The sequence below is a fragment of the Megalobrama amblycephala genome, linkage group LG16 (assembly GCF_018812025.1).
Source record: "Megalobrama amblycephala isolate DHTTF-2021 linkage group LG16, ASM1881202v1, whole genome shotgun sequence".
NCBI classification, from domain to species: Eukaryota; Metazoa; Chordata; class Actinopteri; order Cypriniformes; family Xenocyprididae; genus Megalobrama; species Megalobrama amblycephala.
In genome coordinates this window covers 12,731,660-12,875,838 of record NC_063059.1, presented here as the reverse complement: position 1 = coordinate 12,875,838, position 144,179 = coordinate 12,731,660, and the positions used below count along the sequence as shown (strand labels likewise).

The window sequence follows — 144,179 nt, the reverse complement described above, 5'->3', positions numbered from 1 at the left end:
ACAGACAAAGCAACTTACATGAGAACGAGCTGGAAAATCTTATTTGTTTGTACACGTGAGACACACACACACACACATACACACAAGTGCTAATTAATTACAGTACACATAGACGTGTGAAGAGTGAGATATGAAAACATGCATTAAAATAGACTCAAAGCGCATGACATTACTATAAGCATGACATCACAGCACTGTCAAACTAAACCAAAGCATATGGCTGCACTATATATCAGTTCATGTACAATATATTAAACAGGAATTCACATAAACCCCCCTGAGGAAAGAGAAAGTTATTGAACTATAAATCTTTGTATACTGTCACAACAGTGCCCTTAAAGTTCAGCACCATGAAGGATCCAAATTCAGGGACTGTAAACAAGCACGCTTTCAAAGATGTGCATTAAAGTCATGTTACATTTATAAAGCTATGTACTAATATGAAGTTTATAACGATCAACATCTGTGATCCTATACACCCACTGCCGCTTCACATTATGTTGCTTGGATGATATCACCATAGGTCACAGGAGTTGATGTTTTTTACCGAGCTCTCCATGCAGGACTCTGCAGGACCACATGTGTCATGTTTGACCCCTGAAGTCCTATTTATAAAACACTGCTTTAGGGTTTTATGGGATATTTACAGAGATTTACACACAGTGCATGTGATCTGGGCCAAATGCAGACCATATGGACCATGTTGATCATAAATTCTGCCACTGGTCTCACCAGCACTGCATTAACTAATAGTTGAAAAATTAGTTTTTAAACATAAGGAGGCAGGTGAAATGAAAGAAGAAAAATGTAAGAAATACAATAATACTATTTCAAGTTATAAAAGTTTAGAAATACATTAGGATTAGGGGAAGATGAGGCAAGACTTGGACACCACTAAATATTTTTAATGAAATGTATTTGTATCCATATGTCACAGTGTGGTCAGGCAAAATGGGGAGAAGGATCTAACTGCAGCACTTTAATTTAATGAAAACAAAGATAACTCAAAATGAAGAAGATCATAGAAGAAACACACGATAGCGAAACAACACAAGGCAAAGAATTGAACAAACTGAGAGCTGTAAATACACAGAGGCAGACAAGGGAACTAAATGAACAACAGGTGAACTTAATTATTAACGGGCAATTATATGTGTGTGTGTGTGTGTGTGTGTGTGTGTGTGTGTGTGTGTGTGTGTGTGTGTATCAGGGGCGTTTCCTCCGAGGAGGCAGTGGGTGGCAGTGCCTCCTCAAAAAATTAGGATTAGAAATTAATCCATATTACAAAAATAAAACAGCAAATATTACAAAATATTGTAAGGCCCGCCCAATCGGCCCAATGGCGGTTTTCCACAGGACAGGGAAGGTCTCTTGTGCATTCCATCTTTTCAGCATGGCAAAGTAGTTTAATTCCAAATAATCTTTTATCTGACTCCATGTTATTGACCTCGAATTTAGTTTAGAATGTCAATTGATTATTGGTCATTTGTATAATAATTTGGCTTTACATTTGAATATTCTATTTAACTCTTTACTCTTACTGTACTCGTTCATTCGGTTCTCAGTGTCGCACAGGGTCCTCGCACTGGCCATTCATTAATATGCGGGCCCACGATCACAAACTCGCCAGTCTTGGTCACTAGACAGAGGTAATTGACTATACTGTTTAGAAGGCCGCTTTCATGCTTGCTTTATCTAAAAGTATTTGTGTAGTCCCCATAGATCTGTATACACTTGAATTAAAGCAATATTAATTCTAGTCAGAGGTCATGACCACTACTATAGATATAAGCCGACCAATATTACTTTACTTAGCCATCCTGTCCGTAGACACTGGAGGAGCGGCCATCCTGTCCGTAGACACTAGCGGAGCAGCCATCCTGTTCGTAGACACTGGCGGAGCGGCCATCCTGTCCCTAGACACTGGGGAAGCGGCCATCCTGTCCGTAGACACCGGCTGCCTTGAGTGCGTAGTGACCGGCGGCCTTGAGTGCAAAGCGGCCGGTAGAGGCTTCAGAATTCCAGCTGCTCGTGCTGACGTCAGCGGTGGATCGTCCACCCTGGACAACAATCCTCTCCGCTCTCGGACGGACCCAGAGACGTGACATGACTCTGGGCAATCAGCGGAGATGTGACATGGCTCTGGGCAATCAGCGGAGATTTGACGTGGCTCTGGGCGATCAGCGGAGACGTGACGTGGCTCAGGAAGATCACCTGTGGCTTGACTTGGCTCAGGAAGATCACATGTGACTTGACTGGGCTCAGGAAGATCAACGGTGACTTGACTGGGCTCAGGAAGATCAACGGTGACTTGACTGGGCTCAGGAAGATCAACGGTGGCTTGACTTGGCTCAGGAAGATCAACGGTGGCTTGACTGGGCTCAGGAAGATCAACGGTGGCTTGACTTGGCTCAGGAAGATCACATTTGGCTTGACTTGGCTCGTGAAGATCAACTGTGACTTGACTTGACTCATGAAGATCAACTGTGACTTGACTTGGCTCATGAAGATCAACAGTGACTTGACTGGGCTCAGGAAGATCACATTTGGCTTGACTTTGCTCACGAAGATCAAATGTGACTTCATTTGGCTCATGAAGATCAACTGTGAGTTGACTGGGCTCAGGAAGATCAGATTTGGCTTGACTTTGCTCATGAAGATCAACTGTGACTTGACTGGGCTCAGGAAGATCAACAGTGACTTGACTGGGCTCAGGAAGATCACATTTGGCTTGACTTTGGCTCAGGAAGATCAACGGTGACTTGACTGGGCTCAGGAAGATCAACGGTGGCTTGACTTGGCTCAGGAAGATCACATTTGGCTTGACTTGGCTCGTGAAGATCAACTGTGACTTGACTTGACTCATGAAGGTCAACTGTGACTTGACTTGGCTCATGAAGATCAACAGTGACTTGACTGGGCTCAGGAAGATCACATTTGGCTTGACTTTGCTCACGAAGATCAAATGTGACTTCATTTGGCTCATGAAGATCAACTGTGAGTTGACTGGGCTCAGGAAGATCAGATTTGGCTTGACTTTGCTCATGAAGATCAACTGTGACTTGACTGGGCTCAGGAAGATCAACAGTGACTTGACTGGGCTCAGGAAGATCACATTTGGCTTGACTTTGCTCACGAAGATCAAATGTGACTTCATTTGGCTCATGAAGATCAACTGTGAGTTGACTGGGCTCATGAAGATCAGCTGTGACTTGACTTGGCTCAGGGAGATCAAATGTGGTTGCCATTTTGTGAGTGCTTTCTAATGCGGCAGCCATTACATGAAGAGACGAGGTGTTGCGTTCTTCCGCGACACCCACAGTAAAGATAGAGCCACTCAGTTGCAATGCCAGATCTATATATTGTTCTAATGTCCAATTTGGATCATGCAATGGCATGGTGGAACTGAGCAGATCAGACAGTCCCCCTCGAAAGAATATCATGAGACATACCATATCAAAACATGTTAAGTGTGCCAGTCCAATAAAGTCCTTGACGTAATTCTCTATTGATCTGTCTCCCTGACGGAGATACATTAACTGTGCCGATGGACAGAAACGCTCAGAAAAGCTGCTGGATCCTGGTTGGGCGAGGTCTTCTGTAATGAGGCGGGACATGAGGTGAGATCCATATGCAAGCTTTATTAGACTGAGTTCGTCGTCAAACAGGCAATGGTGGAACAACAGCAAACAGATATGGCAGAGAGTAGGCAGAATCGTAGTCGAGGTACAAGCAATAGGTCAGGGCTGGCAGATAACAATCGTAAGTCCAATAAACAATACACAGTCCAAAGGCAGGCAGCAGGGAATCGTAGATGGGGAACAGACAGGGTAAATAACAGGCAGACAATAACAATAAGGCCTGTTTCACACTGCAAGCGTAAGCAGCGTGTATTTTTTTCGCCGCCCATGTTAACCAACGGATGCATTCATACAGGCAGCAGGAGCAGCGCGTAAGCATAAAGCAAGGAGTGTCGCGTAAGCAGCAGTGAAGCGTTTCGGCGCTGAGTCTATTTTTGCTGCGCTGCTGACGCTCAATTAAAGTGAAAGCACACTTTTGATGGACAAAATAAATATAATTTCACACACAAAGTGTTCAAAATGCACAGAATACGCATGTCTAATGTGTTTTAACAAGAATATATAGGCTGCAGCATACCCAAATCAAACCCGAGTTTACTGTCTTGTAAATATGTGCACAGGGCAGATGATGTAAAACACAAAGCTTACCTCATTCATGTACAGCAATGGATGACACAAGGCTTTTATTTATTTATTTTTATTTATTTATTACATTTATATGAGAATGTTGAACACCTCCCCATGGTAACAAACTTTCAAGACTCTCAAGTTTATAAATGACCAACTTATAAAAACAAATTTATAGCTGTCTTTGTAAAGAGATGCTCACTTTATATGTAGTTTGGAGGCGCTGCTGTGACGCTGTACAAAAGTTTGCCGTGTGAATACTCAAGCGTCTCTGCAGCTGCAGTGACGGTGTAGTTACGCTCACGCGCTGCTCACGCTTGCAGTGTGAAACAGGCGTAAGAAGCGTTCAGAAATGTAACCAGAGTATACAAGACCTCGCAATGTGTGTGAGGATGTGACTAGCTTAAATAGTCCAGATAATGTGCTGCAGCTGAGTGTGGTGATTACTGATTGATGAAGTGAGTGCAGGTGATGACCAGGGAGGATTATGGGAAATGAAGTCCGGGAATGACTGGAACTGTGACAGAAATAAGTTGACTATTAAAAAGAACAGCTAAAAATCAATATACAAATAATATTGATTTTTAATATATATATTCAGACATTTTTTATATTTTTGATATATTTTTACTAGTAGGTGCAGGACACTATAGTTCATTTATGTAAGTGAGGATAGCAAAATAAAGTAAACTGTAACATATTATACCCAAAAATTCTTCATACAGTGGACTACCAGTAAAATTGATAAAAAAATTTGGAATCAGAAATTATTCAGACACTTTGACCTGACCATGTTTTGCTTAAGTGTTATGTGACATAATTAAGATTATTTTTTCTGACACAGTTTAACTCTGATATCTTGTCATATTTTATTACCATTTTTTAAACTATAGTGAATAAACTGTATTAATGAATGAAATGTTCAAGGTGTCTGAATAAATTTTGGTTTGACTGTATACATATAATTGGGATGTTGTATTGCCTAAAGCCACTTTATGAATGTTGTGTAAGTGAGAAGTGTCTAATTTCTTCTAAAGATGTCTCTGAGGGAGTGATTAATTGCCGTGCTGGATATGTTGTCTCTTTTCTTCATCCAAGAAACTGACAAGACACTGACATTCAGCAGAGAGGTAAAACAAGGCCACTATGTCTTCAGAAATATATGTTTCGTTATTAAAAATATGGCAAGTAGAAATTTAGGGTAAACTTGTAAAAGCATATATCAGCAACTGAAAAATGTTTGAGCTTGGATCTAAATTCCACAGATCTATTTTATTTCAAGATGAAGAAAAATAGATTCTGAGGAACTAAAAAGATTTGTCCAAGGATTTAAGCTTCTTGGAGTTGATGCCAAAACTAACTAGTTGATGAATTACAGTTTTTCTCGATTGCTTAAACACATTTCTTGAAACTATGCCTCATATTCTCAAAACACAAGTAAACACAAATCCATAACGTCTCACCCAATTCCCCAAACATCCTATTTTCAGGTCAAAATGAAGCTCTACACTCAAAACCATTCACTCTTGCTGAAAAAACAAACTTTGCCCTCAGACATCACACACGAGCCCTCAAAAACACACACACTACAACACAGTCTAACACACTGGTGAGATAAATTCAAAACAATACTAGAAAAACCAAAAAACAGTAATAAGTTGTGTTGCTTGTGGTTCTCCCCCCCACTGAAATTTTCACATGATGAACACATGTGTATACATTTGCACATTTTTCATTTGTTAATGTACTGTACAGTACAATACACCAAACAACAATAAAAAATATTCTGCCCCAGCATCACATCTTTGGTCTGGGACAGGCCAGAGAATCTCGTCAACATCACAGGCTCTACTGGCCCTATCCAGGCAGCGGGGGGAAAATCCTCTTGCATGCCTGATCCACCCCTGGCACGCATCAACTGAAATGTCTAGTCAGGCTTCTTCCATTCCATTGACTCTGTGTCTTACAAAAATAAAAGTACTGATTACTGTAACTGTAACATCCTGTATACAAAATGGAAGCAGACAGAAACTCTATCTGTATCTAAGGCAATTTGCATGATGCATGTGTTGTAACAGAGAACAGCACTCAAAAGTTACAGTAGAGTACACTGAGGTACACCTCCTGTTTTCCTCCCTGAAGGTTCCTATGATCAAGGCGACGGTGAAAGAACTTAGTTTTTTTCAACTGCATACACACATTTTCAAAACTTTGTCTCTTTTTTTCCAAACTTCACACACAAATCCAAGAATTGCACACACAAAATGCAAAATGCCTCACATCTCTTGCAAAACGAAACACTGCATTCAAAATACTGTATCACAAACACATCTCAAAAGCAAACATTTGTCTTACTTTGCAAACACATTTGCCATAATATTCTATTTTTGGAAATATCATATACACACAGTTATTCAAAGCCTAAAGCTCTTCTTTCATAAGCTGCTATGTACATTTCTGTGCAAGACTGAAAGTAATTGGCAGAGAGATGTTGAAAAATTCATGGTAAGCATGAAAGAAAGATTTAAACTTTTTTTTTTTTTTTTTTTTTTACTGCAAGCATTTGTGGTTGTGAATACAGTATTGCACAGTACAAAAAATAAATAAATACATAATAAATACAGGCTAAAGAATGCAGTCTCTAGCGTCTGTCGCTAGTGTAGTTGGATCCAAAAAAACTAACAACCAAAAAAACTAGCATAATTTTGAAAAAGGTGAATATTCCAAAGTAATGGTGCGTATGTGTGTCCTGGTAGGGGACCAAAAGTCCCCACAGGTAAAGTAATACCAGTGCATTTTGACTTTGTGGGGACACTTTTAAAGTCCCCATGAGGAAGCAAGCTTATACATAAATCGTACAGAATTATGTTTTCTGAACATCTAAAATAGCAGAATGTTTTCTGTGATGGGTAGGTCTAGTGGTAAGCTTAGTGTAGGGGGATAAAATATACAGTTTGTACAGTATAAAAACCATTATGCCAATGGAATGTCCCTATAAAACATGGAAACCCAACATGTGTTTGTTGTGTATATGTTTGTTGGTGGGCGAGATGGTTGGGTGTATCTAGGCTCCTTCTGTCCTCCTGGCTGGGTCCAGCCACAATACCTCATCCACATCACATACTATATTTTCTCTTGCATATCCAACCTTGGATGGAAGCAGGGTCAGTGTCTCCACATGCCTCCTCCATTGCCTGGGGAAATGTTATGTTGACATAGTGACAACGATCATGCACTTTCCAGCACCATGTGGAGAAAAAAAAAAATCCTCAATAGTGTTTAGAAGTTATGAATATGGAAGCAAGTAGACAAGAGAAAAATTGTTCAAAACCTATAACTTGACCTTTAGCCTATTTATAGTCCTATTCTAAAGCCATGATTGGAAAAAGGAAATCAAGATACTTCCTGTCAGATTTTTGTGTGTTACATAGAGAATTGTGTGTTGTGTTTTGCAAAAAGTGTTTTACGAAATTGAAAAATGAGTCAAAGGCCAAGAATTAGTGTGTGGCTTTGCAGATTTGGTGTGTGGTTCTGCTGTTTGAGTGTCAGGCTTCAGAAATTGTGTGATAAGTAAGGATTTTGTGTGTAAGCAGTTGAAAAAACTGTAAGTTTGGCTGAACTCATTGCCCAGCCTCCCTCATAGTCATACCATGGACAAGGACATGGTCAACTAGTGGCACGAATTTCATCTAAGACTTCTTGTCTCCTTGCACCTCATCCTCATCCTCCTCCTCTTCCTCCTCCTTCGTCTCTTCCTTCCACTCCTTACTGCTCTTGCTCATCCTCTTCCTCCTCCTCATCCTCTCTGGTGTCCTCGACCTTTTCAATCACGTTCCAAAACTGAATGAACTGGCTCGGGCTCTTTTATCTCTCTATTGAAGGTTCTGATTGGTGTGTGATAAATTTGGACTCTTAGTGTTTCCATGTGGGTAACTGTGTGCTAACTGAGCTCAAGCTGTGCTGACTTGAGTGAACAATATCGAATGCTAGTGCTTGCTAAATGACAACATGGTGTAGGCAATGAGAAATGAAGGGATTTGTGTGTAGAGTTTTGCAGTGTCAGTTCAACAAATCTGTTTATAGTTTAGGGAAATGGGTGTGCTTTTTGATAAATTATGTTATTATGAAATTTTAGTTCAAAAGCCTGGTTATAGTGTTTAAGCAATCAAGAAAAAATGTAATTATACTGAATTAAACTGTCTGCGGATGTCTCATTGTCATTAGGGGGCACTGTTGGAAAGCGGCCACGCTGTTTATCATACACAAACATATTATTTGTATTTCTTCAAAAATTATTTTATGCAACTGAATGCATAAAATATAACATGTCTTAATTGTTAATATCATGCACAAATAATAATTTATGTTTATCCTGTTATGTATGAACTCGGGTATGTATAGCCTGCAACTGATGTGATGTGGCTCAAGATCAAAAAACCCTATGATCTATCACCCTAAGTAATAATGAGTGTCCTGTTTGTGCTCATAGCAGTATGTTTTTTAGGAAAAGAGAGGAACTGGATGTTCTTTTTTTTTTTTTTTTTTTTTTTTTTTTAGTCTAATCAGGCACATCTCAGAAATGTATTTCAAGGTGGAAAATATTTAATAAAAGTGAGTGACTTAATATATCACACTTTTACAGTTTTTTACGATTGCTTAAGCACAATTTTAAAAACAAGGCTCATTTTGTCAAAACACTACACACAATTCACAGATCCACACACAAGTAGCAGAACACCTCAGTTCTTTTGCAAAATGAAACACTTCATTCAAAACTTTACATTCAATTTAACAAAACCCAACTTTGACACCGAATGGAACACACATGGTTCATACATTCTGACTCATTTACACACTGCTGTGCTCAATCTTAAACACTTGTAACTTTTATACTTTTCTAATGATATAGTCTGGGTTAGATTTTTTTTCAGAGATATTGTTAGAGTAATGCACATGAATAAAAAACAAACAAACAAAAAAACACAAGACCAGTACTGCATATTGATGAAAATATTTATTTCTCATCACATTGTAAAACCATTCAATACATCCATGCCTTTCCAAAGGTTATATTTTGCACTGAAAATCAGAACATATTCTAAATACAATATATTACACAAACAAAATCATTTTTGGAGACAAAACAAAAGCATGATTTTAAATGAAAAAACTACTCTGTGTTCGGGCCGATTTCCCCGGACAGCACGCCAAATACGTTTACCAATTTATTTACCTGACTTATTTGTAAGTGTGAACTTGTGAATCTGCAGTTGTTACTCCTGTCTCCTGACAAAAACATTGCATACGGCGCCTGTAGAGTGTGGAAGGTTACTGGAGCGCGCAGCCACGCTCGTCTCTCACAAGGAACGTCACGGCAGTGATTGACAAGCCAGAGGACCAATCGTTTACGCGATGATCACGTAAACGATTGGCTGATGTTTTTAAGGCCCTACCTCGTGCACAGATGATGTATATTAATATTATTCCTTTCAGTGCACCTAATAAATGGGCTTTTATCAGTTAGTAAAGACAGTTTCAAGTAATATTGCAAAAATGTATAAAACAAAACAACCTCTTTAGCACCTTTAAGGAAGGGACAGTATGGTGGGAGGTATTGGAGTGAAAATTGTGGATGCTAATGAAACCAGTTTTGGATCAGAGCAGATAGGTGGAAATTTACATTGTGTACATACAGAGAAGTGTGTTTAGTGTTGTGCAAAACAATGTGTGTAGTTTTTTTGCAAAAAGTGTGAGGCTGAGAATGTGCTTATAGTTGTGCAATTCTGGGTTGAGGTTTTGCTCCTTGAGTGTAAGGTTTCAGTAACTCTGTGTTATTTTTAATTTTAGTGTGTAAGCAATCGTAAAAAACTGTAAACAGAATATAGAAAAATGTCTATAACACTTTCTAACACCTTCTATGCTTGCATCACATTCTTGGAGCATGCAGTGGCAAGGTTTTCTGCCCTACAAGATTAGTAGCAGTAATATGTTGAGATAATGATGTTTAATTGGATGGTGCAGTCTGAAACAGCCATCCAAACCTGTCTATCACTCTACCATAATAACTTTAATTAGCAAATTATGTGAAATGTGCTCTTTATAGAGTTTGGCCTAAAATTTCATCTTTAAGAGGAGATTGCAGATGTATATTATGTTACTCAACACAAATGCACCCTAGAGCTATACAAATAACATGCTGGGACATTGAAGCTGACCTGTTTTGTGCTGTTTCTCTCATTATCCTCTTATTAAAGACACATGTACTGTATAGCTGTGTTATGGCTCCATGCATGTTTTGACTGGTAATCTGAGAGGGTGTGTACATTGAGATACTTTTCATTTTGAATTCATTTAATTTATTTAACTGGTATGTTTTGATTATCATTGAGTTTGACAGGTACAAAAAAAGCTAACTAAATAAAAAATCTTAGTAGTTTTGAAATTTTATTAGTTCACAAAAACAAAAACAAAAAAGATGCAAAAAACAAAACAAAAAAAGAAATGGTTCAGGAAATGAGTGGCCCACATTTGTGGGCCATACACTGTGTGCAGAATTATTAGGCAAGCTAACTTTCTGATCATATTTTTTTTTCCAAACACATTTTACCAATTTCAATCCACATCAATCTTAATAACTACTATTAATAATGTTTTTAATCATTTATAAGTGATATATAATTGTTCATGAAGGCTGGAAATGAAAAATGCCTTATATTCAGGTGTGCAGAATTATTAGGCAGGTTTGCTTTTACAGGCAAAATGAGCCAAAAAAGAGATTTAACTTAGACTGAAAAGTCAAAAATGATTAAATACTCACGAGAAGGACGCAATACTAATGCAATACTAGAAATTGCAAAGTTAAAGCATGACCAATGGACAGCAAAATGCTCATTGGGTCAGCGGGGTCATACAAAAACAGGTGGAAAAGAAAAGACACATGTTAACTGCAAAAGAGTTAAGAATTAAGGTGAAGAGTTAAGTGTGAAACCATCAGGAACCTTTTAGTCTCCAGCGCCACCATTTTCCAGAACTGCAACCTACCTGGAGTCTCCAGAAGTGCAAGGTGTCTCAGAGACTTAGTTAGGTTAGCTAAAGAATCCTAAAAAATGACCCGCTCTTAATAAGAATCACAAGCTGAAGTGTTATAAAATACATGAAGACTGGGTTTTTATAGGCCTTATAGACAGACATATTGAGAGTGACTCCTGAAGGACCAGCACCACATCCTCTTTTACCACTGTTTGAAGAATTTATCTTCCAGAATCTGGCAGTAAGTTTTGGAAGATCATTTTTAGTCCATCTCTGCAAGACGGACATTTCAGGATAAGAGAGGGACTAAAAGTAAACTCCCACACCTTACTGCCAGATTTTGGAAGATAAATTCTTCAAACAGTGGTACAAGAGGATGTGGTGCTGGTCCTTCAGGAGTCACTCTCAAGCTGTCTGTCTATAAAGCCTATAAAAACCCAGTCTTCATGTATTTCACAACATTTCAGCTTGTGATTATTATTAAGAGCGGGTCATTTTTTAGGATTCTTTAGCTAACCTAAGTCTCTGAGATCCTGACACCTTGCACTTCTGGAGACTCCAGGTAGGTTGCAGTTCTGGAAAATGGTGGCGCTGGAGACTAAAGGGTTCCTGATGGTTTCACACTTAATTCTTCACCTTAATTCTTCAATCTTTTGCAGTTAACATGTGTCTTTTCTTTTCCACCTGATTTTGTATGACCCCGCTGACCCCATGAGCATTTTGCTTTCCCTTGGTCATGCTTTCACTTTGCAAATTCTAGTATTGCATTAGTATTGCGTCCTTCTCGTGAGTATTTAATAATTTTTGACTTTTCAGTCTGAGTTAAATCTCTTTTTTTGGCTCATTTTGCCTGTAAAAGCAAACCTGCCTAATAATTCTGCACACCTGAATATAAGGCATTTTTCATTTCCAGCCTTCATGAACAATTATATATTACTTATAAATGATTAAAAACAATATTAATAGTAGTTATTAAGATTGATGTGGATTGGAATTGGTAAAATGTGCTTGGAAAAAAAATATGATCAGAAAATCAGCTTGCCTAATAATTCTGCACACAGTGTAATGTCATATTGTGTGATAATCACATGGCCACAACTTCAACAACAACAACAACTTAATTATAGAAAAAACTTTAATAAAAATAAGCCCATATTGCTAAATGTTCCTTTATGTTCCTCACAAGTCAAAATATGTCTTAATGTAACCCCTCCTATTTGAACCGCCCACTCTAAGTGGGACTTGAACCCGGGTAAACCGGCATGGGAGTCGGGCGCTCTAACAAGGAGGCTGAAGAACGCAGTCTCTAGCATCTGTCGCTAGAGCGCCTCTTAAGATCAGGGCAATGAGGTTTACACGCACAGCTCTTACCGGCCTATGTCCGTTACACTCACCCCCCTCCGGGTCACGGCACCAATGTAACCCCTCCTGTTCGAACCAGCTGCTCTAAGTGGGACTTGAACCCGGGTCCACCGGTACGGGAGTCGAGCGCTCTAACAAGGAGGCTAAAGTCTCTAGCATCTGTCGCTAGAGCACCTCTTGAGTTCAGGGGAGTGAGGATTACACATGCAGCTCCTACTGGCCTATATCCATTATACTCACACCCCTAAAACCTCACTCCCATCTGGGTCACGGCACCAATGTAACCCCTCCTGTTCGAACCGCCCGCTCTAAGCGGAACTTGAACCCGGGTCTGTTGGCACGGGAGTCAGCGCTCTAACAAGGAGGCTAAAGTACGCAGTCTCTAGCGTCTGTCACTAGAGCACCTCTTGAGATCTGGGGAGTGAGGTTTACACGCACAGCTCTTACCAGCCTATGTCCGTTATACTCAGCCCCCTCCGGGTCACGGCACCAATGTAACCCCTCCTGTTCGAACCAGCTGCTCTAAGTGGGACTTGAACCCGGGTCCACCGGTACGGGAGTCGAGCGCTCTAACAAGGAGGCTAAAGTCTCTAGCATCTGTCGCTAGAGCACCTCTTGAGTTCAGGGGAGTGAGGATTACACATGCAGCTCTTACTGGCCTATATCCATTACACTCACACCCCTAAATCCTCACTCCCATCTGGGTCACGGCACCAATTTAACCCCTCCTGTTCGAACCGCCCGCTCTAAGTGGAACTCGAACCCGGGTAAACCGGCATGGGAGTCGTGGCGCTCTAACAAGGAGGCTGAAGAACGCAGTCTCTAGCGTCTGTCGCTAGAGCCCTCTTAAGATCAGGGCAATGAGGTTTACGAACTCTTACCGCCTATGTCGCTCAGCCCCCTCCGGGTCAACACCAATGTAACCCCTCCTGTTCAAACCAGCTACTCTAAGTGGGACTCGAACCCGGGTCCACCGGTACGGGAGTCGAGCGCTCTAACAAGGAGGCAAAGTCTCTAGCATCTGGAGAGCACCTCTTGGTTCAGGGGAGTGAGGATTACACATGCAGCTCTACTGGCCTATATCAACACTCACACCCCTAAAACCTCACTCCCATCTGGGTCAGGCACCAATGAACCTCCTGTTCGAACCGCCCGCTCTAAGCAACTTGAACCCGGGTCTGTTGGCACGGGAGTAGCGTCTAACAAGGAGGCTAAAGTACGCAGTCTCTAGCGTCTGTCGCTAGCACCTCTTGAGATCTGGGGAGTGAGGTTTACACGCACAGCTCTTAAGCCTATCCGTTATACTCAGCCCCCTCCGGCACGGCACCAATGAACCCCTCCTGTTCGAACCAGCTTTAAGTGGGACTTGACCCGGGTCCACCGGTACAGCGAGCGCTCTAACAAGGAGGCTACCAGCCTGTCGCTAGAGCACCTGTCAGGGGAGTGAGGATTACACATGCAGCTTACTGGCCTATATCCATTACACTCACACCCCTAAAACCTCACTCCCATCTGGGTCCGGCCCAATTTAACCCCTCCTGTTCGAACCGCCCGCTCTAAGTGGAACTCGAACCCGGGTAAACCGGCATGGGAGTCGGGCGCTCTAACAAGGAGGCTGAAGAATGCAGTCTCTAGCGTCTGTCGCTAGAGCGCCTCTTAAGATCAGGGCAATGAGGTTTACACACACAGCTCTTACCAGCCTATGTCCGTTATACTCAGCCCCCTCCGGGTCACGACACCAATGTAACCCCTCCTGTTCAAACCAGCTACTCTAAGTGGGACTTGAACCCGGGTCTGTTGGTACGGGAGTCGGCGCTCTAACAAGGAGGCTAAAGTACGCAGTCTCTAGCCTCTGTGGCTAGAGCGCCTCTTGAGATCTGGGGAGTGAGGTTTACAGGATAATTACACTCAGCCCCCTCACAGCATCAATGCAACCCCTCCTGTTCGAACCACCCTCTAAAGGCCCGGGTACACTTTCCGTGCCTGGACATCAGTCTAACAAGGAGGCTGTCTAACCCTAGAGCACCTCTTGAGTTCAGGGGAGTGAGGATTCACATGAACCACCCTCTAAAACACTCCCATCTGGCCGGCACCAATGTAACCCCTCCTGGACCGCCCGCTACACTTGACCCGGGTCTGTTGGTACGGAGTGCCTGGACAGTCGTCTCTAGTCGCGCGCCTGAGATCATCACAGCTTTCAGCCTACGTCTGTTACACTCACCCCCCTAAACCTCACTCCCACCCGGGTCACAGCATCAATGCAACCCCTCCTGTTCGAACCACCCTCTAAAGGCCCGGGTACACTTTCCGTGCCTGGACAGTCGTGTCCGTGCATCTTTCAAAGTATACTTGACCACGGATGCGCGCGGATCACAGAGTTCGGCACATGCGCAGTGCAATTTTTTTCTATACTCTTATCAGACATTGTGTTATCAATGGGACATTCGCTGGGCAGGATCAGAGAAGAAAATTAGTGCATCCACCATTGCAACATAGTTCAGAAGATACACCAAGAGAACAGGAATCAAAAATGATGGAGAAGGTTATGCTTCTAAGTTTTCTCATCTAGTTTTTGAATCCCTCTTTCCACACTCTTCTTCAATGACTGCACATTGTGCTCACTACTGTGCGTATTGGGCTGCACTCGGACGCGGTTTACAGGTTTGCTGAAGTATATTTTGGGCTTAAGTGGGACTTGAACCTGGGTCCGCTGGCATGGGCGCTCTAACAAGGAGGCTAAAGAATGTAGTCTCTAACGTCTGTCGCTGGAGCGCCTCTTGAGATCAGGGGAGTGAGGTTTACACGCACAGCTCTTACCAGCCTACGTCTGTTACAGTATAGAAGACAACAGCTCCGATATAATGATAATATCATAATCCTTGTAGTAGTAGTAGTAGTAGTAGTAGTAGTAATTATTATTGTTTATAATTTTAATAAAAACTAGCCCCATATTGCTCTATGTTCCTGCATGTTTCTCACAAGTCAAAATATGTTATCTTAGACCACAGCTCCAATATAATAACAATAAAATTTATTATTATTATTGATAGTAGTAGTAAAAGTAGTAGTAGAGCAGACCCATTTTTGAGACCGCGCGGACAAACTAACTAGTTTGCCTGCAACAGCGCATGTGTGAGTGACTTGAGCGCTTGAAAACAGCAGTCCACTATTCTGTCTTCTATTCCTTCTTGGACTGTTAAAATAGCCTATATTAATGATCTGTTGTGAGACAAGTTTTGGTCTGGATTGCAGTCTGTAGCACATGGGATCTGGCTTCCACAGATCTGTCCCTTTCAATTTACATAAAACTTCTCTAGAGGCAACGGATGTCTGTTCTGTGTGCATTAAGATTCCAGAGAAAGCCTTTGAAATTTGTCTGCTGTAAGGCCATTACATGAATTGTGCTGGATTATGACTTCAGTGGTAAACACAGAGGCAAAAGATCATAGTATATAAGTTGAGTTTGGTTGAAGCTAAACCTTTTAGTTAATTAAGAGTGACTCCATTAACCACAGAGATTGTTACCATCATACTGCACATCAGGCTACCAGATGCTACCCAATCCTCGACCAAAGCCCTGACTAATTCTGCCCAGACATACCTCACACACACACACACACACACACACACAACTCACTACATCATGGTTATTTAACGGATACTGACTCACTGTTTTGCCAGCTAACCAAACACATTTTGGAAAGATTTTTTGTCTTCCATTGATTTGTTGTTTTAACGAAAAGACAGAAAGTCAAATCGTGTGCTGAATAATTTGATCGGCTCTATGTACTGTACAAATATGGAAGTTTTAATGCAGCGCCAGTGACTCACGGGCTCACTTGACATTGTTCAAATATTCATTCAGAAGGTCAAATGTTCAATCTTAGCTGTTGGGAATATATAAAGGTGGTTTCTTTGTATTATCTTCATCACAAACTTAAAACAAAAGGGTAAGTGCTGCTGATGGTCTGTCCATCATCTGTCCGACTGCATAATCAACTGAGCTTAAAGTTTAGAGCTTACAGGAAAAATTAAAAATCTGTTATCATTTACTCATGTCATTCCAGACCTTTATTACTTTCTTCTGTGGAACATAAAAAGAGAAATTCTGAAAAATACATTTTTGGTCTGTTTATCACACAAAGATATTGACTTTAGAAGATGTGGAATATAGTACATGTAATTTAATGAATATATTATGAACTTTGTGGTCCTTTTTTCATAATTTTGGAGTTTGACAACCCCATCCCCCAACCCCCCCAAAAAATCACGTTTTGAGTTCCAAAAATGAAATATAGTCATAAAAATTTGGAATGACATGAAGGAGAGAAAAAGATGGCGTTAATTTGTGAGCTATTTTTTAAAATGTTCGCAGATGGGTACATTCAGAACATTGCCATGGTGATTTCGGTCATATAAAAACATTTTTTTTTTAATAACCTGTGTTGCTATGAAGAATGATTTCTCTTGTGAGGTCCATTTCTCCCTTATATCAACATTCTTAAATTGGAGAAATCAGTGAAAATGGTGAGGGGTAATTTTGAAAATGAATCAGAACATCCCTGGGGATAGCACACATGTCATAACTTTCTCATTATGTAATTGTAGGCTATATAAAATATAGGAAAATATCATTCAGTTCAATAATTGTAAATAATTTACAAAATATTTATGAATATATAACTTAAATATCTTTAATTTGCAAACCAAATTAATTTATTATATTTATCATAAAACATTATTTGAATTCCGTAAAATTCAGTGGTACAATTATACTCCTTCAAAACACTTAATCTCTGTATGTCTCTATAGCTAGTCACGACTATTTCCCGAAAACCGTACTGTCGCAAATCTGTCGTTCAGCCACGTTGGTGAATGATGACACGCAGGTGATGGAGTAATAACAACTTTAAATGAATTAGTTTAAGATTATGAATTAATGCTAGATTTTTTTTTGCTATAAATTACAGACATGGAATCTGAGGACTAATTCTAATTTTTCTCGGTTATTTTGCTTTATTTCCAGATTCAAACATGGACTTGATATGTACTTGAGCACGTACAGAACAGTCCAAAAGTTTGGAACCACTAAGATTTTTAATGTTTTTAAAAGAAGTTTCGTCTGCTCACCAAGGCTACATTTATTTAATTAAAAATACAGTAAAAACAGTAATATTGTGAAATATTATTACAATTTAAAATAACTGTTTTCTATTTGAATATATTTCACAAAGTAATTTATTCCTGTGATGCAAAGCTGAATTTTCAGCATCATTACTCCAGTCTTCAGTGTCACATGATCCTTCAGAAATCATTCTAATATGCTGATCTGCTGCTCAAGAAACATTTAATGTGTACAATTTGTGTACAATATTTTTTTTCAGGATTATTTGATGAATAGAAAGTTCAAAAGAACAGTGTTTATCTGAAATCTAATCTTTTGTAACATTATAAATGTCTTTACTGCCACTTTTGATTGATTTAATGCATCCTTGCTGAATAAAAGTATTCATTTCTTTAATTTCTTTTCAAAAAAATAAAAATAAAAATTCTTACTGACCCCAAACTTTTGAACGGTAGTGTATAATGCTACAGAAGCTTTGTATTTCAGATAAATGCTGTTCTTTTGAACTTTCTATTCATCAAGGAATCCTGAAAAAAAAAACTACACAACTGTTTTCAACATTGAAAATAATCATAAATGTTTCTTGAGCAGCAGATCAGCATATTAGAATGATTTCTGAAGGATCATGTGACACTGAAGACTGGAGTAACGATGCTGAAAATTCAGCTTTGCATCACAGGAATAAATTACTTTGTCAAATATATTTAAATAGTACACAGTTATTTTAAATTGTAATAATATTTCACAATATTACTGTTTTTACTGTATTTTTAATTAAATAAATGTAGCCTTGGTGAGCAGATGAAAACTTCTTTTAAAAACATTAAAAATCTTAGTGGTTCCAAACTTTTGGACTGTACTGTACGCACATGAGCACTCTTCAAAAATGGTGCTTTAAATCTCTTGCCAACTAAAATATGTAAATGACATTTGTATATATTCAAAATAAAAGATACACATTGTACTTAATGTCAGCTTGCTTATTTTGCTCAAGATAACGATTTATTAAGTCCACGTGTCATAAAAACAAGAACCTATGCTTCTAACCACAGCTCGAGAGCTGTGCTTCCAACCACACACTGTAAAACTCAATAAGTTCAGAATACTCAAAACATTTGAGGAAACGTATTACCTCGAAACATTTAAGTTAACTAACTTAAATCTCTTTTTTTAAGTTAGTAGAACTTAAATTTTTTTGTGACAAGTGGGGCGGGGCAGAGAGCCATGGAAGTGGAGCAAGGCCAGTGTGGTGCACAGGTGTCTCTCATTAACAATCACATCACTGGCATTCCTTTGCTCCCACAGTTCTCAGCCTCGCCCCACTCAAGTACATATAGTTAATTTACATAAACATCACATTCAGATCTTGGTTAAATGTTAGTTAGCAAAAAACACATGCTATTATAACTATCAAAGAGACTGGCAATATATACTTGCATGTATGTAATCAAACAACATACAGTATATGTGTTCTTAAAAGTTTTGCAGCCCATCCTCAACCTAACCACAGGCTCTAATTTTTTTTTCTGTTAAGTACAATGAACTTTTATTATTATTTGAGTGAAACAAACTAATTTTATTTAATTAATTTCACTGTTCAGTTTTACAGTGCACTTGTCACCATGACCAACTCTTCTAAATTAGCATAACAAAACATTAATCACTACTAAATCTCCCTTACACTGTAAAAAATGACCGTGATTTTAACAGTAAAAGACTGTAAAAATGCTGCGGTGAAAAACTGTTGATTGGTTTACAGAAAGTTTCCGTACTATATACGGTGAATAACTGTAATAGATCTAATGGTACATTTAATGTAATTTTACGGTAAAATACCGTTAAATTCACAGTTTTTGGAAGTGAAAAATAACAATTCATTGTAAAATTTACAGTGAAAAACCGTATATTGACATTCCCACAATTCCCTGCGTGATACTTCACATTTGATATATTTTCGTTGAAATAACTCTGTTTCTTCTTAGTTTTTCTCATTTTTTTCTAATCAGTTATGTACATTAGGGTTTTATGTTACATCTAATGTTGTTAAATTAATGTTTATTGCATTTTTAAAATTTCATGCATGTTACCATGATGGTGTTTAGTGTGTGTGTGAATGACACTGTGTGCACCTTCTATATATTAGTATTGTGCTTCTCAGCTTGTGGAAAAGCTGCTTGTGATGAACTTTGATTCATCATGTGACTCTCATCACCACTGTGTTTGGTGACTGTCAGTGTATTATAAAGGTACAAAACAGATATTAGTACTTCATTAGGTTAGTAAATTAACATTATATCAGTTAATGAAATACATTATTTTACCGTAAATTTAACAGATTTAAAATGTAAAATTCACATGTAACTCCGTAAGTATGTTTACGGTTTGATGTCATTTTTACAGTATTGTTCTGGTAACCACAGCTGCCGGTATTTTTCCGTAGAAACAACGGGATTTTTTTTTACAGTGTACCATTAATCTTGAACAAAAAAAAAACATTATATAACACTTGATTTTAGCATTTACTTTTCCTTTCGAGTGCCATGGGCAAAGCATGGGCAAAACAGTTTAGTTTACTTGAAATATGTCAGTGCTGTGAACTCAAAAGTAAAAGAAAGTTAATTTAACTGAACTAATTTGTTTAACTGAAGTTTGTCCTACTCAAACGAATTAAGTATTTTGAGCATTAGGGTTTACAGTGCAAGTTTGCGATGCAGTTTGTGAATGTTCATTTGAACTATGGTTTTGGGAAACATCAAATCGTTAAAATATGTTAGTAGCGACGGAACTTGCGATTTTAGTTGGCTAACAATGCTTTTTGGAAACGCGCCCATGAGCAGTCAAACTGAAATGGATTTCCAGAAATGGGATCACATTTCATGTGATTTTTTTTTTCACCATTCACACTTGCTAAATCTCATCGGATTTCAATCGGAAATGCACAAAAATCAGATTTAGACTGACAGTCCGAACATAGCCTTAAACCATGTCCTAACCAGATGCCGATGCAATGAGATTCCATTAACGAGCAATTTGACTGTCCACACTAAATGCGACGTGACAAAGAGAAGCGATAAAATCAATCAAAAAGCATAGCCAATCAGAAGACAGTGTGGGCGGGCTCTCTTGGCAAGAGGACAGCTGACACAATGAAATGGGTTAACATAGTTAAATTCATAAATATTACACCATTTAAACATTATTTAAAGTACATACGGTGTGACATTAACAATATTTGTGATAGAATACACTTGTTTGTTTGCAATGAGTTGACAGTTTGAACATTCTCGTGCCCATTTATTTATTTTCAAGATCTCAAGTGAATTAGCCAGTGTTGTTTTCATTACAGCTAAAAGAGCTGGGAGCACAGAATGATATTCAAACTCACATTAGACGCTTTTAACATTAAATAAAGCAAATAAACAGTAGCCTACCTGATATTAACATTGTTAAAGGTGCCATCGAATGTTTTTTTACAAGATGTTAATATAAGTCTAAGGTGTCCCCTGAATGTGTCTGTGAAGTTTCAGCTCAAAATACCCCATAGATTTTTTTAAATTAATTTTTTTAACTGCCTATTTTGGGGCATAATTAGAAATTAGAAAAAATTAGAAATGCGGCCCCTTTAAATCACGCGCTCTCTGCCCCCGGAACTCACGCTTGCCTTAAACAGTGCATAAACAAAGTTTACACAGCTAATATAACCCTCAAAATGGATCTTTACAAAGTGTTCGTCATGCATGCTGCATGCATGCGTCGGATTATGTGAGTATTGTATTTATTTGGATGTTTATATTTGATTCTGAATGAGTTTGAGGCTATGCTCCGTGGCTAACGGCTAATGCTACACTGTTGGAGAGATTTATAAAGAATGAAGTTGTGTTTATGAATTATACAGACTGCAAGTGTTTAAAAAATGAAAATAATGACAGTCTTGTCTCCGTGAATACAGTAAGAAACGATGGTAACTTTAACCACATTTAACAGTACATTAGCAACATAATAATGAAACATTTAGAAAGACAGTTTACAAATATCGGTAGCACTTTATTTTACAGTCCTATTCCCTATGTACATGCTATGCACTTACTACAGAAATTATAATAACTGGGTAATAACTAGGCACTAACCCTGAATCTACACCTAAACCTAGCCTTATCCCATGTAGTTACCTTGTATTACTCAGTATTTTCTTATGTAAGTACACTGTAAGATACATGTAAATACACGTACTATAAAATAAAGTGCAACCCAAATATCACTAAAAATATAATGATATCATGGATCATGTCAGTTATTATTGCTCCATCTGCCATTTTTCGCTGTTGTTCCATTGCTTGCTTACCTAGTCTGATTGATTCAGCTGTGCACAGATCCAGACGTTAATACTGGCTGCCCTTGTGTAATGCCTCGATCATGGGCTGGCATATGAAAAAATTGGGGGCGTACATATTAATGATCCAGACTGTTACGTAACAGTCGGTGTTATGTTGAGATTCGCCTGTTCTTCGGAGGTCTTTTAAACAAATGAGATTTATATAAGAAGAAGGAAACAATGGAGTTTGAGACTCACTGTATGTCATTTCCATGTACTGAACTCTTGTTATTTAACTATGCCAAGATAAATTCAATTTTTGAATCTAGGGCACCTTTAATATCTTTACTCCATACTTTGTGTTGCTGTTCCAGCCACGACATGGAACCTTTTCTAAAATAGAATATTCGCGTGTCGCCGACATGGCTGGTTAGGACACAGTATTAATGACTCTTTCTGAAAGTTACATTGTTGCACCAATAAGTAGTGACAAATGATTAGGTTTGTTCAACTTGAAGTGGTGCTGCACAGACCGATCGGTGTATGACAACATAAGTATGTTGCCAACTTATTCGGGTTTACAGTGTAAGAAAACATGGAGTCAGTTTCCACTGCTATGCTGATGATACTCAGTTATATATTTCATCACGACCAGATGAAATCTCTAAACTTATCCAAATTGACATAGTATCCATGACAGCAATTCATAAGCATACGGAGCCACCTGCTCTCTAATCGCTCTATGCGGTACTTTGATGTCATACACCGGTCTGCGTAATGCCACTTCAGTCATTCATTCCTCAGATTTGTTCAAAAACAGTGATCCATTCAGGGTCAGAACAATTTGCTGTGATGTTTGGAGAGTTGTTGTTGTGGTTTTGGAAGGCTGATGTGTAATAATCACACTCGAACCCGTGCTGTTGGTCTGTGATCAGCACAGCTGTTGTTATCACACTCTTTTGTGAAGTGTGATATTGCTTAAATATATTTATGAGGGGTTTTATAAAGTCCCAGAATGTGGAGAAAACCTGAGGGAATGGAATCAGTACATGATCCCAGACAAGACTCGAACCCGTGTCCCTGTAAACAACTCACATGTGCCATGAGCACCTGCTCTACGCAATAAACCAACTGGGATTTACTGATTTGCAATTTGACATGATGTGGCTGTGTAATAATATAATTTAAATTTTATTTATTTATTTATTTATTTATTTATTATGATTACTGAACAGTCACTATGTTATATTCAAAAATACTAAATCAGTGATCTCATTTTGGTTGTTGTGATTCAAACAAATTTCATACTTTTACAGGCAGTCATATGAAAGTTATGTGAAAGTTATGAAAAGCTTCAGAAAAGACATCTGTTTTGTCAATTTTTTCCCCCCTTTTCTGGATGGAAAAATGAATGAGGGTTATCATTCAGTCTGTTTTCCTATGTTTTGTAGTTATATAAGTTTTTCTTTAGCCTTTGATTATCAGCCCAAATTCATTCATTCAAGATCTACATATAAGTGTATGCATTACATTATAGAAATACTATTGTTGCTCTCCAAGCAGTTACTGTTGACTTGGATCAGCAGATGGACAAAGACTTGGAACAGCGCTCTGTTTTGCAGGCAGCTGGCCCTCAGTTGCATGACACATATGCTGTAGTGGAAACCTGGCCTCAAGGAACACCGGGATCCCCATCTACGTGGCTTAACTGTTCTCACAACACTAAACCGCAACCAGTGGCGGGGAGGAGTTAAAGACAAGGTGTTTAAGACAGCGGAAGAACAGTAATAATGTAGAGTGATTGGTCAAAAAGATGCCACGCTAAACCTGACGTATCCCACAAGCAGCTACAATTACAACTGAAACTGGTCTGTTAAATCAAAATAACAAATTACATTGGATTTGCACTTAAATTAGTATTTGAGTAACTTCCCACATGGAAAAAACCTATATAAACATATATGTTTCAATATAGGTTTTGATATAGGTTTTACATATATGTGACATATATAAAATTGGCCGTTTTCCTATATTATATGTACATATATGTACATATATGCACACATATATGTACACATATATGTACACATATATGCACACATATATGTACACATATATGTACACATATATGTACATATATGTACACATAATATAGGAAAACGGCCAATTTTATATATGTCACATATATTAAAAACCTATATCAAACCTATATTGAAACATATATGTTTATATAGGTTTTTTCCATGTGGGTAATCAAAGACAGACTGCGAAAAATCTTGCCATCAGGTCCTCACTTTATTCTGTATAACACAAATGGCAATATATGAGGACTTGTGCAGCATACAAACAGCATGCGGCAGCAACGCACAACGCTGAGAAAGAGAGATATTAAAAGTAACTTAAGTAAAGAAAAATAATCAACGAAACATCTGAATGTACATCACAGAGGGGTTTTGGATTACAATCATACAAATATATCATGTGAATTCAGCTGTTACATGAAACATGGCCTTAATTGAATCACCGCAAAAACTTTGTGCGACCTACCGCTGTGATGTCTCATGCAGACTGGGAAGCAGCAAAGTGCGTCAACACCCCAAGTCAGCATGGCGGCAGGAAACCCCAAATATGGTCATAGCAAGTGGAATCACAAAATAATTGTCTAAATACATAACTGCTACATTCGCACATACATAAGTTCTTGCATAATTTTTTTCGTTAATTCTTTTTGCCTTGATAATAGAAAATATGAGCTAGGCATCATGTATGACAGTCAAAAATGAGATATGAGCTACAAAATGACCAGATCCTGCCATTAGCTATATAGAAGACATATCTTGTATGTATAGGGCTTATATGTGGATATGAAGAAGCAATACAGGAGACCTATATTTCCTGTATATGCACATGCACCTCAATTTTGCCTATATGTGGCATATATACGCATATATGCAGCATATATGCAGTATATATACGCATATATGCAGCATATATGCGCATATATGCAGCATATATATTATCATATATGTGCATATATGCAGCATATACGTGCATATACACTGCATATAGGTTTCATATATGCGCATATATCCACATATAGGTTCTTTCCATGTGGGTTGATTGATTGCATAATGGTTCAGTGAGCATTCAGCTTTGGTGTAATTTGCCTGTGTTTGACTTTGGACAGGATTTTAGTCTCTGCATGCCCATATTTTTTTAGCCAAAGTTAGTAAGACTAAAATCCAGGCCACAAAAGATTTGTCATTATAGTTCTTTCAACCTTTTAGAATGGAACTGTCCATCTGAAAAATGTTACCTATTAATTTTCCATTTGCAACACTTTTAAGCTTGTTGTCTGATTATCTCTAGTATACATACTTTCACAGATGTTTATTCAGCATGCAGATAGACCTCTCAGTGGGAGTTCAAAGAGAAGAATATGTCCTCCCTTCCTGGAACAAATGTGACAATCAATCAGTTTCCTTTGCCATTACATAAAATGACAATGAATATGTAGTTCTGTTTAAAGAGCCGTTTATATGAACATCTTGAATGTTTATCATTTTTGTGGCTTTTCACATATACCTAATGGATAATGCTGAATTACAGTTTTAACTGAAAGAGAAAAGATACATACCTCCAGTTTCACAGACAATGTTTACCAGACTAAAATGTTTGAGCTTTTTTAACTGAAAGCAACTTGCACTGACATATCTTAAAATATGCAAGTGCCATTGCTTTGTCTCAAGATGCACACTTGTAATGTTTTTCTTCTAAGGCACGTTTATTAAAAGCTACTTAAATGTCCTAATTGAACTAAGGCCTAATGCTGGTTTAATCTAAGCCGTGTCTGTGAAACCAGGCCATAGTGTATTAATACTTTCTCGACTCATTGCTTTGACATATAGAGACTCCAGAGCATTAAAAACACAGGACCACAACAAAGCACATGTTTCTTTCAAAATTTGTTCTAGAATGCAACCTTCACATGTTGTTCTGGTTGTGTTTGAACACATTTTAAAAATTGTGTAAATAACCTTGGACATTCAATACAATAGTTCTCTTGTGAGGCTTGTAAATTATGGAGTGCCACAAGGATCTGTGTTAGGCCCTATGCTATTTTCAATATATATGCTACCACTTGGTAATATTATGTAAACCTACTAAACCTTAAAGGTGCCCTAGATTCAAAATTTGAATTTACCTTGGCATAGTTGAATAACAAGAGTTCAGTACATGGAAAAGACATACATTGAGTTTCAAACTCCATTGCTTTCTCTTTCTTATGTAAATCTCATTTGTTTAAAAGACTTCTGGAAAACACGCAGATCTCAACATAACACCGACTGTTACGTAACAGTCGGGGTGTACGCCCCAATATTTGCATATGCCAGCCCATGTTCCCAACATTATGAAAAGCATTAGACAAGGGCAGCCAGTAATGTCTGGATCTGCACAGCTGAATCAACAGACTAGGTAAGCAAGAACAACAGCGAAAAAATGTTTCTAAATGTTTCGTTAGCATGTTGCTAATGTACTGTTAAATGAGGTTAAAGTTACCATCGTTTCTTACTGAATTCACGGAGACAAGAGCCGTCGCTATTTTCATTTTTAAACACTTGCAGTCTGTATAATTCATAAACACAACTTCATTCTTTATAAATCTCTCCAACAATGTAGCATTAGCCGTTAGCCACAGAGCATAGCCTCAAACTCATTCAGAATCAAATATAAACATCAAAATAAATACTTTACTCACATAATTCGAAGCATGCATACAGCATGCATGACGAACATCTTGTAAAGATCCATTTGAGGGTTATATTAGCTGTGTGAACTTTGTAGATGTGCTGTAATATAATCGAGAGCTCGTGCGGCAGGGAGCACGCGAATTAAAGGGGCGGCGCGCTGAAAAAAATCAGTGCATAGTTAATGATGCCCCAAAATAGGCAGTTAAAAAAATTAATTTAAAAAAATCTATGGGGTATTTTGAGCTGAAACAAAGACTATATAATAACACAAGACGTGTCACTCGTATTGTTTTGAATGGGAGAAAGTGTAACGCGCAATATGGCGGAATAAGTCCCGCCTTCTAAATAAGAGCCAATCGCTGACTGGTAAAGTCATCGCGTCACTTCAGCGGCCGTTAGAATTGCCGGTTTCTATAGAAACAGTCAGACGCGTGCCTCAGAAGAGACGCGCATTTAGGTCTGCGCATGCGCATTAGCTTGAGCCAGCCTGAAAAATACCGTTTTTTTTGTCATGATTTGAGCGTTTAGAAACTAAATTTATGAGCCGGTTGTTGTTAGATTTCATTGGTGATTTCAAATATGAAATTTAATCGTAAGGTTGGCGAACAGTTTTGGAGAATTTGATGTTTCCCCATTCAAAGAGATAGGGCATGATGCCCAGGATGCCCGAGAGGTGTTTCAAAGATGGCCGCCGAGTGAAATGACTTGTCTTAAAGGGACTTTGGCTGAAACTTCACAGACACATTCAGGGGACACCTTAGACTTATATTACATCTTGTGAAAAAGCATTCTTGGGCACCTTTAACACTCAAAATAATTGGTTTGAGTAGGAAATACTTAAATTTAACAAATTAGTTCAGTCAAATGAACTTTTATGAGTATTTAGCACTTTTTTTTCTTTCAAGTTCACAGAACTGATATATTTTAAGTAAACTGAATTGTTTCATTGTTTTGAGTTTCATGAACTTATTTCTTTTAATTTAGATGAACTTAATTTTAACTGGGCAGGGATTTCCAATTCCCAGCATGCTCGAAATGGAGAGTAAATGCTAAAATTAATTGTTATATAATGTTTTTTTGTGCAAGATTAATGTTAAGTGGGTTATTTAGTAGTGATGAATGTTTTGTTATGCAAAAATGCTTTACAGTATATTGTTGTACTCATTCAGCAAGTGTTATACCATGCTATTGTTAACATGTTAGCAAATTAACAAGTTAGCATTTTCTAAATGAGCTTGTTTTAGCTAGAAAATTTTAAGTTAAATGTATGAGTGTACTCATACATTTTAATTGTTCTAAACTTAAAATGTTTGAGTACAAAATAAAAATCTGCCAGTTTTCCTTACTGATTGCCTCAATTTCTTTGAGTTTTGCCAAGAAAACATTAGTTAGTTTCCACTGCTATGATACTCAGTTATACATTTCATCACAACCACATGAAGTCTCTGAATTATCAAATTTGACATAGTGTGTTAAGGATATAAAACATTGGATTACCACAAATTTCCTTCTATTAAATTCAGATAAGATTTATTGGACCAAAAACCTGTACACAGAATCTCTTAGACTACAATTTGCAGTTAGAAGGATGTGCTCTACAGATAAAGATAGATTATAAAGTATTGCTACTGACCTATAAGGCCCTAAATGGTTTAGCTCCTGTGTATTTAATCAATCTTCTGTCGCGCAACAATCCCTCACGCTCTTTAAGATCACAAAACTCAGGCTTTCTGGTTGTACCTAGGATATCTAAATCCACTAAAGGAGGGAGAGATTTTTCACATTTGGCTCCTAAATGCTAGAATTTAAAAGGCTTCCTGAGGCTTCCTCATTCACCTATTTTAAATCTAGATTAAAGACGCATCTCTTTAGCCAAGCATTCACATAATGCATCTCATACCCTTGTACTCCAGTTAAATCAGATCAAATGCACATGATTATCTGTTATGATATGAACAACAGCTATGCTAATTAGTTTTTTTTTTTTTTTTTTTTCACTCATGGGCTGTTAGCCTTAATTTATGTTATGGTATGGTTCACTGAATAAAAAATAAAATAAAATAATTCACAGGTGTAGTTTACCCCTGAGGCCGGTTGCATAAAGCACCTTAAGTTTTTCCCTTAAGTATGACACTTAAGGCGTGATTTCCCCTTAACTAAGGGAATGACTTAAGGGTGTTGCATATAATATCTTAAACTGTTCACTTAGGTAAGGGAAACCGTTAAGTGTTTCACGACAGCAACCCAGGTTTTGCCGTTATAAAATTCTACTGTTGCCATGGACACGTTATTTGTTAATACATATCGTGGTAAGTTTTCACAGAAAACAACATAAGATGGATAAGGAAAACAAAAAAGAAAACCAAATATGAAAGAGAACGACCAGACGAGAAACTCAAATTGATAGTTTACTCAAAATTGAGATTTCTGCCGTCATTCACTCACCCTCATGTCCTTCCAAACCCATAAGACTTTCATTCATCTTTGGATAACAAATAAAGATATTTTTAATATTCTCTCATCATTTATGTCCATTTATTGAAAAACATCCATATGATTACGGCTGTTTCGGAAGGTCAAACGTGCGCGCAAGAACCAATGAGGTTTGTTTTTGCGTGTGATGCACGCACGTTTGCGCTTCCGTTGTCCATATAAGATATGTGCTACATATGTGATCTCATCAATGTTTATGTGAATAAACGGCTAAAGTACAATTTGTTTATCATATAAAACGGTCGATCGTGTCTCGTTAGAAGACTTGGATTGAACCTGCTCACTCCGTGTAACACTTAAGGTGAAGTTTTCCTAACCTTATGTTATACTTAGGGAAATGATGGTTAAGGGGCTTTATGCAACACTTACGGTTTTTTAAGGGATTACTTAAGTGAAAAATACATACTTAAGGGAAATTCTTAGGGTTTATGATGTTTCACCTAAAGAAACCCTTAAGTAATACCAAAGTCCCTTTAAGACAAGTCATTTCACTCGGCGGCCATCTTTGAAACGCCTCTCGGGAATCCTGGGCATCATGCCCTATCTCTTTGAATGGGGAAACATCAAATTCTCCAAAACCTTACGATACCACGAACCTTACGATTACATTTCATATTTGAAATCACCAATGAATTCTGACAACAGCTGTCACTAAATGTTTTATCCAAACGCTCGAATCATGACAAAAAACTGTATTTTTTAGACTGGATCAAGCTAATGCGCATGCGCAGACCTAAATGCGCGTCTCTTCTGCCATGTTTCAGAGGCGCGCGTCTGACTGTTTCTATAGAAACCGGTGCTTCTAACGGCCGCTGCAGTGACGCGATGACTTTACCAGTCAGCGATTGGCTCTTATTTAGAAGGCGGGACTTATTCCGCCATATTGCGCGTTACACTTTCTCCCATTCAAAACAATACGAGTGACACGTCTTGTGTTATTCTATAGTCTTTGGTAATACTTAACGGTTATTTTCTGCAACACCCTTAAGTTTAAGGGAAACATAAGGGCGATCTTAAGGGAAAATTACACTTAAGGTGCTTTATGCAACCGGGCACAGGACTTTAAGGGTTAAAGGTTCACTGAAAAATAATAAATTAAAAAATGAAATAAAAGGTGCATTATACCCTTGGACTAGTAGGTGTAATTTATCTTTTGTTTAGGTTCAGTTTTTCTTGCATTTACGTTATAAATCATGTTGTATTTAGACAAACAATTTATGTACAAGAAATCCTTGCACAATTTATCGAGAATTGCAGCTGGGTCTCAGACACTGTTTGTGAACACTCAAATACAATGCTTCCAAAACACATTTACTAATGTCTGGGTTTTTTGTTGTCATGTCAGAATCAACTATTTAATGGATGTGACCGCATCTCTCTGAATGTCAAAACACTGCCGTCATTCACTGTGAATAAATGAGGTATCATGTGAGAATCCATGTGTGTGGTGAAATTCGTCAGCATCTGGCTAATGTCCTGCTAAAAGGATTAATTCATCACCCTGACATACTGAAAAGCCGTAAGAATTTGGCAAAGGAAGTGCTTTCCCAGTAGCTGACCTTCAGGGATCCTTCCACTTTCTTTTCCTAACACATGCACAAGATTTTGAAAAATGAGGAGGACAAGAGTTTGGCAGCTTGGGGCAAGTGTCTGTGACATCTGCTCTATCTCTCTGACAGACTCAATCCTTTAGAATAAGTAATGATTCTCATGATAAAATGGGAAATCCAATTCAGCTGGACTGGATGGCACACGTAAACGTCAGATTGACGATACTGCGCAATGAGGTGTTCACTTTAAAAAGCTTGCATGGCAATTGTACTGATTATGTAAATGTACGCAATGAACTTAAAATAGGTTAGTTCACCCAAAAATGAAATTCTGTCATCATTTACTCACACTCGTGTCCTTCCAAATCCATAATACTTTTGTTCATCTTCGAAACACAAATTAAAGTATTTTTGATCAAATCTGAGAGATTTCCATTGAAAGTCTATTCACCAAAAAAAGGAGCAGTTTAATACAAGTCTGCCAAAGACACATTTTAATTTTTGGATGAACTATCCCTTTAATTTGCCATGCATCATATATTTCAAAACATTTTTCAGCATTATTTACTACATCCAAGAATAATTTCAAACAGTGCAGGGTGCTGGACAATAAGAGGTTGTGATAATGAAGTGTTAGTAAAAATACATAAGGTGATGCAGTAGTCTGAGTATGTGTGCTTATGCTTATGGCAGATGCTTTTATGTCTGCAGATTTGTTTTTAATGATCCATTAAGAGCCTAAAAGCAGTTTAGTCTGATATTTTATCTGTATATTTGGGGTGATTTGTGTTGAAATGTCATGTTTTAGGGCTTCAGTTCTTAAGACCCTTTTTTTTTTTTTGAAGCTTAAAAGTAAGATCATCAAAATCATTGAGTGCTGCGTATACTATAAAATTATCCATGGGATGGGGAGATATTGTAAAAGTGATCTATATCTGGCTCCATGTTGGTGGGAAAAAAATATGGTCTCAGTAATGTGGTCTTAGTCATTTATATATTTATATTTTCATTTGGAAGATATCTGTCAATGCCTTGGAAAGTTTTGAATATTATTAAATATATTAGTACACACATTAAGGCCTGTACTATATTATCATATAGGATATTTAATGGAGTTTTCTTAACCTTTAACCAGTGCATAACAATATAACATACAAGCAGGTCAATGTAAAAGCACCGTAAACGTATAGCTTTGTGTGAGAAAGAATGTGTTGATTTGCCAGTCGGCATTCATTTATGACAATTCATAACAAACAAATAACGAAAAATTCACAATAGGCAAAATGAACAAAATGGAATGAAGACTACTAATTAATACCTGATTGTGATGTAGTAAAGCCAGTGACTGATTTCTGCTGACTGAAATCAATCATCCTACTATTTATGTAATGTAATGGCAAATATCCATCAGGAACCGATCAAACCGATTTCTTCCAAAGAATTTATCACTATAATAGATCATATGGTTTTGATGTAGTATCACAAATAACCATCTGGAGCCTATTTATATTCCATTTTGTGACTTTCAGTTCTGTTTGTGATCAGTTTGTAAATACTGGCAATGGATCCAAAGCCAGTTGCTGTTGTAAATGTGTTTTGGCAGGTGGCAGGTGAATGTCCTCCAGGTTACAGCATTATGTAACCTGTACTGCAGGCTGCACACATACAAGCCTGTCAGATAGCAAATAGATCAAAATGACAGCACGTTCACAATTTGAAACATTTTTTATATGCATCTCTTATTCTTTATTTATTCCATCTTTATTGTTTTATTGTATTACAGTATATACTGCACAAGGGACACATTTAGCCGGTCATTAGCGGTTTTCTCTGCATTCAAAGCGCTTTCATATGAAGAGGGGAATCTCCTTAACCACCACCAATGTGCAACACCCACCTGGATGATGCAACGGCAGCTATATTTCGCCAGAACGCCCACGACACATCAGCTTTATCGGTGGAGAGGAGATGGAATGATGAAGCCAATGGAGGCCATGATGGACAGAGGCCAATGAGCAAATTTGGCCAGGATGCCTGAGTTTGTCACATTTATGTTCTGTTTAGTACTGTTCTGTCATGTCTGCACCTGTCTTCGTTAGTCCCTGATTAGTTCATCTTCCTCCACCTGTACCTGTTTAGTTCCCTCAATCACTCTGTGTCAATCACTCCGGTTCTGTTCAGTCCTTTGTCAGTCATTGTTGGTGTAACAAGTTATGTTCTCCTGTTGGATGTAACCAATAAACGTTATTGCTGTCATATCCTGTGTTCATCATCTTCCTTCATCGGCTAACCCGTGAGAGAATGACTAACCCTCAAAACGAGTAAAAGAAAAAGAGAAAGAAAAAAATAAAATGGACTCACCAGCGCTGCATCTCCTTCTCCTCCCCGAGAGCAGGCCTTATTTGGAGTACTTAGCCTGGATGAGCCTGAGGCACCCACCGAGGTTGTTTCAGGACCGGAGAACATCAAAGCCCCAGAGTTGGTGCAAGCGGGTCAGTCCACTGCAAAGCCAGGAGCGGACCTGGACCTTATAGACCAGTGGTCCATGGATCCTTTTCCCACCCAAGTCTCCACCCTTGAATCCTCCTCGTCCTTGTTGGTCCCATCCGGAGATTTTCTTCAGCCTGTATCCCTGCCTGACTTCCAGGGTTTCAGCTACACCTGCACCCCTAAGGTATCATCAGGCTCCTCCCTCCCTTCGACCTCCCCGTCGTCCTCGCTCACTCCAACGTCGACCCGGACATCCGAGCCATCGTCACCTCAGTCCCGTGAGCCAGCAGCTCTGTGCCAGGGTTCCAGGCCTGCGATGTCGCCCAGGTCTGTCAACTACGATGCTCCGCCGGTTACTCCAGTCACCATGGCTCCGCCTCCGCCTCCGCCAATCGGCCCCAGGGTTCCATCCGCCCCTGCAGTCAGGACCCCACTCTGGCTCTTCCCATCATCGATACCACCTTGGTGCCTGTGGCCAACTCCTCCAGGCTCCTGTTCATCACCAGCTCTACACCCTCCACCAAAGCCTCCACCCTTTTTCATCTTCATAGACTTTCGTAAAGGCACGAGGACATGCCTTTCCGAGGGGGGCGTTATTTCACGTTTATGTTATTGTATTGTATCCTGTGTTCATCATCTTCCTTCATTGGCTAACCCGCAACAGGGTTACACCCCTACTCTTTTTTTCAAATGACATCCTGGGATTTTTAATGACCACAGAGAGTTAGGACCTCGGTTTAACATCTCATCTGAAGGAAGGTGCTTTTTGAGAGTAGTGTCCCCATACTGGCCTCATTAACACCTCTTCCAACAGTAACCAAATTTAACCAGTAGGTCTTCCATCCAGGTACTGACCAGGCTCAACCCTGCTTAGCTTCAGTGGGCAACCAGTCTTGGGCTACAGGGTGATATGGTTGTTGGCGTACTGGCAGTACTGCCTGCTAGCATGCTCACTTTGGTAGACTGCTCCCTATGAGCCTCTCAGGCTTAGCATAACATAGCTGAGGCTATGTTGTGCATTCCCTTGTTTCCAGGGTTTCAGGTTTGAGAATATTTAGGGGTTATTCCCTAAACACCTATGGATGCTGGCTTGGGGAGCACATCCACTATGTATTTCTTGCACAAGTCACATAGGATATGTCCATGGGTGTTGACATGCTCTTCTGACTTCGGCTACATCTGAAGAGTCTCTTAAAGGTGCTCTAAGCGATCCAGGCGGAGTAACTTCCTGTTGACGTTCGAAGTGTTGTCAAACAAAACAGAGGCTAGCTAGACCCTCCCTCCTCCTCCTCCTCCCCCTCCCCTCCGTGCTTCCTGAAACAGTCATGAACACGCATTTAAAATGGAAGTAGCTTGCGTATTGGCTGGAGCACTGTTTATTATTTTTCGTGGTCCAAGCTGTACCAGTTTGTTTTTGTTGCCGTTTTTGGAGCTTGTGGCGACTACAGAGACCGCATTTTTTTACAGTGTGTTCAGGGGACAGGCAGCTAGCGGATAGTGAGGAGATGTTTGCTGTGTGTGACAAAAAATGTTTTGGCCTAAAAACACGTGACATCGCTTAGAGCACCTTTAAGTGCTATCCCCACTCTGTTTGTGCATACTCACAGCCAAGTCATTTCTTCAGCATGGCATAGTGGGTATTGTGTTCCCCATATAGCAAACACCAAGATTCAGCATTGAAGTTCTACTTTTGAAAGGGAACGTGTCAGGTTGTGAATGCAACCCTGTTCCCTGAGAAGGGGAACAAGACGATATACATGTTATATAATACTGCCACGAGTGCCTCTGTCCATGCAAGACCACACTGAAAATAATAATGTTCTTTGGTGACACATGGCCATATTTCAAAGAGAGCACAGGAAATGTGTTTTTCATACAAACCATGTGTGTGGTTGTGTTCCGTTGGAAAAGACCGTTCTCCAGTGTCACACCTATAATGTGACACCCTGAACTCTACAATGTACTAAAGAAGAATTTCACAGCAGGCTGACTTTGACAGGTTGTCCAACGCTACTGCTGCAGAAATATCTGCAATGTATAAAGCAGGCTACTTGTATCTCTGAAGCAGGGCAGAGAACTACAGAAAAACAGTTATGGCATAGTGCACTTGGTATAAAACAGAAAAGTCCTTAAAATTTTCCATATCTCACTGCTGCTTGTAACTGTCTGCAATTTGTCCTTAATTGTTTCCATGCAAGTTTATTGTGGAAGAATGGTTCACGAGGGGACATGTTCTTTATTTCTGTGTAATGTGGCCTCTTGCCTGTTATATTTTGGCCATAAATCCAGCCATAAATATCATACACCTCCTCAGGATAAACTGAAAATGAGTTTTTCTGACATTTTGGCTGCACCACTGTTAAAATTTATCACGGTTTGAAAAAAAAAATGTTTTTCAGCATTTATTTTACAAAAAAAAGAAGAAGAAAGTGGAAAACAATCTTTACTATCATTAGACATTGCATTTCTTGATTCTCAACAGTGTTATCAACGCTATCTCACAACCAATTCGTACATATTTTACGAGGTGGCTAATTCGTACAAATTCATACAACCTCACTTCTATGAATTCATATGATTTGTCTAAACGCAGTGACGGGTAGGTTTAGGGGTGGGGTTAGGGGTACAGTAGGTCATCCGTAAAAATTCATACAAATTAGCCACCTCATAAAATCCGTATGTATTGCCATGAGATTGGGTTGGTATTTTTTTAATTATTAATATAGATTATGATATACAGTAGGATTATCTTTTTTTTACAGTAGGATTATCACACTTTTTAGTCACTGTAGATGTGTTTTGTGTGTGTGTGTGTGTGTGTGTGTGTGTGTGTGTGTGTGTTTCTGCTCCTCCAGGATCCATATATCCATATATATATATATATATATATATATATATATATATATATATATATATATATATATATATATATATATATATATATATATATATATATATATATATATACACACACACACAGTGTACTATTATGTATTATGCTGTGCGATGTTTTGACCATTTCGTTTATGCAGAATCTATTAGCAGCTGGAAACTGAAAGCATCTGGAAACCTAATTATTTGACATTTTATGGCCATTCAACTCAAAGCTCAAGTATGTATGGGAAGTCAAATGGTTTTTCATTCAGAAGAAAAACAACTTACAAGAGGGCTCTAATGAAGATTTTGCATGCACTGCAACAGTATGAGATGCTGAAAACTCTGAGATAAATGCACCAGTTATATGGCTTTAGTTGGTATCAGCATGTTTTGTGAAGACAAACGTGAGATCTCTGACAAAAAACAAAAAAAAAAAAAAAAAGTAAATTGAGATGATGTTTCTTGGATGGCTCTTCAAAATCCATGTGTCTATGTATCCAACGGCTAGTGGAATGCTGATTCAGATGGAGCTGTCCACACAATTATTACCTTATTATGTGTGGAAAAATTCAGAACGCTTTAGACCTTCCAAGACCAGGATGGAGAGGTATATAATTCCTCCTCCTAGTCAGCTAAAGAGGCTGCTAAAGTGAAGGTAGTTCCAAAGATGGAATTAAACCAACGGAATAAAAATATTATATAAAAAAACAACTCTACATGAACTCATAATAGATAAACCTTTGGACATTTCATTAGTTTGGTGTCTTCCCAAAAAACTTCCTTTGTTTCAAGAATTTTTATTCTCCAGCATGTGACAGATAATGGCAAAATATCTCATGACAGCTGCTCTTAATCTGAAGGCACATGGGACAGAAGGCACTTGCATGATGATATATTTTGTTTTTATGTTTACTCTCGATGTCAACTTTGATATAATAAAATATGAGCTGATTGATGCATTTATTGGTCTCCATTTATTTGGGCTCCATTTTGATTATAAAACTGCTGAGACTGCTCCATTATCACAATACAAATGATGCTGCTAACTGAACATGCAATTAAATAACTTCAGTGTTTCATTCATTTTGAATGATAAAGTATTTCATTTTTTTTATTATTTTTTTAGGATTTCCTACTAATACACACATTTACTTGTGGAGATAGAAGTACTTGTTGGAATAAACAGTTTCAAGTATGCAGTAAAAATGTTTTGATAACCTAAAAATGTGCTTCATGTTGTCATCTAAACTAACTGGCTTTATTAACAAATGGTCTGATAGAGTTGTATTGTTTATACCCTTTTATGTGAAGCTGCTACAGTTAAAGATGAAAACTGAATCATAGACAGGAACTAATGCGAAAAAATGCAGGATGTGGTTTCACAAAGAACAACATACTTAAGGTCATATAAACAGAATAAATACTAGTCCAGTCACTTTTTTTTTTTTTTTTTTGAAGAAAGAATTTCATTCAGTAAGGATTCATTAAATTGATCAAAAGAGGCAAGATATATTTATATTGTTACAAATGATTTATATTGAAATTTCTATACCTCAAACAACAACAACAACAACAAAAGTTTCCACAAAAATATTAAGAAGCACAACTGCTCTTTTCAACATTGATGATAATAAAAAAATGTTGGTAACACTTTGGTATGGGGAACACATATTCACTATTAACTACAACTTTTGCCTCAATAAACTCTTAATTTACTGCTTATTAATAGTTAGTAAGTTGTTGTAGCGTTTAATTTAAGGTATGGGGTAGGATTTAGGGATGTAGAATATGGTCATTCAGAATAAGGCATTAATATGTGCTTTATAAGTACTAATAAACAGCCAATATGCAAGCTAATAAGCTACTAGTTAAAGGGTTAGTTCACCCAAAAATTAAAATTATGTCATTAATGACTCACCCTCATGTCATTCCAAACCCGATATTTTAGATTTAGTCCGAGAGCTTTCAGTCCCTCCATTGAAAATGTATGTGCAGTAGACTGTCCATGTCCATAAAGGTAATAAAAACATCATCAAAGTAGTTCATGTGACATCAGTGGGTTAGTTAGAAGTTTTTGAAGCATCTTATATAGATTTTGGTCCAAAAATAATTAAAAAAAATGCGACTTTATTCAGCATTGTATTCTCTTCCGGAATCCTTTCCATTGAATTGATTCCATTTAATTGATTCCACTGAATTGATTCCATTGAATCCTTTCATCTGTCGGCGTTGGTAATGCACTTTTACGTCGTTGTTTTTGGCGATTAGGACATCCGCGACATGCACACTTACGCACCATTTTTAAAAAAATAGCTTGAATACAGCGTGCGTCTCCCTCAGACTGTAAACGAAACTCTGGCGCACCAGATAACACGTCAGCAGCGTCTTACGCATGGTCTTACGTCAGCAGTGCGCTGCGGTTCACTGAACCCGAGTCGTGAACCCGGATGAACAAAAGACCCGGAAGAGAATACAATGCTGAATAAAGTCGTAGTTTTTGTTATTTTTGGACCAAAATGTATTTTAGATGCTTCAAAAACTTCTAACCCACTGATGTCACATGGACTACTTTGATGATGTTTTTATTACCTTTATGGACTGCACATACTGCACATACATTTTCAATGGATGGACAGAAAGCTCTTGGACTAAATCTAAAATATCTTAAACTGTGTTCCGAAGATGAAAGGAGGTCTTACGGGTTTGGAACGACATGAGGGTGAGTCATTAATGACATAATTTTCATTGTTGGCTGAACGAACACTTTAAAGGTGAAATGTGTAACATTTGGGAGGATCTTTTTATAATCTTAGAATAAACCATTTCTATCTCATACACCGTGGGTCCCCTCCATGTCAAGTCGTCATTTTGCGCCTATATGTTTCTACAGTAACACTAAATGGACAAACTGCTCTACAGAGCGCGTTTAGTCACTATGTTGTTCTTCTTCTAAATCGTTCGTGTTTTTAGATGCAGTTTGCATCATCAAAATGTTGAATATGCACGAAGTAGTAGTAGTAGTTAGTAGTTGTCTGGTTTATTAGAAGCAGAGACCGTTCTTTGTTAAGCCCGGAATACACTAAGCCGACGGGCAGTTTTTTTTTGTTGGCCAACTAAGTTTTCTCAGTGTGTTCCGCACTGTCGGCTGTCAGCTCGTCAGTCAGTCGGGCCATCTGATCATTCTGATGGCTGGTCAGCTACTGCCACCTGCTGGTACGGAAAGGCATTTCTTCTTACACAGGCGCAGAACGGACGTGCTACTTGGCCGTCAGGTGTCGAGCGTCAGTTTGGTGTGTCAGGGTAACTTTGGACCCAGATGCTGCCAACGTGAGCCAACCCCGCAGTCTGCTTTCACCACTAGTTCGTCGGCGTCAGCTTGGTGTGTTCCGGGCTTTAGAAGTAAGAATTATCCTGGCTAATCCTGGCTTCACTGGCTAATGAACTCTCTGCTGTCTCAGATGACGCCATCTTTGTCTTATGTCGGCCAGACGGCCACTGTAGCTTCTCTGAAAGGGAAGGTGAGCTCCATTGGTTGCAGTTCGCTAGATGCTGCTAAAATGTACACATTGCACCTTTAAAAATGACAATTGTTTCCCATACTAAAGTGCTGCCGAAATGTTTCTTAAGCACCAAATCAACATATTAGATTTCTGAAGGATCATGTGACACTGAAAATTTGGCTTTTCCGTCACAGGAATTAATTACAGATATATTAAAACAGAAAGAAAAATCACTTTAAAGCTGCAGTCCATACCTTTTTTTGGTTAAAAATTATCCAAAATTAACGGTAAGCTTGCAATAATGTTTTCTAGTCCGGTGGTACTGGTAGGTTTCTGTGGGAAATTCCAGCATGCAGCCGTTCATCTTTGCGTCATTACATCATGTCTGTTTACATAAAGAAGGAGTCCCAGTAGGCTATAGACCTTATTTTCCAGAGAAACATGCGCGCCGCCATTTTTAGAATATTGTCTTTGAACTTCCGTTTTCGCGGTAGCCCTGTATATTTCTATGGCATCGCTGTTGAAGAATAATTAGCTGGTGAAGTGGATTTACGTGTTGTAGAGTTAACAAAAGTTATCATGAGCATTGTAATGTTTAAAACGGGTGTCTTAACAAATGTCAGTAGAACGGGAAGATTTTAAAATGAGCAGTTCATTCATAAATACATAAGATCGCTGTGGAAATACAAGCCGGAAGTCAAAAGACAACGAGTGCTGAAAAGGGGCGGGGCTACATAAGGTCTATATGGCATGTGAGGATGCAGCTGGTAGCAGATAGTTTATAGCCTTTTTTCATAGCAGCTGAAATAATTAAACTTATAATTTTGATGGAGGATAATCCAGAAAGGTCCAAATGACAATCATCAGTGGCAACTGGAGATGTTCTCTTAGTCAAAAACAAAAGACTTTGGACTGCGGAGTGGCTGCAGAAATTTAAATCTACAGGCAACGCTAATATACACTAAATACATATAGTCACGTAATGCTGGTGTTGTTAACATTAACAATTTGAGAACAAAGTATAACAATAATAATTTGCACAGATTGACGTGATCCGCAAATAACTGCAATCGCAGGTTTCAAAACTTACAGACTGCAGCTTTAAATTTCAAAAACATTAAAAAATCTTAATGAGCCCAAACTTGTGAACAATGGTTTATTTTTAAAATAATAAAAATCAAACAGCATGTGTGTGTGTCAGAGTTATGTTTAGCTTAGTTATCTTTTCGTTCTTGTGTTTCTAGTTATTCCTTTCTTAGTTACCCTTACTAGTTTCCTTATTATGAAGAGATTGAAAAAAAAAATCAGTTGGTTTTATATTAATTAGTTTTAATCACTTCTTTCCTCTATCATGAAGATCCATTGAACCACACTATTAAAGAAAGGAACAGAGAAGAGGAGGGAAGAAAGCGAGAGAAAATGAAGTAGAATATTGTTTAATTAGTATAGCATTCCATTTCAACTACTCATAAAGTCTGTGATGTAGGGAGTCCATTCATACCCAACCAAGGCCAGGATTTTTCATCCGTACAGCATTTTAATGATCTTTTAAAAAAAATGTGGGTATTAATAAATCCAGCAATGATTCTTCCTCTTCAGTGTAACTCCCCATTTCAGATATGTCACATAATTGCAATGGCTGGAAGTAAATTTAGCGGTTATGACTGCACTGTCAGAAAAAAAGGTAAAAAGGTACTAATATGTACCTTTAAGGTACAAATATGCACTTTTAAAGTACTAATATGTACCTTTAAGGTAGTAATATGCACCATTTAGGGGTAAGTAAGGTACAAAAATGTACCTTTTCAATTTTGTACCTTAGGGTACAGCCCCAATTTTTTTCTGACAGTGTGGACTGACTTTCTCCTCTTGAGTGTGTTTTTTTAAGCAAATGTTGTAATATGTGTGTAAAGTAGTTAACTTTGCCTGTCTGCCCATTTGTTAAGTGTCTGTTGGGATGTAAAGGTCTGGTGCTTGTGACCTTTGCCCCTTTAGGCATGGCTGAACCTGTTTATGTCTGTCACAAGTGTTGTAGCTTTAAATGTAAAGGGCTCATATGCACGTACATTTTAAACACATCATCGGAGAAGAGACAATATATATATATATATATATAAATATGTCCAATGTGTCCATAACGCTTAGAGTCACACGCCCCGGGTTTGCATGGATCTCACGACACAAATTTGCCAGTTCTGATCTTAGTCAGAGGGTGCAGAGTTTACTAATGCATTTGAGTCAAACCGCCACATGCTTGTTCATACAAAAACAATCACGATACTGCAACTTGCTAAGCCAGTTGATAGACAAAATCAAAAAGTTCCATGATGTGCTACATGCTCCTTTCGTGGGCCTTTAGTTTGAATCTATCCTGACGCAGATTTGCGGAAATATGGACTCCAATAATCTACTGGTCATAATGATTTCAGAAGAATCCAGAGTAAATCAAATATAACATTTTATTTGTCATGCCAATTACATAGTTGGACAATTAGAAGCCAATTCAGATATAATAAATGCATAACATCAATTGCTCAAAGATTAATTTTATAGCTTTATTGCAGGGTGTTTGATCTCAGTTTTTGTCTCAGCATGAAAATCAAGTCTTACACACCTCTTAATATATCTACGAGATCGGGTGAGTAAACAATGAACTATTATATTACAACTGTTCCTTTTGAAATACTTTCTTGTTGCAAAAAGTCTTTTATTGTATGTAAGACTGTTTTTGCAACAACACGAACATGTTTTTTTCCAATGAAACGTGTTCGTGTCATTTCAAATATCCAGATTGATTGTCTCAGAGGGAGTGTATGAGTTGCAACCCACCAGCATGTTCAGAACAACTATCCATTTCCCAGCTTGCTTTGCTTTGCAAAGTCCCTCTTGCCTGAACAAGCTATTGAGGTGCTGGGCTCTAACATGATTGGGTTAATAATCAGATAATCAGGACCATAGCAAGGGTATCCGTGGCCCCAGTGCAGGTTGTTGCTGGGGGCCACCTCGAAAGCCAGCGGCCCTGATAAAAGCCACCACCTTTCTAACCTCTAGTGACAGCCCTGCAGCTAATGAAAGATAGTGACAGCATTTGGATAAAAATGATGGAACAAAAGCTCAGGACATGATCACAAGCTTTGCTGCTCTTATAATCAGAATAAAATGAGCTGAAGTGACTCAAACAGGTTTTCAGAAACCTGGTATCTGGTATCTGACTGTAATTCTTGGAATCAGCTCAAATCAATTCAGCTGCATTGTATGCAAACTTCAGTGGGATGCATGTCACCACTAGCCCCCGTCTGAAATGTCCCACTTTGACCTCCACCTCTATATGGAAATGAGCAGCAGCAAGTTTTGTCTTGTGTTCTGAAAAAATGCTATCAGTCTTTGCTTTCTTAGTTGGGCTGGCTGTTAATGTTTACACACATTTAGTTTATACAGTTTGATCATTTGCCAGGTCCAAACTATAGATGAATTATTATATATTTTTTTATACAGTTAAAAATGTAACAATATTTAGTAAGAGTAGAAACATTACTCTATTTGCCATAATCTTACATAACCAGTATTTCTTACAGTAACAAATAAAGCAAAAAAGTTTTCAAAAAAGTTGAGTAAAGAAGAAAGTTGAGTAATTTTTCAAAGCAGGTTGCTTTTGTCTGACTTTCTTTAGATGACATGTTCGCTACATTCCAAATTGACACAAAATATGACATGCTAAAACAGAAGTTATGTAAAAATTCTGTAATAAAGGTGTGCCTTACATATCCAAACATTACAGTGACTGCTTGAACTGACATAGGCAGTAAGAATGTGTACCTCCCAGGGGAAAAGATGACAAATAAAAGTTGATGAATGCACAAATACATTGCATACGGAAGAGGATTAGGGCCAAGCAATAATAAAAATAAATAAAACCATCTCGAGATTAAAGTTGTTACATTTTGAGAAAAAAGTCGAGATAAAATGTTGAGAATAAACTCGTTAAATTACGAGAAAAAACTCATTAAATTTCGAGAAAAAAGTCGAGATAAAATGTTGAGAATAAACTCGTTAAATTACGAGAAAAAAACTCGAGATAAAATGTTGATAATAAACTCGTTAAATTAAGAGAAAAAACTCGCTCAATTTCGAGAAAAAAGTCGAGATAAAATGTTGAGAATAAAGTCATTAAATTACGAGAAAAAAGTAATTAAATTACGAGAACAAATTCGTTAAATTATGAGAAAAATGTCGTTAAATTACGAGAACAAATTCGTTAAATTTCGAGAAAAAAGTCGAGATAAAATGTTGAGAATAGTCATTAAATTACGAGAAAAGAAGTCATTAAATTACGAGAACAAATTCGTTAAATTATGAGACAAAGATCGTTAAATTACAAGAAAAAAGTCATTAAATTACGAGAACAAATTCGTTAAATTATGAGAAAAATGTCGTTAAATTACGAGAACAAATTCGTTAAATTACGAATTTGTTCTCATAATTTAACATCTTTTTTCTCATAATTTAATGACTTTATTCTCATAATTTAATGAGTTTATTCTTAACATTTTATCTCGACTTTTTTCTCTAAATTTAACAACATTTTTCTCATAATTTAACGAATTTGTTCTCGTAATTTAATGACTTTTTTCTCGTAATTTAATGACTTTATTCTCAACATTTTTATCTCGACTTTTTTCTCAAAATTTAACGAGTTTTTTCTCGTAATTTAATGAGTTTATTCTCAACATTTTATCTTGACTTTTTTCTTGAAATTTAACACGTTTTTTCTCGTAGGCTAATTTAATGAGTTTATTCTCAACATTTTATTTCGACTTTTTTCTCGAAATTTAACAAGTTTTTTCTCGAAATTTAACAACTTTAATCTCTTTTTATTTTTTTATTATTGCTTGTCCCTAATATAAATAGGGACTTTTTTTGTGCAGAATGTACTAAAATATGAATAATTATACTGGAAATGCTGTGATTCTTCAATTCTGATAAACTGTGACTTTTTCTTACATCTCACATTTGAGATATTTTCTAGATTTTTCCACATGACGAATATTTTCATCCTTGAGTAAAACTTGGCAAGATAACACTTCAATGCTTAAAATATTTATTTATCTATTCTATATTATTTTCTTCTTATTAATATTATATTGTTATGCTTTTATATTCAATTTTTTATTTTAAAGAAAAAAATGAAATAATGTTAATGTTGTGTTATTTCAAAAAATGACACACAATTCCATGTTTAAAAGTTGAGTTTATTAACGGAAATTGAAAAATAAATGCAAAGGAGCCAAAACCTGTTTGTCAAATTAACTGGTAAAGTGAAAATTCAGTTTTTTTGTGCAGCACATTTATGCACAGTTTACACAAATGGACACACTTTACACAAACAAAAGCATCAAGGAAAAACAGTTAAACCTCTATCCCACCATAAAAAGAAACATGAAAAAGACTTGTAACAAAACAATGCAACATATTTTCTATTTTTATTTTAGATTTTACACCATCTAAACATGAGCACCATAAAATCATAGTCCGTGCAATGGTAAACCGTACCCCAGAAAAATAAATTCATACTACTGGTTTAAGGCATTTGTTCATTTTAACTCTACCCTATACCATGTATTTCATATGAACGCTTCCATTTTTTGAGTTTGAATGGCTAATGTATACTGGTAATGCATGGTTGTACAAATGTTTCCAAATCATGTAACACAAGATCATTAGAAAGCATCAGATGTTGTCTTGTGTAATGTCACATATATGACCATTTATTCATGACCAAGATGAAACTCTGTTTTTGTTTTTCAAACCATACTTTACAACAAAAGAGAGAGAGAGAGAGAGCTTATTTACATACAGGGAATTTTGTACCAAATGTACTTGAACAAAAATCATCCATTATCTCTGGAGCAAACAGGAATGATCAATATTGAGTTTGTTTTTCTTTTGCCTTGAACTCAACTTCAACCTGGTATGTTCTGGACCACTGCGCAAGTAAATGAAGGAAGTATATGGTATACTCTTCAGGTCTTGTTTTCTACTTGTGCTCACAATCTAGATCTGGGTTCTCCTCCGGGGTATCGCTGAAAATATGAAAGAGAGGTCACAGAGATCACCAAAGCTTGTAGCACAATGCTTGTTCAATCTATGTGCGTGTAATACATTTTTTTTTTAAAAGTCCAAAAATGTTAAATTGATGTTTAGGGAATTATTTACCAGGTCTTCTTCCAGGCACTCTTGTTCCCTCTGAAAACAGATTAGCAAAAGACATAGAGGTCAGCCATGTTGGGACAGTTTAGCTTTTGATACCTTTGCAAATGTTAGAATCTCACCTTGAATGTATCTAGTGATGCTCCCAGGGTCCTCGCCGATATCTAGCGTGAAAGAAGAAGAAATAATGAATAGTACTGACATTTATCTGATTATACATGAAGAACTAGAGAGAAAAGGAAAAAGGAGGAAAGTTTAGTGGTTAACTGGATCGGCTTTACTCCGTAGCTTGTAGCATATCTAATTCCAAAGTAGTATAAAAAGAAAAACAATAAATCAAAAGGTTTCGTTGCCTTTTACCAGTACCCTTAGCACAACAAAAAGACACCGCATTCCGTAACCTAGAATATGACAAACCTTATGGAAAAAAGGATTGAAATGAGGAAGACAAAATGAGGTTAACTGTTAGCGCTAGCATGCTAATAAAGGGTTCAAAGTGTCACACTACCATAAAGCTCCATATTGGAGGAGCTGGTGACTGAATATTCAGGACCTGTTGATACAAAACATTAAGCAGGTGTCAATACTTGTGAAATCCAGGTCCAGGAAAGGGTGGGTTCTGGCAAGCTCGAGCTTCAAATGAACTATTGGGAAACATCGCATGTGCTTTTCATAGCTATATTCCAACTTAAATTATCACACATTTGTCTTTTGGAGAATGACCAAACATTTGTAATAAGAGTATGACTAAAAGGAAACACTTTGATTTGTCATTCATAGTTATTAGGGTGCTTGGGTGTATTTGGCCCAGTGGACTGTTATAAAAATCAGTGCATTCTGTCATTTGTTTAATCGGCAGAAATTTCCATCACATCTTCAATTATGTTTTGTGTTTAAAAGCATTGTGTGGAGAAAATTACCCCCCCCCCCTCTGAATAATTTCTTACTCACAAAGCTGCATTCATGGGTGTGCTAATTGATGTTTACCTTCAATGACTCTGGTGACTTTGGTCATAGTTGGATCCCCTTCAATGACTCTGGTGACTTTGGTCATTGTTGGATCCCCTTCGATAACTCTCGTAACCTTAGTCATGGTAGGCTGTCCTTCAATTACCCTGGTGACCTTTGTGATAGAAGGTTGACCCTCAATCACACGGGTAACCTTCGTAATGGTTGGGGAGCTCTCAAAAACACGCTCTCCCGGGATGACTCCTACTGAATAAGAAAAGTACTCAGTACTCGTCAAACAAAAACATCTTCATGCAGCACAGAGCAACAATCTACGGTAGCTCTCTCATGTGTAATGAGCTTCATTGGTGTCAGTTACCTATGACTCCTTCCTAGAGGAAAAAGGTGAACTTTGATTGTCAGATTTCAAGAAAACCAAATCATTCAAAAAACTGATAAAAAAGAAACTGGCATAAAAGCCATTTTTAATATACATACCCGACATCAGAGGGATCTCCTGATATCTGTATCCAGTAACAAACTGCAAAGGAAAGAAAACAAAAATTCACCTATGTAAATATCCTGTGTATTACTATTACAGGTTTTTTTAGGCATAAAAGTAAAATTAGCTACAAAAAAAAAAAAGAAAAAAAGGCATTTGGATCCCACTAGACATCTGCTTTGTGAGATGATATCAAGGCATGAAGCCTGAATTTGGTTGCACATAGTCAAGTTAAAGGGGTAGTTCACCCAAACGACATGAGTGTGGAACGACATGGGTGAGTAATAAATTACATTATTTTCATTTTTGAGCAAACTAACCCTTTAAGTCCACACCGGCATGGCAAACTAAACAGGCCTTTCTGTGAACTACTTCATGCTTGTTGCATGTGTGTCACTACTTGTCCTGTGGGTGGCGCTAGCAGATGTTGAGTGTACTTGAGTGTACCAAAACAAGAAGATGAGTTAGTCTGAGTAAAAAGCATGTTCTTGAGTGATCTTCATGAGTGTGTTGCTTGCGTCTTGGCGATGAGGATGCCATTGGAATTTGAGTCAGCCTACAACCTTTCTACAAAATGTTGGTGAGCCGTTGATGCCATTTAAGGCATGGCATGGATTCGTGTTTTCGAATCCCCTCTCTCTTGCTACAAGGGCCATTTGGAAGGCACATAGGTGCTGATAGTGATCAAAGCCTATAGGCCAAGATGTATGTACATCAGGGGTCTACGAATTGTCACACCTTTAGTACAGTGGGGGAAGTTTTAATCTTCTGATTTGGTCAGTTTGAATGTCTCACATTTGGGTTTCAGTCACACGGTCAAGGAAGGGATAAAAGAAGATTGTAACTTGCTCTGGCTCTTTTTTTTACTGGGGCTTCTTTGCTCTGGCTCTTTCTTCTCTTTTCTAAAGACTAGATATTTTCAATCTTACAATCTGCAACCATTGTATATTTGTCTGGTTAATTAAAAAAAGAAAAGCGGGCTGTCGCCATCTTGGCAGTGCGTCACCGCACGTCACTTCCGGATAACATGAAAATGGGCAAAGAGTTGGAACGTGGTTGGAACTGAGGTGTCTGTTTGCTAAAACCACGCCCGCCTAGCTCGATGTGACCAAGTTAGCTCAGGCTAAGGAGATATCTATCTATCTTAGACACTATCTAAAATATTAATAAAGATAACAAGTTATATCATTAGAAAGTTCTAAAGGTTTACTGTCAATCTACGGTGCCTGTTTACGCTATAGATGCTCCAGCAACGGTAATATTGTAATTTGTGTCGGGTGTACAAATGACAACACGCAAAAATCCAAACGGGACTTCATACCTTTATATTGAAATAGCAATCGCGAGATGAGTCCACTCCGTCACACTTGGCTAAAATGTGCATGAGCGTCCATTGAAAAACAAAAGCGCTAAATCCACTAAATATTGATATATTGTCCATTGTTTGCTAGCCTGGTAATACCAGACTCTGCTACTTCACTTTGCTTCGTAGACAGAGTCTGGAATGGCATAATAGAGAAGTGTTTTCTCTCTCGCTAGGGGATGCTTGTCTGAAGTTTAAAATCATTGGTTACCCGTAAGCCAATCAGATACGTTTAGTTATGACGTATGTTATCCGCCTGTACAGCCGCATCGAAGCACAGACATCATGCATCTAACTCAAATCTATGATTGAACTTCCACTGTAAACCTGTTGTAAACACATGATGATGTGAGCGAAATACCGGAGTGAACATGGCTGTAAACGACTTTTGCAGATTATGCGAAGTTAATGCATCCCGAAGTTTGCATCCCGTGTCTCGTTTCCCATTTCCGCGGTCGTTTCGGTTTTCGATTTCTCTAACCTACAATGTAAAACTCGGCGCTTAGCATCTACGTCACGGCTCTCAGCCCGCCCTCTGTTCATTGATTGGCCCGGCTGTTTCCAGACCGGTGGCAAACACAAAGCTATGACGCTGTATCAGACTGAGTACAGAAGCGAAATGAAATTGAGCGGAAGTAGGAAGTCTGATGTAGTCAGGTTAATTGTTTGCATCAAATTCCTAACAAATGATCTGCTTTCCATCATCATTCTTTAAGAAATTATGCAACCTGAGCAGCGTTTATGTTGTAAAACTGTATATGAATGTGTATATTGGACTCATGTCCAAAGTATAATTTTTCAAATTGTGCAGCAGTTTTAGTTATAATATCCAAGCAGTGCTGTCGGATTTTATGGTGTCTTGAGAGGCATATTCTCCAGCCATTGTCACTGTATTAAATCTGACGGACAAAACTTTTAGCCAATGCCAAGATGATCCAATAATGTTTGTTCTGTTTATCTTCCTCATGTGTGCACATGTACACAGACGCTCATCTGTCTCGACCATTAACCGCACATCAAGCCATATTATTTAATAATTGTATGAAATAAATTGCAGTATAAGTCACTTGCATATTGGCTTAAAGGGATAGTTCACCCAAAAATGAAAATTTGATGTTTATAAGCTTACCCCCAGAGCATCCAAGATGTAGGTGTCTTTGTTTCTTCAGTAGAACACAAATTATGATTTTTAACTCCAACCGTTGCTGTCTGTCAGTCAAATAATGCTAGTGGATGGGAACTTCTACAATAACAGTAAATAAAACTTGCATAGACAAGTCCAAATTAAACCCTGCAGCTCGTGACGACACATTGATGTCCTAAGACAAGAAACGATCGGTTTGTGCGAGAAACCGAACAGTATTTATATCATTTTTTATCTCTAATACACCACTATGTCCAACTGCATTCAGCACTCGATTCGTTTGGTCTGATCGCGCTCTGACAACGGCAGTGATGTCTCGCTCTCATTGAAGTATATGCGCGAGACATCACTGCCGCTGTCAGAGCGCGAATCAGACCAAACGAATCGAGTGATGAACGCCGTTGGACATAGTGGTGTATTAGAGGTAAAAAATGATATAAATACTGTTCGGTTTCTCGCACAAACCGATCGTTTCGTGTCTTAAGACATCAATGTGTCGTCACGAGCCGCAGGGTTTAATTTGGATTTGTCTGTCGAGTTTTATTTACTCTTATAGTCCAAGTTCCCGCTGACTTGCATTATACCACTGACAGACGGCAGCGGTTGCAGTTAAAAATCATCATTTGTGTTCTACTGAAGAAACAAAGACACCTACATCTTGGATGCGCTGGGGGTAAGCAGATAAACATCAAATTTTCATTTTTGGGTGAACTATCCCTTTAAAGAGAAACTGGGGGAGGTTGCAGCTTGGTACCATTTGCAGAATCACCGGACTGGAGTCCATTCTCCTGAGTCAAACTTGCCAAGTCCGAACTACCAAGGACGCAAGTCTGAACTTTGCGTACTTGGTATTGAGAAACGCCTCACTGTGTTATTTTTCAGGCTAAATGAACCAATGCGCATGTGCAGTCCTAAGCGCAAGTCTCAGGTTTCTATGGGAACTAGAGTCCTCTAATGGCAGCTGCAGTGATGCAATGACTTAATCAATCAGTGATTGGCTCTTTTACTAAGAAGGCGGGACGTATTGCACCATATTGCGCTTTGCAGTTTCTCCAAGCCTGTTCACTTGGCGGCCATATTTGCAACGACTCCGGGCAGCTATTTCGGGCATCCAAGACCAAGTCCTGTCTATTTGAATGGGGGAATCCTGAAATCTCAAAAACTGCTTGGCGAACTTACAATTAAATAACATATTTCAAATAAGCAACAAAATCTGACTTGAACTGTCCCATAAATGTTGTTTAAAAAGCGTATTTTTCAGGCTAGATGAGATAACATGCATGTGCAGTCCTAACCGGAAGCCTCTAAAAGCAGTGTTTCAATGACTTTATCAATCAGCGATTGGCTCTTTTACTTAGAAGGTGGGACGTATTCCGCCATATTGTGCGTTGCAGTTTCTCCCATTCGTAACTAATAGGAGTGAACCGTCTTTCAATATCTACAGTCTTTGAGATGAGTTAGACTGTGTAAAAAGCGTGTTCATGAGTGATCTGTGTGTTGCTTGCATCTTTACAAAGACATAACAATATATTGTTCAATACCTTAATTTGGATGTATCGGATGATCCTTTTCAGGAGTGAAAGGAGTTCCTGGCTCCCAGTAGGTATATCTTTAAAATATAATGACAATTAATAGTTCTTGAAACATGGACTTCATTGCTACAAAAAACATGTATATCACTGTAACTGCAATTTCATAATTCCCAACCCTCAGGGTACAGAAGAGTCCTGACGAAGTGAACAACTCCATTTGTGGCCATTATATCCGATTCAGGAACTTTCACAGTGTTGACCTGCATGCTCTCATTTACCTACAAATTGCAATATTTTTTCAATAAATAAATGCTATCATAAAACAAACATAGCAAATATTATTATATTATGTAATTTTTGTTCTTTTTAAAAAACAAGTACAACAACAACGATCAAACAAACAAAAAGCACTGAAATATAACAATTATATATAACAATATATATAACAACAATATATATCTAATCTACTTGTTTCAATAATTAATAAAATATAGATATAAAGAATAATAATATGGGTTCTTGTTATGTTTTGGAGGTTACCTCATCTGAATATTAATTTTTATTTTCATTGATATAAGCAAATGTATTCAGATTTAGAAATATTAATTAATATAGACAGCTAATTTAGATTTTTTTAAACTTTATTTTTATTCATTTTTTTACACTTTTTATACACAGTATAACCTTACAGCAACATTTTAACCAAAGAAACACATTTTATGTGGGCTTCCCAATGTAAAGGTATATTAAAGTTACAAAAAAAAAAAAACTTTGTTAAAAAATAAAAAAAAGAAATTCTTCCATATATCAAATCAATTCATGTTTCTTCTACTTTTAAATCCGAGGTTGTATCAAGATAAGCGGTTTACTACAAAGCATGGTTTAATTTGACTCACAGGAAATTCCCACCATAAAACTCTATATTACAGAGTGGAATCATATAATCTGATGTTCTTGCATGTGTTCCTATAAAACAGATGTTATGACTGGAAATTAATTTCAAGGCTGGACAGCAGGAGTGCTGGATACTTACATACAACACCTTCAAATTGCTGCCCTGGAGAGTTTTGAGGAGGTTAGTGACTCCAGTCTCCAAGCCTCCACCGATGAAGACGCCGTTACTGAAGTGATAGAGCAGAATGGTTCTGAGGGCGTTAACGTCACCTGATCACAGAGAAGAGACGTTGTCATATCCTGTAGCCTCTGTCTTTGATCTTTAATCTCATTAATCCTGAATAAAACAAAGCTAAACAGTAATTCCAGATGTGGTGTGCCTTGAAAATGACATGTATGAAAGAACTCACTCTTCAAAAGAGACAAGTCTCTCTCACTGAGCCCTGCAAAAGCCTCATCTGTTGGAGCAAAAAGTGTGTAATCTCCTTGCTTTCTGAGCAGACCAGTCAGACCAGCTGATTCCATCAGGGACAAAAATATTCTGCAGCAATGAAGTGATAGTCACTACAAGGACAAGAAAGCTATCTTCATTTTGACTAGATAAAACTTTACTTTTTCTTACTTGAATCTTCCGTTTTTCAACAGAACTTCGTACATGGTGGACTCTGGTGCCGTAATCAGGGTCTTCATGAGATGGAGGGCACCGTTACTTCCCTCTTTGCTTCCACGGATCAAGCAGGCGTTCTCAATGCAGACAGCCTTCGTAGTTAAAATATTACGAGACAGTTCACTTCCTCTGCGTATACTAATGGAAACTATTTGAGCTATTACTTAGAACTTACAATGTCAATAAATGTCAATGTAAGTAATGGCCAAAAAATAAGAATTCATGCATCTAAGATTTCAGTGATGTAACACAGGGTTTTTATGATTCTGTTCAAGTGTTCCCATATGGCAAAATAAAGTAAATAAGTAAAAAAAAAAATAAAATAAAAAAAATCCCTGTTTAAAAAAAACACATTGTAAATACGCATTGTAAAAGAGGCAAGAAAAATTATATTAAAAGAGGCTGTATTTATTTTTGTATTTAAACTGCTAATATATACATGTTTATATAAATGTTTTATATATATATATATATATATATATATATATATTTTTTTATGTGTAGCTAATTACATTTAAAATACATTAATATAAACATGTATATATTAGCAGTTTAAATACAAAAATAAATACAGTTAATATAAATACAATATATATTTATAAGCAGTATATTTCCTGACATATTTTGCACATGTATATATATATATATATATATATATATATATATATATATATATATATATATATATATATCAGTACAGTCCAAAAGTTTGGAACCACTAAGATTTTTAATGTTTTTAAAAGAAGTTTCGTCTGCTCACCAAGGCTACATTTATTTAATTAAAAATACAGTAAAAACAGTAATATTGTGAAATATTATTACAATTTAAAATAACTGTTTTCTATTTGAATATATTTCACAAAGTAATTTATTCCTGTGATGGCAAAGCTGAATTTTCAGCATCATTACTCCAGTCTTCAGTGTCACATGATCCTTCAGAAATCATTCTAATATGCTGATCTGCTGCTCAAGAAACATTTAATGTGTACAATTGTACAAAATATTTGTGTACAATATTTTTTTTCAGGATTATTTGATGAATAGAAAGTTCAAAAGAACAGTGTTTATCTGAAATCTAATCTTTTGTAACATTATAAATGTCTTTACTGCCACTTTTGATTGATTTAATGCATCCTTGCTGAATAAAAGTATTCATTTCTTTAATTTCTTTTCAAAAAAATAAAAATAAAAATTCTTACTGACCCCAAACTTTTGAACGGTAGTGTATAATGCTACAGAAGCTTTGTATTTCAGATAAATGCTGTTCTTTTGAACTTTCTATTCATCAAGGAATCCTGAAAAAAAAGTACACAACTGTTTTCAACATTGAAAATAATCATAAATGTTTATTGAGCAGCAAATCAGCATATTAGAATGATTTCTGAAGGATCATGTGACACTGAAGACTGGAGTAAAGATGCTGAAAATTCAGCTTTGCATCACAGGAATAAATTACTTTGTCAAATATATTTAAATAGTACACAGTTATTTTAAATTGTAATAATATTTCACAATATTACTGTTTTTTACTGTATTTTTAATTAAATAAATGTAGCCTTGGTGAGCAGACGAAACTTCTTTTAAAAACATTAAAAATCGTAGTGGTTCCAAACTTTTGGACTGTACTGTATATATATTCACATATTACACATAATTATTGTTCCATATGGAAGATTCTAATTCATAAGTAAATCAAAGGTCAAAGACACTGACTGTGCGGTAGACGAAGACTCTGAGAAGTTTCCCTGCGAGTGTTTCCAGGCGCTGACCATTGTACAGCTGACTTAGCACAATCTTGTTCTTCAGGATGTGGTTTTCCAGAATGATCTTCAGGAAGCTCTGGTCCATGGACATCACCTCATCTAGATTGCAGACGAAAAAATATATTTGCAGTTGTGGTTTACCATCATGACAAGGAAGTTTTGTGATAACATCAATAACAAGACATAATGCAATTCGATTAAAAAAAAACAATCATCCTCTTCCATATTAGAACATACCCATAACCAAAGTGGCTATAAAATTAAAACATTATATGTGTCAAACTGCAACAAGTAAAGACTTGGTCGGCCTTTCGTGGTGAGCAGTTTGTGGAATGTGCATTCCCAGACAGGACTTTCAGTTATTGTAACCCCAGGCACTGTCCCTTTCCCCCTATGCAGCCTAGTGAAAAGGAACGATTTACCCCTGTAAATATAATGTGATGAATGTGTTCACCTGTCATTAGCCACAAATGAACTACAAACATGTGATGATGAGGTGAAAGATCCAGCTTAGCCTCCTGTGAGGTCTGAAACATTCTGTACGGGAGGTAAGATAACAGAAGTTTTCATCTTCTCTTTCTTTCACAATCTTTTCACTGCTGGAAGCCCAGTGAGGCTCATAGATTAACAGATAGACAGCTACTATGTCAGCAAGCTGCCTTTTTCCATACACGTGCATTATATGAATCCTCTGTTTTTACACCTACTATCCCGTGAGGAATCAAAGTTATAGTTATGGAACAGCAAAAGTTAACAAAGGCAAGGCACATCAGCAGCTGAAAGAACACAGGTCTTGCTAAGGTAGAATTAAAACAGACAATGACAGAGAAGAAACAAGCAACTGAGCTACAGCAAGGAGACTATGAAGAATAGTTAAAGAGAAGAAGAGGGAGATTGACGTGTATTTGCTCACCGTTGAAGGCTGCGTTGAGTGGAGCCAGGAGCGTGTACTCAACCTGGGGTCTCATGGCTGCAGACAAGCCCAGCTCTGTCATCATGTCACTGAAGGTGCCCTGAGATTCTCCAATCAACTCCGTAACCTGTTTAGCTTAGATGAAAAAGGCAAAATCCCAGCATTTATAAAGTATTGTAGAAGAGAAGGTTTTATCGGAGAGATTGCACTGTAAAATATTGTAGTGTGCATTTACATTCCAAGCTACTAAATTTGTACTTCCTAATAGAAATCTCTCTTAAGATTATAGAAGTTCTTACTGTAAATTTTTGTCAATTTAATGTGTCGTTGTTGAATAAAAGTATTAATTTATTTTAAAGAGGACCTATAATGCCCCTTTTACAAGATGTAATAAATGTATCTGGTGTCACCAGAATGTGTCTGTGAAGTTTCAGCTTAAAATACCCCACAGATCATTTATTAAGCTTGTCAAATTTGTCTCTATTTGGGTGAGAGAAAAAACACGCCGTTTTGTGTGTGTCCCTTTAAATGTAAATGAGCTGCTGCTCCCACCTGCTTTCCAGAAGAGGGCGGAGCTTAAACAGCTCACGCTTCAGTTGCTCAACAATACCAAAGCTGGAGAATCTCACGCAGCCAAAATGAGGATTGTCAGTAACGGTGTTCAGCCTCACATTGTTCAAACCGGAGTCGGATACTGATGGAGAGACTCAGGAAGAAGTTACAAATTTTTAGAATGGAATTGAATGTTTCTGAATGGTTTGTGAATAAATTTATATAGTTGCTGTGGAGGTCATCAACTAACATGTGCCGTCATGTTAATCTTTTGTGCAAATCCAGCATTGAATTGACCCCCATTTGTGAAGCATTCCGGCGTAAAATGACGGCATGTTAACAACGGTCTACTACAACAACTCTTCCTCTTCTGTAAAGCAGCCCAACATGGCCTCACCCTCTTTGTTGTGTGTTCTTGGGGGCAGGGCTTTTTAATTTGATATGGCCAGATTTCACAGGATAAATCAGTAATTTCTGCACTCAAAAAAAAAAAAAAAAGGGTAAAAGAGGCTGATAGGATAAGTTTACCAGAGTTGGGCATGAGGACTTCATCGATGAGGTGGATGACTCCATTGGTGGTGACAATGTCCTTCTTGAGTACCATCTTTATGCCATTGACTGTGAGACTATCGCCATCGCAGCCAATCTCAATATTGCTGCCCTCCAGGGTCTCATGAGACGTGCCGGCCATGATGGCCTCAGAGCACTGAACAGAGTTCAACAGATGGTAGTTGAGGAGAGCTGGAAGAGAAGAAATATCAGTCTCTGTCATCCAAGCACATCTGTTATTCCTCTTACACGCCTCTTGAGATATGAGGAAATCATGGAAAAATGATATTATGTTTTTTTGATGTTTAGAACATACCACATCAGGTAGAAATCACTAATGGTAAGGAGTCTGTTTGAAAATGGATCATACAAACATGCTAACAATGATTTAACAGTATTTGCTTTAAATTATTTAGCATGCAATCACTTGGCAAGCACAGTTTTGAAATGCATATAGGTACACATTTACATATATAGATAGCTTCCACATGAATTTTGATTTCATGATGTTTAGTATTTGTTAAATTCTGTGATTTAATATATAGTTTATGTAGATAGCATGCAAATGCTTTCATGCAATCCGTTATGTCATTGCATTTCCCATTAGTTCCCAAAAGGGAACCTGGGGGATCCTTGGGAGCCTTTGGGTCCTCTCTGAGTGAGTCTCTCAGCAGCTCCGAACCATTTGACTGGAAATAGAGCGAGTCAAATGTCTGGCTATGGACTAATAAGAGGGCAGAGATCCCATCGCCACCATTTTTCACTGGATCGTAAAGCTAGCAGCTGTTTCCTGTCTATATGTCTCTGGCAAGACAAGGATTATGCTCTTTTCAGAGGGTCTTAGATCTTTCACCTTTGGCCTTACAACGAACATATTGCTTTAATGGTAACAAAATTTATTCTGCATTACTCTGGAAAACATGAACCACTGGAGCCAAATGGGCGCATACATTCAAGCTTTTAATGGTTAACTGTACCAGGCATCCGTATTTAGGTTAAGCTGGAGTCTTCCTTTTTCATTTCCATGGCTTCCCTCTATGAAAGTGGCTTAAGTAGCAGATCAAATGTCTTTCCGCTTGGCACAACAGATTTAGCCATAATATCTGTTTTATTTTAGTTTTCACTTAAGCAGTTAATAAAGCAGTTTTTCACTTTCAAGCAGTTAATACAACCCTTAGTGTATTTCAGACAAACCTTATATTCATGAGAGTGGGGTATTATGTCATTCTTTTACATGATCACTGGGAAAGCTAATGCATCTGAACTCCAAAGCAAACATCAACCACGGTATTCTGAAAATACTGTAAGACGTACACATAAACTTAAGTATTGCTGCCGAGAACCTTCCTTCAGATTTGATCTGTTCTCCAAGTGGCTCAACTGTAACTCTGCCCAAATCTCAAAGTAGTCCCATAAGTGTTGTTATGGCACTGTTTGCCAACTGTCTGAGAATTCCAGGTCTACAGCTTGGAGTGCAGTGGGCCCATCTGGTTTGAAAGGGGGCAAAATAATACTTGGCCTCACTCAGTTGACTCATATCAACAAACACGGCACGAGCGAACTGCCAGACCCTTGATTTCCTGCACCTTTGTCTCATTAAATAAGAATAAGCCTTTTTTTTTTTTACACCAAGTCTGCCATCAGTATGGGATTTAACATGTCCCTTTGGCAACTTAAAGCACTCCATTTGAGAACAGTGCAGTGGGATGTCATGGGGTGTTTTACGTTTTTGTGCTTGGGTTTACCTTGGAGGGAAACCTTGTCTTTCATAAGCCTGTCCAAAACCTCTCTATCCAGCTTCTCAAAGGCATCGTTGGTGGGGGCGAACAGGGTAAAGTGTCCCGGCTGACCCAGCTTCTCAATCAAACCAGCCTCAGTAGCCACAGTCTGGAAAAGAAAAGGAGCATAACCAACTCTTGGTCAGTGGGTTTAGTTCATGGACTACACGGCTCCAAGTTCTTACGACTTACACTCAGAGTGCTTAGTTCATCGTCCACTTCAATCACATCCTGAATGGTGTTGCCAACAGCCGTGATGACGCGGTCAATGACGTGGACCACTCCGTTGGTGGCCACCTGGTTGCCGTGAATGATCCTGGCACAGTTCACAGTGACAACCTGAACAAGAACCATGTGTGAAATAAGTCCCTCATGGAGAAGCAAGTAACCTAAAACATAACCCTCCGTTTCTCAAGATATCAAATTACCCCATTGGAGTAATGATTGATGAGCAGGTTCAAGTCGTTGTACATGGAGGTGGCGGTCATTCCATTCTTGAGGTCTTTGGTGAGGAGACGTTTGTTGACCATGTGGTAATGCAGAGCATTGTACAGCTCGATATTAACATTGCTCACCAGAGCATTCCTCACTTCCTGTAGAACAGAGAGGAAGCCAATGCAAAACAGTCAAGGAATTACTCAATTTCCTTGTTTGTGCTGAAGAGAGAAAGGAATGAGATGTTACCGAATCGAGAAGATCCCAGGCATCATTACTGGGTGCGAAGAAGGTGTACGACCCGGCACCTTCAATCTCTTGCCTTAGCTTGGATAGAGCAGAGTAATCCTGGGTAGTTTTTGCTTTGACCAAGCCCAGGGTGCCATAAACGTTGTCAATGGGAGCAACTGCACGGAAAGTGACACAGATTAACCACAAGATTGAAGCCTGAGAACATTTTGTCCAACATTATAACTTTCAAATCAGGTAGCAATCATACTTAGCATAGTAAATTTGTATTTTATTGACAGTATAGCCAGACTTTGTGAATTACCAATGTCTGACTGATCAGTAAGATAACTCAAGATAACAGTAACTCAAATGAAGTCAACCAACCTGCAGGACAGCCTCGCAAGCCGTCCAGCTTCATGTAACCTGGGCAACACTCATACAACACAGTCCTGGACAAAGGAAGGAAAGACATAAAACCAGAAGAACATATGTTAAGAGAGTATTGAAGCTCAGACATTGGCGCCACTTGAAAAAATAAAATACCAGTAATGTACAGGCTCAAATTCATTTTTTTTTTTTCCCTGGATGCCATTCACTCGTCGTTACAAGCTATCCTGGATTTAATGATAACACAGTTCATGGTACTGGACAGACAGTCTGTCCATATGGCAACCATTAACTGTCTTTGTACATAAACATGCTATGTGGTCCCGAGGTTTGCGCCTTATTCCACTATCATTATGTTGTCACAGCATTGCATTAATACTTAAAGTACCCTGAAGCTAAGCGCTGAGACCAGCTTGGTGGTTTAGTAAGGCTGAGGGGTATTTTTTGGATCCAGGAAGCCTTTAAAGTAAATTTATAACCCAGTGAAAAACCTTGGTTTGGAAGTTACAATGTACAATGGAAGGAAATGTTGAATCAGCAGTTTTCCAGTAATGGAGGCTGCATTCTATGGTTTTTCTGTTTTCATTGAAAACGGCCCTTTAAACCAAGCTTGTAAATATGTTTCCATGACCACACAAATGGAATCTCATGGATGAGAAGTCATTTTGCTCTTGGTAGCTTTAAGAAACAAAAATATAATCTAAAAAGAAAACATAAAAAAAGAAATGATCTAAAAAATTGTATAAATAATATTATTAAACTATCTGAATATACATAAACACATTATGTGCTTTAAAATTTAAATGCAACTATTTTATTAAGCATCATGTAAAATAATGAAATGCACACTGCTGTACTTCAGAACTTGAATTATAATTGTAAACACCACCATAAACATTTTCTGTCTCACAAAGGTATTGTTATGCATCATTATTGCTGTTTGTTTTTTATTTCCATTCCATTTTGTGTGTGTTTAGCCAGTTGCAAGTTCATTTGAATTATAACAGGCTCTTAATATGAATAATGGGTTCAATAAAATGCACCTAAGCTAATTATACCAACTATACAGCAGCCATATTGTAGAGTTAATAAACAGCTGTTAATGGGAAACAGGTTTTTTATAAGGTCCTCTGAGAAAACACCACTGGAGTGTTACAATCCCTTTAGAAGTTCTCTCAGCTGCTGATAATAAACGCAATCCAGTAGTGGAGATTCAGAGATAGACAACAGTCAGGGTTAGTGCACTTGGAAATCTCCACACCAGCAAAATGGTTCCATGTGATGCATGTTGCTGAACTCCCCAGAAAAGTAAAACCGCCTGCAAATCATCAAATGAGAACTGACAGTCAGTTGTAAATTTTGTGGAAGAGTTTAAACTGACAAGTCCTAGAGATTGAGCAATCACGAGACTAAGAAGCTAATGGGGATTTCAAAGCGTTTAAAGCTATCCTCAATGTGACCGCCACATTGAGGATCCAGAAGCAATAGTTTTGGGTCATGGCTGGGCTCCATGTCTTCTATGGAAGTGAAGTGCAGTGAAATGATGAGATGATGAGATCATTAGGGCTTCACTAGAACATCATCCTAAGCATCTTTCCCAAAAATGGGAGGAAAACATGACTCCTGTTAACCAGACATGGTGAGGGAATCCAACCACATTAATCATTGAGGAGAAGATCAAATTTTCCAACTGAACTGAAATTCTCCCTGGTGATTCACCAGTTCAAAGGATCCACAACATTATGCATATGTTCAAACCATTATGGAGCTAAAACCATCAGATGGTGGAGATATCTACCAAAATATAGAGAGATAAGCTTTGTAGAACTTCAAATCTGGGCCCTATTTTAACAATCTAAGCGCATGATCTAAAGTATGATCTAAAGCATGATCTAAGTGCACTTAGGGTGTGTCCAAATCCACTTTTGCTAGTTTAACAATGGGAAAAATGGTCGGCGGGCCCGGCCCATGGTGTAAAAGGGTTGTCCCTAATGAGTAATGGTGTGTTCTGGGCATAACGTGCAAAAAAAATCAATCTCCCATCAATCAATAAAGTCTCATCCCGCATTCCCTTTAAAAGCCAGCTGCGCTCGTGCCATGGTGGATTCGCTATTTACATGGCGGAATTTGCAAGCGGAAAAACTGAGCGCTTCTCTAGCGAGGAAACGGATCTGCTTGTGCAGTTTTATCGTTATGCACACAATAATAATCTTTTACATTGAAATCCTTTTATTTTTAATATTTGGCATGTTTGTGAACTGCTGCATGTGTAATAAGCAGAGGCGCGTATTACTAATACGCTCTTTAAATAACAAAACAAATATTGCACGATTGACTTTAGACCAGGTTTCAGTTGGTCAATACCTCAGTCTATTTCAGTTGCTTCAAAATAGCAATGCGGCCAACAATGCACCTGAACACACCTCGTTTTCAGACCAGCATGCCCATGGGTGCACAAATGAACGCAAATGCATTTGCTATTTAAACATCATGGCGCAGGACGTCGGGCTGAAACTAGCAAAAAATACTTGTGCCTGGCGCCGCATTGCACTGAGTGTATTATAGGACCCTATAACTTGAATGAAAACAGACACTTCAAAAGGTAGTAATCTTCATTATTCCCTTATCTGCACACTGCGGCACCATCAGTAATATCATATTTTGCACATATCTTTGAGGGAGATCTAAGAATGTCATACTAATCTACGTTATGTAAGCTAAACACATTAAACCAGATATTTACAAAGATTGCCAGACCGCTATGTAATGGTCTGCTGAGTGCAGAGAAAATACTTAGAGCAGAACAGTTCCTGGCTTTCTGATATACAAAACTGCAAGACAAGCAGAAAATCTACAGAATATCTCAGGCAAGTCTGGCTTTGCAACTAAGGAAGTTTGAAACCACTGGAGGTTACCTCACATTGGTGCTGTTTGGTCACACGTGAGAGGCCCGGGAAAACTCTTAACGTTGCCGTTCCTCTTTTTTTCCAACCACGGAAAAAGGAAAATAAACCGGAGGCATAACAAACTCTACATGAATCAATGGCTGTGGTTGACCATGTTGTCCTCCAGAAACCACAACCTCATTACTGGAGCCTTCACAGTAGGACTTTGCCGCTCATATTACGGTTTATTATTGATCTAGATGTTGAAATCTTTCTTTTGTTGTCGTTTTTTTTTTTTTACATTTCACACGCCATTAAGTTCACTGAGTTTTGCCAAAGAGCTTCCCAAAAAACAAAAGAGCCTGCTGACATTTCCACCTTGTAGACAGCTGTGTATTCTTGCCCTAGGACAGAAATTTAAGGAGGAAAGGTGTTTCAACACAAGCCAAGCCCTCCAGGCGAGCTCTACTTCTTTCTTTAATCATCGATGGCATGTCCTGACAATGTCAGTGGGTCTCACCATTTTATACCAATTAGGGTTTTGCAGCTCTCTGGAGGTTCGTAAGACTGAAAAACACATGGAATTTGGTTTGTAGCCATGGTGTAATTGTTTGTCTGTTTTGGCATCCATATTGAACTGTAAACCTACTGTCAAATTCTGTATTTTACAAAGTCATCTGGATAGGAAGCATTGTAAATTCAACTATTAAGCTGCATTTGGAGCTCAGCTTAAGTAGGAATTCATACGTTCATGTAACTTTTGGAAATCTTCACGTACTCTTACCAGTTGGGACAGCAACCTTTCACCTTTGACCACTGGAGCAGCTGGAACTTTCCAGTTTCTGTCAAAGAGACAGGATTTGTAATAGCCTCCATAAATCATAAAACATCACACTTACGCTTTCTTTCCACAGATGGCCCCTTGGTACCAATTACGGCAAGTGCTAAAGTATTTCTTCTTTGTCCCCATGACTTGCTGAGAGCGCACACATTTGGTCTGCAGAGAGGTAAAGGTAAGACGGGATGAAATGAGTAAAGCTGGGACAGAAAACTGCAACAGATGCGTGGCAGCATGCTTTTTCTTTTAAACCCTCAACAGTAATGTTTGGCTTTGATGTAATAAAGGTAAAATTAAGACAATTAACTATAATTTACCAATTTTAAACCATTCTTAAGGCCTTTGATTTATTTAAAAGAAAAAATTAAAAGCACACTGACAGTCATTAATTAAAAATGATTAAATACTTTACAAAAGATATTAAAAAAACACTGTAAAAACATTTTGTCAAGTAACCTAAACATAAACTGTATTATAAATCAAGTATTTCACTGTAAATAAATATTTTTATATCAAAAATATTATTCAGTATGACAATCAACCTGCATTTCACACAGTTTACTGAGAAAGAAAAGCTTCAGTTAGAAAAATATACAGTAAAAATAATAACAGCAATGTTGCAGTATAGTAATAACTGTTTAAAATATATTTAAAACATTAAATATAAACTATAGAAAATGATTCTTATTATAAATATTAATATTTAAATTAAATAGGCAATTTATAATTTAACAAAATAATAAATTAAATTAATAATATCTCTTACCCTTCTTTCTTTGCTCGAATACGACTATGTGCAACTATTTTGTCATAGGCTGAGGAGTCTGCCTGGTCAAAGGCAGACAGCACAAAGAGTGCAAAAGTAGCTGCAAAGAGTAGCTTCATCCCTGCTTTCCCCACTGTGAGACTTCAGAGCAAGAAATGGGCTCCAGCTGAGGGGGAGAGGGCTTTTATAGCTCAGCTCTTTGCAGCAGGACAGACTGGCAATCTGTCAGTGCACCAGCCTCTCCTGTTCACCAGAGTGTCTCTATGATCTCACCTCCTAACACTGGATAAGCAAAACACAAAGAGTGGAAGATTAATTCAACAATGAGCTGAGGTGTGAGGAGGAAATGTTGTAGAATTCCTAACAAAAGAATCATATACAAGGAGAGTTCTTTTAGTCTATATTAGGAGTGGTGTGGAACTTTTACATTCTTTATATTTGATAGTTGCCGGTGATATTTGGCATATGAGAAACTCTGGAGAAATATGCAACATAGCCTGCATATGTTGCTGTTACACAATGATTTCATAACTGACAAAATGCTTCTATTTTGAATTTTTAACTCCACGTTTTTCATTAAAAAGTATAGAATCAGACTAAAAATGAGTAAAAAGTTTAAAAATGTCCTTGGTATGACAGCAGAACTCAAAGTAGTTTGTGTAAAACCTGATGATCATGTATAATCCAACAAATGAGAATATATTTCAGTGTAAGCAATAACTTCTGACCTTTTGTATGACAAATTGTCACAAATTCAAATGTTAAATATTTCCCATTTTTCAAAGTTTCTAGCTTATTTCCAGTTGAAAAAATGAAAAAAAAAAAAAAAAAAAATCCCATATTTTTACTGTTGTCTCAAATTTTTCGACCTCAAGCTACTGTAAATTAATGAGGCATTTTATATAATGGAAAAAAGATTTTTGTTTTATATTTCAGTGAAGTAAAACATGAAGAATAAAATTTTGCAAACCGAAGGCTGCACGAGTAAGGTATAAATCAGTTTTACCTAACGCTATAGCTTCACTCCACATATCCACATAATGACACTAACACAAATCAAGCTCTGAAACATAAGATATTATGCTTCTGATATTATGCAGCTGTTTCATCCAGATTCATGTCTCTGTGCTTGGCTCACTCTTGTGGCCAGATGCAAACATAACTTTGAAAAGATGGTGGTATCTATGACAACCTGTAGAACCTTTTGAATGAGTGGCTCCATCTTGTGGAAAGCTATTACAACAGCAAAAAAAAAACAACAACAAAAAAAAACATGAAAATGATATTTCCGACATCATACTGTACTTACATATTAGCAGGGTTCTGAAGGATGCCACCCAATTTTTGAAATCAGCCATCTCTCTCACTTAAAGTGATAGTTCACCCAAAAATGAAAATGTGATGTTTATAAGCTTACCCCCAGCGCATCCAAGATGTAGGTGACTTTGTTTCTTCAGTAGAACACAAATTATGATTTTTAACTCCAACCGGTGCCGCCTGTCAGTCAAATAATGCTAGTGGATAGGACCTTCTAATATACGAGTAAATAAAACTTGCATAGACAAGTCCAAATTAAACCCTGCGGCTCGTGACGACACATTAATGTCCTAAGACACGAAACAATCGGTTTGTGCGATAAACCGAACAGTATTTATATCATTTTTTACCTCTAATACACCACTATGTCCAACTGCATTCATCACTCGATTCGTTTGGTCTGATCGCGCTCTGACAGCGGCAGTGATGTCTCGCGCATATACTTCAATGAGAGCGAGACATCACTGCCGCTGTCAGAGCGCGATCAGACCTTACTAACGAGTGCTGCATGCGGTTGGACATAGTGGTGTATTAGAGTTAAAAAATGATATAAATACTAAATTATAAATTATCCCATTTACTCACCCTCAAGCCATTAAGGGTGTATATGACTATCTTCTTTCAGAACACAATCAGAGATATATTATATACTAGTCCTCCAAGGTTTATAATGGTTGTGAATAGGGGGCCACATATGAAGTAAAAAATAACACATCCATCTATAAAAAAAAAGGGGGAAAAAAAGTAATCCATACGACTCCATTGGGTTAATAAAGGTCTTCTGAAGCGAAGATGCATTTTTGTAAGAAAAATATCTATATTTAAAACTTTATAAATTCAAATAACTAGCTTCCGGCGGACAACCATACACAGAATGCGCAAGTCGATTTGTGGCGGAAGAGTATCCTTTGACCTGACGCACAATGAAATGATGAACACGGAGGTGCAGAAGATAGAGCAAAACAAATCACCAGTCATGGCTTTATTAACCCCCTGGAGTCGTATGGACTGCTTTTTTTTAATGTATGGATTTGTTATTTTTGACTTAATTTTTGACATTCACAACCATTATAAATCTTGGAGGCCAAAGAATATCTTTAAATATATCTCTGATTGTGTTCGTCTGAAAGAAGATAGTCATATACACCTAGGATGGCTTGAGGGTGAGTAAATCATGGGATAATTTTCATTTTTCTGTGAACTATCCCTTTTACAGTTAATTAAATGATATAAAGGTGAAATGAGCAACCACTTTTCAAACAAATTTTTCACACTCATCCCATCTGCCATTGGTCACCAAATATATTTGGCCTTTAAGGGCCTTCTTTTTCTGACCTGTTAACAATCAAATTACAATGACAGTCTTGTTTGACCTCACAAATCCTAGCAAAACACCAACTCTGTCAAAACAGGATTTGCGTTATCTTTTGAAAAATGTGACGTTTAAGGGTGTATTCACTTGCATGTTTGGTTTGATTAAAACTAGTGTGATTGCTCTGTTAGTGCAGTTCATTTGAATAAGTGTGAATGCTGCCATCTGAAACAAATGGTCCGGACCAAATGAACCAAGCAAACCAAAGTACAAATGTGAACACACCCTTGACAGGTTTGGTTTTATTAAAACAAATTCTAGTGCGATTGAGTGTGGTTCATTTGTGAATGCTGCCATAGGAGATACATTGCCCATACAGGAGTTCAGAACAGAAGTCAGAAACAGCATCTGTTTGCAGCAGATCTTAGTTTGGAGGAATTTTCCTTCACACATTTTATAAACTTTCCACAAGATCTCACCTGGTCAAAATACCATTATATATAGGCCTATGCACACAACGAGCGCATTTAGCCCAGAATTGTTTTCGATGTTTGTTTAGTTCTGTTTTAAAATAGTTTTTTTTTTTTTTTTTTTCCCCAGGTTCAGTCTTTAAAATGACAGTGTGAAAGATAAGTGAACCAGGAATAAATTTATTATTTTCTTTTTTTTTTTGGTCTGGATCAAGAGAACCCAACTACAAGTGTGAACACACCCTAAATCTCACAGAAACGTGTTCCTGAAGTTAAAGTGAGTCAGATATGAAGACGCATCTGGAAATAGCTCCTGTACTTTCTTCCCACTCTTTCTCTTTCTTCCCCTCCCCGTTTGTGCTTTTATGGCTTTTGGACAAGTCATGCTGCAAGTGTTGCATGCTATGCTGGTGAGCTGAGAGACACTGGTAGTAAATATCAGAACATGAACTTAATTCACTCAAGCTGCAGTCATTCTGCTGTAAACAGATAGGAGATCACGAGATGTGAAAGTAAAGTAAAGGACAAAGCGAGAACAACAAAAAAAATTAAAAGTTAAAATGTTATGTAACTTTGTTTATATATATATATATATATATATATATATATATATATATATATATATATATATATATATATATGCGAAAGTTTGGGAACCCCTTGCAGAATCTGTGAAAATGTGAATAATTTTATCAAAATAAGAGCGATCATAGAAAATGCATGTTATTTTTTATTTAGTACTGCCCTGAGTAAGATATCTTACAAAAAAATGTTTACATATAGTCCACAAGAAAAAAAAAATTATTGAATTTATTAAAATTACCCTGTTCAAAAGTATGTGAACCATTGATTCTCAATACTGTGTGGTTACCTAATGATCTACAACTGCTTTTTTGTTGTGTGATGGTTGTTCATGAGTCTCTTGTTTGTTCTGAGCAGTTAAACTGAGCTCTGTTCTTCAGAAAAATCCTCCGGGTTCACCAGATTCGTCAGATTTCCAGCATTTTTGCATATTTGAACCCTTTCCAGCAGTGACTGTATGATTTTGAGATCCATCTTTTCACACTGAAGACAACTGAGGGACTTAAACACAACTATTAAAAACTTTTGAACAGGATAAAGATAAAGGATAAAGATGTCCAATTTTTTCTTATTTTGTTAAAAAAAAAAAAAAAAAATATATATATATATATATATATATATATTTATTAATATTAGTACTGCACTTCAGAAGCAACATAAGACACTTAAATGTTTGCAGGAAGACAAATTAAGTACCTTGATTAATTTACCTTGATCTTCAAATTCAAAAAGTTTTTACCCCCGGCTCTTAATGCATGTGTTTCCTTCTGGAATGTCAGTGAATGTTTGAATCTCTTAGGACAGTACTAAATAAAAAAATAACATGCATTTTTTACGATCTCTCTTATTTTGATAAAATTATTCACATTTTCACAGATTCTGCAAGGGGTTCCCAAACTTTCCCAAACTACGCACACACACACGACCAGTGTACCCATCTTCTGATGGCTACTTCCAGCAGGATAATGTACCATGTCACAAAACTGAAATTTCAAACTTGTTTGAAAATGATGAGTTCATTATACTCAAATGGCCTCCACAGTCACCAGATCTCAATCCGATAATAGAGCACCTTTGGGATGTGGTTGAATAAGAGATTTGCATCATGGATGTAGAGTATGATACTTTCATGACAACATGGACCAGCATTTTGGCTAGTTGGATTGTATAAAAACATAAAAAGAACATTCCTAGAACATTAGGAACAGATTCACAGCAACCACATTTACCTCGAAGACACTGGGAGCATCGCAGGGAGCGCCACATTTCAACAGAAACAAAGTCTGAGAAACTATCTGCTTACACTTTATTCACTTATAATTGAAAACAGCATGGTGTGCCCCCAGATAAAGGAACTACTGTGAAGTCAATTAATTACAGAACAAGAGCAGGCACTGAGTGTTGCCATGGCAATAAAAGACAAATAGCAAGCGATTACGAGAGTGAAAGATTCTATGACTGCTGTAATATTAATCAGCTAGCATAGTGCAACCAGCCGCTCCAGACTGGAAAAATGAAAGATGACAATGTGTGCATAGTGGAAAAACTCCATTACATAATATATTCATTTTTCAAAATAGAAAAAATTGAGCATTATTAGGCAGGTGCTTCAATCCATGCTTAAAATTAAATTGAAAAAAAAAAAAATACTAAATTGGATGCTAAAGCAATCCTAGGCAGACTTTGTAAGCAGAACATAAAGATAACAAAGAATCTGAAACTTGGAGCATGTTACCAGGAGAGTGAGTTTTTATTTCTCAAATAACCACAGCTGAATTATTACTGAATGTCATGTGGTCCATGAAAGCCAGGTGAAACTTACTTATAAGAGCTCAGAACATTTCAAGAGTTAGATACGTATCCAACATCACAATATTGAGGATAGTGCTTAGAAATCTGGTAACCAGATGTATAATCTGTATTATAGGTGCTATATTTAAATTGCATAGTCATATATTATATATCACATGGAACTAAATCTAGATAATTTGGAGCTCAAAGGAGATTAAACTGTGATCTTATTCATTTATACACCACTGTTCAAACTTTTTGGGGTCAGTAAGATTTTGAAATGTTTTTTTTTTTTATGTCTCTTACACGCCAAGGCAGCATATATTTGATCAAAAATCAGTAAAAACCTAAATATTGGGAAATATTCTTATTACAGATTAAAATAGCTGTTTTCTGTTTTACTGTATTATAAAATGCAGTTTATTACTATGATCAAAGCTGAATTTTCAGGATCATTACTCCAGTCTTCAGTGTCACACAATCCTTCAGAAATCATTCTAATATGCTGATTTTCTGCTCAAGAAAATGTATTATTATTATCAATGCTTAAAATAGTTGTGCTGCTTAATATGTTTGTGTAAACCATGATACATTTTTTAGGATGCTTTGATTTAAAAAAAAAAAAAAAAAAACCTTAACTGTCACTTTTGATCAAATACTAATTTCTTTTTTTATAATCTTACTTCACATCTTTGAACAGTAGTGTATATTATGTTATATAATAATCATCATCATCATCATCATCATCATCATCATCATCATCATCAGTTTCTCTGGGCATTAATAACAGTTTTTCTGGGCATAGCATGATTGTTATTTTCCAAGCTGTTCTGAAAGGAGTGAAAGGATGCTGCACAGTGAAAACGTGAGGATAAATATGTAAAACATACAACTATTTAACAGGTCAGATGGACACGGTGTAGTGCTTTCCCGAGTTTTCTCCATTTATCTTCCTGTAGATTTATGATTACTTTTGGAGTCTGTAGTGCTGGGAAGTTTCTTGAGTCCAAAAACATCCAAGCAAATCTCTTTTCCTGAGACGAATTTCATCTCACAAAAGCCGTCCCATATTTGTGCATAAGAGAGGATACTGCTCCTTCTCTGACAAAGTACGTCCTTGGTTACAAAAGTCTGTTTATCTAAAGTTCATGCGAAGATGCAATGTGCTCTTTCTCTTGGTCCTCCAACACACTTCCCTCTTCCTCCATCAGGCACTTTGATTCATTCTCTTCCTGTTCAACCTTTCCTGACAGAGGTTTCTCAACCGCTTCCTCTCTCACCCAGTCTAAAATGTCAGTATCTGATTCCTTTGACTCTTCAGCGAGTGAGTAGATCTTATTTGGGTTGAGAATGGTATGTTTCTTCTGGAACAACCCAAAGTCTGTAAAATCTTTAGGGAAGTCCTTCCTGGCTTTGTCTTTGAGTAAAGGGTCTGCCAAAACTGCTGGCGATCCATTGACCAGACAACCGAGAGACTCCCTTGTCTCCTCAGAGTTTTGTTGCTGTAGCACTGCAGTGACGTCGTACAAATGTAGTTTTTTGTTCTGCTGAAGAGCCGAGGGATACCGAAGCGAACCATCTGGATGAGAACCATCGGAGGCCGCTGTGCCTGGCTTATTCGCACGAGTGCTTTTCTGGTTGCCTTTCATCATGCCAATGACTTCATAGCGGAAGCTAGATATGTCTTGCTTCAGCTCCTGTTGAAGTGATGAGGGTCCACAATTACTTGTCTTTTAATCAAAGCGCTTATTTAAAAGGTACAGTTTTAGTTCAGAATTTTATTGTAATTTTATCTCTTTCTACTACTGGACACGTTTACTTGCAAAATACATCATTCAAGGGTCATATAGGGTACTTCTACAATGGCACCAGTGAATTAAAGGTCCCGTTTTTCGTGGTTGTTTGAAGCTTTGATTGTGTTTATAGTGTGCAATATAACATGTGTTCCTCCTTCTTATGTTTCGCGTGTAAAAAAACACAGTATTTTTCACATAATTTACTTATCTGTACGCCCCAATACATATGCGCTGTTTCCACTTATGAAAGGCATAAAAACGGGCTGATGACTTCCTTGTTCTATGAAGTCCCTCCTTCAGAAATACGTAAAATGGCGAGGAGCAATTCTGATTGTGCCAGCGGTTCCTGTGTTGTGATTCGACAGCTCTGAGCGCACCGTGCTAATGTACCGGAAAGGTCACGCCTCTTACCACTGTATTCACGTGGAGATGCACGCGCTCAGTGTTATTGTAAACATGTCTTTAATTTTACCCTATCAATTTGAGCCGGAATCAGACCCGGTGATTGGACTGCGGGATGAAAATAACAGCGTTTCGACGACATGGCGACAAACACACTCTACAAACGCAACTCTTGCGTATTCCTGTGGGCGGAGGTTAGTCAAAAAACTGTTTTAGTGACGTCATTAAAGGAGGAAGTAGAGGGATGTAGTCCAAACTGGCCGTTCGATGTAGGCGACTTCTGTTAAATAAAATATCTCGCTTGGCATTGAACTTTGAGCTTTAAAATTTTACAGATTTTATTTATACTCTAACAACAACATTACACACTAACTAAAGTTTGAAACATGGGATCACGAAGAACGGGACCTTTAAAACTTGTGCTGTGAAGTAATGCTTCATCCACACCATTAGGTGTCAGTGTAAAGTACAAGACCATTGTTGTATCCATTGTTTAATAAGACAAATGCAAGCCAGCGAAACAAAAGCAAGCGTTTTACTAAGCTAAATCATTTTTCAATGCTTACTTTAAAATTCTCCTCTGTGAGACCCTCCTCAGTCTTGGCATCTCGAATCATGGCGGCCACATATCGTTTTACTAAGTTTCTCAAGACTTCCTGCATTTAGAGAAACAGCAGTACAATACATTGTACAAGAAATCAAAACAATAGAGAAAGAACTGTAGAGAAACAATATTTTTGGTGGAAAGCTACCTGGTATTGGTGGTTTAGTCTCACATTTTCAGCAGCTCTTCTCTGAAAGGACAAAAAGGATATTTGAAACAAAATAATTCTATCTGTCCTCTACAATATTAAAGTAGGCTATCTGCTGATTCTAAGACAACCAAGCAACTAGACATCTTACGACACATATTTAGTTGTAATTAAATTCCCCTTTCTCCATTACATAATATTACATAAATTCACTTTTCTGTAAGACCAAAAAAAAGAGACCAAATAAACAGTTTTTCCACAAAGTCTCACCCCTATTGTTCCAAATGTCTCAGTCCTCTTTGACCTTCTCTTGAACACATTCACCTTAATCCATGTAATCAGGTAACATGTGGATTTGGGACTTGGGATAATGTTGAAGGGAGGTGGCAAGGTGCCTCCTTCCTCAAAATAACTCATCCATAATTTAGTTCTTGCGAATTTCCATTCAATATCAGCATGGTCCTTCAGAAAAGCCAGAACACAAATGTGAGAGGCAGGTCATTACTGAGAAATTTACACTTATGTTCTTGACAGATGCTTTCACACCAAAGTGACTTACAAGGTACTGCACACTGTACCATATTTTCCGGAATATAAGTTACTTCTTTTTTTATCATCTGAAATGTACTTTGACTTATATTCCAAAGTGACTTATATGATGCAAATAATGTAAAAAAATCTGAATTTGTGCTGAATAAGAGAGGAACGTGATTGTTGATTTGTATAGCTCATTTCCACATGCCAGCAATTTCAGTTTCGCTTTAAATAAATTTGTTTGGGCTTGGACTTTTTTATAAATTTTTGTTTACAAAAAATTTGACTAAAATTTATTTTAGTTTTATACATATTTTTCATCTTGTTCTGTATACCGTTCAATTTAACAGATTTGGTATGCAGTGAGGGGAACTATGTCTTGATTTAATTTACTGATATTTCACGTTATTTCTGAATATAACAAATGTGACTTAAACACTGATGCAACTTACTGTATCTTTTTTTTTTTCTTTCAAAAATGTCATTTTGACCCAGTGCGATAATCATGTGTGACTTATTTTCTAGAAAATACAGTATATGTAATATGCAACAATTACCAGAGTAGAAGATATTATGAAGATATGTCTACAAGTTCTCAGGTCAGACCTCAGAAAGTACTTACAGCAATATGTTGATAAGAATTGTTCATCATGGCAATGAGCATATTGAGGAGGACCACCAAGGAGATGATGTTATATGTCCCAAACATTGTGGCGCCCACAAATTCGGTGAACTTGTGGTCAGCTTGGACATTGGTCACATGCAGACTAATCAACCCAAAAATTGACCAAAACAAAGACTGCAAAGTCTCAAATAGCCTACAAACAGAATACAAACAAAATTAGGATGTGCAGTTGTGACATATACACAACTTTCCAGCTTTCAATGTAGTCTAGGGGCCAAAATTATTAACCATTTAACATTTAGCTGATATATATCAGCTAAATCTTAAATTCCCAAGACTTACGTTGAGAATGCATTGTTTTGACGTTCACAGCGGATGCCTTTGCAGCTCATGCCATCGCTAGTCTCGTAGTAGAAGTAAAGCTGATTGAGTCCATTAGCAAAGGCAAGCAACACCAGGCAGTAGATGAACAGGAACTTTAGGATGTCCAGGAGCATCCGCCCTAATGATATCTGCAAAGGACCTAGGTGAGAGTTGGCCGTGAAAAGCGAGATGAGGCGTAGAGAGCTGAAGATGTTGGCAATGGCAAACACCGCCTCAGCCACCAGCGTGGGGTGCCACATTTCCCAGGTTTCCCTGGGTTTGCAACCACTGTACTGTTAGGAAAGAAGAAAGGAGCAGTCAAAGGTTTAGTTTACCAAAAAATGAAAATTCTGTCATTAATTACTCACCCTCATGTCGTTCCACACCCGTAAGACCTTCGTTCATCTTCTGAACACAAATTAAGATATTTTTGATAATATTCAATGGCTCAGTGAGGCCTGCATTGACAGCAAGACAATCAACACTTACAATGCCCAGAAAGCTACTAAAAACATATTCAAAACAGTTCATGTGACTACAGTGGTTCAACTTTAATATTATGAAGTGACGAGAATACTTTTTGTGCGCCAAAAAAACAAAATAACGACTTTATTCAACAATATCTAGTGATGGGCGATTTCAAAACACCGCTTCATGAGGCTTCGAAGCTTTACGAATCTTTTGTTTCGAATCATTGGTTTGAAGCATGTGTCAAACTGCCAAAGTCACGTAAACGAGTAAACAAGGCTTCATCACTTCATAAGTGTTTCGAAATTTAAAAGGTTCACCACTGGGGGGCATGACTTTGGCAGTTTGATACGCGCTCTGAATCACTGATTTGAAAAAATATTCATAAAGCTTCGAATCTTCATGAAGCAGTGTTTTGAAATCGCCCATCACTGGATGTTGTTGAATAAAGTCGTTATTTCAGCTCACAAAAAGTAGCCTCTTCACTTCATAACATTAAGGTTGAACAACTGTAGTCACATTAACTGTTTTAAAATATGTCTTTAGTAGCTTTCTGGGAATTTAAAGTTTTAATTGTCTTGCTGTCAACAGAAGCCTCATGGAGCCATCGGATTTTATCAAAAATATCTTAATTTGCGTTCCAAAGGTGAACAAAGATATTACGGGTGTGGAACAACATGAAGGGTGAGTAATTAAAGGTGCTAAAGAGGATGTTTTGTTTTATACATTTTTGCAATATTACTTGAAACTGTCTTTACTAACGGATAAAAGACTATTTATTAGGTGCACTGAAAGGAATAATATTAATATACATCATCTGTGCACGAGGTAGGGCCTTAAAAACATCAGCCAATCGTTTACGCGATCATCGCGTAAACGATTGGCCCTCTGGCTTGTCAATCACTGCCATGACGTTCCTTGTGAGAGACGAGCGCGGCTGCGCGCTCCAGTAACTTTCCACACTCCACAGGCGCTGCATGCAATGTTTTTGTCAGGAGACAGGAGTAACAACTGTAGATTATGAGTCACCTGCGGTGAATCCACTAACATGACACAGCGAATGCCGGTGGTAAACACTCGTGTTCCAATACTCGTGCACGAGTTTTGGGAGGCGTTCCCTCGAAATTCTTACGCATTCGCTCATTTCAAAAACTCAGTAACAGTCTTTGGTTTCTCAGTCGACGAAAGATCCTCTTTAGCACCTTTAATGTCAGAATTTTAAGTTTTGGGTGAATTAACCCTTTAATTTGGTCCATTCCCAAGTGATTTCCACCAGTGATTGTTGTGATGTAACATACCTTAACATATGCAACGATCTTCAGTGAAATGGTTGCAAGATACAAGGAATTCATCACAAAGTCCATAAGATTCCACCAGTCATGCATGTAATCTTGAAATCCACCATCCCACATCTGCTTGATCTCTGTCCATATGAATCCTGCAAGAGCAGCCAAGAGATTGTGTTGGTTCATGTTCAAAGAACTTTTCTGGTCCATGATGAATCTTGCAAATGTTGCATAGAGAACATACAATAAAACTGAATCACAATTCTAGAGGATATTCTTTTAGAAATATCTATGTATTAGTGTATACTAATACACAAACAAATAGCTGAGTTTAGGACCAGATTATGAAATCATATCAGTTCTGCAGGGATGTGGTGTTACAGTACCTAGAACCCAGGGTAGGATCATCCACTCCACCGTGGTGGGCTTTGGACCTTGACGATCGGGATTGTTAGAGACTATGTGCTGGGAGGCCAGCAGCAGGAGGAAGAGGAAGGTCAAATAAGAGGCAGTGTGGCAAATAAACTTGATGAAGGGCTTGCGTATGAAGAGGCCATAGCGGCTCTTGGGTGCCACCAGGTAACAGAGGGAGAGCAGGGGGAATAGGAGGCCAATGAAGACGCAGGTGATGAACTTGCCAGCCCAGTGACGTCTCCTCCAGCCAGGAAATTCATCATACCAGCGTGAGGCCAACAGCTGCTGGCAATTTGGCTGTGCTACAAACTGAGAGACAAAAGAATAGAATAAAACACAAGGAAAATCATACGTTACTATCCAAGTATGAACAGGTGGTCTGGAAAGCAAGCTGCCAAATCAGTAATTTTCCTGGCGTTTTTTTTTTTTGGTTTTGGTCAGATTTCCCAGAATATTCATTTTTACCATTTGCAAGACTTACTAGAATTTTATGTCAGTGTACATATATTACTTTGGAGTAGTTTATGACATAGGAGCATCAGCTTAAACATCATTACGCCATGTATTCCACTCCAACTGAGCCATAAACTGTCAGTAAAATTAAATTACAGCACAAGCAACTATACATTAGTGTTTTCAGCAGTTTGCCCAAAGCCAGACTCCAGGATACCCATGTAAAGTGAGTATTAGTGTCTTATAAAGTCAGAATGATGAAGTGAACATGAACAGTAAGGCAGGAGGTCTGGGTTTCTCTCATTTATTCCCCAGACAGCTGAGCCTCCAACACAATATAGCCAACATGTTGATTCATACTGAATATAGCCAACATGTTGAGTCAAACACTTACGAAAAGGTTTGTAATATGATTTGATAATCAAAAAAACAAACAACAAACAACAACAAAAAACAGATCTAACAAGATCTAAAGGCACATCATCACCTAGATGTTGTAAAATCATAATTTTGAGATGAATAAAATTTAGTATTAGATTGAATTAAAAAAAAAAAAAACCCTTGTCCTACAGCTTTAATTGGATCCTCCCCAAATTTTTGTCAGCTCATCTTAAGGCCAAGCTGCTCCTTAAAACGTTCTTTAACAGAAAAAAAACTAATATAAAAACTAATATAAGCAGGAAAAAAAGAACTAAACAAATAGATTATCATGACTCAAACTAAAATAAAATGAAACTAGCCACAAATTGATTTTAGTACTAGTTTTTAATAAAGAATATATTGTAAAAGTTTTACATTTTATAACTTGTATTCATTACACCTAAAAAGACAATTAGATAACACTAGCAACAACACTATGGTCCTGAGATATGTAATTCTGCTTTTTAAATGATATAAAATCAACACACAAAGCGCACTTTTACACGGCAATGACGTACTAAAACCTGAAACGTTTTTGAGTTTGAGTACAGACTCCACAAATCCATGAAAACTAATAAAAACACTATTATGCATGACCACCCAGTTGTCACTTTGTAAAGAAACACTATGTGCCTGTAGATTGAGATTTGAAACTTTCAAAAGTTTGCATTTTCAGACCCCCAAACACCTTTGTTGTGTGAAAGAACAGCCAAAACGCATAGATTTTTTCCCCGTTTTTAGTTGAAAAGTGCCGTGTAAACGGTCCCTGAGTTTGTTTCATGATGGTGCAGCAATTAAACACTACATATTTAACCAAATCTCTCATTAAAGTGCATTAAAATCCTTTATTAGACATTTTGTTCTCTGTAATATAAAGTTATAAATATTAAATCTAAAATAAAAACTAAAACTATAAAATACTGAAAAAACAAAAACTAAGCTACAGTTACACTAATAGAGTGAAAAATAACATAAATGTAAATCAAAAGGACAATGAGAACAAAATAGAATTAATTATAATAACCCTGTGTAACATCCACTATATCATTTGCAAGTATGCAGAATTACTGTAAGCTGTATTGTTTCACATTAAACTGAAATTTAGTATGTGACTAAGTACATGTAGCGTCTGGACCAATCAGCCACACAATTATTCATTGTATTTAATGAATTACCCATAAACTCACTCTCACTATCAAAGTTCTCTGAACTCATCCCCCTAAAACTGCAACCAGCATCCCAAGTGTAGCTAGCACACAGGCCAACCTAGGTGTCCTGTTACAGATATATGGTACTTTTATGATCCAGAAGAATGCTGTAGAGACTAGTGACTCATTCTTCCTGAGAAGGACAAATAAACTCTCTTAATCCTATGTATTCTCTATATAACCACTTGGGAAATGTATAAACATGTATCCAATTTTCCCATCTCATGACTTTCCTTTTATAGGCTTTATTCTATGTATTAATTCTCTCTTTTGAACTATTTTGGTATTAATGTTCCATAGTTGCAAATGTATAGTTGACTGAGATCACATTGGCAGCATGCTTGGTATCTACGGACTCCAACTTTCATTTCCTATTTGGTAATTTATGTTACATGTTACTAACTCTGTGACACATTAGTATTATAAGAATCTAGAGGGTTCTTCTCTCAAACATCCAATCCAGTGTCTTATGCTAATATCTTGCTACAGAACAAAGACTCGTAAAACTTCCCTCCGAGGGGGCAACTCCTTATTGGCTCAGACACCTTAAGAGGGTGTGACGTCTTCACCCCTTATATTCACGGATCACAAGATAAAACCCCTCTCTTCCTGCTCTTCCTCCTCTTCTTCTTTTTTTTTACTGACAAATGCTGACGTCAAGATGACGCTTTAAGAAGCTAGAAGCTTCTAAGGAACCCCAAGCTTGTGCCAGGCCTCGGCCTAAACCTTCCATTCACCAAAGATCCTCTGAATCCAACTGGTTCTCTTTCATCAAGACAATATCAGCAAAGATTCAACAGGAGCCTCCACAAATTGCATCAGGACAGTTTTAATTCAACTTGGAGAGACATGCAAGTATCAAACTTAGTCTCATTATCGGATACATTGAGTATCCTTACCCCTTTTAAAGAAGGGCCCGTTAAAACTAAACTGGTGGTTTGCTCAAGGCTGTTGATCTGCTGAAATGTCCAACAATGCTGTAACCTCTTGCTTCCTGTACTCTGCTTTAGCTCTCTCTCTCTTGGTAAACTGTATGCATGTATGTGTGTGAATGTTAGAGTAGTTTAAGTGTTTAGTCTAGTTAATAAAGTCTTGTTCATGTCACACGTAAGGTTGTCCGTGTTTTGCACTCATATACGGGAGTCCCTATTCATGTCGGTCCTGACTACAGGCTTTTAGTAGAATAAGATTGTTATTTCCCATAACCTGGAAATGGACATTTCTTAGAATTAATAAACAATTAACACTGTGTGTTCATTGAACACCAGGTTAATTGATGGTAATATTAATTTTATTACATTAAGTTAATTTTATTAACTGATTAAAATATTAATAATTAATTATAACTAGTTATGATTAATTATTCATATTTATTTTGAGCTAATTTGCTGCACTAAGTACTATAAGAAACCTACTCTAAGTTTTTCTCAATCGCTTTGGTTCAATTCTCAAATTAGATTTTTTTTCCCCTCAAAACAATAAGTTCAGATCTCTGAACAATTCATTTCTTGTTCACATCAGATTTGAATTTTCTACAATTTGCACAATAACTAAATGCACACAGCTTGTTGATCAAAACTGATGAGTTGATTCTCAGTGAAATTGTCAAACACTTCACAACTTCTAAACTTTTAAACCATCACATGCAAAATGATCCATTCAGTTATCAAAATCTGTCAGACATGCATGTATATTCCATAAATATCTGACATGCAATGTTTATAATGTCTGATAAATTGACAAATGCCCTACCATTGAAATGAAATAGGAATCACAATCTTACCAATCAACCATTCAAGTTTAGAAGCATATATAGAGTTTGCCCAGCACAATCACTAGCATTTTTGAACATGGAGGAACATCACGACCTTGAACAGCAGCAGCTATAACATTACTATATACATTTGTATTTATACAGTACATTTATTTTTGTAGAAATATGTTACATGTAAACTGAAAATTCACCGTTTCAGGGTTCCTACACATTTTCCATTTCAAAATTCCATACTTTTCCAGACTCAAATTTCCAGACCTCCTTCCAAACGATTTTCTGCCATTGGTAAGCCATGGTCTCCTTTTCTATGTTTTCTCTGCTTCATGTTTGTAGTAGGGGTCTTACGGTCTTTTAGTGATTTTTAAATCAGTGTTTGATTGTTGAAATAAAGTTTTGTATTTAGTATTCACGTCTAGGCCCTTCTCTTCTTAAAACTACGTTCCTGTGTGACTTCTGTTGGGGATTAATCTACAAGTAATAATATATTCCCTGTTTAAAAGGGTGGCGTAGTGACTTAGTTTGTTTCCCTTTCTGACCAAACCACTCGCTACATAGGCGTAAATATTTAATTTGTTTAACATTCTAATAATTTGACACATTTACTTCATAGACATCCTTCTCTGATTTATCCTTTCTGTTCTGTTCTTATCCATTCAAAACATTTCTATAGAGTAGCCTACGAGTATGAGTAGCCTATGCAAGTGCAGTATCAGCTTCCGTAATATTTGATAAATTCATACGTTTATAAATGTCTGCAAAGTAAAAAGAGGTGTAAAAGGTGATGTGTAGGGGGGTCTGGGGGCATCCTCCCCCAGGAGAAGATTTTTGTGATTTTAACATGTAAATTAAGCATTCTGGTGCACTCTGACAAGAACATAAATGGGAAAACTAACATTTGCTTCATGTAAAAAAAATAAATAAATAAATAAAAATAAAAATAATAATAAATTATTGGCAGTAGGGCTGAGCATTGACAAATTTTACAATTGAATGCGATTTTGATTCAGAAGCTTGCGATTTGATTTTGATTTGATTACCTTCGATTAAATATTGATTCATTTGGGGCCTATCAGGTCAAGTACATGGCAAATTTCCTCAAAGAAAAAAAAATATCTCTCAACTAATGCTGTAAATTATACAAGGAACCACAGCTGGTACATCATTATAATATTAGGTTAAAATTGATTTGCAAGCTACTTTCATATAGGCTAAATTACACATAAGGAAGCTAAATTTTTAATGACAATTATTTTTCTACTCTTTTTTTTTTTTATTTAGGCCTAAACATTTAAATGGTGGCTGTCATGAAACAGATTTATACATTTAATATCGAAGCACATGTTAAGTACAAATACAATGAATACGTAATAGCCTATAGTGCATATATTTAGCAAAATGCTCCTCTCGAAGTTCATTTTTGTAGCTGAATAATGAGTTTTTGGCTTTTCTGAGGTAGGCTAAATGTGACATTTTTACGTGCTGTTTTATTGATGCCTTTCTGCAGTTGAAACAATGATTGATCGATTGCATGTGATACAGATTTCAGTAAGTTGTACTTTATCTTTCAACATGCCTTCGGATGTTCAATCATGTTTATTTTGTGCCGTAACTAGTAAAGCAGAAGAGATGGTCGGTTCACGAGAGCTACAGCGATCTATCACGCCACAGAGCACCAAGAAAGTTCACGACTCACTCCAGTCTATGGGAAAGTAGCCCATTTTCAAAAGAGCTAATTTTGCTGTAAAATGACTAGTTTGCAGGTATAATAAATTAGAAAAAAACTGAATAGAGACAATAGTCTGGAAACACAAATATTTTTCCATACTCTGATTTCTTTTTTCCATACTTTTCCAGACCTGGAAATTACTCAAATCAAATTCCATACTTTTCCAAACCGCGTAGGAACCCTGCCGTTTCTTGTCGTGGAAGGGCAATAGGAAGATATATAAGAATATGTGGTGGTGGTGGTGGTATTAGGGGGGAGACATACTGTAAAAATGAACAAGCAACAGCAAATTTTCAGTTTACATGTAACATTTCTACAAAAAATAAATGTACTGTATAAATAAAAAGGCTCATTTTCTTTTTGTGTACTACATTATTGACTTCTCTCAGTACATTTTTACCTATACTGTTGAAACTGTATCTAAAAAGCTCAAGACATTCTTATACAGTATAGAAAGCAGTCAGTCTGAACAAAAAAGTAGAAAAAACAAAACAAAAAAAACATGAAATTTACCGTTGTGAAACATCTAAACATGTTGACCAACTGGTGACAAATACACTTTTTATTTTGGTATCATAGCCAATATATATATATATATATATATATAACACTTATGTGCTTGGCCCTGAAACTGCCACTTGCAGCCGTACACTGACTCTTGTTCTTGCTGCTTATTTGTTCTTCTCTCTCATCCTCTTCATCTTGTCTCCCGTTATCTGCCCAAAGCCATTAACGAGGAATCTAAAATGTCAAGCGGAAGTGGGAGGGAGCCTAACCAAATTACAAACAAATGCATCCTCATTACAGCAGAGCCAGGCGTTCTGAAGGCGATGAGGTCGAGTCTGAGATGAGTTTAAGTGTTCTCCGTCAGGGCCGATTAGCACAGTACAATCTGTTCTCCAGCTCAAATAAAGGACTCTGTCACTGGGCTGTTGTGCAAGTGACAATACACCTCAACAGGACAAATAGGGCCGCCACTTAAAATAAAAGGAAACATGCCAAGGTAAAACACTGTCTCAGTCTGGAGCATGTACTTTTTTTTTTACTGCTGCACTCTACAGCAACCATTAAAAAAAAAACCTGACTGTTCACTACCAAGTTCATCTCTCCCATGTTTGAAATTACAGCAGCTTGAAAACTTAACATAACTTAACATAACTATTTAAGCACAAAATGCTTTACCTCCACAAAACACGTGCTACTTTTTCCACTCCATCGGATTCTTTAAGGAGTTTAGCTATGATGTATAGGTCCCTTATCAGATCTTCTGCAGATGTAAGACCACCATGCCATCACATGTTGTACAAACTTTGAACAGCTGTTCAGGGAGCATGGAAATTGTACTTGTTCACAGCAGGATATTCAAGCAAATCAGATACACTGCAGCATATTGAGCTCAGATAGCATTATGAACCTTTATCACCTCAACTCTTAGAATCGAATGATCACATATCATTACGTCTGAGGTAATTCAAAGCATGCTGCATCTGATCTCTGATTTTATAGTGGATATTCACATGCTTAATTGGAGACATTCTAGTAACATTTACAATAATAAGATTAGTGCTGGTGTGACCGTCTCTGTGCCATTTCCAATGACTGTGTGACTGCTGGAACAAATGCCATTTAATCTGAACTGCGTCCAGTCTAATATAATCACGGGTTGAGAGGAATATAACCAATGGATATTTATGTGACTCACATACAGTATTGCTGATTTGACTGCACTGACACTATTGGATGACAACTCAACTTTAGCTGGATATTGACATCAATGGTTTCTCCATAGCTGCTTTATAGCCGAGTTGAACTTGAAATTGATTAACTTTACATAGTTATTGAACATAGCTGAATTAACACTGAACTGGGGCATATTCTTCGTACCTCGCTTAATACATCTGAGATGATTTGACAGATGCCAGATCTTCTAATCGTGATAACTGAACTCTGGCTAATTTGGTTCTTCAAACGAATTTGCAGATTGGATTAAAATATCTGGATTAAAAGAAGGAGATTAAATTGTGCTTAGATGCAATGTCAGATTCTAAAAATAGTAAAGCAATTAAAACTACTACAATATGCTCTTCATTAAACATATTTGGATAATAGAAATCTATGTATTTTCTTACATAGATAGAATGCATGTATTTCCTGCAACAAAGTATGGAATGTACCCTCTTTTCTCTTATTTCCTCTTGTTTTTTCTTTATTTCTGTTTTGTTCGGTTTACCCTTATGTAATACAGATTGTATTCTGATGCATATTATGCTTTGATCTTGTTACAACTCTGTCCATATTTTGCGTTAATAAAGCATTTAAAAAAAAAAAAAAAAAAAAAAAAAAAACTGTATTAAGTTGTCTAAGATTACTGCGTGTTCTCGTGTTCCATGAAAAGGGCAGATGTATCGATACACGAAACCACGATCAGCAATGCAGCGATTGGCTGGAGTCAAGACGGCAACGTAATGACATCATAGAATGAGAAAAGACACCTGACAAAAAACTTGACGAATTTCTAGACATTTATAGGGAAACAGCCAAGCGAATAAATGACAGAAGAACGACATAAATGTTATAATAGATAAATGAAATGTGCACTATTTTTTTTTTTTTTACATGATTACCCAATTATTTAGGCTTTATTCACAATTTCTAGTATTTGTACAGGCAATTTTTTATTTCAATGTTGTAATTAGCAACTAATTTACCTTTGAAGCATATTTGACAGCATTAACCCTTTAACACGTACGATCACACCGGTGTGATCAGTCTTGGCTGGTCCCAGGAGCGTACGATCACACCGGTGTGATTAGAACGTTCAGCGCATCACGTGATCAACTGCCAAATTCAAATGTGCGTGCGCGCTTTAACTGGAGCTAAACCAGAGACGGATGTGCGCAGCGCTTTTCATATATCTCATATATGCAGTGTTTTCAACCAAATAATGTTCATTTCAGGTTTCAGACATTTAAATACACATGAGTACTAACAAAACAATATATTTAGAGTTTGTAAAATACACAATGATGTCTATAGAAGCGGAAATAACAACCCTTTCCATTATAACTTGACAACACGTTTAATTCATATCAGATACACATTGTGAAAGTAACTTAAAAGCTTACTCTATTCTTCCCCAGTTCACCGGCACACTTACTTTCATGTATTTCGGGAGAAGTGGATAAATTCACGGGTTGTAAATCCAACAGATCCGATTCTCTGCGCGGTGCAAACTAACATGGCGGCGCCCATCGCTCATATGGCTCAACTAACATGATCGTTATAAAGGTGTTTAAACAGCAAAACACATCCACTTGCACATATTTGGCAATCGGAATATTAGATATTTCATGCTATAGTTAACAAATTTGTGAATATTTTGAATAAAAAAGGAAAAATTAAATGAAAGCAGATCATCAGTCATACACCCATACGGTAAAAAAATATATTTTATCTGGCCGAAATATATTTTAAATATATGGTAAATATATGTTACAAACAGTGAAGTTCAATGAAATATATTTTTGAAACTGAAAATATATTTTGTTTCAACCTTCATATACTTAAAATATATTTAAACATGTATTTCAGGGGCAGGAAAAATATATTTATATATAAAAATATATTTCAGGGCGCAAGAAAATACATTTCCAATCTTACAGTCGACAATGCAAATGTGCGTGGAAGAAAGCCTTGCGAACAAAACTATCCATTATGTTTGAAGAATTTTAAACACTTACAGAAAAACATGAATTTCCACATATTTTCCACATTGACACTTTGTTCACATATCTTCCCAAAAAATACAGATCTGTGTAATAGTGATCATGGCACCTCACAAATGTGTGTTTTAGTCTATTACTTATTAATTAATTCATTTATTTATTTATTTAATTGTAATTTATTGTCAGTGTAATATAGCGTTTAGATCTGCGTCAAATACAAATAAATAGATTAATAAAATCGCTAGATGTACGATGTTAACTGTGACGTAATTTGAATGGGAAACCACTAGCAGCGCTCACGGACTTTTGGAGTACTGCGCATGCGCGTCATTTTGAACTGTAACGGTCGTCAGTCAACCGGGAGTTCTCGGAGTAAAAGGTAAGAGCTAACGTTATAACTTTATTTTTAGTCGTCATTTTTCACATATGTAATGTTCATTGCTACTTTGAATGTATAATGTTTTGTCAAGGGTTTTTTTTTAACTTTATTTGTCAAATTAATGCCCCGTTTGTTTATTTGCTCACATGAGACGCATTTGATATTTTCAGATTTCCGTTTTAAAGTTAGTTGTTTTTAATTTGGACACTAGTGAAAACTAACGTTACACACAAAAAATGTTTAATTTTTTTTTTTTTTTTAATTCAGCTGTAGAGTGTTTGGGAGACAGTGCTGCCTGCTGTCGATCTATGATGCTCCTGTCACTGATAGTGGAGCCTGTAATGTAAGTTTTTTTTTTTGTTGTTGTTGCTAAATTTAATGTTTTACTAAACTTGTTAATTAGGCACACGTTATTTGCTCGTTATTAAAGTTCAGGCATATGCTGGTTTGACATTAATGGCATTTCGTACGCTCAATTTTTCTACTATTATTATTATCATTATTAATATAGCCTTACTATAATATAATTTTTATTCACTTTCTGCTGAATGACAAGCTGTTTTCGATTATCCAGTTGAGCCAGTGATTCAGTAAGTTGCTTGTAACAGAAGATGCTTATTTGTCACGACTTACAGGTTTACATGTGTCATTCATTACTGTAAAAAAATATACTTTTTATTTTCAGTAGCAGAAGCAGAGACGGTTTGTGCAACAGCAACAAGGTGAGAATGATGAGACACTTTAAGAAGTAGATTTTTTTTTTTTTTAAATTAAGCACTGTTAAGCAAATTATATTATTATTATTGGTGTAATTTATGAATTGATATGTTCTCTGCACTTGTGTCAATATCTGTTTCTGTCTGGAACAGGTGTGGGTCAAAACCCATCTGTCAAGACGCTTGTCCACTTGCTGTCCGCCCCACCAGCCCAACGATTGTGCTGGAGAACCACAAGTCACAGGTACAGGATAATGTTCATAGTCAAGTCATCTTCATTTCTGTGGCACTTTATACAAAACAGCTTCACAGTAATAAACATGAAATAGTCAACATGACCCTAGTTGAAGTGAAACACTAGGTGTGTGTTAGAAAAATACTAATATTTTAAAGTCTGTACATCCAAATGATTCCTCAAGCTTTAAAACACATCACAAATTACAACATCTTGACTTTGAGCCCATATTGGACAGTTGGCAAATCTGTAATGTAACAAATTTAACATAATAGTATTTTCCAAAAACACACCTATTGTTTCACTTCAGAAGAAGTTGATTAATCAACTGAGGTCATGTGGATTACCGTCATGTTCACTTTGGTTTTTGACCTTCTTGCGTGAACACAGAGATGGATTATTTTTCTAAATATCTCTGTTTGTATTCCACAGAAAAAGAGAATGTCATAATCAACTGGAACAGCATGAGGGTAAGTATCCCTTTGTTAAGTTAGCTTAACTGAGTGACTTTGTGATATTCCACTATCCCTTCATTTGTAAAAGTGAAAATGCAATGCAGAAGTGTAAAGAAAGGCTAATTCGACCTCTCCTCAATCATCAGTTTCTTTACTGTACTGTCTAAAAATAGTCCCATTCATGGGCGAGGCTAGCCCCTTTTTAGGGGTGCTTCAGCACCCCTAAAAAGGAGCTCAGCACCCCTAAATCTTGGAGTAAGAAATGTTGTTATTCTAAAATTTTTGTTCGTCTTTTACAAGGTTAAATAATGTCCAAAACATACTCCGTAGTTTGTGGTTTAAAATGTATGTGTTAAGGATGAAAATGAAAACATCCCCCTTAGCAAATGGTGTCGTCCTCTTCTCTTCTTCTACTTCTCATCTATACCTGCACCGCTCGGCACGACCGTCATCCAGCGCGAAACACACGCAGAGTGAGAACCCCGTTATGTAGTGTTGTGAATCAACTAAGTTGCTCCAAAGCTCTCACACTTCTTTCCTTTTACCTAGAGTTGTTCCGATTCCGAAACCATATCGGTGAGTAGCCTACTGGAGTCAGTATAAAAAAATATCCCCCCTGGGTGATGCTACTCCTCAAACCACCAACAGAGCATATAAAATACCAAAAATATAAATCTTTTTTTAAAACATCGCCAAGTAAAACGCTGCGTTTATATAGAACTGTCTCTTTACGACCACAACAAACAGGACACTTTTCAGACGCGCGCTCCGACTTCGCCTCAGCGCCAGGCTCAAGTCAAACAAGCGCGGAAAAGGTGCAGGAGACGACGAGCTTCAGTTGAAAACAGTGAACTGCAGTCAGATGAGATGTTGTCAGGCTATGTCGGTAAAACTAAAAATGTCGCTAAAAATTAACATGACTGTCCAATCAGCCGTTGTACTCTGCTCGTGGCGCGCACTCAAGAATTGCTGCGCAAATGCGCCGGCGCGCTCTGCATAATTACTTTATTATAGCTTAAATAAATCGCAAAAGAAACTGCGAGCAATGACCGTCGTTGTTCTGTTGTAAGTTAAGTCATGAAATTACCAAACATGCGATTAAAGCTGCCTCAAAACTGTGCAGGCATGCATGTATTTGTTGACATGGTTTTAAAGCTATTGTTATCCAATTTGTTGGCCTTAAAACGTCTTAAAATGCACATATGTACACCAGGGAAATCTAATTTTTCTCGGGGGAGCATGCCCCCAACCCCCCCTAGCAAAATACATTTTGTGACCTCGGTAATTATTAAAACCCTGCGTACGGCCCAGCTTGTATTATATCTAATGAAATCTGAGGTAAACGTGCATTTCTCCAAATGTGCGCACTTTTGGACTAAAAGTTTGTGTGTATGCACTGTGATCAAAAATAAATGGGACCAAACGCGATTGAATGTAAAGGTTTGTGTCTCGTTATTCTATTAATAACTACCGATTGATTTCACAATTCTATCAGAAATGAAGAGTTATTAGTGTCATTGTAGTGTTGCAAATATCTAAGCTATCTAATACTTCAAATCTCAAGGTTAAATCAGAAGATTTTTTTTTGTAAAAATGTTTATGTAACAGCTGCCAAAAATAGTAGGCTATATAGCTCCGCTGTGGTTTTTAACAAATTTAAAAAATAAATAAATAAATAAATAAATAAATAAAAAGCTTTTCAAAACATCCCCCCCCCCCTCTGTTTTTTTTTTTTTTTCCACAAATCGCACCCTGCCTATAATAAGTGTTTATTTTCGGACTATTTTAGTCCAGCGGGTCGCCGCCGCTGTGGAGTAGCACAGGACCTGGGTGACTCGTCCATAGTCATAAACAGAGAGAAGTAGCGCCGGTTACAATGTTCTTCCGCAAGACGCATGCAGTTACTTTGTTCAATGACAAAAAAGTTGAATCTAATGTAACCAATCTGATGACTGTTGATACAAAAGGAGGCACATGGAGTTAACGATCAGGAAAACCAGCTGAGTGAAGAAGGTTTTGTGTTTGTTACAGGGGGCTGTCTGTGTGAACTCTCACAATTAAGCTGGTGTTCTGAAAAGTTCTCAAAAAAAAAAAAAAAAAAAAAAATCTGGATTTTGGAGTTAGTTGAATCAATGTTAAAATTATAAAGTTATTTTTCAATAGACATATTTTTTGTTTTTGTGTGAAAAGAGGGTGGGTGGTGGCAGTGGGGCTCATTGGGTGCTCAGCACCCCTAAAGCTCTGACCCTAGAATCGCCCCTGGTCCCATTAAATATCTTTAAAATCCAGTATACCTGTAATTGTTTTAGTTCCAATGTAAACAAAAATATCAGGAAATCCAAAACTAGTTAGAGGACAAAGTGCATGCTCTCTGTACCTGTACTGATGTTCAGTTATTGTGTTTTGTCTTTTGTATGAGTACAGTGGTAGAGACAGAGAAGAAGTGCCCTTGATGAGGAAACCATGGCAGCCATATATACGGTAAGTTAATACTTAGTGAAAGGAACATTTACTAGAAACATTAAGTTAAAAAAATAACTGATTTTTGTCTCACAGTCAAGAAGAGATTTCCAAATGTGTCCAAAGAGGCTTTGAGGATTTGACGTGGGGAAACTGAGACTTCTTGAAAGCAAAAAAGTTATATTTGTTTGAATATTGTAATTTTTTGAACATTGTAAAGTATGTTCTTTGCTGATTATTATTCAAATGTTCATGTGTTATAGACAACAAATAAAAGTTTTTCAAATGTGACATGTGAATGTATTTTCTTGGGTTGAAATATATGTAGGGCAAAATATATTTTTAAATGCTTTTGTAAAATATATTTTGAAAATATATTTTTAAAAAATATACAAAAAATGGCCAAAAAATACATTTTAGGAAAATATATTTATATAAATATATTTGAAAATATATTTTTTAAAAATATACAAAAAATGGCCAAAAAATATATTTTTAGAAAATATATTTATATGTGAAAATATATTTATAGCGAATATATTTTTTGGCCAATTTTTGTATATTTTGAAATATATTTAAAAATATATTTGAAAATATATTTTTTTACCGTATGGGCAGCGCTGCGGTGTGTCACGTAACAAGCAATGACGCGTCACCATGGAAACCATAAAGTGATACGTTCTAAATAACGGTCGCCTTAAAAAACTCACGCTGGGGGGTCAGCCAGAATATTTGAAACTTACGTGCGAAAGGGTTAATTAAAGTTTCTTAAGGGTCAAGATCAAGTTATCTGCATCTCCTGCGCTTCGTCAAGCCACTCCCATAAACTTCGGTAAAGTTGGTTTTATATTCGCACATTCGGACTTCTGATAAATTCAGACTTTCCAATAAATGTGCAATAAATTAATGTTTGCGAATTTTAAGCAGCGACATGATATTGACAACCAACGATTGTCAACTTACAACATTTTTCACAGTCGATCAAAATAGGCAAGTATTGTTTTAATGGCATATTTACTTGTTAATGTCCACTGAATGTCCAATGTAGTGTGATAGTAGTGAAGGCTATTGAATACGGATGTCCGAATGTGCGAATATAAAACCATCTTTACCGAAGTCTCCCATAATATCTGTCGCGGTTCAAATGCACAAATGCATGTACGGCATAGACATCTGTAGGCTACCTACATCATGTGTGTAACAGGTATACAAAGTATACTAGTAAATATTGTTATAATTCACACAAAATTGTTCTATTGTACGTTTTATGATACCTGATCTAAAGGTGCGCTTCTTCTTTAAGTGTTGCGTGGTCACAGTATGACCTAATTTCCTGTCCTGTCTCCTCCTCTTCCCTTTTGAACTGTGATTCAATGGAAGAGGTAGGTTTCTTTTGTCATCCTGTTAATTTTATTTAATCCTTATGTTAATTATATCTTTTATATCTGTATTTCCACCCAAACTTATGTGTAAAGTACTATTTTATTTATCCTTGGGATTATTTTTGTTATTTTACATTCTTTGAGGAATATTTCTGTCTTTTATGTGAAACAAGCACATGGTAATGGAGGCGCACCATATTTGTTTTATAGAGTGTTATAAGGGCCACTCGAACTGAGGCTGCTTATTTTTCTCTATTGATACAGGTATGTTTTCTGTATATTTTCTTATGTTCATTTTCTTATGTTTTCTGCCCTTTTGAACTGTGATTCAATGGAAGAGAGTGTTATAAGGGCCACTCGAACTGAGGCTGCTTATTTTTCTCTATTGATACAGTAAAAAGATCCAGTGAATCGGCTGCCTGCTGTCCCGTGTCTGTCTCTGCATCCACATAACGTAACACAACGCAGACCAAGTTTTAATACCCGGTGTCGCTGGCCGCACATCACGCTGGGCATAAGCGAGCCGCACGGGTTACATGTAAAATTATTACGTAATTATTCCCTCACGAATGAATCTCTCAAAGAGTAAAACTGTCGGTGTCTATATTATGACACTACACGGCATCATAATATTATTTGCAAATTTATTTTTAAATCATTATTATTGTCCCTGGTTTATATTAGGGTTCTCTTGTGGGAAAGTAGCAGTGGCTGGGACAGACTTTAAGCATCACCTCCGCTTAAAAAGATGCAATCTAATCCTGTTTACATGAAATAAGCCTGATCCCGAGCAGGTTTGACCTGTTGCTATGACAGCAAGTCCAGGATGAGCGTCGAAGAACCGAACAATCCAAGATCATGCCACAATCGCCAGTCAAATCCAGCTAAGTAAGTTAGCGACGTACGAAGAATATGCCCCTGATTTCAACTGAATAATGACTGTTTACTATTGTCTTTTTTAGCGCTGCTTTAAAGCAGAATTGAATTCCTGTTTCGTGTTTATCACTGAAAAGCTGCTTTGAAACAATTTGTATTGTATAAAGTGCTATATAAATAAAAGTGACTTTACTTGACTCACATACAGTAAGTAACAAAGCAAATCATATATGCATGGCAAATTCATCTGAAAAAAGGGGTGTAAAGTATTGGCAAAACAAAAAGGCAAAAAAAATTCAGCAAAATTGCTCTAGGATATTTCAAATATATATATAGGCTACACACTAATCAGGCCATAACATTATGACCACCGTCCTAATATTGTGTTGGTCCCCCTTTTGCTGCCAAAACAGCCCTGACCGATTGAGGCATGGGCTCCACTAGACTCCTGAAGGTGTGCTGTGGTATCTGGCACCAAGATGTTAGCAGCAGATCCTTTAAGTCCTGTAAGTTGCGAGGTGGAGCCTCCATGGATCGGACTTGTTTGTTCAGCACATCCCACATTGGACTGAGATCTGGGGAATTTGGAGGTCCAAGTCAACACCTCAAACTCATTGTTGTGCTCCTCAAACCATTCCTGAATCATTTTTACTTTGTGGCAGGACGCATTAACCTGCTGAAAGAGGCCACAGCCACCAGGGAATACCGTTTCCATGAAAGGGTGTACAAGGTCTGCAGCAATGCTTAGGTAGGTGGTACGTGTCAAAGTATCATCCATATGGATGGCAGGACCCAAGGTTTCCCAGCAGAACATTGCCCAAAGCATCACACTGCCTCTGCCGGCTTACCTTCTTCACATAGTGCATCCTGGTGCCATGTGTTCCCCAGGTAAGTGACGCACACACACCCGGCCATCCATGTGATGTAAAACAAAATGTTATTCATCAGACCAGGCCACCTTCTTCCATTGCTCCGAGGCCCAGTTATGGTGCTCACATGCCCACTGTTGGCACTTTCAGGGGTGGACAGGGGTCAGCATGGGCACCCTGACTGGTCTTAGGCTATACAGCCCCATACGCAACAAACTTGTTCTTTCTATCAGAAACCAGCATTAACTTCTTGAGTATTTTGAGCTACAGCGCTCGTCTGTTGGATCAGACGACAAGGGCCAGCCTTCACTCCTCACGTGCATCAATGAGCCTAGGCCGTCCATGACCCTGTCGCCAGTTCACCACTGTTCCTTCCTTGGACCACTTTTGATAGATACTGACCACTGCGGACCGGGAACACCCCACAAGAGCTGCAGTTTTGGAGATGCATTTTTCCTGCTTCTAACACATCAAATTTGAGGACAAAACGTTCACTTGCTGCCTAATATATCCCACACACTAACAGAGATAATCAGTGTTATTCACTTCACATGTCAGTGCTCATAATGTTATGCCTGATCGGTGTACTTTTGAAATTTATGATGCTTCATTTTCACATTTTATTTAAAAAAAAAAGAAAATAGACAAAGTAGCAGAAGGGCTGTGAATATGGCTTCTGGATGTGGACTATTTTCTAACCAAGCCACGACATGTGAACAGACTAAATTCAACAGGCAAAGTAATTAGTAGCTATGAACCCACACTATACGCTGAAAGAGGATATGACTCTTCACTCCTACACTGCAGTAAGTCATCACAGGTCAAAAGGGCATCTTTTATGAGATCTATACGGCGCTGAGGCATGTGATGACCTTGTCAAGTGTGAAGAAAATTACCTGATTCTTAGTTTGGGTTTGTAGCACTTCAGTGCTTTTGAATTAATTCACAATAGAGGCTTGAATTTCATCTGGCTCCCCTCAGGTATTGCTAAGAGGTCCTTCTTGGCATACAGTATACGTGGGAGCTAATTTGTCCTTAGCTTAGTCAATCTTAGAATAGATAGTAATCACAATCGGCAAGAAGTAATTAACTTAAAAAAAAGAAAAAAAAGAAGGGGGAGCGTGGGCGAGTAGTAACAAACATGGTTTAAAATGATTACACATGTCAGCATGACAAAACTTACTGTATTTACTAGTTGTCATGTAAAGTATAAAAAAAATAAATAAAAAAAAAACTATAGAGAGAAAAATGACCCAAAATGAAAAAATCTTTAGAAGATATCGCTGCATTTATCATCATTATTATCATTTATTTAAAGCAAGTGAATTTCTGACTGATGTTATTTTTCATCTCAGTTTTTAGTGTTTATTTAAAATGAAACAAATCTGCTATTATATAATCTCCAGTCTGTTATTTAGCCATTTAGATAGTTATTTAATGCTTATCTAATCAACAGAAGACACTAACCAGGTTGAAATGTTCGTTTCTGTGTTTTTATGAATGTTTTAATGACTTTATGAATATGTTTATGTATCAATTTGCCCACATTGTTTTAAACTATGCTGTATAGCTGTGTGTTGTGTGTGTGCTAAATGTCAAACTCCAAAATTAATTAATTTTTAATTATTAAAAAAAAAAAAAAACATTTTTATTTGAAAAGTTAATTGTATTTATATTTGCCAAAATATTTCCCTTTGCCTTGTGTATTTTTTTCTCATTAGATCAGATAACATTTTAAGATGTCATATGGTCATGTTACAGCGTGCCTCTCACATGAGACAATGTGCCCCACCTACGGGGCATGTTGTCACATTTCACTTCCATTCATTCGAGGTAAATAAACAAAAAAGTATATCCTGTAATAATGAAACAAAACCACATTTTTGTACTAGATGTGTGAAATTATTGTGGAAAAAATCCTTTTCTGAACCCCAAGTGGATTTACTCAAAATGAGAAATCCAAAAAGTGTTAGGTTGTGCCCCGCTCTCCACCGTTTGACCCACATAAAGCCCCCAAAAATCTGGACATTTTAGTTACACATAAAAATATGAATGTCACTGTATTAAAGGTGCCATCGAATGTTTTTTTTACAAGATGTAATATAAGAGTATGTGTCTGTGAGTATTACCCATATTTTTTTTAATTAATTTTTTAACTGCCTATTTTGATAATTAGGCATATGCTGCGGCCCCTTTAAATGCTCGCGCTTGCCTTAAACAGTGCATAAACAAAGTTTACACAGCTAATATAACCCTCAAAATGGATCTTTACAAAGTGTTCGTCATGCATACTGCATGCATGCGTCAGATTATGTGAGTATAGTATTTATTTTGGATGGCATATGCAAATATTGGGGCGTACACCCCGACTGTTACGTAACAGTCGGTGTTATGTTGAGATTCGCCTGTTCTTCGGAGGTCTTTTAAACAAATGAGATTTATATAAGAAGGAGGAAACAATGGAGTTTGAGACTCACTGTATGTCTTTTCCATGTACTGAACTCTTGTTATTCAACTATGCCAAGGTAAATTCAATTTTTAATTCTAGGGCACCTTTAAATTAAAGAAATATTAAATCCAAATAGCATTTAAATAAATATGTGTAAGCAAAACATCTGATAAATGTTTCAGGTTTCCAAAACAAAAATTCAGTGTCTTGCACATGCGAATCAATCATAGGTATTTTGAATGAAATTACAATATAAACTAGAAAAAAAAAATACATACAAATCCCGCACACTAGGCTACTTAAGTTTGAATGATCACAAAAATATTTTAAATGTGCAACGTTTCTGTCAATCATCCTTCAATAATATATACATATGATCCTGAAACCAGCTAGTAAAAAAGGAAATGTAAAAACTGGTTTTGGCGATGGGTCCACTTGGTTTATCCATTTTAGGTGTCTAAATACTTTTTGGGATCATTTTAAGAAAATACATCATCATAACAGAACTGTACCTCTTTTTGGCGGTATTTGATAGCCAATTTCAGGCGAGCCAGCTCATTATTGGCTTCATCCTGCAGCAGGTTGACATTATCACGGAAATTGAGGATCAACTCCAGCTCACGTGAAGACCGGGTCTGGTCCAGGAGATCCTTCGCAAAGCATTTGCACTGACAGGAGAGCTCCTCGTATTCGGTTTTGAACTCGTTTTCCACTTTGCTGAGTTCCTGGAGCTCCCAGCTGAGTTGGAACGCGGTGAGGAAAGGATCCTCGCTGGATAGGGCAATGAGAGAGGGGCTGGCCAGGGCCTTGTAGATGTTCAGCCGAGAGCGTGAGTGCCGCAGACTGTCCACGTCCGAACTGGAGACACATTCTATGCAGTTACAGCGCACCTCATGAGGCTGGGGGACCGACACACCTTTTTGCACCAACATCTTGATGATCTCGTAGTTGTTGGTGTGGGCAGCCAGGATGATGGGGGTGATGTCAGGTGTGAAGTCTGAGAACTGCTTATCGAGCAGGATGGGTGGCACCTGGTTAGAAATGGGAAAAGATGGCTTAAATTCATCTGATGAAACATACATAGCCTACACTGCATTTCACTATACAGTGGCCCCAAAAACAACTGACACATTTAGGCAAAGTCACACTTAAAATATCTGATTATCATTGCATTACATATGAAATCAATTATAATATTAAATATGCTATAATTATTTAAAATAAATGCCACTTTATTTGATTTTTTTGTCATTTAATACAAAGATATACACATTTTTAATTGTGACTTAAGTTTCCAAATACTATTTGGGACCACTGTATGTATATTTGGTGTAGGATTTAATTTGAAACCATTTTCACTTTGAAATTGCTAGTAAATTTCAAAAATTATTGCAAAGAAATAGCAAGTAACACACTAAATAAACATGACATTTTGAAATAGAATGACTGAAATAGTATTTTCTTGTAAAACCTACTCCAATAATCTTTTTATTTCACTTAAAAAATAAAAAAAAAAGTCTTATTTTAACAGTGTTACTGAAATACTGCAATAGTACTGTGACATTGTTCTATGCTATAAAATATGAGTGTTCAGCAGGGTTATTATTAAAATTGTTAAAATTGTTACTTGCGTTACTCATTGTTTAATAAAATAAGCGTTAACTGAAATAAAATATGAAAAAACTAGGGCTGTCAAACGATTAATCGCATACAAAATAAAAGCTTGAGTTTGCCTAATACATGTGGGTGTACTGTGTGTAATTATTATGTATATATGAATACAAACACATTCATGTATATATTTGAGAAATATTTACAAGTATATGTATTCATTTATATTTTTATATAATTTATATTATATTTAAATAAACATATTTTGTACATAATTAACATATTTCTCTTAAATATACACATTAATTTGTGTGTATATATATATATATATATATATATACATAATTACACACAGTACTCACACATATATTATGCAAACTCAAACTTTTATTTTGTTTGCGATTAATCGCGATTAATCGTTTGACAGCCCTAGAAAAAACTTAAACTTATTTTATTTCAGCTAGTTGCCAAAGCAACATGAAACTATATGCATTTAGTTTTACTTGATGTACTAAAAAACTGAAAAAAAAAAAAAACAATTTTGTAAAATTACAAAAACAACAAAATTACTTAAAACTTTAACTGAAATTAAAATGAAAAAAGAAAATATAAACAAAATCTAATTTAAAATATTAATAAAAACTATAATAGTAGAGCTGCACAATTAATCGGTAAAAGTTTACGATCTCGATTCAAACACCCACGCGATCTTATTCCTAAATGACAACAATTCGGCTGTCTATTAAACCTTTGACAAGTACGATCACAGTCATTAACTAAAACAGTCATTTAACAAAAAGTGTCTCAATCAACCTGAACTCACCTTACAATAATTCAGATTACAGATCACTGAAGTACTGGGATAAAAGTTTATAATTCGGATACAAACACTGATGTCTATGGTAAGCGATCAAAATAGAGTAAATTAATCACTTTTTGAAATTAACTTAAAAGGTGGGGTAAGTCATTTTTCAGAAACACTGTTTGGAAGTTAGTCGGGCCGACACCAACGAACAAACGTGTAACCAATCAGCATTAGGGGGCGTATGACAGTCAAAGAGACAGAACGAGAGACGAGACACAATACAAAAGAGCTCAAAAGAATATCATTGGAATGAAGGTTTATGACTGGGCAAGTGCTTTAGGACCCGTGTTAATATTAGAAAAGCTTTCTAGCTAGCACTGGAGAGAGCTGAGCGGGAAGGCCTGAAAACAGACGCGGAGGCTGCTTTGATTCCGCTCCACATGTGAGTAACACTGGGTTTGAGTGTCATTGATTGTCTGGAGCTGCTGTGCTGTTGGAGACTAACAACAAACTCTTGTTTGTATTTACTCTTGTGTACTGTACGTTCATTTTTTGTGCCTCCTTGTCAATCGTTCATCATCTGTGCCTTACTTTTCATGGAGCATTATTTGTTGCGCTTCAGCTGTGATAAACAGACATCCACTCTCGCAATGCAAGTGTAACAGTGGCCAGATAGTGAGAGTTGTGTAGGTAAACCACTGCACACAGCTAGAGAATGAAGTGTTGAATGTCATTGTTAGTGCACTCGCCTTGCCTGGGCTGGTAGGGCTGCACGATTCTTGATAAAATGTGAATCACGATTTTTCTCAATGGAAATTGAGATCATGATTCTCTCACACGATTCTCATTTTTTCAACTAAAACATGTTATTGCAAAAAAAAAAAAAAAAAAAAAGTAGTGCTGTCTACACAGGTCGTTCATATAAAATAGTCTCTTTTCCTTATTTTATTTATTTATTATTTCGGCTGGTATTTGACATTTGAGGTGGTTGTAGAGATTGGTAGTGTTACACCATGTCCTAATGAGATGTGACACGACGCCACAACATTTTCCATGTTAATCAGAGTTTTTGTCCTAACTAGCCACGACATCAACACGCGATGATTCTATTTTAGAAATGGTTTCTATTTTTCTGTGACGTCGCGGCTGGAAGAACACCACAAAGTATGGAAATTGGCATGCAAGTGAATCGCCGTCCATTTAGAAAAGAAGATTACATTTATGTATGAATCAAGATCGTGATCTTTTTTATTCGATTAATTGTGCAGCCCTATGGGTTGGGGTTTGAGACCAAGTGGTGGTTAGGATTGGAGGGTGAGTTTTGGAGGCATAGCAATGAAGACAGGGGTGAGTTTGTTTAGGTTGATTTCAAATATCAATGTCCAACAGTGTTTTTGTAAAATGGCTTACCCCACCTTTAACAAGTAGCATCTGCCTGCAAAACCGGAGGCTGCGTTTTCAGGACCGCAGCCCTAGGACCAGATTTCTAGGACCCTAGGTTTTTAGTGACACCACCACCTTCTGAATTAGAGGACCAGTGAAGATGGATGACAATCAGAGTGAGAGTATCAAATGTGAATCAATTTTTATTTGTTTAACATTAAAGACAATTGTGATGCATTTCAATTGGAAAGTTAATGTAGCCGAAGTGATCGTGATTTGCTAAATAGTCTTGAATGCATATAGCCATCATATATTGGCCTGTAATGCTGTAAAATGAATTGTTAGCATATTCGTTTAATGAAACTGTAGCACTACTGATAAGCTTGTGTTGACCTAATGACCATTATTTCCTTCACTTCTCTCTCCACCTTTTTCTCTTAGGAGTCAGTGAAGACATTATCCATGAAGTTCTTTCTATGTGGCTCACATCATGAACAAAATTGTTTTTGTGTGTTCAACAGTTGTAATATATATTTCTATGTAATAGCTTAATCTACCCCCAGAGTCATGTGTCTTCCCTCTGTACTTGAAAATGTAGTTGATCTAGTGACTGAAAAGGCTATATTCATTGTTTATTTTACTTGATGAGTTATTATTATAATGCTAGTTAGTCACAATAATTACTCAACATCAGCTCCTAAGAACCAGGTTTAATTGCAAGAAAGAAAGTAGTATTTGGGTGTAATAAACCTTTAAAAACATCTAAAACTCAAAGTAGTTAAAATTGGGTGGAAATACTGCTACTTTTTTCGGTCTTCCAAAACTAGGGTTCTGGAAATGCGTTTCTGGGACTGCGGTTCTCTGATTCGTGTGGCGCTGTTATAAAAAAACTAGGGTCTTAGAAATGCGGTCGAAGAAAGTCGGTCCTGAAATTGCAGCCTCCGGTATTGCAGACGGATAATACTGCCTTTAAAGGTGCCCTAGATTCAAAAATTGAATTTACCTCGGCATAGTCAAATAACAAGAGTTCAGTACATGGAAAAGACATACAGTGAATCTCAAACTCCATGGTTTCCTCCTTCTTATATAAATTTCATTTGTTTAAAAGACCTCCGAAGAACAGGCGAATCTCAACATAACACCGACTGTTACGTAACAGTCGGGATCATTAATATGTATGCCCCCAATGTTTGCATATGCCAGCCCATGTTCCCAACATTATGAAAGGGATTATACGTCTGGATCTGCACAGCTGAATCATCAGACTAGGTAAGCAAGCAAGGACAATAGCGAAAAATGGCAGATGGAGAGATAATAACTGACATGATCCATGATATCATGATATTTTTAGTGATATTTGTAAACTGTCTTTCTAAATGTTTCGTTAGCATGTTGCTAATGTACTGTTAAATGTGGTTAAAGTTACCATTGTTTCTTACTGGATTCACGGAGACAAGAGCCGTCGCTATTTTAATTATTAAACACTTGCAGTCTGTATAATGCATAAACACAACTTCATTCTTTATAAATCTCTCCAACAGTGTAGCATTAGCCGTTAGCCACGGAGCACAGCCTCAAACTTATTCAGAATCAAATGTAAACATCAAAATAAACACTGTACTTATGCGATTAGACATGCTGCATGACGAACACTTTGTAAAGATCCATTTTGAGGGTTATATTAGCTGTGTGAACTTTTTTTATGTTGTTTAAAGGTCCCGTTCTTCGTGATCCCATGTTTCAAACTTTAGTTAGTGTGTAATGTTGTTGTTAGAGTATAAATAAAATCTGTAAAATTTTAAAGCTCAAAGTTCAATGCCAAGCGAGATATTTTATTTAACAGAAGTCGCCTACATCGAACGACCAGTTTGGACTACATCCCTCTACTTCCTTCTTTAATGACGTCACTAAAACAGTTTTTTGACTAACCTCCGCCCACAGGAATACACAAGAGTTGCGTTTGTAGAGTGTGTTTGTCGCCATGTCGTCGAAACGCTGTTATTTTCATCCCGCAGTCCAATCACCGGGTCTGATTCCGGCTCAAATTGATAGGGTAAAATTAAAGACATGTTTACAATAACACTGAGCGCGTGCATCTCCACGTTATGGTAAGAGGCGTGACCTTTCCGGGCAAGATGCGCTAAGCTGCTGTCGAATCACAACACAGGAACCGCTGGCACAATCAGAACTCGTTACGTATTTCTGAAGGAGGGACTTCATAGAACAAGGAAGTCATCAGCCCGTTTTTATGACAGTGGAAACAGCGGTATACAGATAAGTAAATTATGTGAAAAATACTGTGTTTTTTTTACACGCGAAACATGAACACATGTTATATTGCACACTATAAACACAATCAAAGCTTCAAAAAACCACGAAAAACAGGACCTTTAAGGCAAGCGCGAGCTCTTGGGGCGTGGAGCACGAGATTTAAAGGGCCACACACCCTGAATCGGCTCATTTATAATGATGCCCCAAAATGGGCAGTTAAAAAAATGAATAAAAAAAAATCTATGGGGTATTTTGAGCTGAAACTTCACAGACACATTCAGGGGACACCTTAGACTTATATTACATATTTAAAAAAGAAGTTCTAGGGCACCTTTAACACTTCAAATAAAGATTGTATCAATTACATCAATTCACCAGGTGGTGGCAAAAGGTGACCGTTTTAAAATGTATGTGTCATGGAATCATTCATTCGAGAGATTCATTCAATGTGGATTCATCCAGTCATGAGAGAATTTAAGTCTTTAGGTGTGTTTGACTTGAAAAGGCACTGATCGGTGCGGCGATTCAAAAGCACACGGAAATCTGTTTGCACCATTGAATCATTCTCCTATCGTGGCAAAGCTGCTTTGAAACAATCTGTATTGTATAAAGCGCTATATAAATAAAGACTAGACTACTTTGATGTCATACACCAATCGTGCTGCGCAGTGCCGATTTGAATGCACCTAATATGAGCTAGTCATTGAATAAATCATAATTCAATAATTTCTTTTAATTCAAATAATTTTATTAAAATAGATTGCAGAAATTAGCATTTCATCAGAACCTCTAGTACATTTCATATTTTGTTTAGTTGTCTATTCAGATTCGTGGGAGAATCATGATCTCTATTTAAAAAAATAAATAAATAAAATCATGCAGCTTGTTATAATAGTATCTCAATGATACTAAAATAACACTGGTATTCAGATCCTGTTGACAAGCTTTCAGTGATGAAAAAAATTGTCTTAATGAGGATGCATTTGCTTTACAATTGGCATCTCATTGTAAATTGCTGAAATAGCCACGACTGTTGGGTAGAAACCTCACAATTAAGCTCTTGTTATTATTCAGATCTCAAATGTGAAGGATAGCTATGAAAATGAACACTAAACAATATTCCAAATGGGAAAGAAAAACAAATGCATAAATTAAGAAGAAAGGTATCAAACAATAGGAGTGTCCACTGTTGGTTCAATTATGATGAAATGGAAGCTACATCAAATGACCCAGACATTGCCAGGGAAAAGGTCTTTCCTGAAAATCCTCTAAGCACATAAAAAAAATGCTTGGGAGAGAGGCTACAGAGAGGCCTATGATCACTTTGAAGTAGCTACAGAGCTTCAGTAGCAGAGAAGAGACGTGTGAAATCCTGTCTGGAGTTTGGCAAGGTTTTTGCTTGAAAAGCACAATAGTGACCTAGTTGCAAGGGGGAAAGTTTTTGCAGTCATATAAAACTGAGCTTTTCTAGTCAAAGCAACATGTGGAAACGTGAAAGTGCCCACAACAACAATAAACAACAATACCTCCAATAAATGATGTTGGTTGAAGCACAACGCTGAAGAGACGCTATTCATCAGCAAGAATTAAAACAGAAGAATAAATTAAAAGCACAATATAGAAGGAAATACAGCAATCTGTTTCAGTCTGAAGTTTGGGAGGAAGTTCATCTTACGGGCAATGAGATGGACAAGGGCAAGGATAAGTTAACATCATTAGCATCTTAAGAAAAAGATACTAAATGTCCTAAGATGCTACATCTGAAGAATTAATCCATACACCTAATCCAACCATGAAGTACATGCACTACTCGACTCGTGGTGCTTAAGAATAATCCATTATCCTAAGAATCTAGAGCAAAGAAGCCTGGCCAAAATCATGTGTGAAATGTGTGTACTGACATTAAAAGACTTAAAGATGTCATCCTTGCCAAAGGTAATACACACAGACACACAAATGTGAAAATAATCTATAAAACAATAAAAAAATAAATCAGCCTATTACTGTGTTTTAGCTTCAACTATATAGAACAATATCTACCTTTAACTAGAAATACTACAGAGAGCAAAACGTCTAATAAAGGACTTTTAATTCACTACAATGAGAGAGTTGGTTAAATATCTAGTTTAATTTCTGCACCACTAACATCACAAAAGCAAATTCAGGATACATTTACACGACAAATATGTACTAAAAAAGGAAAGTATATTAAGAATGATAATCTAGAAGGATATTAAGATATCTTGAATACTTTACAGGCATGCAAACTTTGGAAAAGGAACATTTATGGCACTCAGACAGGTATGATATGCAATTGAGTTGATAGAAAAACATTATACATTTCTAGTTTCAACATTATTTGTTCTTCAGATTTTCCTCTTTAAAAGAAAAAAAAAGTATCAGTTGTATGCAAAGTGACCCACATTTGGTTTTAGACCACTGAAAAGGTGTACAATTTACCAATTTACTCATGGAGCTACATTAACATGTCCATATCTCTGGGATTGAACCATCGAGGGCCTTTAAAATGAAGATACGAAAAGGAAAGTTTGTTAAGAACCAGAATCTAAAAGGATATTAAGATATCTTTAATACTTCTTGAGTTACAGGCATGCAAACTTGAGGCAAAAAACACAAGAAGTGCTTTTTACCATTTTTGAACAGTCACCGTTGCATATAATGAAGTCATCAGACCAATCTCTGGGTACAAAATAAAATAATGAGGCTGCCATCTTTCTAAAGTCATTTTTACACCCCTGTAAATTGGCTCAGGTGAAAATTGTCATTTTGACTTCATCTACAAAATAGTGATAAATATACATCTGTGACATTTAATATTTTGGCTTTCATCACTAATTATGTTTGGTGGGGTTTGATGGGTTTCAAAGTGCAAGTTTATGAAAATGATACATTTATCGTCTCCGTATAAACTACAAAAACTCAAATTTGTGAAAACGGTGACGTCATGCGTGTGCATATTGCATGTTCAGTCTACAAGCGCGTAGTGTTTCTTTACAAAGTGACATCGCCAACTACTGGCCTGGCAGCATAATACAGCATTTTTAGTCGTTTTTGTGGGTCAGTGTGAACGGGGATCATTTTGATAATGTTGTCGTCTGTACTTGAAAAAACGCAAAGGAAAAACCTTTTAGTTTTTAGTACAATGAATGTTGTCATGTAAACGTACCCTCATAAAAAAACATTCCTACAGGTTCGGTGAACATTCCCCCCACCTGCCATTGGCCAGGCATCAGATAGTCCCACCTCCAAACTCACTCCACTAGTTAAGCCATGTTGTTGTATTGAAAATGAAATGCTCAAACTATAGCACCAAAGGGTTACACTTTTCGCAGATATATCAACCAGCTTGCTTATAAAATTGTAACTTTTAACATGGCCAGGAGAAAACATTGAGTTGTTGTAATTACAGTGCAGAATCTGATGAATATGATGAATCTGTCCTTTTAATCACACAGAGTGAAAAGACTACAGTATGCATGCAGTCTGTTCTAAACATACACCATACTTGGGCACAGGAAGGGAACTGAATGACCGCAAATCCTCTATTTCTTACACTGTAAAAAGTAATACGCTACTTCTGCTCCAATAAAATTTTGGCAACAGATTACAAGCAATATTATTAATTAAATTCAACAAATAGAATTGCATTAGAATTAATCAAATTAATTCCTTAAATGTCAACCATTTAAAACTATTAAAATGCAAGTAAAATTTAAACAAAAATATCTGAACAACAGAAAGATGTCAAAGATTAACTTTTTTTTTTATTGCCAACATTGAAGACACCTGGTGATAACAAGCAGAATCACTAAAGGAAAGAGAAACATGTGAATTAACAGAGGTTTAGAAGTTGATGTTGATATTATTGAAAATATTTGGTCACCATTATGGTGATCAGTGTTTCATTTAGTTGGCCAGTTTGACTCTTTGCTTTTTAAGTCAGTTTGTGTTTTTGTAATGATGTTTGCCAATTTTACACATTTTAAATGGCTGACTTTTAAGGAATTCATTTGATTAATTCTAACTCAATTCTTATATGTTGAATTGAATTAATAATATTGCTTGTAATCTGTTGCCACAATTTTATTGAGTAGATAGAGTGTATTACTTTTTACAGTGTATGCTGTTAGCTTAAATCTCAGCTTAACATTCTTATTAGTGTTGTCAAAGGTACTGACTGCAATACCACTCGGTACTAAAATGTAAAAAATATGACGCTTTGAGATCTGTTGAGCGGATTCATAAACACCTCTGATTGACCATTGTGTTCACAAGCTCATCAGATATGTCTGTGATTGGCTACAATGACCAACGCTTCCAAAACATGTTGTAAACAGACATCAATGACGCTCTTCACCGAGACGCTCTACACAGATACAAACAGGAGTCTTTGAAAGCAGACGTCTGTAAGTGGACTTAGATGCCTGCTTTCAAATGCTCCCACTTTAAAATTAAAACACTTCTGCGTGTTGATCATTGTAGTTAATCACAGACATATCTGATGAGCGCATCAACCCAATGGCCAATCAGAAGTGTTTACGAATCCGCTTAACGACGCTCAAAGCGTCACATTTTTAAAATTTCAGTACCGCGGTCGGTAGCTACTTTTGACAACATTAATTCTTATGGTAACACTTTACTTGAAGGGGTGTGCATAAGACTGACATGACACCTTCATAATCATGACATGACACATGTCATGAATATGAAGGAGGTTTTATGAATGTTTATGACAACTGTCATTAAGTGTCATTTGCTCAATTATGTCATTTTTAATGCAAAGATGACATTGTTTGAGATGTCCGAGTTATGACAACTTGACATAAACCAATACATCATAACCTGTCAGTGTCTTTGTCATGACAACTTGACATCATTTAGCTTTATGGGCTATTAGCTTTATCATTTAGCATCATTTAAGTTTCCTCCAACAGAAGGTCAGATAATAGACAATTTCAAATTTCGTAAAAAAGATGACACTGTTATAAAATAATGGTAACACTTTATTTTAGGGTCTTTTAAATAGTTGCTTATTACTATTAGCATTCATATGGCTAAAATATTGGCTATTTATTAGTACTTATAAAGCACATATTAATGCCTTATTCTGCATGATCTTATTCTACATTCTTAATCCTACCCAATACCTAAACCTAACAATTAACTATAATAAGCAGTAAATTAAGAGTTTATTGAGGGAAAAGTCATAGTTAATCGTTTATATATGTGTTCCCTATACTGAAGTGTATGCAATTTATGGTTATATTAATAAATGTAATTTCTAGGGCAGAACACAAATGAAGATATTTTGAAAAATAAAATGTTGCAGTTGCTTTTTAAAGGTGCCATTGAATTGAAAATTGAATTTACCTCGGCATAGTTAATTTCAGTAGATGGAAATGACATACAGTGAGTCTCAAACTCTTCTTATATAAATCTCATTTGTTTAAAAGAACAGGCGAATCTCAACATAACACCGACTGTTATGTAACTGTCGGGATCATTAATATGTACGCCCCCAATATTTGCATATGCCAGCCCATGTTCGAGGCATTACACAAGGGCAGGACGTCTGGATGTGCACAGCTGAATCATCAGACTAGGTAAGCAAGCAAGAACAATAGTGAAAAATGGCAGATGGAGCAATAATAACTGACATGATCCATGATAACATGATATTTTTAGTGATATTTGTAAATTGTCTTTCTAAATGTTTCGTTAGCATGTTGCTAATGTACTGTTAAAAGTTACCATCGTTTCTTACTGTATTCACGGAGACAAGAGAGCCGCGCTATTTTCATTATTAAACAGTCTGTATAATGCATAAACACAACTTCATTCTTTATAAATCTCTCCAACAGTGTAGCATTAGCCATTAGCCACGGAGCACAGCCTCAAACTCATTCAGAATCAAATGTAAACATCCAAATAAATACAATACTTATGCGATTAGACATGCTGCATGACGAACACTTTGTAAAGGTCTGTTTTGAGGGTTATATTAGCTGTGTGAACTTGAGTCGAAAGCTCGGGAGGGGGCAGAGAGCGTGCAATTTAAAGGGGCTGCAGCATGAATCGCGCATTTCTAATTATGCCTCAAAATAGGCAGTTAAAAAAATGAATTAAAAAAAAAAACTATGGGGTATTTTGAGCTGAAACTTCACAGACACATTCAGGGGACACCTTAGGCTTATATTACATCTTGTAAAAAAAAAATGTTCGATGACACCTTTAATTAAAATGAAATTTGGTGAGATCCAAAATAAAATACTGACAATTTTCATTTTTAGGACTATCCATTTAAAGTAAAATCAGCAAAATAAAATAAAATAAAAAAAACAGCTTAGAACCACTGCTTTAAAAATAGTGAAGTGGATAATATCTAATACTTTAGTGGGAATTTTTAAAGCAGCTTTAACTAGGGAGCTGTAAGATATACACTGCTACATGAAGACTGGGTTCTGTGATCACACCACATTTGGGGAAGATGGATAAAAAAAAAACAGTGAGAGACAGAAAGAAAGGGCGTGAAAGAGAAAACCAAGCAGGATTCACAAAAAAAAAGTGATTAAAAGTGAGAAAGAATAACGAGTGAGGAAGGAGTGAAGTGAGAGGAAATGAGTTGAGAGCCTATAAATTGAAGCCACAGAGAAGAAAAGGTGCAATTTGAAGGTAGGGGGTGATTAGCACATTTTGACTGCTATCTCCAGCCTTTTTTCACAAGAGCTCCAAGCCCACAGTGACAACAGCAAAAGCTCGACTATTTGAGGAAGATAATGAAGGCTCCAGTTGGAGAGACATGTTCAGGCTGGCAGCCGTACTGATTATCTACTACTGCAATATGATGCTTTGAAGCTCATCTTTAACCACAATTGATTGGAGAGGTGAAGGGAAAAGAATTGGAAAAGTAGAAGGCTTGACTCGAAATGTCAGTAAGATGACAGTTCAAGTCAGCTTTGTGTTTAATAAGTGAAAAGAAGCTATTCTCATGATTCATTACGCATATTTCCAACAAAGCTGAGGGACAGGATTTTTTCTTTAACTGCTAAAGAAAGAGCCTTAATAAAACCACAATATAATTTTTACTGACACCTGATCTGAGCAGTGCAACTCATTTCCAAATTGAAAAGAATGCTAAAAATGTCATTTCCATTTAAAAATAATTGGACCTATTATCAGATGCTTTCAGTTGTTGAATAATTAGATGTCAATATGCATGCAAATAAATGTTTTATTTTGCCTGAACTGCATCAACATAGACATAAGCCCAAGAGCTGTGTACAAAAAAAAAAAAAATAATAATAATTTACTCTGTTCACCTTAAGGACAAGATTAGACATAATAGCCAGTTTGCTTATTTAATACTTTTCCCGAAATTACTAGTTTCGTAAACAACTTGATATTATGAGAATCATAATATCATAATTTCGTCATCAGAATCATAATTTAGGAAATCAAAGCAAACAACCTGTTCCTGTATACTCACTCGCCCTCTTGTGGTCTTTAGACATGCTGATTTAATCATTTGCATATCAAAAAGTTTTATAAATGTGACATTAATAGACACAGACAGGAAGAAACACAGAGACAGAGGAAAAGAAAAAGTGCTCAGGGATTGAGGAAGGAAAGATCAGATGTGCAGCTGCTCTGGTTTGTGAATAATGCATCCATGCCATCAATTCTCTGAATCAGTGCTGCAGCAATCCAGTCTATTCCTAGTAGCCAATAAAGGAAAATTAAATCAAGTTAAGAGGAGTGGACTTACAGTTAAGGCTAATCACTCAGTTGGTGAGGGAGCAAAGGTTGAAAAGCAAACACTTTTAGAACAACAGTTATTAATTCACATGCCTAAGTGTCTGAACATAGAGCTTTTTATAGCAGCCAGTTTTCTCCTCTGAAAAGAAGCAGACGTACAAGCACACCATTTCTAAAGTGTTCTCATATCAGCACTGACAAATGAAGAATTCCTTTCAGCCCTAAAAGCACTCCATATCTGCAATAATTGGTTGTTTACATGAGAAGTTAAGAGATGTTTTGAAGGTTTCAAGTCCAGAGAGACCCAATGAAATCTCGGTCCCACTTTATATTAAGTGGCCTTAACTACTATGTACTTGCATCAAAAAATAGGTACAATGTACTTATTGGGTTCATTGAATTGCAAATCACTTTTGCTGCTATTGAGGTGGGATACGGGTAAGGTTAGGGAAAGCTTTGGTGGTATGGGTAGGTTTAAGGGTAGGGGTAACAGTGTAATTATAAATGTAATTACAGAAATTAATTACAGATGTAATTACATGCAGGTGTTTTTAAACTATAAATACAATGTAAAAACATGTATGTACACAATAAGTGCATTGTATCAAATGATTAATTTAAATGTAAGTACATAGTAGTTAAGGCCACTTAATATAAAGTGGGACCGAAATCTCTATAGCTAATCAAGCAATGGCAAACATCTAAATTCTAGGGATGCACCGATATGAAAATTTTAGCCGATACGATTACCGATAATTCTTTATATTTGAAAGCCGATAATTGACCAATAAATCTAAATCCAAATTTTTATATGATTTTTGAGAGCCTGATTATAAAGACAGAAGTTTTACCATTAAAAGCCATGTCCCAAGCACACGATTATAATGTTCCCATAATAATTTTATTTAGCCTATGACTTGCGCTGCACTTAAAGGGATAGTTCACCCAAAAATACAAATTATGCCATGATTTACTCACTCTCAAGCCATCCTAGGTGTATATGACTATCTTCTTTCAGACGAACACAATCAGAGATATATGTAAAAATATCCTTATACCTCCAAGGTTTATAATGGTTGTGAATGGGGGGCTGCATTTTGAAGTCAAAAATAATGCATCCATCCATTAAAAAAATAAAAAATAAAATAAATAATAATAATGTAATCCATACAACTCCAGTAGGTTAATAAAGGCCTTCTGAAGTGAAGTGTTTTTGTAAGAAAAATATCCATATGTAAAACGATAAATTCAAATAAGTAGCTTCCGGTGGACGACCGTACACAGAATGCGCAAGTCAACTTGCGCCAGACGCCTCTCGCGGTTCAAACAAATAGGGCTGTGCAACAAATTTAAGCTCCTCGAAATCGTTTTAGACTTATCCATGGGTTTCAAAGACGTCACTTCCGCTATGCCCGCCGCCATATTTGTGACCGGTCAGAGCTTGCGCTCTGTTTAAGTCTGCATGGTGACAGCAGCTACAACTACCAGAGGAAGGCCAATGAAACACTCTCAGAAGGTTCACAACAAATTTACAATATGTCTGGGATATGTGATGCTGTTAGCCGTTTCAACAGTCGTCAGAACTGCAAATTTATTTGATTCCAAAGGAGTTAATTCGGCGGAATTATTGGCTTCATTCAGAAAGGACCATACCACTGGCAGCCAAACAGCAATGCACAACATTAATAACTGCTGGGACTGTCATTTACATAACATTATAATTGTATTCAATATTGTATTAAAATATTGTGAATTCTAGTTGCTGTGTTTCGGCGTGTTATTACAGGATGAACAAATTAACGACACGAGCTGACTACATTACTTAGTTCAAGTACATGCGTGCATGATTTTGTGCAAATATAAGTTGTAATATTATTTTTATTTTGTATTAATATCTGGATTATTTTATATAGGATGTGTTCCGTTGAGTTAACTTTGTTTACGGGTTTTTATTCTCTTCAGCTTCAGCGTGCGCAGCTCAAACAGCAATGATTAAGTCATTAAAATGTTTACAGTAATATTAAAACTTTCATATTAAAAAAAAAAAAATGATGCATTATTTTTTATAACTAGCTCTTATATTGTTCTCGTATTATATTCAGCAACACGTGGTTTGATTAATAAGGATCACGAACAATAACAGATTTTTTTCTCAAATCATCTCATTTTGATAGTATTATTTGAGCTGCACGCGCTGAATGAACATCCGTAAAATGAAGCGCTTTAAGTTAATTAACTAAACGGAACACATCCTATATAGGGTAATTCATATATATTTATACAAGATAGACATAAAATTACAACTTATATTTGCACAAAATCATGCACGCATGTATTTGAACTAAGTAATGTAGTCAGCTCGCGTCGTTATTTGTTCATCCTGATAACACGCCGAAACACAGCAACTGAATTCACAATTTTTATTTTGAATACAATATAATGTTATGTAAATGACTCCCAGCAGTTATTAATGTTGTGCATTGCTGTTTGGCTGCCAATGGTCCTTTCTGATGCAATAATTCCCCTAACTCCGTTGGGATCAAATAAATTTGCAGTTCTGACGACTGTTGAAACCCCCATTCACAATTGTAAATTTGTTGTGAACCATTTTCGTTGGCCTTCCTCTGGTATAGCTGCTGTCAACCAGAGCGCGCAGCTCGGAGGATAGAATACAAAGAAACCCATGATATTTTTAACTCTGTATATCCGCGTTCGTCGTTATCTCTGATTCTTCCACTGTGACAAGCGCATTCGTCTGAAAGAAGATAGTCATACATACCTAGGATGCTTTCAAATGCTTGAGGGTGAGCCACGCAAAATAAATCATGGGATTTTGTGTGGCATTTTCATTAAAAGGCGCTTTGGGTGAACTATCAGGGAACCGGCTTTACCCTTTAACGCCCAGCCCTGTAGTTTCTTATAAAGTTTTAAATATGGATACTTTTTGAAGTGACTTTTTTTTTATGGATGGATGCATTATTTTTTACATATTTCAAGCAATTTTTTAAATATATCATTGTGTTCGTCTGAAACCATCATGGTGAACAGGGCATTTTCATTTTTGCATTTTAACTGTAGTTTCCTTTTTGAAGTGTCTCAGCTTCAAAACCATCATGAAGGAAATAATCCATTATTTGATATATCGGCCAAATTTTCTTATTGGGCCGATAACGATAACATTAAAAATGAACACATATCGCCCAATACGATCCCTAAATTCAGATGATCTCTTCAAGTTGTGCAATATTGTGGGTTTCATTTCAGGACTAAAAATGACCACATGTCTGTTCTGGTTCACAGATAGCAGGGACAAAGAATGCAAAACACAAATAATAAAACTCAAAAACTATATTCAAATCATGAATAGTTAGGAGAGCAAAATAATGAAGCTTATTAACCTGAAGTGAGAAGGAAACATGTCTGATTTCTTTTACTGTTGAAATGTGCCTGATAAAACTATTTTGCCACAAATTGATCCATCACTTGGCAAAAGCGAACTAAATTAATTATACAAAAGAATGCTTAGTTTGGCAATTAATTGTTTTGTGCAATTAATTATTGAGAGCATGAAATCATCAAAATTCAAAATCATTTATACAAAACAAAATTGACAATGTGTTTTCCTATTCATGTCAATATTTTGCATATAGTTCTTGCGTAGTTGATATACAATTCTATGCTTTATTTTAAAGACATTTTTGCTTGGTTTTACCCCGCAATAAGTTTCGAATCAACCCAGGTTCCACTAGTCTGGTCTTGTTTGACAGTTTTTAAGGAGTTTGGGCACTTAGGGTTAGGGTCAGCCAATCAGTAAACCAACTGAAGACTTTAACACACATTTAAAAGCACATTTAAAGTTATGTTATGGAATATTGTTTTGATGGTAGACAAGTTGGTAGACTAGCAGACAAGTTCTCACAGCGCTCACAAACCTGTTTCTCTCCACTGGGCTTCTTGTGGTTCAGCAGGAGCTCCACGGCTCCCACCACCTCTTTACGGATGGCGTGGAGCAGAGCGTCCCCGACATACACATTGAAGCTGAGGAGCAGCTCGATGATCTCCAAGTTCTCATTCTCAATGGCTATGAGCAGCGCCGTGCGCCCCAGGGGATCGATGCAATTGATGTTGATCTTGAAGTAGATCTCCGCCTCCTCCAGCGATAGTTTCACGCTGGCGTAATCGCCCTTTTCCACGGCGTTGAGGTAGGACTTCTCCTGCCCCGAGAGCTCCGACTCGGCGCGCACTATCCGCAGCGGAATGCGGTCCCGGTACGAGGAGTTATCCGTTCTGCGGTAGTACAGCTGCGACATTGTGGCTCAATCCATCACAAAACAGGTGGAGTAAAAGCAACCTAAAGACATATACACAGTATATACACCTCGAAATTGATGGTTTTATAATGATATTCTGATGAAAATCCGTTAGTATAGTTGCAGGTGCAAGGAGGTAGACCACACTAACAAGTAATAAAACATCTACCGGTTAATTATTATATATTTACATTGTAGATGGTCGCCCAGCTAATAAACAACTTGGACCAAGAAATAACCAGCTGGATTTTACAATAGGGAGTCATGCAAAGGCTTGGCACAACTGATCATATTTACATAAAACACAGCAATAATCACTATTTATATAGAGTTAAGTTTTAAGAATTAAAAGGAAATTAAAATTTAACGTCAACATCAAAGTACAATCATTAGTCCCTTGTGGTGTGGAATAAAGAAAGAAAAAATATTGCTAAAAAAAAAAAAAAAGCTTCACTCTTAAAATTAGGCATATTTTACGCAGACCTTCACAGTTTAAGAAACGAATTATACAAAAAATAAAATATCTGTTCTTGGTTTTAATAGAAAACCAGGCAAACCTGCCAAAACATAAACACGCAGTGATATAGCACCACAAACTTCGCTTAATACGGCTTCAATTTGATCAAGAATCACGACTCAACTTTGAAAGATCATGGAGATGGAAGCGTATACGGTGAAATAAACAACGTGCAAAATAATGCTGTATTGTTCTACAGAGCGCAGTGCATTAAGAAACACCTAAAACTCACCTTGCTGTCGGAACAACTTTAATTCTCGCATTTATAAAGCTAATTAACTTCACCGATTCATCACAGAAAATACTTTTGGAGCAGTATTCCTACGACCACACGAGGATTGCTGCACATGGTGACTGTGTTGTGCTGCCACGGCACCGACGCACCGCTGGAATCATGCTGGAATTGAAATGATCCATTACGCCCCAATAGACGTCTGTCAGTCCACAGTGCATTGTATTAACATTTCCTCCGTTATTTCAGTTCAGCTGAGCCCTAGTCTGACGTATGCTGATGCTGAAAATGGTCACCAAATTAGTAGTTATATGAATTACGTAATGGACGTGCTTCAACACAGAAAAGCATTAATGCAGTCTAACTTACAATCAGAAAAAATATCCTGTTTCGTAAATCACATTATCTGCGTGAAAGACTGCGCGCGCCACCGCTAACCACAAAGGAGGGACATTTCATCCAAACAGTTAATGAACATCCACTCAACTTGAAAGACTGCCATACCTGTTAAAACGTTTGGGAGACCGGTAGGGGTGTGTTTTGTTCCAATTTACAGATATCAATGAACGGATAAACTGTGTTTAATACAGTTATTTGTAAAGGTTTGTTTGTTATAGTCGCGCTGTATGATTTGATTCAGTAAAACAAACACAAAAACGACGTATATGAATCATTAGCTCGGGATTCTGACTAATGGTCACACTAACTGACTCATAAGGGTCATTTGTTCGGGTATCATGTTGGGCCAGTCCAAATACCCACACTTGTGGTCTTGGCCACTTGAGAGCGCGTGCACGCAACAGGAAGTAAGTGCGTAAGTCTGTCTCAGGTCTTAAAAACGCTAAAGCTCAGTGCTCTTAACGCACTAAACAAGCTTAGTGTATCCAGTGGAACTCACGTGCCTTGAAATCGCGAGATGTCAAAGAAAACTTTCCTCTGTAAGTTAAATTAGATATCACATATAATTTGATAGTAAAACATAAAGTGATACACATTTTATTGGTGCAAAGATGGCTGTATTTTGTACAATAGTTCTGCTTTTTATCACTTAAGAACCACAATTACTATAATTGTGTTGTCTGTTAGGCTACATACACTGAACAGACTTTTATACGTTTATTTTAAAATGTTAAGTATTACAATTCGAAATAAAGCTCTGTAAACATTTGTATTTTTACAACACTATAAGTATCAAGTTCTACACACATTTGGCCTTCACACTTGGGCCAAATACAGGAAATATGTAATGTAAGCAGTCAAACAAAGACAAGTGGATATTTGTACAGGCCCATTGTTTGTTCCTCATTCACTAAGAAAAAGCAGTTCATGGTTTATTTGATTCAGTAAAAAGAATATGCTCATTCATTTGAGAATTGGACTACACTGGCCGCTCTGAATGTTTTGATTCATTAAAAAAGAACCGACTTGTAAGAATCATTAGTTCGATATTCGGACAGCACTGGCAACATTGTTGTGTTTTTGGCACATTTAAAGGGATAGTTCTCCCAAAAATGAATATTTGATGTTTATCTGCTTACCCCCAGGGCATCCAAGATGTAGGTGACTTTTTTTCTTCAGTAGAACACAAATGATGATTAATTGTAACTCTAACTGTTGCAGTCTGTCAGTCTTATAATGCATGTTAATGGTAACAAAATCTATGAGAGTAAAAAAAAACATGCACAGACAAATCCAAATTAAACCCTGTGGCTCGTGATGACACATTGATGTCCTAAGACACGAAACGATCGGTTTGTGCGAGAAACTGAACAGTATTTATATCATTTTTTACCTTTAATACACCACTATGTGTATTAGTGAGCGCTCGCACGGCATCCGGTGCGTGAGGTGTGTACGCGCTCTGGCATAGTTTAAACATGGTGCCTGTAGTATAATAGTTGTTATACAAATGGAAGTAAACCACTAAAAAACATGGTTTTATAACATCAAAACTTTATTTTGTAACTTTTCGTGAGGGCAGCTTTACAAATAAAAAGGACACATACAAAAATCTTGTTCATATACCTCAGTTGGATGTGGAAAAACTATAGGCGCAGCGGATGGTTTAAGTCGTACGTGATCTTCTCCTGGGTATGTATAATCATCAGGGGAAAAGTGATCACTGCAGACCCTCAACAACTTTAGTACGTTATAATGGGTGTGTTGATATCCAGCCGAAGAGCAATAAACCATAACTTCAGGCGAGCAGGCTCAGAAGTTGGGAATATGTGGAAAGCCCCGAATGAGTTTGCGCGAGAGAACGTAATCTTTTAGTTTTAAGTCGGTTTGAACAATCCGGATAAGTAAGTAAGTATCATTTTGATTAGCCGTCGTATCTACAATGTTTGTGCTCTGTGTAAACAATGAGTGATGTATACACGCGAGAGATCACTTCCAGCGCTTGCGTAAACTACGCCAGAGTGAACAGTGCGGATGCACACCACGCACGCAACAGATTCCATTCACAAACAGCTTTAGAGTAAACAAACTTGGTGAATGACAGGCAAGAAGAAATGGTGATAACAGTGTTTGGACTGCTTTTTACATTAAATTCATGGAAAAAAGGAAAGTCGTGGAGATTGCTATGCTTCCGTCTTCCATCAGCTCGCTTTCTGATTGGGTATCGTTTTGTTATACATGACAGTCTACAGAGTGTGTATCTGCTGTAGTGTGTGTATCTTGAATCTGCTCAGTAGAACGTTGGGGCCGTTCACTAATAAGAATCGGTTCATAAGAGTCATTTGTTCAGGAATTGCAATACATTGGTCACACTAAATTCTAATTTGATTCAGTGAGAACCGGCTCATGAGCTTAAATGTTTTGAGAATCGGACTACACTTGTCGCGCTGTATGTTTTTGATTCAATGAAAAGAACTGAATCACGGGAATAGAACTTGACACTTTGTAGGCTGTTTTCATACTCGGGTTAAAAGGCTAGAGAACTGTGTGCCCTTTTAAAATGGCCGTCACAACAAAGTTTAAAGGCAGGAACGCACTAAGCCAACGGCAACGAACTAGTGGCGACAAAAGCAGACTGCAGGGTTGGCTCACGTCGACAGCGTCTGAGTCCAAAGTTGCCCTGACACCAAACCGACGCTGGACAGCCGACGACCAAGTAGCACGTCCATTCTGCGCCTACGTAAGATGAAATGCCTTTCCATACCAGCAGGTGGCAGTAGTTGAACAGCCAATCAGAATGATCAGATGGCCCGACTGACCAACAAGCTCCGAATCGGCCGAAAAAAGCAGACGAGGACCAAAACTTAGTCGGCTGATGAACAAAAACTGCCCGACGGCCGACCATCGGCTTTGTGTGTTCCTGCCTTTACATTACTTCTTTAACAACTCCCTGAGCAAATTATTTTCTCAGTCGTAGTTTACTATCAATTTGTCAAAGGACAAATGCAAAACATGGCGGATGTATACAATCCCAGTATACTACACATCTGCATACTTCAAACATTTTATTCATCAATTCAGTATACTCAGTAGCTACATACATCAAGTTTTCTCCTGCTCATCCGACACGGACAGAAAAACTGGGTTCTTTGTATTTGATATTTATTTACATAGTTTAATGTGCAGCAAATAAACATGGGAATATTATATAAAGTTTGAAATTGGCTACATAAAGCATAAAACAGACAAGAGACAACTTACAGACAAGTGTTTACACCCTCCCATTCTCCTGTATACGAGTTTCCTCAAAGGTGGGCTCAAGAAGCAACAAGCTCATGTTGGCAGTTGGGATCTTTATACAATATCAAATAATGCACAATAAAAATAATTATATGTTGCAGAGTGTTTAGTTGTGTAATGCTCTTTAGTCCAATAAACTTTAATGGTTTCACCACAGATGTAATATAACATAGATTTACAACAAGGTCTATACATCTCAATGCTGTCTATAAAGATGCTGCTGTTCAGCAGCAGATCATTTTGCCATACCTGACAAGAGTGATAAAATTATATGATTTTGAATGTCCTAAATCCCAGGATATATGGCAGGAACATGAAGATTTTGTTACACATGAAATCAAACTCGATTAAATATGCATTATTTAATTTTTTTTAACAGTGCACAAATTGCTTTTTACCCTAAAGAATATAAATATATAACATTTTATGATTTATTTTAAATGTTGCAAATTAGGGGAACACCGTAATCGAGGAATAGGATTGCCAGCCCTCCTTTTAATTCATTTTAATTTAATTCAACCCTTAACTAATCAATTTCCAGTCTTCTGTGATTAATGGATAAGCGTATTTAAGCCGACTGGTTAAAAATAAAAGAATAAAGAACAGACTCAAAAGAACATAAATAAGGTTTGTGAGCAAGTTTTATTCTATACCGGAGCACTATATAGCAGATTAAATATCTTAAAACATACATTCATTATTCACTATAGAAATTCCTGACTTTCCATGTTTTTTTATTACTTATTTATGATTTTATTTACAGCTTTACCATGTGAATATCTGTTAGTACTGTATGCCCAGTATATTTCCATAAAATTAAGCCCAGTTGATGAATACAAAATCATAAATATCAGTTAAACTACTTGTTTGTTTGCATCATTAGTGACTTGTCAATGAATATTAATAGTCCTCTTTTCAGAAAACATAGGACGATCTTGCTGCTTCTCTTCTTGGAGTATATTTTACGAAAAGAGAGTGCACTGTACGATATTAAATGTATTATATTCATAAGTCACCACTCAGGCATTTCAGACAGTTTGTTGTTTGCCAGACAGTACTGAATGATCGTTTTGGGGAGGGGGAAACATTTCTCAAAATGTTTTGTTGTGTTGTCTAGACGTTACTCCCATGAGAGACGGTCTGACCTGCATTCTGTCACGAGGAACAAGTTTTAATTGCTCTTCCTTGATCCAAGAGAGAGAAATTCTATTACCTTGAGTATTACCTTCAGTTAAAAATGAAACGCAGTATTGTTTAATTAAATGATCGTCATTCTTTATATGTCTTTGATTCTGGTGCAAATGAAGTATTGTTCAAGGTAAAGATTATCTTAAAATAATGCAAAATAACATAAAAGCTGAATCGACAGATAGGTGCCCATCTGGAAACCAAACGGCATAAATGTCACTTCTAGTGAAATCAGTGTCACTTTGTACAGCCTGTCAGCATGGCTCAGTCCTGACACTTCCTTCATGCTGAACAATTCTGTTTGAAGGCACCGTATCTGTGAACACTCATAAAACGTCTTGATTCCCAATTGCACATGTATCTTTAAATGTATGTATAACATGCAGTGTCAAGAACAGGAATATTCAACAATCAAGCTTGTTTTCTTGGAGCTTCAAAATAAGTTTAACCCTCGAGCACAATGTGTTTACAACAAACTGGGGTGAACATAAATGAGACTATTTTGAGATGTGCACATGAATATTTGCATAACAGCATACTAGACTTCCAAGTGCTATGTAGATTAATGACTTTGATTCTGAAAATGGATAGAGTCATAGATAGATGGATAGATTGTGTGAATTATTTGTTAGTGTTTAGTGAGTATGGCCAACAAGACCAAATGATCCTTGAAAAGCAATTTAACCCGTTTTAGAGACGTAATTGGATGTCTCCAACATGACTCAGCACGCACGTAATTACATTTGACCAGTTGGCTAGCAAGATGATGTTTCATCCTCTGTGGCATATGAGAGTCTCAGCGATATGGGAGTGTTAAATAATGAAATAATTTGCTGTTTGTTCGCTCCTTGTCATCTTGCGAGATTTGTAAGATGCTGCTTATGTTTTCCAGATTGCGGTTTAGTCAGGATATGTCCAGCTTTGTTTCATTCGCAAAGAAATTCTCATTAGCATTAGATTGTCACCTGCTGCCTGTTTATTGATTTTTGTTGTGGTTGTTTTTCAATGGATAGAAGTTTGTTGTCAGTATGATTTTTTTTATATGTATTTGAAAGAAGTCTCCTATGCACGTCAAGGTTGCAAGGCTTTACTGTCACTTTTTATCAGTTTAATGCATCCTTGATGAATAAAATTATTCATTTCTTTTTAAAAAATTATACTGACCCCAAACTTTAGACAGTAGCATAAGTTAAACCAATTGTGCATGTAGTTCTTACATACAATGAAGCTGAATGGTGACCAGAAAATGGAAAAAAAAAAAGCACTTTAAAAGCAGTCCTTAAAACTTTTGTGTATTATTTTAAAAAGTGTCTGAAGTACACTTTTTTTGGGGTCTTTTAAACAGTTTTCCCGCGGAATCGGGCTACTTATACACTGTTGCCGCGGATTGTTTTTCATGTCCGTGGGTTGAATCGACCCAAAATAACGTGATATTTAGTCCCTGGAATGCGAATTTTACCAGGGGAGCCCTGCCAAAAACGCAAATTTTACCCTCCGGAATGTGATTTTTACCGTGGGACCCCCCTAAAATGCCATTGGGCTAGTTTTGGGCTAGTTTTGAGGAGCAATTCAGCGGGTTTTGTTGTGAAAACCTGCTTTTAAACTATCATATGGATTCAGAAGACTTGTAATATCCCTATTGTCCACTGGGGGCTGGGAGAGCAGTGTGAATATTCTGCTAAACATTTCCATTTATGTTACATGGTGCATACAGGTCTGATACAATATGGGGTGAATAAATGAGGATTTTAACAATGTAACCATAAGTTACAGAGAGGCAATGAAGGCAGTGAGGTCTCTATTTATGTATATAAATGGCTCAAAGTAAATTAAATAAATGTATAAATAGCTCAAAGCACATAAGCTCTGATCTGATAGCACTACACAATTAGACAGTGCAAATAATGATGTCTGATTGTTGTACCAGAGGACTTTCTACTTGCAAGCTCTTCAGATATCTGGCGAGTGTTTCATCTCTGAACCCTCAGGGGGGGAAAGGGGTTTCTGCGTGCTCATTTAACCCACAGTGCATTATGCAAGATTATGCAATTCTTTGAAGGGAGAATAAAATTAGTTAAAACGATTCCTCTGTCTAAAACCTAGAGAATTACTCATCAGCTATTAATAAACTTTAATTATTAACTTATATAAAACTTCACAGACAGCTGACATTTCTGCAGGTAAGATTGTTTAAGAGGCATTTCAATCCTTTAAGCCCTGGGTATACTTCGTTTTTTTTGTATGCGTACGCTAGTGTATGCGCATGGTTGAATGCACAGCTTTGGAATTTGGAAAATATACTTAATTTGACTCGCAAGCATACGCAGTTTTGAGCAATCTCTCCCCACGAGTTACAGCCCATCTTATTGTATGTATTCTTTCATGCTAGAGTTGTATAAATGAGAGTACTTTCTAACCTCTTCTCACAATCTGTCGTCTATGTAAGCCTCCATTGTCGCTGTAGCTTGCATGCTTTCTGCAGGGTTGCCAGGTTTTCACAACAAAACACGCCCAATTTCTCCTCAAAACTAGCCCAAAGGCATTTGAGGTGGGTCCCACGGTAAAAACGCATTCCAGGGGGTAAAATTCACTTTTTTGGTGGGGATCCCCTGGTAAAATGTGCATTCCAGGGACTAAATATCATGTTATTTTAAGCAATTCGGCGGGTTTTGTTGTGAAAACCTGGCAACCCTGCTTTTAAACTATCATATGGATTCAGAAGACTTGTAATATCCCTATTGTCCACTGGGGGCTGGGAGAGCAGTGTGAATATTCTGCTAAACATCTCCATTTATGTTACATGGTGCATACAGGTCTGATACAATATGGGGTGAATAAATGAGGATTTTAACAATGTAACCACAAGTTACTGAGAGGCAATGAAGGCAGGTAGGTCTCTATTTATGTATATAAATGGCTCAAAGTAAATTAAATAGAGTTGTATAAATGAGAGTACTTTCTAACCTCTTCGCACAATCTGTCATCTATGTAAGCCTCCATTGTCGCTGTAGCTTGCATGCTTTCTGTAGGGTTGCCAGGTTTTCACAACAAAACCCACCCAATTTCTCCTCAAAACTAGCCCAAAGGCATTTGAGGTGGGTCCCATGGTAAAAATCGCATTCCAGGGGGTAAAATTCACTTTTTTGGCGGGGCTCCCCTGGTAAAATTTGCATTCCAGGGACTAAATATCATGTTATTTTAAGGTTGATTCAACCCGCGGACATGAAAAACAACCCACGACAACAGTGTTAAAAGTAGCCCAATTCCGCAGGAAAACTGCGGACTTGGCAACACTGGCTTTCTGTTCTGTTTATGCAATTTGACTTTGACTACCTTGTGAATCGACGCTCCCAGGGCATGGCTGCCACCTTGTGGATAAACTAATTACTTACTGCAAAAAAAAAAATTTAAATGCTCATGTGCGACCTGCGCATACAAGTATAAGCAGTTACAAAAATCCGAATTTTGTCAGGAGAAGAGTTTGCGCACAGTACGCACGTACTCCTGACAAAATTCACACCACGCGCACTGTATGCTGGCCCTCACGTACATGTAAAAAGTGAACTAGACTTGGGGATTTAGTTTTATAAGGTTGTCATAGTCACATGGGACTTTGTAGCATATAAATATTTCAATCGATGTGTCATTTAGTTGTGAGATACTCTGTAAATCATAATCTTATTGTGTTGCAAAATGTCTATGCCAAGTCACAAACCAAGATAAATGTGAAGCGTTTAACACTTCTTTGTGATGTTTATTTCAAGTGTTAGACAGAAACAGAGTCTTCAGTATAGTAATAGCCTATTTTAGAAAGCACTGTGTTTATGTTCAAATTATGTTGTCATGTGACTCGTTGGCTGACGTTCAAAAATGTGACTTGGAAATTCGTCTGTGGAGATGTAATTCCACTGAAGTGTAGTTTAGTGCCACATTTCCTGTTGCTTGTGTTGTGCATCAGATCTCAGATACAGGACGGCAGTCCGGAGACAGACCTTGGCGTGTGTTATGTAAGCAAAATATTTTTTGTAAACCGGTGTCTGGATAATGTTTACTTTACTACTGTAATCAATTCACTCCGGCGTTGGGTGTCTGACCAAACCATGCAGCTCTGTAGCTTTGTTTCCATTACAAAATAGCTTCTGTCGCAGTCATAAAGTTTTTCTTGCATCTTTGGAACACTACGGACAGTTTGAATAGTGTCCTGAACATTTCCATGCAATTACAAAAAGGGGACTGAGGCTTTCAAGCTTGAAAAAGGGATGCAAAAAAAAAAGCACCATAAAAGTAGCATGACATAAATGGTCCATATATGAAACGGCTCATATATTTTTTCAGGAACAGACCAAAATTTAAGTCTTTATTAATTGAATTTGACCAGTAAAAAGTCTCATTTTGTGTTCCACGGAAGGAGGACAGTCATACAAGTCTGGAACGGCATGAGATTTTTGGGAGAATGGTTTCTTTAAATATAATCTACTGTTATTATTTTATGCCTTTAGAGGGAGGAAGGATTGAAACAAAAAAGCTGATCACTTCAGCTAGTTCATGATGAAACCATTGATCTAGGTCCTATAGGAAACACAAAATCCACCTCTGTAAAAACAGTGCTGTCTCGACACATTGATTGCAGCTGTTGCCATGCCAGTGTGTAAAATGTGGATTAATTGCAGCTTTTCATTCTCTGATTTGCATATTCCTCTATAAAGGGGAGTGAGCAGCTTTTCTCATTGGTGATGGAACTGGATGAAACCCAGACAAGAGAAAATGGTGATCTGTCTCTTTCTTTCATACCAACAAATGCGCACACACACACACACACACACACACACACACACACACAAAAGATAGGAACAAAGCAGCAGAATGACAGTAAGCACAGTTTGAACAGAATTAAATAGACTTTATGATTATGGTTGTGACAGATCTGAGTAAGTTAAAAAGCAAAGCTGGTGAATCACACTCATTTAAGTTCCTTTGTAGATATTATTCCTTTGTTTTGAAGCGTCTTGTTTTGAACAAAGCACATTTGGATTGTTTTTTTTTATTGCTTTGTCTTTTTATAGTGCATCCCATCTGATGTGTGAACAATTTCAGCCTTTGATATTTGTAAATTAAATTAAGAGTTTTTATTGCCTTTCCTTTTGCACCTTCAGAAGATGCTAAAATATTATGCATGAACTATAAACATTTATATCAGTTACTATAGATGTTCATATGTTGATATTACATTTAGATGTTTATATATTCGCAACCCATTTTTCTTCCATAATCTAACATAAGTAAATGTGGTTATAATAAAGCACCATATTATGCTTTGAATACTGCTTCTCCAGTCTTAACTATAAAGATGTCCTTTTTAAGTCGGCATGAAACGAATGTTGTGATTGTGTTTTCTTCCCTATTGTAATGTATATATCAGAGTGAAATGGCTTCTCAGACAATAAAAAATGTATATTTGGTTTTGTTGATTGTGAATTGATTGGATCATTGCAATGTTGCAGTCTGCTTTTGCATGGCAGTTCCTTCATTTCAGCTGGTAGGGCTCTTTGTATAACGATTGATACATAACCAATTAATCTGTCAGAATAACTGAAGTGCTGTTTCTAAAAGCTAAAGCGCTGACATTTAGAGAGAGGCTCAAACACCTGTCTAGCCTCAGTCAGTGTGGGCAGCACTTTTCTGGACGAGATAAATTTGTCTGTGTGCTAGGCGTGGGTTTACCTGTTCCTATAGGAGAAAGGTACTTCTGAAGCACATCTCTTCTCATTCCCACAGACGGAGTGGGTGGTTCACCTCAACAAAACAGACGTGCTGATTTGCATTTTTATAGTGTTAGTAAGTAGATATTTCTTTAAGACCTGAATGAATGATTGTTTAGCTCTTCTTGTGGTAATTGATTGTGACAAACACGGCAGAAGATTCTTTCCTAAGGCAGACTGAGAAATATGCAGCTGTCACCGAATATCCTGCTTGGTTCATAGTAATTGATGGAATCAGATTGCGTATCAGCAAAATGCGTTTGTGTGATAAGTTTTGTGAATGATTGACCATTTGATCAAACATTAATTTCGACTGAAAAGACAGATTGCTGATGGGCTTCATTGTCATTAGATTGGGAGGGACAGATAAAGCAGATCCATGTACTTTGCATGACTAAAATGACAATTTTTGTTTAGAGGTCAAAATCTTTAAATTAAAATGATTAAGATGATGTATATTGTTAGCATTGATTTTTAAGATGGTAGCATTATAATAATATAATATAATATAATAATTACTTTGTATTATATAACAGAATATCTGAAAAGTTTATTATAAAATGCATACTAAAGATTTTCTATTTAAAGGTGCCGTAGAACGTCTTTTCACAAGATGTAATATAAGTCTAAGGTGTCCCCTGAATGTGTCTGTGAAGTTTCAGCTCAAAATACCCCATAGATTTTTTTAAATTAATTTTTTTTAACTGCCTATTTTGGGGCATAATTAAATATGAGCCGATTTAGGCTACGGCCCCTTTAAATGCTCATGCTCCCCGCCCATGGAGCTCGCGCTTGCCTTTAACAGCATAAACAAAGTTCACACAGCTAATATAACCCTCAAAATCTTTATAAAGTGTTCGTCATGCAACATGTCTAATCGCATAAGTATGGTATTTATTTGGATGTATTACATTTGATTCTGAATGAGTTTGATAGTGCTCCGTGGCTAAAGCTAACATTACACACTGTTGGAGAGATTTATAAAGAATGAAGTTGTGTTTATGAATTATACAGACTGCAAGTGTTTAAAAATGAAAATAGCGACAGCTCTTGTCTCCGTGAATACAGTAAGAAACGATGGTAACTTTAACCACATTTAACAGTACATTAGCAACATGCTAACGAAACATTTAGAAAGACAATTTACAAATATCACTAAAAATATCATGTTATCATGGATCATGTCAGTTATTATTGCTCCATCTGCCATTTTTCGCTGTTGTCCTTGCTTGCTTACCTAGTCTGATGATTCAGCTGTGCACAGATCCAGACGTTAATACTGGCTGCCCTTGTCTAATGCTTTGAACATGAGCTGGCATATGCAAATATTGGGGGCGTACATATTAATGATCCCGACTGTTACGTAACAGTCGGTGTTAAGTTGAGATTTGCCTGTTCTTCGGAGGTCTTTTAAACAAATGAGATTTATATAAGGAGGAAACAATGGAGTTTGAGACTCACTGTATGTCATTCCCATGTACTGTTACTGTACATAACTCTTGTTATTCAACTATGCCGAGGTAAATTAAATTTCAATTCGATGGCACCTTTAATATTTTATTTTTTCTCTTTAACTATTTAAAATGATATTGTGTGTGGAGTTTTCCAAAACAATATCTTTGAATCATCTTTTTAGGTGGCCGTTATGCAGATATTGATATATGAAATTAATTTAAACAGTGTAATTAATTTGATTAATTTGTTTTTTATTTTTAAACGCATTACTTCATTTGATGACACACAATAGTAAGGAATTTGACTATAAGCACAGGATATTTTCTAAACCCAAGTCTGCCATTAAAAGCCAGGTTGAGTAAAACGGAAGCTTGCATGTTTTTCTCTAAGACTTTGAACTTTTCCTTATGGAACATAATTCTATATTCAATTCTATTCCTCAGATAGTTAGCGTAGGAGTTTGTGTGTCCCAGAATTTCATCATTCACTGATAGCTCCTCAGGGAGCAAATCCCTCTAACCACAAAGTGAGACATTTCAACTTCACACAGACTCTGATCCCCAATGTGTGAACTCTGAGTACTTACACTTCAGTCCGTGTCACTTCCTGTTTGAAATGTGAAAGGGTGTTGCTGCAGCTATAGTCACCCATGACTGGTTGGTTACTGAGAAAAGCAAATAAGTGAAAATGAACAGATATTGTATCTGATTTGAAATGACAAAGCTTTGAAGTTCTGGAAAACTGCAGGACGTGTATATGTATCCGTTTACTGCAAACAGTGGAACAAGTCCAAAGCATTTCCACCTTCCAATAATGAGAAATCCCAAACTGTTAAGTTCAGAATGTGGGAGAGCAAAATACAGCAGCAACTCTTTTTTTTAATCATCTACTAGTTTATTTTACAGAGCTGTCTAAAAAAGGAATCTCCTGCTGCAGGTTGTTTTATGATTCAATCATTCAAGCAGATGAGAATATCTCAGGAACAAGATGAGAGATTCATTTCCTTTATGAAGGTTCAGTTATGTAATATAACCTACTTTCAATCATGTTTATGGATAGAGCAATTTCAGCATATCTTGTGTGCTGCAAAATGGTGACAACCATGTTTTAAGAAATGACCGTTCATTTTTAAACGTGCCATTTAGCTGTCAGATGTTGCGTAATATTGTGTAAATCAGTCTGCTTATACACCTAACTTAACAATGCCAACCTACTATTACAGTGGCCTTGTTTTCAGAAGTATAGTTTTCCATTAATTTTTCCAATTGGAATTTAAAAAAAATCCAACCAGCTACTAGGGGAATCGCAACATTACAAACTTTGATTTGAAGCCAAAAAAATATTTTAAATCAGACAAAAATACAAAGGTACAAGATTATGTGCGTAATGGCTTTAGTAAGGGAAAGAACTACAACCCCATGAAGCATTGCACATGACCAAAATATAAAAAAAAAACATGGATAAATATTAAAACTATTGATTTAAAGATGTTGAATTACATTTGTTATGTTTATTTTATTGTAATACTTCTACCTGTTTGAGGAACTTATTTTAACCTGTTGATAGTTTTGAAAAAGCTTTTAAACAAGTAAATTTAAATTTAAAATTTTCATGTCGTTTCACACCCATAAGACTTTTGTTCATCTTTGGAACACAAATTAAAGGTCCCATTTTTCGTGTTTTTTTGAAGCTTTGATTGTGTTTATAGTGTGCAATATAACATGTGTTCATGTTTCGCGTGTAAAAAAAACACAGTATTTTTCACATAATTTACTTATCTGTATACCACTGTTTCCACTGTCATAAAAACGGGCTGATGACTTCCTTGTTCTATGAAGTTCCTCCTTCAGAAATACGTAACGAGTTCTGATTGTGCCAGCGGTTCCTGTGTTGTGATTCGACAGCAGTTTAGCGCATCTTGCCCGGAAAGGTCACGCCTCTTACCATAACGTGGAGATGCACGCGCTCAGTGTTATCATAAACATGTCTTTAATTTTACCCTATCAATTTGAGCCGGAATCAGACCCGGTGATTGGACTGCGGGATGAAAATAACAGTGTTTCGACGACATGGCGACAAACACACTCTACAAACGCAACTCTTGTGTATTCCTGTGGGCGGAGGTTAGTCAAAAAACTGTTTGAGTGACGTCATTAAAGAAGGAAGTAGAGGGATGTAGTCCAAACTGGCCGTTCGATGTAGGCGACTTCTGTTAAATAAAATATCTCGCTTGGCATTGAACTTTGAGCTTTAAAATTTTACAGATTTTATTTATACTCTAACAACAACATTACACACTAACTAAAGTTTGAAACATGGGATCACGAAGAATGGGACCTTTAAGATATTTTTGATGAAATCCGAGAGGTATATGACTCCTTCATAGACAGCAATATAATCAACACTTTCAAGGTCCAGAAAGTGACTGCAGTTGTTCAACCTTAATTTTATGAAGCGACGAGAATACTTTTTGTGCGCAAAAACAAAACAAAAATAACCACTTTATACAACAATCTGTTCTCTTCCCTGTCATTATCTTTACATAGTTACCACAGTAATCACAGTGATGGCATCTGTGTTTACATCCGAATGCCGGCTCAGTATTGGCCGACGCTGTTCACGTGAGCAACACGACGCATGAGTGTGATATTGACGCAGGAGCCGGCCAATAATGAGTCAGAGCTGGATGTAAACAACATATGAGAATGACACAGAAGAGAAGATATTTTTGAATAAAGTTGTTATTTTTGTTTTGTTTTTGCGTACAAAAAGTATTTTCGTCGCTTCATAAAATTAAGGTTGAACCACTGCAGTCACGTCAACGGTTTTAACGATGTCTTTAGTACCTTTCTGGAGCTTAAAAGTGTTATATTGCTGTCTATGGAGGAGTCATATACTGTACCTCTCGGATTTCATCAAAAATATCTTCATTTGTGTTCCAAAGATGAACGAAGGTCTTATCAGTTTGGAACGACATGAGTGTGAGTAATTAGTGAACAGAATTTTCATTTTTGGGTGAACTAACCCTTTAATGTGTTTAGAAAAAAATGAATCTTAAACATCTTATTTTGTTTTATTTTTGAATAAATAAAACTAGCTCTCGCCAAAACATAGCCTTAGAAGCTGGCATGGTGATTAAAAAGGAAAGAACAAAAATATTTTATGTTTATTGCAAGATATGCATATACTGTGTATTCAATTCTCTGATTAGTGGAGTTTTTTTAAAAACAAAAAAAAGTTGAAATAATGCAGGCTGATGTCCTCAACAGAAGCATATATCAAGTATTGTAGATGACAGTATGTTTTTCATTAAAAGTTATTGTTATTGTTAAAAATCTATTCCCTTATGAGGAAAATGAGTGGGATTACTTACATAACCCAGCTGTTGCACTCTATATATGTCTCTCGTATCACACAGATAACTCACAACTGTCGTCATCTTGTGTCTCAGTAATCGATTGTACTTCAGGATTAATATTACTTAATATTGTTTCTGTGTTCATCTTGTTGTTGGGATGATTGTTTTGTACATTTAATGGACTATTTTTAGCAGAAGCTTTAAGATAATTTAGGCATAATTCTAAAATAATTGTAACTAATAAATTTTTCTTTTCCACATCGTTATTTATTTAATGAGTATCTGTAGTAAGTGTGATAGTGTAGCTAGCTAACTATCATTTGCTATACCTTATTGCTAGATTTTTATGTCTTTGTATGATTGCTGTCCTACGCACATCACAGGAAATAGTTTCATCCTTGTAAAGTCACTGTTGTTAGACAGAACTCTCTTTACAAGGAACCGTTGACATGTTACTGCTTTGACATTGTACCTTCCTGCTTACACTGCCTGGTATACAGTTGCTTAAAAAAGATGGAGTAAATCAAAACCTCTGACCTGGTCACTGTATCAGTATTTACTGTATCAGTAAAATTCATAGTTATATTCTCAGATAAGTCTGTATTTAAATATGTCTTTGTTGAAAATAACAAAGCATTCCTAATGTTTCATAATTGTAATGTGCAGCATGGCTCCTGCTCCCACATGACTGCTGTCTACAAAGAGCCAATAAAACTGTTAAACAGCCACTGAACCAAATCAGTTTCAACGAGGACTGATCTTCATGCCAATACTGCTGTTCCCTCAGTGATCGTTCAGTGATGTCATTACACTACTTGTTTAAAAACAAAACGTGGTCCTTAAGATTACATGAAGAAATAGGTCTCAGTTAGAAGGATGGTTAAGGACACTGACCTTTTGAACCAAGTAAACATTTGGCTTTCTGTAATGTAGAGAACGTTGTTGTTAATTCTGCTGATGTAAATGTCACTATGGTATAATGTTGAAAGCATTTTACAGTTTTGGTAATGTTTTGCACCATATGGCACTGTGTGTATATATAGGAATAACATTATGACCATGTCCTAATATTGTGTCAGTCCCATTTTTGCTGCCAAAACAGCCCTGACCCATTGAGGCATGGGCTCCACTAGACCCCTGAAGGTGTGCTGTGGTATCTGACACAAAGATGTTAGCAGCAGATCCTTTAAGTCCTGTAAGTTGTGAGGTGGAGCCTTCATGGATCTGACTTGTTTTTCAGCACATCCCACAGATGCTCGATTGGATTGAGATCTGGGGAATTTGGAGGCCAAGTCAATACCTCAAACTTGTTGTGCTCCTCAAACCATTCCTGAATCATTTTTGCTTTGTGGCAGGGGCATTATCCTGCTGAAAGAGGCCACAGCCACCAAGGAATACCGGGTGTACATGGTCTACAACAATGCTTAGGTAGGTGGTACATGTCAAAGTAACATCCACATGGATGGCAGGACCCAAGGTTTCCCAGCAGAACATTGCCCAAAGCATCACACTGCCTCCGCTGACTTGCTATAGTGCAACCTGGTGCCATGTGTTCCCCAGGTAAGCGACGCACACGCACCCGGCCATCCACATGATGCAAAAGAAAATGTTTCATCAGAACAGGCCTCCTCTTTGCATTGCTTCATGGTCCAGTTCGGATGCTCACGTGCCCACTGTTGGTGCTTTCGGCGGTGGACAGAGGTCCACATGGGCACCCTGACTGGTCTGCGGCTATGCAGCCCCATACGCAACAAACTGTGATGCACTGTGTATTCTGACACCTTGCTATCATGTTACGATTCTTTGTCAAGGAACGCAACAAAAATAGGGAGACACCACACAACCGCTTTGTTACAAAACAATTTATTAAACTAAAGAAATAAATATGAGTAGTAGTCAGTATAAATGATAGTCAGTATGCCAGCGTGTGCATGTAAGCAGAGATGGTGCATGTAAGCTGCTATAAAAATGTATTTAATTAAAATACAAGTAATTTGTCATTTGAAAATACAAAAATACAAATAAAATTTACACGCAATCATTTGAAGTGCGCACTGTAACAATTAAATAAATATATATTGATGAGCCTTATAAAGATACTAAAGTTATTCAGTCAGGAGCAGGGAGTGATTTTTGTCTTTTTCTTTTGTTGCTTGGTTAACATTAATGACAGCAGCAGGTTTATTAAACTGCTGTCACTTTAAGAACGAACTCACAGACCGGATAGACACGACAGACTGTGTTTTCACCTGCTGTCATGAATGTGGCCTCTGTGGTTCCCTCCGATTACCACCAGAGGGCTCCCTCACCTGAGTACAAGTTTCTTCAAGGACTTCATTTCCCATAACCCCGTACCTGGTCCTAATTACCCACACACCTGTTCACCATCTCCTGGACTATATATAGCACACTCACACTCTCACCCATTGCGAAGTCTTGTTTTGCCCCAGCTGACACTACTGAGCGTTTTTCCTTGTGATCTGTATTCTTGTGTATGACCCTGGACTGTTTATTCTCATTGTGATTGTTTGCTGCCTGCCCTGTTCATTCCCTGCCTGGATTTCTGAATTACCCTGCCTTGTCTGCTGCCTGCCCTAACCCTTTGCCTGTCCCTGTTTACAATTCTGCTTTGTCTTGGCTATTGTTATTGCTGGTGTTTGACCTCTGCCTGGTCAACTACGATTGTTTTAATAAAGCTGCAAATGGATCCTATCAAGTCTGACTCCTCGTTACACCTGCAATTAATCAATGTTATTTTTTTATTACTTGACCTACCCATCCGTGGATTATCTGCAGTGCCCGCGGATATAACTGTGATCCAAGCATCACTAGACGGCGCACGTCATGCTTTAGCTAGCAAGTCAATTCAGAACCTCTAGCCATTTGAGTTAATCTTCTGTCCTATAAAGACATTCAGTGAATAAAATCTGATAGTATATTTTACTAGATAACTTTGAGTGGGTGACGTGTTGCATTGCCAAACTGAACTGAGGGTCTCTTCACTCGCGTTGCTTGTGGCAAATTTCTCAACTTTTCAAGCGCCAATGCAAGCGTCATCCAATCAGATCGCCTTATGCAAATACCCTAGCGCAGATGCTAGCTAATTGTATTCATGCAACACTGGAAAGTAATGTGATTGACTGTTGTCACTATGACGGTCGTGTCAGCGCCAAGCTTCAGACACGACCTCCATCAAGCGTTGACGCCAACTCCCCATGTGAATGCACCATTACATTTCCTCCTGAACCAAAACAATGAGCTTATGCTACGTTCATGCCATAACTACCGTAAGTAAGAGATGGCAACCCATGACGTTATACTAGGAGCGGTCTGTGACTCGAATTTCCGCATTTCAATGGCAACACTATCAACGCCAAAATGAATCTGCAATGGTCAGGTGGTACAGGTCAGAGCTCTTTAAGTTATGTTCATTATTATTGTAATGTTATGTGCTTTGAGACATGAGGTAATTTAACGCCGTCTCTCGTGACGCTTTTGCTCCCTGCTGCACGCGTTCATGTGTTTTGGAGGAGGCGTGGCTTTTGAAGATGCTCTGAAGGGAGGGTGGGATCTTATGCTTTCAAAGCTAGCTCACTATTGCTAGCCTCTCCGAAAATGACCTACCCTACCTTTAAGCCTGGTGATGAAAGTTATTGTATGCGAAAATAAAATAACATTTGAATATATATTTTAGTATTTTAAATACAAAATACTTTCTTTCAATGTATTTAATTACGAATTACATTTAATTTTTTCTTTAAGGAAAATACAAATTACAAAATACTCAAAAGTAAGTAAATATGTATTTTAAAGCTGCAGTCTGCTATTTTTTTCTCTTTGTCGCCATCTCTGTTTGAAACCTGCAATTGCAGTCATATGCGGAACAGTTATCTGTACGTGCGTTGTGCAACGGCACAGCTCGTCAGCCCGGATGAATCTAATGCTTGCTGTCAGTCACCGGACCGGTGTGGATACTGAACTTCAGAATCACAGATTCTACGTCTTGAAAGTATGACCAATATAAGAATTTTCACTGGAAAATATCATCTGAATAAGTAAGTAACATGTCTGCCACTTTTGTTCTGACCAACTGAGGAAAAAAGCATTAGGCCTACAATAAATTGCGCTGCCAATGATGATTAAATCTTACGATGGCTTAGCTCGGATCATGCCAAACCGTGCAAATTATTATTACTGTTATATTGTTCTCAAATTGTTAATATTAACAACATCAGCATTGTGTGACTGTGTATTTAGAGTGTATTAGCGTTACCTGTAGATTTCAATTTCTGTAACCACTCCACAGTCCAAAGTCTTTTGCTTTTTGACTACGGGGGAATCTCCAGTTGTCACTGATTGTCATTTGGATCTTTCTGGATTACAATCCACCATCAAAATGATAAGTTTAATTATTTCAGCTGCTGTGAGAACAGGCTATAAATGATCCGCTACCAGCAGCATCCTCACGCGATAAAACCAACTAGCCTGGATGGGACTCCTTCCTTTCTGTTTACGGACGTGAGGTAATGACGCACAGAGGAACTGCTGCATGCTCGAATTTCCTGCGGAAATCCACCATGTCGCTCTTATTATAAAACATTATTACAAGCTTACCATTGTGAATCGAGCTAAGATAATGAGATAGTTTTGAACACTGGCTGGTTATGTACTTGCTCAAAAATTGATTTTGGATAATTTTTAACCAAAAAAAGTTACGGACTGCAGCTTTAAATACATTTAATTAAAATACTGCCCATCTCTGCATGTAAGTAATATCAGTGTAAACAGTTCAACCAAACCAAAGAAAGATTCAGATCAGGCGGATCAGAGCGAGAAGTCCTCGAGTGCGGTTGTGGCTTCCCGCAACCTCCATATCCCTCAAGAACTCCGGTAGCCTAATGATAGACAAACAAACGCCAACAAGCAGCAACTCTCTTCCTGCCATCAGTTCGAATGAGTCTCTTTTTGAAAGTGCATTGATTTTGTGCAGGTGCCAAAACTAGATCATCCAATCACCCGCAGTCTGCCAGTCACCTGTAGCTCGAGCAGAAAGACGTCACACACCCCATTTAAAAGATCCTGTATCCCATGAAAAGGATCCTTACAACACCACAGAACAAAACCAAAAAGTGAAATTTAAAAGCATACTTTCCTTTTATTCTCCTATTTATTCTTTTTTTTTTTTTTTTTTCTTTCATAGCATCCGGTCCACCAGTACTGCTCACCTTTCCCCCAGCAATCTGGATCCTGAAAGCAAATTATGGAGACAAAGAAAGCACAGAAAACAGAAACAACTGCCAAAACACTACAACACTATTCAGTGTGGTCACTACGTTATCAAAACACTTGATGTGTTGTACAGTTAGACTGTAAGGTTGTAAAAAGAATCCAACGCATCAACTGCTGACTTGGGGACTGTAAAGAGTGTAAAATTGTTAAGGGGTTATGATCAGAATAAACCACCACCAGTAGTCCTCCCCCCACGTACAAATCAAAGTGCTGAAGAGCTCAAATTAAAGATAATGTTTCTTTCTCTATCACAGAATAGTTCTTTTGATAAGTATTAAACTTACGAGAAAAGAAACTTACAGGGTGATCAAGTCCAGTCTCACCTGTTTGCAACAGAACAGCCCCAGCACCAATCTGGCTTGCATCTACCTGTATTTTGAATGGCCTATCCAGCCTAGGGGCAGCTAGAACAGGAGCAGTAGTTAACAACAGCTGAGCAACAGTTGAGGAAGCTTTGGAGCGTTATGAATCAGTGTATTGAATCAGCTGTTCAGAGCCCCCAAAGTCACGTGATTTCAGCAGTTTGGCGGTTTGACACGCGATCCGAATCATGATTTGATACGCTGATTCATTATGCTCCGAAGCTTCCTGAAGCAGTGTTATGAAATCGGCCATCACTAAATAAGTCGTTATTTTGTTTTTTTTGGCGCACCAAAAATATTCTTGTTGCTTTATAATATTAATATTGAACCACTGTACTCACATGAACTGATTTAAATATGTTTTTAGTACATTAATGGATCTTGAGAGAGAAAAAGTGATTGCAGGCTATGGAGGCCTCACTGAGTCATCAGATTTCAACAAAAATATCTTAATTTGTGTTCCGAAGATTAACGAAGGTCTTACGGGTGTGGAACGGCATGAGGGTGGGGAATAAATGACAGAATTTTCATTTTTGGGTTAATTAACCCTTTAACATTTTCAAAAGCTTTCTGACAATTTACACTCCAAACAAACTTGACAGAATTCTTGAGCAAATCAGTGAGCGGGAAAACAACAGTTGAAAAATTTGGGCGAAACCCCTGATAATACCCCCAGCATATCCAAAAAAGCATCAGCTCTTTATTTGTTGATGGGGGAGGGAAATGTTGAATAGCCAAAACTTTGGCTTGAATAGGACTCACCTCACCTTGGCCAACTTCTTTGCCCAAATATCTTCCCTTTGCCTTGGCAAACTGAGACTTTGCCAAGTTAACTGTAAGACATGCCTCTGCCAAACGGGTCAAAAGAGCACAAAGATGTACCAGATGTTGTTCCCATGTGTCACTGAAAACAATAACATCATCCAAATACATCGCACAACCTTCCAGGCCGAATACCACTTTATTAATCAATCTCTGGAAGGTTGCAGGCGCATTTCGCAAACTGAAACTCATAACAGATTTCGAATATAACCCAGATGGTGTAATGAATGAAGTTATTTCTTGAACTCTAGGAGTTAAAGACACTTGCCAGTATCCTTTTAAAATGTCCAGTTTGCTTACAAAGTTTGCAGTACCGACCTGATCCACACAATCCTCCATTCGAGGAAGTGGAAATGTGTCAGGTTTAGTAATAGTGATTAACTTATGGTAATCAGTACAAAATCTGTAAGTAGAATCTGGCTTCTTCACCAGCAAACATGGTGAAGCCCAACTGGAGCAAGAAAGAACAGCTATCTCATTCTCCAGCATATACTGAACTTGAGACTCCAGCACTTTCCGCTTGCTGATAGGAACCCCATAAAAATGCTGACGAATGGGACGTGCATCTCCCACATCCACATCATGCTGAATCAGATGCGTACGAGTTGGCACATCTGCAAACAAACTAGGAAAATCAAGCACCAACTTTGTCAATTCTGACCTTTGTAAGTCAGATAGATGCGAAAACAAAGAATCCAGATTTTGAAGAGTCTCAGAATTCTTTAATCGGGGAAGCAAAACGCACCAAAACGCAGTCTTCAGGGACAATCACATCCTCCCCTCCCTCTACAGAAAAGGTTGAGCATTATCAAGAGAGGCACTAGAAACCGTGACAACTGGATTAACTGGTTGAGTTTCAGAATTACGAGAATGATAAGGCTCTCCAAAAATATTCTCGTCGCTTTATAATATCAATATTGAACCACTGTACTCACATGAGCCGATTTAAATGTTTTTAGTACATTAATGGATCTTGAGAGAGGAAGTGTCCATTGCTCCCTATGGAGGCCTCACGGAGCCATCGGATTTAATAAAAAATATCTTAATTTGTGTTCTGAAGATTAACAAAGGTCTTACGGGTGTGGAACGGCATGAGGGTAAGTAATAAATGACAGAATTTTCATTTTTGGGTGAACTAACCCTTTAAAAGTACTGTCACATCAGTGATCTTTATTGGGGAAGGTCATTCTCCTTTTTGACCAGTATGCATCCCTGTCACCACCTGTTCATCACTGGGTTAAAAAGAGGAAAAAGAAAATTACAAAGGAACACTAAACAAATTCCTAAAACATTTGTTGGTTAAAACTGAATAATTTTCAGACAGGTGCATCCACATCAATAAGGGTAGGTCAATAGTCTATTTTATCACTTCAAACAAATGTAGTTGTTTAATATATCTTCTACCACATCATACTAGAATGCTACAATTGCAGCACCAGTGAGTGCATTTAATTCTATTATTATTATTATTGACCAACACAAATGATTCATGATTCAAAAATAGAGCTGGCTAAAAATATTGTCACAGTACTTTTTTTCCATATCATACAATAGCGATATTTATCACGATATCAAATACCATTAATGGAGAAGGAAATTCTACATATTTGTTAGAACTTGAGAAGAAATGCAAACAATTTGTTCACAGTTAAACTCCACAGAGTAAACCGCCTTTTAATTAAGAGCCCCATGAAATCCACTTTATTTTTCCCTAAATTCTCTGTTTTCCATTATATTTTTTCTGGATTCTCTGTTTTATGACTTAATACAAATTTATCATCAAAAATGGTGATTACTAAATTAATTAATAAAACTTTAACAATTTAATCAATCTTTTTAAAATGTAATCAAACAGTTTCAGTTTTAGTTTCAATGTGTAGCCTATTTGGTGGTAGTTTTTTCTCAAATGAAACAGGGAAAAGCTTGTCAAGTGACTCATGAGATGAAGTTCATGTGGATTGTCCTAATACAGTGAGACTGCAGATTAATCCAGTGAGACTGTGAGACTGCAGATGGATTCGATTAATCCATGTATGGTAAAAAAATGTCCAGAGCTTATTTTTAGCCATACATTTTTTTTTTTTTTTTTTTTTGTTATCTTGACATGATGCTGTTTATTGCTCAGCCCTATTTAAAAACCATGTTTTTGCCACAATGTCTTAATTTAACACAGCATGTAGTGTGGAGTCCTGTGAGATGTTTTTCTGTCATTAACAGTTAACTTGTCAAAAAATTCATTAAATAAAAATATAAATAACTTTTGGAAAACTACTTGTTGTTGAAGTATTAAAACAGACATGACAGGCTACCTCACAAATTTTGATGAACTTGGAGGGCTGCTCTTTAAAGTATTAGTTCACCCAAAAATGAAAATTGTCATAATTTACTCTCCCTCATGTCGTTCCAAAACCAGAAGACTTTTGCTAATCTTTGAAACACAAATGAAGATATTTTTAATATTCTCTCAATTTTTTGTCCATCCATTGCAAGTCTGTGAGTCCAACATTTTTGAATCTTCTGAACAGACATGATTGCTTTATATGATATGAACAGATATAATTTAGGATTTTATTCATATATAAATATTGGTATCGATTACTACAAGAACTTTGTATTTGTGAAACTTAAAAATACTGATTATCTAGACTGTAAATGGATAAAACTAAATAAATAAAAAAGATGAGAATATTAAAAATATCTTCATTTGTATTCCATAGATGGACAAAAGTCTTATGGGTTTGGAAAGACATGAGGTTGGGTAAATGGTTACAATTTTTATTTTTGTGTGAACTATTCCTTTAAGAAAGAAAGACCAAGGAGAAGGGCTCCTCTCCACAGTTGGTTTGAGTTCTGCAATGAATAACACGGTCATAGCCACAGCAGAACAGTGTCGCTTGTCTCTGAGCAACACAGCAGTGTTTCATAAATGAATTCCCGATTTGAACAAGACGTTTAAATGAAAGACTAACTCATAAAGACAGTAACTTTCTGCCACCTACTGGCCATTTAAATTCAGGGTCGTTCCAAACCAAAGTGCTCAAAACTGGATTTCGAATATATATTTTTACGTGTTTTTAAATTTTTGCTTCACACTTATTATTTTGTGATCTGTGACTGTAATACTTTAGGCGGGAATCTAACCCCATACATGGGGCATAGGAATAAGGTGGATAGAAACTTGAATCGTAGCCTACGATTCAACAGGTTCATCATCGTACAGTCTACATGTATGTCGTACCCAAGTTTAGTAGATCCATGTCGCACAGTGTGATAAAGTAATGATCTTATAGGATTGCTAAAATCGTGCAGTGTATCGAGGGCTTAATAGCCAAATCTCGCTGAGTATGAACGCGATCCGGACATAAGCCGCCATGTTGACGTTATCATGTGACCTACAACGTTATCACAAGCGCAACAACCTAAAAGATGTGAGTGGTAGGTTTAATTCATCTATCTGTAAATATCTTGATATTGATTAAACTTGCTTATTTTGTGGTCTTGTTGAAGAAACAGCTGCCCAGTAATTTGTTGTACAACTAATATATTTTGGGTTAATTTAAAGTACTACTAATTTGACCCACAGTTTATTTTTTGTTATGAAAACCCAAATTCGTGTGAATATGTTGTTTATTTCTTTATTTTATATTCAAAGATGTTCATCCACAAGCAAAAGTGGCATAAATCTCCTTTAATGTTTTCCTCTTTTTCTTGTTGAATTAGCTCTAGTTTCATCCCTTAGGCTTATAAATAATAAAAATAAATCAAATAATTTAATTTAAGCATTATGATGATGTATTCAAAGATATCTAACCTCGTCATCATGCTTTTTGTCTGTGTATATAATCTCAAACTATGATGTATACAAACCCATATTTATGTGTTTTTTTGTTTTTTTGTCATTATTATTGTTCATTGTTAAAGGTACAACCATGGTATTTTCCCTGATCTTGTATGTAATTATAGGTCCTGCAATAAAAATAAAGATATGAGCAACAGGTGCACTAACACCTCACAGCACCAGTAACTAGACAACCATTATGGTGAACGTCATTTTACCAGGTACAAAATGTTCCTGGATCAACATCTTTGTTGATCCCGGAACAACATTCCAATCAACCAATCAGATTTAAGGGAAAAAGTTTACAGTTTATGTCAAGTTTAGGCTTACAACCAGGGTTAGGTGCTTCTGCGTCAGTGTCATTCACCTATCATTTCCCTCTGATTTTAGAGATAAATTGAAGGGATAGGTTTAGGGGTAGAAATAGGGTTATGACTAAATTTTTTCAGACAAGAATTGTTACTTACTTGGCAAAATCACGGTGATCTACCTAGTATGGTTTGCCTCAGTGTAAGCAATGTCTGCACAAAAGAAGATGTCGGACAGCTACTCGAAGATCTCATCTTCTCGCCTTTTGGAGAAGACTGATTTTATACTCAAAAAATGTAAGTATAAACTACTTAAAAATTAAGATTACCCAAGAATTAATTGCTTTGCTAGCCCACCCCAACACTTACACACAATAATGATGATAAATGCTGACCAAAACTTAATTATATTACTTTTCGTTTTACTTCTTTAGTAAAACTAGCAAAATATAATGTTTTGTCATTTGACATAGCTATGCATGAATACACACAAGACACACAATTTGCAGTCAAGCAATGGATTAATGCATGAATTAATAAAATAAATACATTTAGCATAATTAATAAAAAAAGTAAAAGAATTAATAAAAGTAACAATGACAATAAATAAATGCATATACAAGTAAATAACACATGAAACAAAGCTTTATTCAAACTTATTGTTCTAACATTCACGTATTTGCAGGCGGTGATCCCCACATCCTACTGCCATCTCAACACAGCTGTGCCCATTCTGCAGCTGACCACCATAAACACCTTCGCCTGTCTTTGCCATCCATCATGTCCCTCGTCACTGCTGACAAATGGGGACATCATTGATCCAGAAGATGAGGAAGACCATGATGATGGACCCCACAACCTTGAAGCAAGAGTGGGAGAAGATCTGCAGGACAATCTGGCTGCCACTGTGTCTGCTCCAAACATTTGTGTGCCTGCTCTCCATCAGCATGACTACCTGTAAACCATTTAAACAGATTAAAACATTTTACAATTCATTCATGTAAGCATTCTGTTTCTTACCATATTTCATTTCATATTTGTACAATTACATGCCAATTTTTTGTTGCAGCTTCATTACTTTTGTGGTGTGGTGGGCTAAACCATTGAACTGGTAAGCAGAAGGTTGCTGGTTCGATCTCCGCAGCAGTATAAATGCTTACATACATTTCATTCAATTTCTATTTGGGGGCATAAAGGATAAGTTCACCCAAACATATAAATTCAGTCATTATTTACTCGCCTTCAAGCTGTTCAATCCCTGTGTTCAATTTTTTTATTTATTTATTATTTTTTTTTTTACACAAAAGGTGATTTTGGTCAAGTTTGTCCTGCTGGTTTCTGTTCATACAATATCAGTCAGTAGAGCCTGACTTCCAGAAGCTTCATGACATTATTTGATGATACTTTTGAAGCTTCTGAAAGTCAGGCTCCATTGTATGAACTGAAACCAGTAGAACAAACTTGACCAAAATCACATCCTTAATGTCTTTTGGTCTTTTTCTAGATGCTCTCGTTGGCTCTGGGCTCACTGAGGAAGAGGAGACCACAGCAACATCTGGGCCAGATGAGGCAATAAGGGCAGGTGGAGTGATGGAGGGTCTCATCCATGGCACTGTACCATTTCCAGGATGCTGCTGTGGCTCTCCATCCTCAGTGCTCACACCAGTCTGAGGACATTTCACATCCTTCAAAAATGGACAAACATCATACAAATGCAATCATTTTAACAGCACAATGTTGTTTGATTTCTTTATTAAAAGTAACAAAATGATCTTACATTCTATTTTTTGTTTCAGGTTTTCCTCTCCCCCACCCCACAAATGCCACCACCACCTTTCCTTGAAGGTCCTGCTCCACCACAAAGCTCTGCAGAAAGTGCACAGAAATCAAGAATCAGAAAAGTGCTGTAATAACTCTGTTTGAAATTACAATAATTAAAATAAACTACAACTTAAGATTTAAATAGATTTTTTATTCATTTCTGTAGTAACTCACTTTTTATACAATACAAATGTTCCTTAATTTATCAACAGTACTAATGGACAAATACAATAGATAACTTGTGTCTATTTTATGTATTTATCTATTTATTTACATTATTTTCATTCATGTAATGTAAGCAGTGTTGACAACAGTGAATTCTACATAATAACACACATACATCACTCACTCAGATGTCATTTTCATGTTGTGATTTGCTAATTTTTAATACTTAAAGAAGATTTTCCTGTCAGATGTTAAATAAACATTTAATAAGCATCGTTAAGATGTATATGGTTCAGAATATGTAAATCCACTTTGGAGAATTAAGTTATGTGTGCTTACTAGAGCTGTTATCTATACATAGTAAAACATGTTTTGACTGCGAAATCACAACTATACTATACTGTCTAGCATCTTTACACCTTCAGCAGTTTACTCTACAGTAGTTCAACAAATGTGATTTTAACACAAGAAACCGTGTTTTTGGTTTTCAATACTCATATTTGAAAATGTCTCGGGTTACTGACTTAACCTATGTTCTCTGAATAGGGAACGAGATGCTGCGTAGCTGTGACACAATGGGAACACCCTCTGGGTGTGCCGAATGTCTGAAGCCCGTATAGAATCATGCCAATTCATTGGCTGATGGCGCGGGCTCTGCCCCGACGCTCTTATGTCGCCATCCTATACTGATGACCATGCAATCTGCTCCTCAGATATCTCTGCCGAAAAAAGGCCACTTGTAAGCAACGCAAGGAGTTCGGCAGCGCACGCAGTGTCTCGTTCCCTATTCAGAGAACATAGGTTACGCCAGTAACCTCTTTCATAGGTTTGCTCGACGCTGCATAGCTATGACGCAATGGAAACGATATACCAAACATGCCAAGCTAAAGCGCTGCCTTATCTGGCAAGATGAAAAACCAAACAGCAACCATGGCCGGTTCAAACAGTCAGAACCTAGGAACCTGGAGGCATATCGAGATCTAAACTATAAAATTTACCAAACGTGCACGAGGAGGACCATCCTGCCATTACACAAATGTCCTCCAGGAGGACCCTTCTAAAAAGAGCTTGAGAGGAAGCCACACTTCTGGTGGAATGTGCCCGAACGCTGAGAGGTGAAGACAGTCCACGTACCTCAAATTCCAGCGAAATAGTCTCCGTAACCCAGTGAAAAATTCTCTGCTTTGATGCGGCAAGACCGCGACGGCCAGCACCAAAACATACCAAAAGCTGATTTGTTTACGTAAGACTTCAGAGCTCGGACAGGGCAGAGCAAGTGAAGTTTTTCATCCTCATCAGAGTTGAAAGGAGGAGGATGGAATGAGTGAAGGGTGATAACTTGAGAGCGAAATGGTGTAGACAAGACCTTGGGCACATATCCTGGCCTGGGTCTTAAGGTTACCTTAACTAGACCAGGGGCAAAGTCCATACACACCTCGCTAACAGAGAGAGTTTGCAAATCCCCCACTCGCTTTAAAGAAGTTAGAGCCAACAAAAGAGCAACCTTAAGAGTCAGAATCCGTTCTAGAGCTGACCCCAAGGGCTCAAAAGGAGCCTCCATTAAGCCCTCGACTGACGACTGACAGATCCCAAGAGGAAATTCCAGGGAGTCGTGCTGACTTCATGCGCCGAACCCCATGCATAAACGCAGAGACCAACCTATGTTTGCCCAGGGGAATTTCATCTGACTCCCTTTGAGCAGCAACGGCTGCGACATAAACTCTCAGAGTAGTAGCAGCAGCTCCCGCAGCAATTTTTTCTTGCAGGAACTCCAGCACTGAACCCACAGGGCAGTTGACTGGATCCACAGCCTGAGCTGAACATCAAGACTCAAAAACCCTCCACTTGGAGGAATACAGCCTTCTCGTGGAAAAAGCTCTCGCACTCGCGATGGTCTCCTGGACGTCGGCAGGAAGACTA

The 144,179-nt window shown here is 37.1% G+C and overlaps 3 protein-coding genes and 1 long non-coding RNA gene across 10 annotated transcripts; 2 read left to right on the top strand and 2 right to left on the bottom strand.

Annotated features, from left to right (window-relative positions):
• Positions 1 to 44,925: 44,925 nt before the first annotated feature.
• On the bottom strand, positions 44,926 to 64,227 carry postnb (periostin, osteoblast specific factor b). Its single transcript, XM_048160451.1, is given in 22 exon segments — positions 44,926 to 45,777; positions 45,911 to 45,940; positions 46,027 to 46,068; positions 46,413 to 46,457; positions 46,892 to 47,116; positions 47,351 to 47,393; positions 51,403 to 51,470; positions 51,569 to 51,671; positions 52,427 to 52,557; positions 52,698 to 52,828; positions 52,910 to 53,046; positions 54,668 to 54,816; positions 55,631 to 55,765; positions 56,711 to 56,923; positions 58,477 to 58,618; positions 58,702 to 58,848; positions 58,938 to 59,102; positions 59,194 to 59,351; positions 59,560 to 59,624; positions 63,347 to 63,428; positions 63,431 to 63,444; positions 64,052 to 64,227. Coding segments are annotated over 22 exon segments (2,373 nt in total). The 5' UTR covers positions 64,171 to 64,227; the 3' UTR covers positions 44,926 to 45,748.
• Positions 64,228 to 70,189: 5,962 nt separating this feature from the next.
• On the bottom strand, positions 70,190 to 113,446 carry trpc4b (transient receptor potential cation channel, subfamily C, member 4b). The gene is made up of 10 exons (XM_048161034.1): positions 113,069 to 113,446; positions 95,803 to 96,321; positions 76,136 to 76,472; positions 75,762 to 75,901; positions 73,975 to 74,288; positions 73,630 to 73,825; positions 72,744 to 72,935; positions 72,474 to 72,515; positions 72,288 to 72,377; positions 70,190 to 71,220 (listed from the first exon to the last, which is right to left on the bottom strand). Exons 1-10 carry the CDS (start codon positions 113,444 to 113,446, stop codon positions 70,663 to 70,665), a joined length of 2,766 nt encoding a protein of 921 aa, XP_048016991.1. The 3' UTR covers positions 70,190 to 70,662.
• LOC125248880 lies at positions 86,302 to 90,112 on the top strand. 2 transcript variants are annotated; one of them, XR_007180429.1, is made up of 6 exons: positions 86,302 to 86,438; positions 86,534 to 86,570; positions 86,718 to 86,808; positions 87,232 to 87,269; positions 89,679 to 89,735; positions 89,811 to 90,112. It is a non-coding gene; the product is annotated as an uncharacterized LOC125248880 (long non-coding RNA). The 2 variants fall into 2 exon arrangements; XR_007180428.1 differs by having other exon boundaries at positions 86,306 to 86,570.
• LOC125248878 lies at positions 113,339 to 142,236 on the top strand. Of its 6 annotated transcripts, none has more exons than XM_048161035.1 (4): positions 122,428 to 123,089; positions 140,959 to 141,230; positions 141,343 to 141,384; positions 142,070 to 142,236. In XM_048161035.1, the coding sequence occupies exons 1-4, from the start codon at positions 122,907 to 122,909 to the stop codon at positions 142,194 to 142,196; spliced, it is 624 nt and encodes a 207-aa protein (XP_048016992.1). In that variant the 5' UTR covers positions 122,428 to 122,906; the 3' UTR covers positions 142,197 to 142,236. The 6 variants fall into 6 exon arrangements, 3 of the variants coding, with proteins under 3 accessions (XP_048016992.1, XP_048016993.1, XP_048016994.1); XM_048161036.1 differs by having other exon boundaries at positions 122,430 to 123,089; positions 141,778 to 142,236; XM_048161037.1 differs by lacking the exon at positions 122,428 to 123,089 and adding an exon at positions 135,779 to 135,809.
• The last annotated feature ends 1,943 nt before the right edge of the window (positions 142,237 to 144,179 follow it).

Excerpts from the sequence above, each read along its gene's own strand:
- trpc4b (XM_048161034.1), bottom strand. The coding sequence starts at position 113,446 with ATGTCGCAGCTGTACTACCGCAGAACGGATAACTCCTCGTACCGGGAC. Across the intron at positions 72,936-73,629 it reads ATTCTTATCAACATATTGCT|GACCATGCTGATATTGAATG; the intron begins GTAAGTACTTTC and ends GCTTTTCTGAAG. Across the intron at positions 71,221-72,287 it reads TCACAGAGGAGAATTTTAAA|GAGCTGAAGCAAGACATATC; the intron begins GTAAGCATTGAA and ends TCACTTCAACAG.
- LOC125248878 (XM_048161035.1), top strand. The coding sequence starts at position 122,907 with ATGTTCAAATTATGTTGTCATGTGACTCGTTGGCTGACGTTCAAAAAT. Across the intron at positions 123,090-140,958 it reads CAGACCTTGGCGTGTGTTAT|GCGGTGATCCCCACATCCTA; the intron begins GTAAGCAAAATA and ends ACGTATTTGCAG. Across the intron at positions 141,231-141,342 it reads CTCCATCAGCATGACTACCT|CTTCATTACTTTTGTGGTGT; the intron begins GTAAACCATTTA and ends TTTTTGTTGCAG.